The sequence below is a fragment of the Dendrobates tinctorius genome, unplaced genomic scaffold (genome assembly GCF_039654945.1).
Source record: "Dendrobates tinctorius isolate UK_male_01 unplaced genomic scaffold, ASM3965494v1 ptg000031l, whole genome shotgun sequence".
NCBI classification, from domain to species: domain Eukaryota; kingdom Metazoa; phylum Chordata; class Amphibia; order Anura; family Dendrobatidae; genus Dendrobates; species Dendrobates tinctorius.
In genome coordinates, this window is record NW_027361699.1 from 21,268,851 (window position 1) to 21,413,029 (window position 144,179).

Below are 144,179 nucleotides of genomic sequence, written 5' to 3' on the forward strand. Positions count from 1 at the left end.
GCAATATCGCTATAACGTCACAAAATCGGTGACGTTATAGCGATATCGCTATGTGTAAAACCCCCTTTATAGTTGTGGTCTACCTATAATGTCAATTACAGGCCTATCTCATCTTTTTAAGTGGGAGAGCTTGCACAATTGGTGGCCGACTAAATACTTTTTTCCCCACTGTATCTATGGATAGATAGATATATCTATTGATATATAGATCTATCTATATATCTATAGCTACTGTATATCTATAGATATATCTTTAGATACAGTATATCTATAGCTATATCTATGGATAGTGTAACGCCGGTGTGTTTGTACTTTGCTTCCCCGGCATTACTCTGCATGTCTCCTTTCCCCCTAATTAGCTGGGATACTGTTGTCTGTTACCTATATGGATGCTGCTCAGTTCCCGGTTTCGCTGCGTAGCCATACATGCGTGTGTGGTTCCGCTGCGCTGATAACCACCCGCTTGTGTGGTCCCTGGCTGCCGCTGTGGAAAGCTATCCACGGGTTAAAAGGTCCGCTGCACTGTGCATGACTTACCAGGTGTGTTCAGGCTTGCAGCCCTGCCAGGTGTCCTTTGCAATGCTGATTTGTGTCTGGCTGTGCTTAGGGTGCGTGCTGCCACACCTCCCCTGCTTTTATGAGGAATGGCTGTGTGCTAGAATTGCTGCTCCAGCCTATTGCTGTGAGGCAGCTGCTATATAAAATTTCCCTACCCTGTGGGCTGTTGCCAGAACTTTGCATTGAGTTCCTGAACCTAGCCATGTGAGTTTGTGTGTTCATCTCCTGCTCTGATTGAGATCAGTTCTGGGGGAGCTGATGCTCTTTGTCCCTGTCTGAACTGTGTCTTGTTTCTCCACCTGCTCTGTTTGCAGAATACCCAGTGTAAAACCCCCTTTAGTCTTAAATTTTTTCATCTGGGAAAAATTTAATTATCTCAGTTCTATGACTCAGATGTTTGCCTAAAGATTGCCTTCAGGCTGTGGATGAGAATGGTCTGTGATGGCGTACCTTTTTTTGAAATGTTTTAGAAATTGTTATCATGAAGATTATTAATCTAAAACTATCCTGCTTTTTTTTGCTGGTGGCAAGAGATTTATAGATTGTGACCCTATAAGAGATTTCTGTATAGAATCCTTTTGTATGTGTCTTCACATGAAGATTCAAGTGCAAGATTTATAAATGCACATAATTTACCGAGCATAAACCTTTGCATAAAAGAGAATGTCGTTTGAGACTCGGCATCATCAACTGCCTTAGGCAACACAAACACTAAGCTTAAAGGCTTGATTTCAACCTATATTATTTCCTCAATGTAAAAGGGTTATCTGGGAGTATTTTATATTTTTCTTAACTACCTGCCTTTTCTGCCCGGTGATGGCTCAAGGCGATCACGGGCCGCTTCTGTTGGTGAATCTACTGCTTCATTTGACTTCAGATCAACAGAGCAACTCTTTCACTTCCGCTCTGCTCTGTTGATGGGGGCATGACTGCTGGTGTCCTGCTGATTGACAGCTGGCTTACTGCAGTTAGACATTGGGGAGGCAGCTGTCAATCAGCACGACTTCGACAGTAAAGCCGCGTAAACAGAGCAGCAGTGAGATGACTTCACCGGTAGCAGCAGAATTGCCGGCAGGAGCGGTCAGTTACCATCCTAAGGTACCGGATATTGGTGCCAGGCAGGTAAGTTCTAAGGCCCATGAAAAAAATTAGTATCAAACAACCCTTTTAAAGTGAAACTGTCAGCAGGATTTTGCTAAGTAACCTATAGACATTGTCAGGTTGGCATTCTTACACTGTTTAAAATGATATCTGTGATGAAGAAATCCGTCCTGTGGTACTCATGTAATCAGTGATAGAAGTATGCAGCTAATGATATTCCCGTTCTCTGAGGTGGGACTGTGGGCAGAGTCTTATCTTCCTGCTCTAGGCTGGAGACCCAAGAAGAGACCTGCCCACAGGCCCTCCTCAAGGCACAGTCTGTCTCTATTATGAGGAACATGTTTGTGCTTCGGTGCAGGTTTTTCCTTTCTGTGAGACTCCCAGGTCTTGAATTCAAATTGACTTTATTGGCAGGATCAAAATGCAATTAGTGTTGTCATAGCAAGAAAAAATAAGTGTGACCGAGTAGGGGATTGGGGTTATGGAGATGGGATGTGGGGGGGGCACAGTTTGAGCAGTAACAGTCCATTCGTGGGTCTTACATTCCTCTCTGCTTATGACACGTGGTGACATATCGGGCAGCGATCTCCACCGTTGATACCTCTTCCCCCAGTAGGATGTGGAGTTTCCTCCTTGTCCATATATGGCAAGTCTGGGAAGTGAGTGAAGAGTCTCTGGAAGTGTGAAGCCCTCACTGCTGAGTATTTGTTGCAGTGCAGCAGGAAGTGCACCTCGTCCTCCAGGGCCCCATGCTGGCATAGTCTGATTTCCCGCAGCTTATATGTCTCTCAATGTCTACCTGTTTCCACCTCTAGGCTGTAAATGAAAAATCCAAAGGAATGGAAAAAAAGCCGGGCTTCAAAAACCGCGCCGAGGTTTCCGCACACCTTCCGCAGCAGAGGTAACAGATAAAAATCCTTTAATGAGCCTACGCGTTTCGTGGCTGTCACGGTCCCCGTGCCTCCAGACGCTCACCTTCCCGGGCCTTCCTCCTGCGCGCGCTCGCGCTGACACCACGCTGCAGCCTCTCCTCCCTCTGCCCCGGCGTCCTCCTCTGTCCGGCCCCCAGCCGGTGACGTCATTACGGGCTCTGCGCCTGCGCAGTAGGTCTCGCCCGAGCCTCCATCCGTGACCTCATCTCCTGCGGTGCCCTGACCTGGTAGCACCGCCGGACCAATGGGGTCACGGCTACATATATATCAGACGGCACTCCCATAATGGAGGCGCCTGATCACTGTTGTTATACAGCGGCTCTAGGCCCCGTTCCTGTCCTGCACTAGCCTGCTTTCCACTGACGGTTCTGTGCTTCCTTGCAGCCTCTTCCTCTGTGTCCTGCCTGCCTGTGTCTGTACCCGCTACCCGACGCCAGTCCTGCCTGCCTGTGTCCATATCCGCTACCCAACGCCAACCTTGCCTGCTAGTGTCGGTATCCGCTACCCGGCTCCAGCTCTGCCTGCCTGTGACCGTACCAGCTGTCTGACTCCAATCCAGGCCTCCTGTAATCCTTTCCGAGCCGCCCCTCTTTGTTCCGGCTGCCATGGCATTCGAACCCCTGGACCTGCTCCTAACGGTCGCTCGTCCGGGGTCCCTCGGTGCCACGGTCCAGAGGGTCCACTCCGGGATTCCACATTATCCAGCGTAGTTCTTACAGTGTGATCAGGCTATGGATCCCGCTGGTATCTCCGCTCGCGGTCAGAAAGAGTTGCTCTTTTTGCGGGAGAATCAGGGGCGCATCATGTCAGTGATGAAGTCCATGGAGTCACGTCTGTCCGCTCTTCAGGCTGCCGACCCTGGGAATGCTGCTCAACTGGCCAGCCTCCAGCAGGAACTGGGTCAGCAGCGTGACGCCCAGTCCCATATCCTGTCGTATATGGCCTCGGTAGACAACCGTTTGGGGGACCACCAGTCCGCCGCCGCGGCCTCAGCCGCCATTCCTGGTTCCGCTTCATTTCCCTCTCCTCGCCAAACCTCCCCGGTACAGTGATGACCCCAAACAGTGTACAGGGTTCCTCAAACAGTGTAGTCTGCATTTCGAACTTCAGCCTCACCAGTACCCATCCGATAGAGCCAAGGTGGCCTTTATCATGTCTCACCTGGAGGGGGAGGCCTTATCCTGGCTGAGTCCTCTCTGGGAGAGGGATGACCCCCATGCTCTCCAACATTTTGGTTTTCTTGGACACCTTTCGTAAGGTGTTTGACGAGCCAGGACGAGTAGCCTTCCTGACGGAGCCACTTTTTAACCTTCACCAGGGCACCCTGACAGTTGGCCAATATGCCATCCGGTTCCACACCATATCTTCCGAATTGGGTTGGAATAATGCAGCATTGGTCGGAACTTTTTGGCGTGGTCTGTCGAGCTGGATAAGAGAGGAATTGGCGGGTCGGGATACTCCCACTACTCTTGAGGACCTCCTCTCTGGCCACTCGAATAGACCTTCGGTTCCAGGAACGCGCCCGGGAGTCAGCTAGAGACAGGAGACCCATTAGGCTGCCCTGCCCTTTCTTTGTACCCTGGCGTGTCCCCTACACACGCACCTAGCCTTGCACCTTACCTTGGACCCTGGTGTGTCCCTAGCACGCATCCTGCCATGGACCTCGGCGTGTTCCCTAACACGCACCATGCCTGGAGATCTGTCATGCCTCCTTGCCTGAACCCTGGTTTGCCTGCCGGATGCCCGGAACCTGCCGATCGCTGCCAGAGATCGTAGGCCTGATGTCCGGAGCTGATGTCCGCAGCCTGATGCCCTGATCGTGTCGATCATTGCCAGCTGTCCGGAGTCCGATGCCATTGTGCCTTTACCTGTACCCAGGCGTGCCTCCTGGCCCGTACCATGCTATAGACCTTGGTGTGCCCACGCACACACCCTCCCGTGTTGCTTCTTTTCACGTTCGCACTGAATGTTATCCTGAAGTTCTTAATGAAGATACCTTGAATTTACCTCTTGTCTTGCTTCCTGCTTGTCCTTGTCGTCGACACTTGCACCTAGTGTTCCCCTGAGCCGGCCGTCTGGTCTCAGCAGTCGTGGTGGCTTACCCCCTTGGTCTTGCCCCTGACGCTCCCTGTGGTTTCTCACAAGGTAAGTTCGCCCTCGGTGGGTGGGTGCCACGACCCAGAGGGTCCACAAAAAAATCAGCTCAGCAGAAGCTGAGTCCGTCACAGCCCTTTAGGTCTGCAGACAGCTTCATATCACCGCCACAAAATTACAATGTAGAATACAGCGGGCTGTATCACATTTAGCAACAGAAATAATTGTTTTCTTAATGTGCATGAGCTATGCACACTGTGGAACTTCACCGCCACTAAAAACCAAGGTGAGATATGGCAATGTGAATAATGCTAGCAACTACCCCCTTCCCCATTAGGTTAGCTCAGGTGCTAACCTAGTGACTTCAGCGTGCTGGAAAAATGTGTTGGAGTCCCCACACCTGCATGTGTCGCGGCTGGTCGACAGCCACATGCAGCGATTGCCTGTTTAATTGCCACATGGTCCCTTTCCGGTATCATTGGTACGATGAATTGTACTGGTTATGCATAGACAGGTGCTTCTCACAAAATTAGAATATCATCAAAAAGTTAATTTATTTCAGTTCAATACAAAATAGTTAATCTCATTATATAGCGTCATTGCAAACAGTTATCTATTTCACGTGTTTATTGCAGATAATGATGAAAATGGCTTACAGCCAATGAAAACCCAAAAGTCATTATCTCAGTAAATTAGAATACTTTATAAAGCACAAGCTTGAAAAATGATTTTAAAATCTGAAATGTTGGCCTACTGAATTGTATGTTCAGTAAATGCACTCAATACTTGGTCAGGGCTCCTTTTGCATCAATGTGGCGTGGCAAGGAGCCTGTGGCACTGCTGAGGTGTTATGGAAGCCCAGGTTGCTTTGAAAGCAGCCTTCAGCTTGTCTGCATTGTTGGGGCTGGTGTCTCATATTCCGCTTGACAATACACCATAGATTCTCTATGGGGTTAAGGTAAGGCGCGTTTACTTTGAAATATGAAAGGCAGCATTACACAGATATGACATGATCTCTATATAATTTAAAGTGCCAGTGCATCAATAGGGCAGCAAAATGTGGTAACAGGGACAGATGGCAGTATCTAAGTGACAATAGCCTAAAGGTAAATAAATCCTCTGTTGGTAGATTAAATATAAAAGGCAGCATTAGACACGTGTGACATCCTTTTCTCTGAGACGCTCATTGGGGGACACAGATACTGTGGGTGTATGCTTCTGCCGCTAGGAGGCTGACACCAAGTGAAAAGAAGAGGTTAGCTCCTCCTCCGTCGTATACACCCTCGCCCCTATTGCGGGTGGAACTCAGTTTGGTGCCAAAGCAGTAGGACAGCCTTAATACAGGTACAACATGTCCAGAAAAGGACCACCCTTATATCACATAAATAAATGCGTATTAACTAAACAAAAACAGAGCCAACTGACTAATAGGGTGGGTGCGGTGTCCCCCAATGAGCGTCTCAAAGAAAAGGATTATACGGTGAGTTGTCACAAAAATCCATGTTTCTCCTTCGCCTCATTGGGGGACACAGATACTGTGGGACGTCCTAAAGCAGTCCCTGGATGGGAGAATTGACTCACCGATCCAAGCTACATGCACCTCTTGTTTAAAAGGTGCGCCACCGCTGCTTGGAGAATCCTTCTACCCAGGCTCGTATCCGCCGATGCCTGAGCATGGATATTATAATGTTTGGCAAATGTGTGCAGGCTGGACCGGGTTGTTGCCTTGCAAACCTGTTCCGTCGAAGCCTGGTGCCGAAGTGCCCAAGAGGCGCCTACTGCCCGGGTAGAGTGCGCTCTGATCCCTGCTGGAATCGGCATGCCTCTAATGCGGTAGGACTCCTGAATAGTCAAACAAATCCATCTGGCTATGGTCGATTTTGAGGCAGCGAGTCCCTTCCTGCGCCCTACGGGGAGCACGAACAGCGTGTCCGTCTGACGAAAGGGTGCCGTCCGCGACACGTACCTCCAGAGGGCTCTTACCAGGTCTAACGTGTGAAGAGCCTTTTCCACACGGTGCACCGATGCTGGACAAAATGAAGGCAAAACAACATCTTCATTAATGTGAAAAGAGGACCCGACTTTCAGCAGAAAAGGAGGGGCTGGTCTGAGGACCACCTTATCCTTATGGAAAGTGAGGAACGGAGCTCGGCCGGATAGGGCCGCCAGCTCTGAAGCCCGCCTGATGGAAGCGATGGCCACTAGGAACACCACTTTCCAGGAAAGGTACCTCAAAGAGATATCCTGAAGCGGTTCAAATGGAGCTTCCTGCAGAACACTTAGGTCCATGTTAAGGTCCCAGGCGTCTTATAGGGAGGTACCAAGTGGGAGACTCCCTGAATGAAAAGTCTTCACCTGCAAATTGGTAGCAATTCTGCGCTTGAACAGGACGGATAAGGCCGATATTTGTCTCCTGAGGGAACTTGGGGCAAAGCCCGAGTCTAATGCTCTACCGATTGAGCTATCCGGGCTCTCTAAGCCCGACTGGAGAAAAGCCAAGATGTTGGGGATCGAGAATCTCAGAGGAGAAACACCGCGGCCTCGACACCAAGCAAAGAACACCTTCCAGGTGTAGTGGTAAATTGGTGCTGAAGCAGGCTTCCGGGCGCTAATCACTGTAGCGACCACCTCGCTCCCGAACCCTGCCTGGGTTAGAATCCAAGATTCAACGGCCATGCCGTCAAACACAGGGTCCCTGAGTTTGGGTGGCAAATTGGCCCTTGAGACAGTAGATCTGGGCGCTCTGGCAGGCGCCAAGGAACATCGGTGAGCAGCTGCATTAGATCTGCGTCCCACACTCGACGGCGCCAGTCTAGGGCCAGCAGAATTGCCGGCACCCCTTCCGTCTTGATCTTTTTGATGACTCTCGGAAGTAGTGGCAGTGGGGGAAATAGATATGGGAGGCGAAACTGGTTCCATGGCAGAACCAACGCGTCCACCGCGAATGCCTGCGGGTCCCTGGCCTGAGCGACATATGTGGGCACCTTGGCATTCACTCTGGTAGCCATCAGGTCCACATCCGGAGCTCCCCACAGTTGACAAATCTGCTGAAAAACTTCAGGATGTAGAGACCACTCTCCGGATGCAAGACCCTGCCGGCTGAGAAAGTCTGCCGCCCAATTTTCCATGCCCTGGAATGTCGACAGCCGAAATAACCGAGTCCCACCTTGCGCATGGTTGCTCTGCTGTGGGTGCCCCCTTGATGATTTATGTAAGCCACAGCCATGGCGTTGTCCGATTGAATCCGGATGGGGCAGCCTGCTAGAAAGTGATGAAACTTCTGCAGAGCCAGCCGAATTGCTTGTATCTCCAATAAGTTGATCGGGAGGTGTGCCTCCTGTGGCGACCACCGTTCCTGGGTTGTGTGGTGGTGAAACACTGCTCCCCCACCGAGGAGACTGGCGTCGGTTGTCATTACCAGCCAATGATCTGGTGGGAGGGAACGGTTTCCCCTGGGCCAGAGAGGAACTGGTTATCCACGATCCGAGCGACTGCCTGACTTGAGAGCACAGTCGGCACCGCCGAGCGAGCATGAAAGGATTCTTGCCCCAGGCTGACAAGAGGGCATGTTGCAGGGGGTGAAGGTGGAACTGGGCGACAGGTATCGCTTCCATTGCTGTCACCATTTTCCCTAGAATCCTTATCCCGGATCGGATGGTATGAGGGACTGGTTGGCGAAGTGTCCGGACACCCTGCCGGAGAGCTAGTGCCCTTTCCTGAGGGAGAATTACCAACCCTTGGCAAGTGTCGAAGATCATTCCTAGGAAGGAGATCCTCTGAACTGGCACAAGGGATGACTCCTTTGCATTGCCAACCATCCTAAGCGGGAAAGAGTATCTAGCGTGATGTTGACCTTTCCTCACATGCCCGTATTGACGGGCCCTTGACCAAGAGGTCGTCCAGGTAAGGCAAGACGACTATACCTTGAGAATGCAGTGTGGCCATGACAACTGCCATAACCTTTGTGAACACTCTGGGAGCCGTGGCTAGCCCTAAGGGTAGCGCTACGAACTGAAAATGTTGATCGCCGATGGTGAAGCGTAGAAACCCCTGATGAGGAAAAAAATGGGAATATGAAGATATGCGTCCTGGATGTCTATTGAGGCCAAGTATTCTCACTGCTCCATGGCCGATATGACTGGAGAGACTCCATCCGGAAATGTCTGATCCTGATGAATTTGTTCAGAAGCTTCAGGTCCAAAACAGGCCTGACCCGTCCTTTTTGGGAACCGCAAAAAGGTTGGAATAGAACCCCTGAGCCCTTTCGTGTTCCGGCACTGGAACATTGACTCCGTTGTGCTGGAGCGATTTGATGGCTCCCAATAGAGCCCTTGCCTGGGTATCCACCCTGGGAAGCCGGGAAAGAAAAAACCGTCTCGGAGGATATCTGACAAATTCTATTTTGTAACCTGAGGCCACCAATTCCTTTCCCCATGTGTCGTGAGCGACATTGACCCAGACGTGGTGAAACCAGAGTAGGCGGCCGCCCACCTTGCCGGTGTCGTCTGGTAAAGGCCTCGAGTCATTTGGACGACGATCTTTGGAATCTGGATCCCCTCGATCTGGGCTGCTGAGTATGCATTCTCCCCAATGGGTTGGCTCTATATGAGACCTGCCGCTCCCTATCCTGGTAGGGGTGGCCTGAGGCGGCAGAATTGGCCGCTGTAGTCCGCCCGGGGTTGCTAAAGGCCCGAAAACGTGGCTGAAAATGGGTGACGAAAAAGCGTTTTGACCTTTTGTTGAGGGAGAAACCCGCTCTTTCCTCCTGTAGAGTCGGAGATAAGTTGTCCAAATAGGTGGCCGCACTGATAAGGCAGGGAAGTCAAGGACTTCTTAGAAGTAGAATCGGCTTGCCATATTCTTAACCATAGGGCTCTTCTGATAGCGGTAGCAAGTGCCGAGCAATTGTCCGAATCCAAAAGGCGCATTGATTACATAGTCTCCGGCCATCGCCATCTGACCTGCAACCTCATAAATCTCTGCAGGTAGATCCTGCTCCTGCACGACCTTGTTTAATGTTTCTGACCATGATATCATAGCCTTGGCTACCCAAGTTGCTGCGAATGAGGGAGTGAGCGCTGACCCTGACGCCTCATATACTGATCGAGCTAAGCTCTCCATCAGGGGATCCGTGGGATCCTTAATTGAGGAAACACTAGGGGCGGATAGCAGGGTCTTAGTGGCTAGGCGCGAAACCGGAGGATCCACCATCGGGGATTCCACCCATTTTTTACGGAGGTCCGGGGCAAACGGATACCTTGTTTCGAGTGCCTTTTGACCCGAGAAACGCCTGTCTGGACATTCTCTGTGCTGCTGCACTATGTCCTCAAACACTGGATGAGAGTAAAAAATTCTGTGCGGGCGCTTCACTTGCTTGCATGCCACTTCATGCCCTGTAGCCGCTGCGGGATCATCCTCAATCCCCAAGGCCTGATTGACGGCTTCTATGAGGCTGTCCACTGTTTCACGTGACGCTGGAGTATTCAGGTCAAGGGGCTCGTCTGAGTCGAATTCTGAAGTCTGCTCGCTATCAACCACTGGTGACGGGGAGCGAGAAGCAGAACTTATGGATGCCAAAGCACCGGATGGACTGGGCGACACAGTGTGGATTCGTTTCCCTCGGGTCTGCCTGGAGTGAGAGCGGCCCCTGCAGGCGCGAGACTCTTGTGAGGTGGAGGTCCCCTCTAAGGCCGGTGAGCCACTGTCCCTGCCCCCATCTGAGGCCTGAAGGGACTCAATTGCATGAACTGTGACAGTGATAGGGTCCCCTTTGGGGGGCTTGGCACATTGGTCACGGTCGCAGGGGAGGACGGACACTGAGGTTGTTAGGCATCGGGTTACGGGCGCTGCACAGCGGGAATCCCGAGACTTGTCCTCTGCTGTCTACCCACACCAGCATTGTGGGTTCGGTTGCAGGGGAGGGCTCCTGGGCGCGTTTGGAGTCGCCGGTTTTGCATAATCGCTTGCTCTGCGCCCGCGGAAACGCAGCCCGACAAGAGATGCATGCTGCTTCTTCGGACATGCTGTATCTGTCCGGGGCTGGGGATAGGGGGAAGGAGGTAGCACCTCATTTTCCCTGTGGTCTCCCGGGCAGCACTTACCCCTGTCCTGTGCCCCCCGTTCTTGGACGCCTCCGCACAAAAATCGCGCGCCACCAGCTGTGGGGCGGACCGCCAGCATATAAACCGATCCAGGGGCGATACTTCCGGGGACTAAATTTATCCCCCGCCGCCCAGGCCTGGGGGGGCGGGCGGCCGGAAGTGACGTGCGGCCCGGAGGCGGAGCTTCCGGTCACGGCCTAGCTTCGGCTAAAGCCACGGCCTCAATTTATTCCCTGCCCGCGACGGGGGGGGCGACTCCATGGCACCACAAAAAAAAAATGGCGCTACTTACTGGCGCGGGCTTCTCCGCACCGCTCTGCAGCCACTGGCCGGTGGCATCTGACAGCTAAGGGCTCCATCCCCAGATCTTCGCTGCAGGAGCCCTCCCAGGCCCTCTCCTCACTGACTATCCTCCAGCTTCCCAGCTCAGGTATGTGAGGGGGGCCTTGACAAAATAGGACGGTGCAGGCACTCTAGCTCCATCTAACCTTTTCAGGGGGTGAGCAGTCTAAGCACTGATGGAGCAGTGGGGGCTGCACGGACTAGTCTTGTGCCTCTGTTCAGCCCAAGGTTTCAATACCTAGGGGTGGTCAGGGCAAAGTCCAGCATTGTGTCCCACGTTGCGGGAGAGGGTATGTGGAGGGACACTCGCACGTGCTCGTCCGTTGATGGTTTGGGGAAATCGGACCCTTTCAATAGGATCCGTTGCCCCTGTCTCATCTTCATAGACGGTAAAAATAAAATAAAAAAAGGTCTGGGGGAAAACGGCCCAGATATGTCCCACGGTGTGGGAGAGGATACGTGGAGACGATACTCAACACGTGCTCGCCCGTTGATGGATTGGGGAGATCGGACCCTTTCAATAGGGTCCGTCGCCCCTGTCATCTTCATGGGAAAAGGAAAAAAAAAAAAAGTCTGGAGCAAAACCAGATGTGTGTGCCTCCATGGACACTAAGCAAAAAACTGAGTTCCGCCCGCAATAGGGGCAAGGGTGTATACGACGGAGGAGGAGCTAACCTCTTCTTTTCACTTAGTGTCAGCCTCCTAGCGGCAGAAGCATACACCCACAGTATCTGTGTCCCCCAATGAGGCGAAGGAAAAAAATGTTCATTTTTATTTATCCGATTACTTTTGAGCCACTGAGATGAGGTTTTGTAGAGAAATGGTTACAATGTCTAAACATTTATTTCACAGGATATTTTTGTTCCAACACCTTTAACTCCTTCACCACATTGGATTTTTCAGTTTTTTGCTCCCCTTCTTCCCAGAGCCATAACTTTTTTATTTTGCCATCAACAAGGCCACGTGAGGGCTTGTTTTTTGCAGGACGAGTTGTACTTTTGAACATCACCATTGGTTTTGCCATATATTGGACCAGAAAACGAGAAAAAAAAGTCAAAGTGCGGTGAAAATGCAAAAAACAGGATTTTTATGGCTTACCGTAAAATCTGTTTCTCTGAGAAACCATGGATGTATGCTGCTGCCACTATGTAGAAAAAAGTCACGCGGCCTGAGATCCCCAGCCCCGCAGTGTGAATAAATGAGAAGAGACTGCGGGGCGGGATCTCGAGCCGCGTGTCCACGCAGGCGCGATAAGCAAGACATCATGTGATGTCAGTGGAAGGGCAGCGCTAACTGCGCATGCCCAAGAAACAATATTACAGCACAGGTGCCAGGATAAAGAAAGAACGCTGAGGAGGCGGTGCCAAAAGGAAAAGTAGGAAATGACTGATGGATGTGAGGCATCTGTGTCTGGGGGAAAGACCTGCCCCCCAGACAAACTTCAGGTATGAGTGACAAATTTTAAAAACACTTCTTTCTGCGGTGGAAGGGGCGCCAAATAAGGCCTCTTTCACACTTCAGTTTTTTGCATCAGTCAAAATCCGCCAAAAGGACGGATGGCGGATCCGTTTTAGTACTGATGACAACGGATGCCACCTGTCCGTTTTTTTGACGGATCCGACAAATGAAGAAGAGAGAGAGAGAAAGAGAGAAAGAGAAAAAGAGAGAAAAAAAAAATTTATTTTTTTTTTGTCCGGCACCTAGAAAGAATTTCGGGTTAAATCAGTGTCTGGAGGATCCGCCAGAGAAAAAAACGTTGCAAGCTCTGTTTTGAAATCTTTGAGGATGGCGACGGACAGCAACTTTTGGCGGATCCGCAAAAAAAACGGATGCAACGGACAGCAATCCGTCACAATCCGCCAATAATGGAAGTCAATGGGGAAAAAAACGGATCCTCAAAAGAAAATTGCGGATCAGTTTTTTTCAAAACCTGGCGGATTGTGACTGATTGTAAAAAACTGAAGTGTGAAAGAGGCCTAAAAGAGCCACCGTGACAGAATGCAGCATTAGTGCTGCACAAGTTGGCTCTTTTACTTTAAAACGCCTGGGGGGGTGACAGGTTCCCTTTAACATGTTAACAGCTGCGGGTGGATCGAGATTCCACATACGGCTGTTAGGGGCACATGTCAGCTGTTCAAATCAGCAAACATCTGCTGGAAAAGTTGTGGGTTCGCCGTCTGGAGCCCGCAGGAAACAGGGGGAGCCCACCTTAGACGTTTATCCAAGACGTTTTAACTATACGTCTAAGATGGGAAAGGGGTTAATTAAACCTGAAAGTCTACACTTAAACTGTATCTCAGTTTAATTTAAATAAAACATAGTTGCACACAAAGCCCAAATCATGAAGATTGTCACTTTCCAAATATTTCTGTTTATCTGATCAAGTTCTCAAAAATCTACATATATACTGTAAATTGCATTTTTTTTTATCTTCCAGTCATAAAACTACTAGGCATTAGCAGTGTAAGTACCCAGCATGCGGTTTATTAATGGGAAAATGACTATAAAATTAAATTACTTTTAATAAAAAAGAAAAATTAAACAGCGATTCAAGTAATTCAGTGTACTCATATTTTGTTATGAATTTGCCTTTAATTGAATACAAAATACAGATATATTGGCTTTTACATGTATATTTATATCTTTGGTTAAAAGAAGAAAATTTTTCTGGCATTTGAAGACCCATCACATGGACCTACAATATAAAATGAAAAACATAACAGTTAGTTACAGTATATACTAGTGTATAAGCCAACCCGTGTATAAGTCGACCCCCCTAATTTTGTCACAAAAAACTGGGAAAACTTATTGACTCGCGTATAAGCCTAGGGTGGAAAATGCCGAAGCTACTGGTAAATTTCAAAAATAAAATGGGCCCCATATAATGCTCCATAAAGTTCATGATGGGTTACATAAGATGTTCCATACAAAAATATGCCTAATAATGCTGCACAGTGAATAATGATGGCCCTATAACATGTTCCATAATAACATATGCCCCATATAATGCTGCACAGTGATTGGTGGCCCCTTATAATGCTGCACAGTGATTAGTGGCCCCTTGTAATGCTGCACAGTGATTAGTGGCCCCTTACAATGCTGCACGGTGATTATTGGCCCCTTACAATGCTGTTGCCGCTGCCACAATTGAAAAAACAAAACTATATACTCACCTTGTCGCTGCTGCTGCTCCTCAGTGTTGCAGTCTCTGCAGTGACTGTTCAGGCAGAGGGCGCCTGCTAACTACGTCATGGCACCCTCTGACCTGAACGTCACAGCCAGAGGAAGCAAGACAGCAGAGCGATGCGCAGCAGTGGAACGGGGGGGGGACAGGTGAATACGGCTCCCCCCGTTATACTCACCTATCCTGGCATGGCTCTGCAGCCCCCCTCATGCTTGTTCCATCTTCACGGCACTGTTCTTCCTGCTTTCTGGGGTCACGTGGTGCCGCTCATTACATATGCGCATATTCATGAGGGTAATGAGCGGGACCACGTGACCGCTGAAAGCAGGAAGAACAGCGCTGAGAAGATGGAATAAGCAAGGGGGGGGGGGGGGGCTGCAGAAACATGCCAGGATAGGCGAGTATTGACACCCCCCCCCCGCTCCCCCTCCCCGGCCGACCCCAGATATATGACTCACGTATAAGCCGAGAGGGGGACTTTCAGCCCAAAAAAATGGGCTGAAGATCTCGGCTTATAAGCGAGTATACACGGTATATTCAATATTTTCACTTCCAATAGATTCAAAAGGGTTGTCTGGTTCAAATCGATAAGTTTGCAGACTTATGAATCTCCCAGCGCATGCACCATGTGTTGCGGGGATTCGCCAGTTTCTTATCTGGTACTGGAGGTTATGTATGCGTTATACATACTCCCCTTCTAGTGGGTTTGACCTCGATCCATAAACTTGTATTGAGCAAGGGTTTGCCAGGTCTAGTAATGTGGCTGTCCAGTGGATGTGGCCTCTCTCTATACAAATGTATTGAAGAGAGACCGCACCCACTGGCCAGGAGTATGTGTAGAGCATGCATACTCTCCGGTCCAGAGTCAGAAACCAGCGAATCCCTGCAGCACACAGTGCATGCACTGGGGGGGATTCACACAGAGTGACTGCAGACATTGATTTGGACCAGACTACTCCTTTAAGAACTAATTTATCACGCACCTATATTTTCTGCTAGACACCAGTTTTCTAAGGTCCCTTTTAAACAAACATTTTTCATCACTATTGAGTCTGTATTTTTATATACAGTGAGTCATATAATCTCAGACAGACTCGATGTGGAGATCAGGAGTCTGTGGGGACCATATCCCTTCTAGGTCGCCTTGTTCTTTACACTGAAGATAGTTCTTAATGACACGGTCTGATGGTTTGGGGCTGTTGTGCTCCTGCAGAATAAATTTGGATCCAATCAGATGCCTCCCTGATGGTATTGCATGATGTACAATGTACCTGTATTTCTCAGCATTGAGGACACAAAGACTGATGACAACAGGCAGAGTGGTCTGCCAAGGAAACTTTGTGCAGTACATGAAAGACACATTATTAGTGATGAGTGAACGTGCTCAAATAAGAGCCTATCCGAGCATCCTTGTGTGCCAACAGTGTCTTCAGCGTGCTCGAATAATATGTTCGAGTCCACGCGGCTGCATATCTTCTGGCTGTTCGACAGCCACAACACATGCAAGGATTGCCTGTTTGTAGTACAAGCTGCAAATTTTAAAACACAAAACAAGCCACATATTGCTAAGATGGCAAAAAAAAAAAAAAAAAAAAAAAAAAAAAAAAAAAATAATATATATATATATATATATATATATATATATATATATATATATATATATATAGTGTTATCCGAGCATGCTCAGGCAATGAGTTCAAGTCCCCGTGGCTGCATGTTTCGCAGCTGTTACGACATGCAGCAGCCGGGACTCAAACATATTACTCGCGCAAGATACCCTTAACACCCGAGCAGGCTCGGATAACATTATATCTGAGCATGCTTGCTCATCACTATTAAGGAATAGAAGAAAAAGAGGAAAAAGTGAAAAATGGCCAGGTCTTCAAGAAGTTAGACATACTTGAGCCAAGTGATCCAATCTCATAAGTACAGGAGCTGTTCTGGTGACAACCAGAGGTTTCAATGCTTCCTAATTCTAGTTTATTATGCACAAATATGAGAAAATTCATGAAACAAACCTTTAATTTTGTTCACTGCTCTTTAGATCTTGGATTTCTTCTCCTGTTTGTATATGGTGGATCATCTAAAAGTAAAGATGTAATGTTAGTATAGAGACAAATTAAAAAAAAAAAAAAAGTTTAAAAATTCAGCACATTAATTGCAACTGTCCAACAAAATAACTACTCTAGGAAATAATGTTTGGTTAACACAGTTTACTAGAAAAAAAATGCAAGTTCCAGGCTCAGTCTGCATAGACTGGTCAGTAAAAAGTTCAGAAGTTAGAGACCTAGAACAAGTATGGCTTGTAGAATTGTACATTGTTCTCTTTTTTTCTTTTAAACATCTTTTTATTAAATTTTGTGCATATAGACAACACTATAAAAAAATCATAGAAAAACAAAAAATGTAGCACTTATAAAGATGGTGTGCAGAGGCAAAAGAGAGGGAAGGTAGAGAGAAAAAACAAAGAGAAGCAAAACTTACAGTAATTATGTTGCCTACAGTCAAAACTACACCTCAAAAACTAGTCTTCACCGCTTCCAGTCAGCTGCAGCCAGCACTGAAATCCACAAGTCTCAAGGAACAAGAAAAGAATTGTACATTTTTCTAACAAGTATAAGCAAGAATATCTTTATATACAAGGTCAAAACTGGTTGATGGACATGTCTGCAGATTCTAGATAGGTCTGGAAGGTTTTTGTCTCAGGTTTGGGAAAACATGACAGTCATAACATACAATGAAGCACCTGCCAAAATGTAGAAAGCAAATGCCATTAGCGTATTAACTAAGGGCACATTTACACTGGCCAATAATAGGGAAGGAGTGTCATGACTCCGGACGGGGTTTTCGCTCCCGTCCTGCTCAGGTAGGGGTTAACCTTGTTTAGCTTTCCTTTAGTTTTGGGAGGGCTATTTAGGTCTGCTTCTGGCCTCGTTCTGTGTCAGTAATACTTCTGCTTACCCGGGTTATCATTCTGATATCGTTGTGCCTCTGAATGTTTGTGTTTTCCAGTGTATGACCCGGCTAGAACTCTGTTTCTGCTTCTGTCTCTTGATTCGGTACTGCTCTGTACTCTTTGGGTCAGATCCTCAGCTCAGTCCCTGACCACTCTCTGTCTTGCCCTTTGGACACACACTCCTGCCTGGCTACCGACCTTGGCTTGTACCCACCATCCTTCTGTCTCATCCCTGGCTACTACTAGTCTTCCTGGCTTCTGACCTCGGCTTGCCTGACTACGTATCCGGCGTTCAGTCAGCTGTCGGCTCCCGTCCGTTCACGGAGCTCGGCTTCACCCCGTTGCCTCCCCGGCCATCACGTGATCTGCCAGGTCCTGCTCCGTTGTACCTCGCGCACTGCGGTGTCCGTGCATCCCCTGGCTGTTCTGTATCTCACGTGCAGCGACTCCTAGAAAGACACAGTGTGTGTCTTTACATTATCATTGAGCTTTATAAATTTAACGCTTTGGGGAGCACTTTTTTTTTGTAATATGGTTAATACAGTTCGGAATGCTTCTCTCGGCCATAAGGATAGCGGTGTGACTAATGTCTCCCTTTCTTCTCCTGAACCCTCCATTAAACTCCCGGATATTTTTTCTGGGGAAAAAAAGATACGTTTTGGGTAATTAAAGAGGAGTGGAAATTGTTGTTTTCCCTGCGACCTCGATCTTTGGGCGACGAGGGTCAAAGGGTTGGGATCATCATATCTCTGCTGAGGGAGGGTCCACAGGCGTGGGTTTTTCCTCTTTCTCCTACTGCTGAGAGAAGGTCTGTGGATCGGTTCTTCGATGCCCTAGGGCAGATCTATGATGAACCAGATGGTGTGATATTGGCTGAGGACACGATTATGAGTCTTTCCCAGGGGAAGCACTCGATCGAAAAGTATTGTTCTGAATTTAGGCGTTGGGCCGAAGAGGTATCCGGGGACGACTCAGCCCTCAGGGGTTGTTCCACAGAGGATTGTCCGAACATCTAAAAAGGATGCTCTGGCCCTGCACTCGCCACCTGACTCTCTGGAGGAGGCCATGACACAATCCATCCATATGGACCACAGACTTCGACAGAGGGGAGTGGTGCAACGGGAAGCCCCTCTGTTTCCAATTAAAAAGGAAGTTTCTTCGTCTGTTGAACCCATGGAGATTGGAGCAGTTTCCGTAAATGAGAAGGAGAGAAGACGTCATAAGGAGAAAAAGCTCTGCTTCTACTGTGGGGACCTGGGACATTGGAGCAAGTACTGCCCATCCTGCCCTCTGTCTTCAAAAGATGTTGGGAAACGCCTAGGTCTGGGTAACTATCGAGGTGGTTACCCAGACCCTCAGGTACATTTTTCATCAGCTTGTAAATTATTGCTTCAGGTGGAACTGCGTGTGAATAACTGTCTATTTCCTGCTACGGCTTTTGTAGACTGCAGGATATCTGTGAACCTCATTGACTCATTGGAAGATAGGGACAGTTAGGTTAAATGCTCCCATGAAAGTGGTAGCTATCGACTCTGTGCTCATCAAGGGTGGGATCACCTGTTTGAGGTATTCCTCCTCAAGGTGGGTTCTGTACACCTGGAGCACTTGGCCTGTTTGGTTATGGACAATTTACCTGCAGAGTTGGTTCTGGGGTTCCCCTGGTTGCAATGTCACAACTAGAGTTGAGCGAAACGGGTCGGTCATATTCAAAAGTCGCCGACTTTCGCTGAAGTCGGATTTCATGAAACGAAACCCGACCATAGCGTGAGGTCGGCCACGAGGTCGGTGACCAGAGCGCCAAAGTCGCGTTTCAATAGATGCTTCCAGCGCCCTTTTTCAGCCAATGATGGAGGACGCACACTGTGGGCAACGCGATGACATAGGCATCGGTCACCACCATCTTTGAGAAGGGCATGCAAGTGATTGGCTGGCTTTGTGTGGCGTCACAAGGGCAATAAAAGGGCGTGCACGCCGACCGCCATCTTACTTCTGCCGATATTAGCATTAGGGAAAGGTTGCAGCTGCTGATCCTGAATAAGGGAGAGCGTTAGGCAGGGAAGAAGAACCAAAAAACTGCTTCTGCTGTTAGCGATTTCCACTTACAACACAACACTTTGTGTGCAGTGACAGGGGAGGCTTTATTTTTGTGCATCAGCTCTGCTGGTTATTAGGCTGCCTTATAAGGCTCCCTGATCGCTGCATTGCTGTTTGCACACTGCTGTGCAAACTGCTTTTTAAAAGCAAAAACACTTTTCTTCCTCTTTTCTGCACAGTTCCAGCTATGCGTCCATACTTGGACTGAGTGCATCATTGTCAGCGTCCTCAAATCTCTAGTGAGATCCAAAATCTCACCAATCCTATAGACACCCTCCACCTTGTCATACAATATCCAATTTCAGCCTGTTACATTGAGGTGTAATCTCTCCTGTGCCAGAGAATAGTTCAGCGTCCTCAAATCTCTAGTGAGATTCAAATTCTCACCAATAGTAGATACACCTTCTACCTTGTTTTACAGTACCATATAGCTGGTGGTATTTTTGGTACATTTTCACAAAAATGAGCAAGTATGGTGGAAGACGCCATGGAAGTGGGCGGGGGTTGCCAGCTGGTCCCGACGGTGGTGGTGTTGCATCTGTTGGTAGTGGCAAAAGCACAATAGCACCTAAGGCAGGAGGTGTTGAGCCTGCGTCATCGTCTAGCTCCACAGGGCCTCAAAGGCTCTCTTTTCTGGGAGTAGGTAAACCACTTTTAAAGCCAGAGCTTCAGAAAAGTTTTGGCTTACATTGCTGACACAGCCTCGAGCTCTCTCGCCTCCTCTTCTGAAGTTTCAAAAAATAAAAGCACTGAGTCGTCATTGGAGGCTCCTGGTCAGGAACAACACCTTTCCTTGTGTCCTGCACCCCTACCAAAAGTGAAGGATGTGTCAGGCCACACTACCGATTACTCCATGGAGCTCTTTTCACACACCAATGCCTGGGTTAGCAAGTCAAATCGTGAATTCCCCAGTCCAAGATGAATCTGACATGGAGTGCACTGATGCACAGCCACTTCTAGATTTTTCTGCTGGTAAATTCACTCAGTGCACTACATTGTCCTCGCAGTGTACTGAGGCAGAATCAGACCCTGATGAGACTCAGGTGCCCCTTCCTGCATACTATACCACCTTACACGGTGACACAGAGGAAGGTGCACATGAAATTGAAGAGGAGGTGATGGATGACCCAGATTGGCATCCATTGGGGGAAGAGGGTGCCGCTGCCAATAGCTTAGAAGAGGAGTAGGAGGATCCGCAGCAGGCCACGACATTGCAACAGCTGTTATCTGGCAGGACCATAGCAGTCCAAAAACGTGTTACAAAAAACAAAAGATTTGCAGGACAGCTTGGCCAGACGGTCAAATTAGCACAGTGTGCCAGGTCTCAAAATGTCTTCCATAGTAGGAAGAGTGCAGTGTGACACTTTTTTGAACAAAATCCTAATGATCAGGCAAAAATTATCTGTAAGAAGTGCGCAAAGACCTTTAGCCGAGGGAAAAATCTGAGAAATTTGAATACCAGTTGCATGCTTAGACATTTAACCACCATGCACTTGCAAGCGTGGACGGACTACCAAACCTCACGTACCACATGTGCACCTGCTCCGAATGAAGGTAGTCAGCAACACTACATCGCTTCCCTCACTGTAAGCCCACCGGTTAGCACACCACCAGCAGCAAATGTCGAGGTGTCGTCGCAAGGGCAAAGCAGTCATGGAATCTCAATCTTATTGCTACGAAAGACTGAATCTAGGCCATCAGCAACACCATCACCAACCCTCTCTCAGTCCGCCATGTCCACCGCTAGTTCCACCATATGCAGCTCTCAAGTCCAGCTCACCCTACCAGAGACTCTCAGTAGGACAAGAAAGTACTCATCCTCTCATCCGCGTACACTGGCTTTGAACGCCCACATTGCTCAACTAATCTCGTTAGAGATGATGCCCTACCAGTTGGTTGAAAGCAAAGCTTTCCACGAGCTCATGGCCTACACAGTACCACGCTATGACCTACCCAGTCGGCACTTTTCGAGAAAAGCCATCCCAGCCCTCCACGTGCATGTGAAAGACCGCATTGTCCATGCACTCAAGCAATCAGTGAGTGGAAAGGTGCACCTCACAACAGATGCATGGTCCAGTAGGCATGGCCAGGGCTGTTACGTGTCCATCACTGCGCACTGGGTTAATGTGGTGGATGCAGGGTCCACAGGGGACAGCGGCGGTGGGACAGTGCTGCCTAGCCCACGGTATAGGAAACAGTTGGCTGTAGGCGTTCGACCCTCCTCCTCCTCCAGAAGCGAAAGCTCATCCACAGAGCACAGTCGCACGAGCACTCCATCCGCAGCTGCCAGTGTTGCACACAAGGTGTCCCACTATCGAACAGCTAGTGGTAAGCGTCAGCAAGCTGTGCTGAAGATGATGTGTTTGGGAGACAACAGACACACCGCGGAGGTACTGGCCGACTACTTGCAGCAACAAACTGAATCATGGCTGGGCAGTCTACATCTTGAGGCAGGCAAGGTAGTTAGTGATAATGGCCGGAATTTTGTGGCAGCTATAGCCCTTTCAAAACTCCGACACATACCTTCTCTGGCTCACACCTTGAACCTGGTGGTGCAGTGCTTCCTCAATAATTATCCGGAGTTAACAGGCCTGCTCCAGAAGGTGCGAAGACTGTGCTCGCACATCCGCCGGTCGCCCGTACACTCCAGTTGTATGCAGAAGCTGCAGCGATTGCTCCACATTTCCAAGCACCGTCTAATTATCAACGTTGCAACAAGGTGGAACTCCACCCTGCACATGGTTGAGAGGCTGTGCGAACAGAGGCAGGCTGTAATTCATGTGTGCGAGGATACACGGGCAGGCAGTTTGAGGGCAGACATGGAGTTGTCTGGTGTGCAGTGGTCGAAGCTAAAAGACCTCTGTAAAGTCCTTCAGTGTTTTGAGGAATGCACACGGCTGGTAAGCGCAGACGATGCCATCATAAGCATGAGCATCCCACTTATGCGTCTGCTCATGCAAACTTTGACGCACATTAAGGAGCAGGCGTCTGCAGCCAAGGAGGAAGAGGAGGAGGGAAGCCTTGATGACATTCAGCCATTGTCTGCTCAGGGAAGTCTCGTGGACAAGGTGGAGGAAGAAGAGGAAGAGGATGAGGAGGATGATGATGGGGATGATTATTTTGGGGAGGAGGATGCTTCTCATGGGGCAAGAAAAAATTTTGGCGTGGCAAGGTCAGGTACAGGGTTTGTGCGTGACTGGAGGGATGTGGATTTGCCAGAAAGTGCTCCTCCACCCAGCACTCGCAGTGCATCATTGACACCTGGAACATTGGCCCACATGTCTGATTATGCCTTGCAGATCCTAAAAAGGGACCCCCGCATTGCCAAAATGATGAACGATGACGACTACTGGTTGGCCAGCATCCTTGATCCACGCTATAAAGGCAAATTCCAAAACATCATGCCACAGGAGAACCTAGAGCTAATATTGGCTAACAAACAAGCAACTCTGGTAAACCGCTTGTTTGAGGCATTCCCAGCACACAGCGGCGGTGATGTTTTTCCAACAAGCCATAGGTGGCAACATGAAAGAGGTGTTCGTGGTGCATGCAACCGAAGTGGCGTTGGACACAGGGATTTCATGACCATGTTGTGGACTGATTTTTCAAGTACCGCTCACACGACTGGTAATACTGCATCGATTGAAAGTGACAGGAGACAGCAGTTGTCAACTATGGTAACAAATTACTTCTCCCATATCGATGTTCTCCCTCACCGGTCATTCCCCTTTGACTATTGGGCCTGTAAACTGGACACCTGGCCTGAATTGGCACAATATGCCTTACAGGAGCTCGCTTGCAATGCAGCTAGTGTGTTATCTGAACGAGTCTTCAGTGCTGCTGGATCAATCCTGACAGAAAAAAGGACCTGTCTGTCGACCCAAAATGTTGATGATCTAACCTTCATTAACGTGAACCATGCACGGGTTTCAAAGGATTTTGTCCCACCCTCCCCCTGCTGACACGTAGGTTGCCAGAAAAATGGCTTGCTTTTGTCCTCCTCTAATGCGGACTTCTCCAATTACTCCATTTGCAGCTGCTGAATGTCCAACATCAACATATGCCTATTTTTTCACCTCCCTAACTAGGCTGCCTCCACCCACAGGGCCGGGGTCACCACCCGGCGCACTCACCCATGCGAGTGCCATTGCCCTGGACAGGTGGGTGGGCACACTGTTTGGCAACAGCACTGGCACAAGGTCCCTCATAGTAGAATCAAGTGTCTCTGATGGCGGGTGTGCACCCCCACCATCAGACACACCGGCGTACTATGAGGGGCCCTGTGCCAGTGCCGTCGCCAATGAGTGGGGCCCCCTACTTGCTCAGGATCACAGCACTTGCAAAGTTGAAATACTTACCTCTCCCTGCTCCACCGCCGTGACATCTGCCGCGTTTCCTGACAGTGACATTCTGGTCAGAGAGCGCGATGACATCACGTCTGTACGCCCTCTGCCTAAACAGTCCAAGTGCAGTAAGATGGAAGATGGGGACGACGAGGAGTCCAGACTAGTACAGGGATTCCCTAGCGAGACTTAATTGTTTTCAATGTTGGGACAGCTATTTTTGGGGAGCACTATACTCTGGAGAATGATATACGAGGCCCACCATACACCGGAGCATTCCAAAAGGTGGACATCAGACACTGGAGCAGCATTTACAGGGCCCATTATGCACTAGAGCATTAGAAATGGGGCCCATTATATTTGGAGCATTATTTGGGCCCATAACACAGTGGAGCTTCATCCATGGGGACCAACATACTGTAGCATTATGTGGAGCTCATCATATACTGTTTCAAACATTATATGGGACCAATGATTCTGTATGGAGTAATATACTGTCCGTTTTTGGAGCTATTGGAGAATTTAAAATGGATATCAGTCATGAGATGTAAGAAGAAGTGAAGTATTTTTCATTGTACTATACCGCTATTTCTCTGCCGTATCAGAGGATCATGAATTGTGGCATGTGTTAAAGGAGCCCATTGACACTCTTTGGCCCTGGGCCCACGAAAATCTGGAGCCAGCCCTACCCCCCCCACAGCTTTAGCCAAATAACCCCCAGTTTTCAATGCCTAACTATTATTATAAAGTAAATTAAGGTTGACAAGCTTAAGTAATAAGAATTGATGTTTTTGGCATTAAAATGGGCACTGTAGGTGCGTTTCCTGTCCTCTACTCATTGCCGACTTTTCTTTCCCATTGACTTGCATTGGGTTTCGTGTTTCAGTCTGCCTTCGACTTTTCACGATAATCTGCCGATTTCGTTTGACCTGACTTTTGAGAAAGTCTGGTTTCATGAAACCCAACTCGACCCGAAAAAAAGGCAAAGTCGCTCATCTCTAGTCACAACCCTGACATTAATTGAGAAGCTCAGAAGATTGTAAAATGGGTTCCGAACTGTGTTAACAAATGTCTGAAATCTGTAACTGTCATCTGTCGGTCTGGAGGATATTCCGGAGTACCTGGACTTCGAAGACATGTTCTCCGAAAGCGAGGCTGAGGCTCTGCCACCCCACCACCCCTTTGATTGCGCCATTGACCTGATTCCAGGTGCTAATTGCCCAAGGCCCGTTTGTTCAATCCCTTGGGTCCTGTGTGGGTTGCCATGAAGGAGTATATGTCAGAGTCTCTGTAAAGGGCACATTTGCCCTCCTATTTCTCCTGTGACAGCCGGGTTCTTTTTTGAAAAAAGAAAAAAAAAACCCGGTGGTCTTCACCATTGCCTCGACTTTCGGGATGATCACTGTTTGAAACGCATACCCGCTTCCTCTGATTCCTGATTTGTGTAACCAACTGTCTGGGGCCAAATGGTTTTCTAAACTGGATTTACGGGGGGCCTATAATTTGATACGAGTGCGTGAAGAGGACGAGTGGAAGACAGCGTTCCTCACGTCTGAGGGATTATTTGAAAATCTTGTTATGCCCTTTGGTTTAACCAATGCCCCAGCAGTCTTTCAAAATTTTATCAATATTGTGTTCTCTGACTTTATTGGACGTTTTGTGGTAATATATCTGGATGATATCCTCATTTATTCGTCTGATAAGAAAACTTATCTTGATCATCTGCGTTTGGTTCTCCTGAGGCTCAAGGAGAATCAACTCTTTGCCAAGTTGAAAAAGTGCTCGTTATTTGTTCAGAAACGGTCATATTTTTGGGGTTCATTGTTTCAGAGGAGGGGTTTCGCATGGATCCCAAGAAGGTTCAGGCCATCATTGACTGGGATCAGCCCCGTGATTTTAAGGGTTTGCAGCGCTTCTTGGGATTCGCTATTATCGAATGGGTCACAGGTGGTCAAACCCCTCACTGATCTGAGACGTAACGGGAAGGATTTTAGAAATTGGTCTAATGCAGCCATAGCATCATTTCTGTCATTAAAAAAAAAAAAAAGTTTCATGTCAGCTCTGGTTCTGGTCCAACCAGATACATCCAAGCCTTTTATTGTGGAAGTGGATGCTTCTGAGGTGGGGGTGGGGGCAGTGTTGTCACAGGGCCCACCACTTTGACCAATTTGAGACCCCATGCCTTCTTTTCCAGGAAGTTCTCCCCGGCCGAGAAAAACTATGATGTAGACAAATCGAGAGTTTCTTGCGGTTAAGTTAGCTTTTGAGGAATGGAGGCATTTTTTAGAGGGTGCTACTCATCCTATTACTGTGGTGACTGACCACAAGAACCAGGCTTACATTGAATCGGCCAAAAAGTTGACTCCTAAGCATGCAAGGTGGTTGTTTTTTTTTCTCGTTTCCAGTTCTCGATTAAGTTTCGTCCAGGATCTAAGAATATTAAGGCTGATGCTCTGTCTGGGAGTTTAGTTCCAGTGTCTCCTCCTGAGCCTCCATCGTCCATTCTTCAACCAGGGGTGGTGGCGGCTGCAGATGTTACATCTGAGTTGGAACGGGAGATTATAGAGGCTCAGTCTCAAGCACCCAGCTCTAAGCCTGATTGTAAATGGTTTATTCCGGTGCAATTGCGTCTCAGGCTTCTTCGAGTTTCATGAGTTTGCTTTGAGTGGACATCCTGGGATCTCGGCTATCCAGGGGCCAATGTGAGGGTTTTTTGGTGGCCTTTGCTTGCTTCTGATGTTGATAAATTTGTGTCTGCTTGTAGGGTTTGTGCACGTGCTAAGGGCTCTCATAACCAGCCGGCCGGGGAATTTTTGCCTTAGCCAATTCCTGATAGACCATGGACCCACCTGTCCATGGATTTTATCACCAATCTTACTCCATCCAGGGTCAATACTGTGGTATGGGTTTTGGTGGACAGGTTTTCTAAGCAAGCTCATTTTGTACCTTTGACTGCCTTGCCCTCTGCGGAAACTTTGCCCAGGTTGTTTGTGCAGTATGTGGTCCGTTTGCATGGTGTGCCGTTGAATGTGTTGTCTGACCATGGTGTGCAGTTAATTTCGAAGTTCTGGAGGGCGTTTTGTAAAAGGTTGGGTATTACCTTATCCTTCGCTTCTGCATACCATCCAGAGACCAATGGTCAGATGGAGCGAACCAAATCAATCCTTGGACAAATTCTGCATTGTTTGTCCATTTCTAGACAGGATGATTGGTGTGATGCATTGCCGTTGGCTGAGTTTGCGCTTAACAACTTTGAGTCAGTCCACTGGTGTGTCCCTTTCCTGGTTAACTATGGTTTCAGTCCGCATTTCGTGGAATTCTCACATTTGGATTCCAGGTTTCCTGGAGTCGATGGGGTGGTATGGCATTTGAAAGAATTGTGGAAGGTGATCCAAAGGAATATCGAGAGAGCCCAGAGGAAGTATAAGTTTTTTGCAGATAAGAGACAGATTGTGGGACTTACGAGGTTGGGGAGAAGGTGTGGTTGTCTACTCGGAACATTAAACTTAAGGTTCCATCAGTGAAACTGGGGTCTAAATTTATTGGCCCATATGAAATTACTGAGGTCATTCATCCTGTGGCATTTAGGTTTGCGGCTTCCACCTTCCTTCAAAATCCTCAATGATTTCCATAAGGCTCTTCTGAAACCATTGGGGGCGATGGAGGAGGAGCCTTCGACTTCTGTTGAACCGGTCTTTGTGGATGGTCACATGGAGTACGAGTTGGGGCGCATTGTGGATTCCCGTTAGGTTCGCTGTACCTTGCAGTATTTGGTACATTGGAAAGGGTATGATCTGGTGGATCGCTCATGATTTCCAGCTCATTCCATCGATGCTGATCGGTTGGTCCGGTCGTTTCATGCCAGGCATCCTGGGAAAACTGGGGGCCCGGTGGACCCCGTTGAGAGGGGGGTACCATCATGACTCTGGGTGGGGTTTTCACTCCCGTCCTGGTCAGGTAGGGGTTAACTTTGTTTAGTCTCCCTTTGGTTGTGGGAAAGCTATTTAGGTCTGCTTCTGGCCTGGTTCTGTATCAGTGATACTTCGGCTTACCCAGTTTGAGTTGCTGACGCAGGCTATCGTTCTGATATTGTTGCGCCTCTGAATATTTGTGTTTTCCAGTGTATGACCCAGCTAGAACTCTGTTTCTGCTTCTGTCTCTTGATTCGGTACTGCTCTGTACTCTTTGGTTCTGACCCTCGGCTCTGTCCCTGACCACTCTCTGTCTTGTTCTTTGGACCTGCACTCCAGCCTGGCTACCGACCTCGGCTCGTTCCCCACCATCCTTGTGTCTCGTCCCTGGCTCTGACCTCGGCTTGCCTGGCTACGTATCTGGCGTTCACTGAGCTGTCGGCTCATGTCCGTTCACGGAGCTTGGCTTCGCCCCCTGGTGCCTCCCCAGCCGTCACGTTTTCTGCCAAGTCCTGCTCCATTGTACCTCGCGCACTGTGGTGTCCATGCATCCCCTGGCTGTCCTGTTTCTCACCTGCAGCGACTCCTAGAAAGACAGTGTGTGTGTGAGTGTGTCTTTACAAGGAGTATTCCTAAGAACGCTCATTTCCCAATTATCAGATGGTGAAACACACAGTCAACTGCTTGCTTGTCAGATCAACATGTAAGCTTGATTAACAGCTATTTTTTACCGGCAGCACTTCGTCCTGTATAAACAGTACGTGCTGCCGAGAAGAATGATATGCAATGCGAGCAGAAGTTTCATGTTAACAGTTTTATGCACATGGAGATGTAGTTGGCCTCTTTAAACCAACTATTTAATAACTGCTGATTGTCGTGCACTTCTTAAAGGCTGCCATCAGCCAGTGTAGACGCACTTAAAGAATAGAAACAGATGTAAACACATTTTGATAACACTGAAATATTGTTTGAAAGTAGTAACTAAAAACATCACCTTCCATTTCAGAATCACTGTCTTCCACATAAGGCAAGTTTATCAGAGTCTGACGTTTGTCCCTTAGGACGACAAGCTGCAGCTTCCCTCTTGATTTTTCTATCAATGCCTGGGCCTCACTCAAAGACATGTTCTCTGTTAAAATACCATTTATCTAAAAATAAACAGGATGTCGTGAGAAATAATGACCTTTATAAAGAAACACAGTAAACTCTCCTCCACCATATCGAAGAAAGAAGATTGGAAAATAAAAAATGGAAAGTTTATGTATAAATATTGCAAAACATTTATTTATTATATGATCAATGAAACATACAGACGCAAAGCCTGATGCTGTTGTCCTGCGAGATTTCAGTTTACGTAGTGCTAAATTGAAATCTCCATCCATGTAATACAGCAGACAGTGTTGTAAAAGGATCGGGACAATATAGTAACATTTGGGGCTCAAGTGGTTTAGATTTTGTATAGGACCCCTAGTGATTATAAAGTCTTCCTCTAAAACACTGCAGATCAGGGGTGCACCATTAACAGTGCAGGTATTCAGAATTTCCATAGCATTGCACTAGGTGTTGGAATCACCTGTGTAGATCATTAAACTATCACCTGTGCAATACTAAAGGAAATCCTGAATACATGCCCTGTTGGTGGTCCTTGAGGACTGTTGTGCACCCCTGCAGTAGATGGTGTGGCCAACAGCCGTGAAGAGGTACTGCTTCCCTCCAGCTAATGCAGCAGTAATCTCTGCAGAGAGGCAGTGGAAGGGTTAAGTCTCTTGACTAATAAACATTGCGCATACGTGCCCTACGATACTTTTGGCCTTGTTCACATGATATGACTGCATCCCTGGCTAGATTGCCTCCCTGTTTGGACCAATCGGCGGATTCTACATACCAGTAATTGATTGACGCACTAATTATTTTATATATATTCTTTGTGACTAGACTCGAAGACATACTTCCCCTGACGAAGCTGCTTTCAGTAGCGATACGAGTGGGGCTTTCCCCACACCCCTGTTCCATGTGGACACTGCTCATTTTGGCTTGCCACATGAGATCTCCAGGGCCGGTCATGTAGCCATACTCAGGGATATTTCTACTTATTTCTACCTCCACTTTGTCATTTTCAATTTGCATCTGTTTTTTTGGCTGCACTTTTTTACATCATGTTACTTGCAGTCTATATCCGGTGATCCCACATGCAGCATTTGCACAGATGACCTTCTAGCCATTACAGCCTCAGAGTGTATAATGGACTAATTTCTTCTACTATCTATCCAGCAGGTCTCTGCAGCCTTTAGTATTTGTATATTGATTTATTCTGGCACTTTTGCGAGTGGTAATTTTTGATGTCCTTGAAAATTATATTTGGCATATTTCTGAATATATATATATATCTATATGTCATACTTATCCAGTAATGTAGTTTTGATTAGTAAATGACTGATATGGTCTTGGCTCAGGGGGTGTGATACATTGTTCAATATACACTAATGTCTCAGGTTTCTAATAAAATTATTTGTACATATTTCACATCTATATTGCATCAGGTGTGCATACCTTTATTTGTCTGGTCTGTTTTCTCCTTGAATTTTGACTAATAAACACATAAATGGTAAGTGGGGTCAGAAGAAAGTGTACACTATGACCAGTACACATTACTACTAGCAGGGAGGATTCACCGCTTGTCCTACGGAAACAAACTCTGCAACTATCTTCTGCATGAGAATGAGGTCTTCGAAACCCAAATCACATGCATTACCTGGTGACAGGTCCTCTTTATGCTGCACCTGTTGATATTCCTTGTAGAATGTGCACTAAATCTTCTCTACCTGTATGTGAACATTACCTTACTGCCGGTGTTTAGTTATAATAGAGTTTTCTCACTGTCACTGCGTGGATAAATATTCTTTACATGTTGTATTATATGTGTGTGTTTGGCCAGGCCTGCGCACTGCAGTACTTTGCTCTGCCATCAACTGGGCAGATAAGTACGCCAGCTCTGGAGCGCGATGCCAGGGAGCAATGAAGCAAGCAGGAGGGTGGCACTGCAAGAAGATGGGAGGCGCTGGACCAAGACCTGCAACACCCCTCAGACCGGACTGCACCTCAGGTGACTATAATAAAACCTAATTTTCTTCTCTTGCAGGTTGGATCGGGGGCTTATCTACAGCATTATAGAATGCTGTAGATAAGCCCTGAAAGGCGGTGGCCGTAACTCGTATCGGCCAAACCTGATGACAGGTTCCCTTTAAGGGAAAAAGAAATCCAAACCTACAGGGCCCTGTGTGAAAAAGTAATTGTCCTCACCCTCCATAAAACCAATAACTGTGGTTTATCACATCTTTGGGAAGCTGAGCTCAAAGTCCATAGCCACACCTGTTCTCAATCAAGAAGTCACTTAAATAGGGCTTGCCTGACAAAGTGAAGTAGACCTAAAGATCTCTCAATACCATCTAGGAGGTACAATAATAATAATACCTACACACAATTTCATACCATTGGGCCATTGATTAAAATTAACTTAACAACTAAAATGTTGTTGCACCCCACATTTTACATTTTTCACAAAGGGTAATAATTGAAAGTTTGATAAGTAGCAATACTGCAGATTTTACTCAAATAGATTGAAGGCATTTGGAGAGACAGCTGGGTAAATTGTTAAGTAGGCTCCCCTCACTGGAGTAATGCCAAACATATGGAGCAACCACTGGATTTTTATTCCCTTTCTATTAAGATTTTTGTGATGCAAAAGAACAAAAAAACTAGCAATTTAGGAATTGGTTTACGTCGTTCAATGAGCTATAAAAATAATATGACCGCTTTATTTTTCGGATCAGTATGGTAACCGTGATACCAGTTTTGCATAGGGGTTTTTAAGCATTACTACTTGCAAACACTAAAAAAAAAACTGCTAGTGCATGGTCATATTCTGACAGCTATAACTTATTTTTCTACTGACAGAGCTGAGTAGTGACTTGTTTTTTTGCGGTTATTCTTTATATGGCAGTGTCTAATATGCCCCCATGAAATTCGTATATAAAAATTCTTATATGATGCAAACAGGCCATGTAACCGCTCTACATGCAATTCCTGACTACAATGACAGTGGAGTGGAGTTATGCTTCTGTCGTGGTTCTGATATTTGATTGGTCGGACACACAAAACCAAATCATATGACAGTCCGCAGGGGCTTGCTCTGTTATTGGGTTGACGATCACCAACATGAAGAAGTGATGTCTGGCAGAGGGATAAGGCATTTCAATGTTGAGAGTGGTGCTATTTGCTGGTCAGAACTGATTGCAGACAGATGCCTCCACAGGTGAGGAGTAAAGGTGGCTGGTCATCAGGGCCAGTAGCCATCTTTACCTAATCAGTGTCATTGGACACTAAAGCCCCCGTTACACACTGCGATATCGCTAGCAATATCGCTGTAAAGTCACCGGTTTTGTGACGTAGCAGCAATATTGCTAACGATATCGCTGCATGTGATACTTACGTCCGACCGGCTCCCCCGCTGGTTATCGCTGATCGCACGAGAAGCTGCTGGACCATTCCTCGTCGGCCACTTCCTGCTGGGCTTCCTGTGGCGCCAACGAGCGACGCGTGGAGCCGGGCGGGAGGACGCAGGATCGCCCCGTCTGACAGGTAAGTAGCGACCCCCGACCCCTGCGATGTCGCTGGTGAGATCTGCCTGTGTGGCAGCTCACTAGCAACCACCTAGCGATGCACCAGCGATCCTGACCGGGTCATATCGCTGGTTGGGATCGCTGGTGCATCGCTAGGTGTAACGGTACCCTAACCATTTACCCGAAAGACATAAAAGTACGCCCTTTTGCAGAAGCACCTTCCTGAATATCACATCTTACTGTATATTGGGAAGGAGCTAATTAATCCTAAGACACCTAACAATCCTGATATATTTGAATGTATTTTATTTTTTTACCCTAAACCACACCTCCCCCAGTACTGGTTCAGAAAAAGCAGCAGTTTGTGTGACATACAGAGCAGTGTGCAGGTTGACCTGACAGTTTTCACATGATTGAGCAAGTTAGTTCTGCTTTCGGCAAGCAGACTTTGTAAATGATTAACAATGGAGGACATTGGAAAGCGCTTCTGAGAAAAACAAGAGAAATGAAGGAAAAACAAAATAAAAGGGGGATGCACAACTAATTGTGGATTTTATTTTTAATTAAACCATGCAATCTTTTTTGTCTCAAATTGCATATATCTGAATATTTCGAGCTTAAAAAAATAATCTCAGTTTCATCATTGGGTCCGGAGATATGAAATGGTTGTCCAGAATTTTAACCCCTTAGCGACAGAGCCAGTTTGCAGCTTAATGACCAGGCCAATTTTTACAATTCTGACCACTGTCCCTTTATGAGGTTATAACTCTGGAACGCTTTAATGGATCCCGCTGATTCTAAGACTGTTTTTTCGTGACATATTGTACTTCATGTTAGTGGTAAAATTTCTTCGATAAGTCTTGTGTTTATTTATGAAAAAAACGGAAATATGGCGAAAATTTTGAAAATTTTGCAATTTTAAAATTTTTTAATTTTTATGCCCTCAAATCAGAGAGATGTGTCACACAAATTTCTTAATAAATAACATTTCCCACATGTCTACTTTACATCAGCACAATTTTGGAAGCAAATTTTTTTTTTGTTAGGAAGTTATAAGGGTTAAAAGTTGACCAGCGATTTCTCATTTTTACAACAAAATTTACAAAACCATTTTTTTTAGGGACCACATCATATTTAAAGTCATTTTGAGGGGTGTACATGACAGAAAATACCCAAAAGTGGCACCATTCTAAACACTAGACCCCTCAAGGTGCTCAAAACCACATTCAAGAAGTTTATTAACCCTTTAAGTGCTTCACAGGAACTAAAGCAATGTGGAAGGAAAAAATTAACATTTAACTTTTTTTTGCAAAAAATTTACTTCAGAACCAATTTTTTTTATTTTCACAAGTGTTAAAAGAGAAAATCAACCACAAAATTTGTTGTACAATTTCTCCTGAATACGCTGATACCCTATATGTGGGGGTAAACCACTTTTTCAGCACACGGCAGAGCTCGCAAAGGATGGAGCGCCGTTTGACTTTTTCAACGCAGAATTGGCTGGAATTGAGATCGGATGCCATGTTGCGTTCGGAGAGCCCTTAACCCCTTCACGACCAATGACGCCACGTCATGAAACCTGGTTCAAATCTGACCAGTGACGCCTATGTGGCGTCATGACTTCAAAGCCCCCCTGCGGGTCGGGTGACCGGGGTCACTGAAAGGTCACCCGACCCGCAGATACAGGGGGCTTTGTAATTCACCACAGGGGGCGTGGCTTCGCCCCCACGTGGCTACGATCGCTCTGATTGGCTGTTTCACTTTTAACAGCCAATCAGAGCGATAGTAATATTTCATCAATGAAAATTGATGAAATATTACAATCCAGCCATGTCCGACGCTGCTGTAGCATCGGACATGGCTGGAGACACCGATTCCACCCCCCCCCACCGGCGATCGCCCCCCCGCAACTGAATGACAGCGGCGATCTGCCGCCGCTGTCATCATCTGCCCCCCTCCCCTTCCCTCTGCTCCCTGCCAGCCTCCGATCCCCCCTCACCCCCCCCCGGTACCTCCTGAGTCCCCCCGTCCCTCCCGGTGTCCCTCGGGTCCGGATGATGGACGCCGCCATCTTTGAAAATGGCGGGCGCATGCGCAGTGCGCCCGCCCGAATCTGCCGGCTGCAGATTCCATTCTTTCATTTTGATCACTCTCACAGTGATCAAAATGAAAGAAAAAGTAAATAAACCCCCCGATTATCACCCCCATAGGTAGGCAGAACTAATAAAATAAAGAAAATATTTTTATTTTTCCGTTAGTGTTAAAAAGAGGGTTAGGGTTAAAAAGAGGGTGAGGGTTAAAAAGAGGGTGAGGGTTAAAAAGAGGGTGAGGGTTAAAAAGAGGGTGAGGGTTAAAAAGAGGGTGAGGGTTGGGCTTGGAAAGAGGGTTAGGCTTGGAAAGAGGGTTAGGCTTGGAAAGAGGGTTAGGCTTGGAAAGAGGGTTAGGCTTGGAAAGAGGGTTAGGCTTGGAAAGAGGGTTAGGCTTGGAAAGAGGGTTAGGCTTGGAAAGAGGGTTAGGCTTGGAAAGAGGGTTAGGCTTGGAAAGAGGGTTAGGCTTGGAAAGAGGGTTAGGCTTGGAAAGAGGGTTAGGCTTGGAAAGAGGGTTAGGCTTGGAAAGAGGGTTAGGCTTGGAAAGAGGGTTAGGCTTGGAATTAGGGTTAGGCTTGGAATTAGGGTTAGGCTTGGAATTAGGGTTAGGCTTGGAATTAGGGTTAGGCTTGGAATTAGGGTTAGGCTTGGAATTAGGGTTAGGCTTGGAATTAGGGTTAGGCTTGGAATTAGGGTTAGGCTTGGAATTAGGGTTAGGCTTGGAATTAGGGTTAGGCTTGGAATTAGGGTTAGGCTTGGAATTAGGGTTAGGCTTGGAATTAGGGTTAGGCTTGGAATTAGGGTTAGGCTTGGAATTAGGGTTAGGCTTGGAATTAGGGTTAGGCTTGGAATTAGGGTTAGGCTTGGAATTAGGGTTAGGCTTGGAATTAGGGTTAGGCTTGGAATTAGGGTTAGGCTTGGAATTAGGGTTAGGCTTGGAATTAGGGTTAGGCTTGGAATTAGGGTTAGGCTTGGAATTAGGGTTAGGCTTGGAATTAGGGTTAGGCTTGGAATTAGGGTTAGGCTTGGAATTAGGGTTAGGGTTATGGTTAGGGTTGGGATTAGGGTTCGGGGTCTGTTGGGGTTATGGTTAGGGTTGGAATTAGGGTTAGGGATGTGTTGGGGTTAGGGCTGTGGTTAGGGGTGTGTTGGGGTTAGGGCTGGAGTTAGAATTGAGGGGTTTCCACTGTTTAGGCACATCAGGGAGTCACCAAACGCGACATGGTGCAACCATTGATTCTAGCCAATTTTGCATTCAAAAAGTTAAACGGTGCTTCCTCCCTTCCAAGCCCCGACGTGTGCCCAAACAGTGGTTTACCCCAACATATGGGGTATCAGCGTACTCAGGAAAAATTGCACAACAACTTTGGGGGTCTAATTTCTCCTGGTACCCTTGGGAAAATAAAAAATTGGGGGCTAAAAAAAAATATTTTTGTGGAAAAATTTTTTTTTTTTTAATTTTCACGTCTCTGCGTTATAAACTTCTGTGAAGCACTTGGGGGTCCAAAGTGCTCACCAGGCATCTAGATAAGTTACTTGGGAGGTCTAGTTTCCAAAATGGGGTCACTTGTGGGGGTTTTCTATTGTTTAGGCACATCAGGGGCTCTGCAAACGTAATGACGACCGCAGACCATTCCATCAAAGTCTGCATTTCAAAACGCCACTACTTCCATTCCGAGCCCTTACGTGTGCCCAAACAATAGTTCCCCCCCATATATGGGGCACCAGCGTACTCAGGACAAACTGTACAACAACTTTTGGGGTCCAATTTATCCTGCTACCCTTGTGAAAAAAAATATTGCTGGCTAAAAATCATTTTTTTTGAGGAAAAAAAATATTTTTTATTTTCACGTCTCTACATTATAAACTTCTGTGAAGCACTTGGGGGTTCAAGGTGCTCACCACACATCTAGATAAGTTCCTTAGGGGGTCTAGTTTCCAAAATGGGGTCACTTGTGGGGGGGTTCCACAGTTTAGGTACATCGGGGGTTCTGCAAATGTAACATGATGCCCGCAGACCATTCCATCAAAGTCAGCATTTCATAATGTCACTACTTCCCTTCCGAGCCGCGACGTGTACCCAAACAGTGGTCATCCCCCACATATGGGGTATCAGCGTACTCAGGACAAACTGGACAACAACTTTTGGGGTCCAATTTATCCTGCTACCCTTGTGAAAAAAAAAATTGCTAGCTAAAAATCATTTTTTTTGAGGAAAAAAAAATATTTTTTATTTTCACGCCTCTGCGTTATAAACTTCTGTGAAGCACTTGGGGGTTCAAGGTGCTCACCACACATCTAGATAAGTTCCTTGGGGGGTCTAGTTTCCAAAATGGGGTCATTTGTGGGGGGGTTCTACAGTTTAGGTACATCAGGGGTTCTGCAAATGTAACATGATGCCCGCAGACCATTCCATCAAAATCAGCATTTCAAAATGTCACTACTTCCCTTCCGAGCCCCTACGTGTGCCCAAACAGTGGTTCCCCCCCACATGTGGAATACCAGCGTACTCAGGACAAACTGGACAACAAATTTTGGGGTCTAATTTATCCTGATACCCTTGTGAAAATAAAAAATTGCGCACTAAAAAATAATTTTTTGAGGGAAAAAATTTTTTTTTTATTTTCACGGCTCTGCGTCAAACTTTTGTGAAGCACTTGAGGGTTCAAGGTGCTCACTACACATCTAGATAAGTTCCTTAGGGGGTCTAGTTTCCAAAATGGGGTCATTTGTGGGGGAGCTCCAATGTTTAGGCACACAGGGGCTCTCCAAACACGACATGGTGTCCGCTAACGATTGGAAGTAATTTGCATTTCAAAAAGTCAAATGGCGCTCCTTCCCTTCTGAGCCCTGCTGTGTGCCCAAACAGTGGTTCCCCCCCCACATATGGGGTACCAGCGTACTCAGGACAAACTGGACAACAAGATTTGTGGTCCAATTTCTCCTGTTTCTCCTGTGAAAATTAAAAATAGTGTGCTAAAAATCATTTTTGAGGAAAAAAAAATATTTTTTATTTTCACTGCTCTGTGTTATAAACTTTTGTGAAGCACTTGGGGGTTCAAAGTGCTCCCTACACGTCTAGATAAGTTCCTTAGGGGGTCTAGTTTCCAAAATGGGGTCACTTGTGGGGGAGCTCCAATGTTTAGGTGCACAGGGGCTCTCCAAATGCGACATGGTGTCCGATAACGATTGGAGCTAATTTTCCATTCAAAAAGTCAAATGGTGCTCCTTGCCTTCCGGGCCATGCCGTGCACCCAAACAGTGGTTTATGACCACTTATGAGGTATCTGTGCACTCAGGAGAAATTGCTCAACAAATTTTATGATCCATTTTATCCTGCTGCCCATGTGAAAATGAAAAAACTGAGGCTAAAAGAAAATTTGTGTGAAAAAAAGTATTTTTTTTTTTTTACAGATCAATTTGTGAAGTACCTGGGGGTTCAAAGTGATCACTATGCATCTAGATAAGTTCCTTGGGGGGTCTAGTTTCCAAAATGGGGTCACTTGTGGAGGAGCTCCAATGTTTATGCACACAGGGGCTCTCCAAACACGACATGGCAACCGCTAAATATTCCAGCATATTTTCCATTCAAAAAGTCAAATGGCGCTCCTTCCCTTCTGAGCCGTGCCGTGCGCCCAAACAGTGGTTTATGACCACATATGAGGTATCGTTGTACTCCGGAGAAATTGCCCAACAAATTTTAGGATCCATTTTATCCTGTTTCCCATGTGAAAATGAAAAAATTGATGCTAAAAGAAAATTTTTGTTGGAAAAATTAAAATGTCCATTTTTTCTTTCCACATTGCTTTAGTTCCTGTGAAACACCTGAAGGGTTAATAATCTTCTTGAATGTAGTTTTGAGTAGCTTGAGGGGTGCAGTTTTTAGAATGGTGTAACTTTTGGGTATTTTCTGCCATATAGACCCCTCAAAGTGACTTCAAATGTGAGGTGGTCCCTAAAAAAAATGGTTTTGTAAATTTTATTGTAAAAATGAGAAATCGCTGGTCAACTTTTAACCCTTATAACTTCCTAACAAAAAAATATTTTGTTTCCAAAATTGTGCTGATGTAAAGTAGACATATGGGAAATGTTATTTATTAGTTATTTTGTGTCACATAACTCTCTGGTTTAACAGAATAAAAATTCAAAATTTGAAAATTGCTAAATTTTCACCAAATTTCTGATTTTTTGACAAATAAACACAAAAATTATCAACCTAAATTTACCACTAACATGAAGCCCAATATGTCACGAAAAAACAATCTCAGAATCGCTAGGATCCGTTGAAGCGTTCCTGAGTTATTACCTCATAAAGGGACACTGGTCAGAATTGCAAAAAATGGCCTGGTCATTAAGGTCAAAATAGGCTTGGTCATGAAGGGGTTAATGTGCCTAAACAGTTGAAACCTCCAACAAGTGACCCCATTTTGGAAACTAGACCCATTAAGGAACTTATCTAGATGTGTGGTGAGCACTTTGAACCCCCAAGGGCTTCACAGAAGTTTATAACGTAGAGCCGTGAAAATAAGAAATCTATTTTTTTCCACAAAAATGATCTTTTCGCCCCCAAATTTTTATTTTTTACAAGAGTAACAGGAGAAATCATACCCGCACAGTTGTTATGCGATTTGTCCGGAGTACGCCGATACCCCATATGTGGGGGGGAACCACTGTTTGGGCGCATGGGAGAGCTCGGAAGGGAAGGAGTGCCATTTTGGAATGCAGACTTTGATGGAATGGTCGGCGGGCATCATGTTGCGCTTGCAGAGCCCCTGATGGGCCTAAACAGTGGAAACCCCCCACAAGTGACCCCATTTTGGAAATTAGACCCCCTAAGGAACTTATCTAGATGTGTGGTGAGCACTTTGAACCCCCAAGCGCTTCACAAAAGTTTATAAACGCATAAAAGCCGTGAAAATAAAAAGTCTTTTTATATTTCCACAAAAGTGATTTTTTTAGACCCCAATTTTTAGACCCCCAAAGTTGGCAAATAGTGGAAACCCCTCAATTCTTGCTCCAACCCTAACCCCAACACACCCCTAACCCTAATCCCAACCCTAATCCCTAATCCTAATTCTAACCCTAATTCTAGTTCGCCCTAACCCTAATTCTAACCCTAGTCGTGACCCGAGCCCTAACCTTAACCTAACCCTAGCCCAACCGTAACCCTAACCGTAGCCCTAACCCTAACCCTACCCTAACCCTAGCCCTAACCCTAGCCCTAACCCTAGCCCTAGCCCTAACCCTAATGGAAAACTGAAAAAAATAATATTTTCTTTATTTCATTATATTGGCCTATATAAGGGAGTGATAAACGGGGGGGTTATGTACTATTTTTTTTATTTTGATCACTATGATCATTTATCATAGTGATCAAAATAATGAATGGAATCTGCCAGCCGGAGCCGGCAGATTCCCGGCGGGCGCACTGCGCATGCGCCCGCCATTTTCAAGATGGCGGCGCCCATCGGAGGATGCCGGCGGGACGTGGGACCACCGGGAGGGGACGGAGGGCCACGGAGAGGTACCGGGGGGGAGGATCGGGGACCCCATTTCTCTCTCCTCTGATGTGCGATCACATCAGAGGAGAGAGAAATTAAATGTAAAATCGCGGCTTTTTTTTTTTGCGGTCGCCGTTATAGGGTTAATAACGGCGACCGCAAAAGCGGGGGTCGGTAAAAACCGACCGATTCATGTTCTCTGGGGTCTCGGCTACCCCTGGCAGCCGAGACCCCGGAGAAAATCCGACACTGGGGGGCGCTATTCACTTAAATCACAGCGCCGTGAATTAACGGCGCTGTGGTTTTAGTACCCTTAATTACCGCCATTAAAAGGCGTATCGGCGGTCGTTAAGGGGTTAAAAAAATATGGCAGCTTTCTTCCGAAAACGTTGCCACTCCTATTCACAGATTGTGTGTGGCATAGAAACTCATCCCAATTTTCCACAATGAAGCAATGACACAAAATACTACTACTATTTGTAATACTGATGGCTGTGTAGGGAAGGTGACCTGACGGACGGACTTGTCAGAATAGAGAAAGGAAGGTTTGCACAGTTTAGACAGGTGTCAGTTACTACAGTGGGGAAACAGCTGAGAAAGTGTAGTGGACGTGCAGTACCTTAGGTTGACCATTAGAAGGCAGGGAGGAGTGTGAGCAAAGGAGTTGACATCAGCTTAGGAAACCGTTGGTCATGGGGGGCGGAGTTACAAGGAACCAGGAATGGTATAAATTTGACAGGAGGGTTCCAGAAAGTTCCAGTCCCCAGAGGGAGCTCCAGTGACAGGAGGACTACGACAGTTTGTGCACTGTGAGGAAAACCGAACCAGGGGGACTGAGGAGAGAAAGTCAGGGGGGTGGTCCTGACACCAGAGTACCGCAGTATAGACGAGGCACTGAGGAAACGCATACCGTATTGAGAGAGAGAGACGACTGTTCAGTAAAAGTGCTGTTGGTTTACGGGCCTAAGGCAGCCACAGTGACGGATCTGACAGGAGCGTCGAAGAGTGAAGAGGGGACAGTGCGTAAATGTACGTCCCCGGTGTAAAGTGCGGTGTGCGGGAAGCGGCCCTGGAAACGGGGGGCCGATAAGTGAAGCAAAGTGAATTGAAGTGCGGTGTACTTCGGAGGCCGTCAGGTGGACGGCAAGAGAATAAACTTGGACTTGTTGTACCCGAAACTTACCTCATCGTGTGTCTGTACGTCACTGCAAGGTATATCGAGGGAACACACACCCCCAGCTCGGCCCGCCGACCCTACAACTGAACCATACACATCAAGCACTTTTACCTTGTGTGCCCCCCCCTATTTCCTTAGATTACTCTTGCTTGAATTAACGTATAGCTCTCTCTGTCTGCACATATACCCTCTTGTAAAGTATTGGCACAATAGAAATAAAAGTGGTTATTAAGAACGCAGCCATATTTTTGTAACCATGCCGACTTCTACTCAAAAATATTTCTTGGATACGCACATTTCTCAACCAACAATCTGCAAAAAATACAGTGCATGATCTTATCTCCCGCCTTGACTACTGCAACCTCCTGCTCTGTGGCCTCCCCTCTAACACTCTCGCACACCTCCAATCTATTCTAAACTCTGCTGCCCGACTAATCCACCTGTCCCCCCACTATTCCCCGGCCTATCCCCTCTGTCAATCCCTGCACTGGCTCTACATTACCCTGAGACTAAAGTTCAAAACCCTAACCATGACATACAAAGCCATCCACAATCTGTCTCCTCCATACATCTGTGACCTAATCTCCTGTTACTTGCCTGCACTTAACTTCTGATCCTCACAAGATGTCCTTCTCTACTTCCCTCCTCTTATCTCCTCTCCCACAATCGCTTACAAGATTTCTCCCTCGCATGCCCCCTACTCTGGAACGCTCTACTACAACATATCAGATTCTTGCCTTCCATGGGAACCTTCAAAAGGAACCTAAAGACCCCCCTCTTCCGACAATTTTACAACCTGCAGTAAAGACCGATCCACCAAACCACTGCACGACCAGCTCTATCCTCACCTACTGTTTGCTCACTCATCCATTGTAGATTGTGAGCCCTCAAGGGACTTGTATTGTTAAGATTACCGCACTTTTTTTTTTTATTATGTATACCCCTTCTCACATGTAAAGCGCCATGGAATAAATGGCGCTATAATAAATGACCATGGAAAACTCCTTTAAATGAACACGAGTTCTATATTTTTAGTGCTTTTTGATCACTTTAGACATAAGGCAAGAGTGAGAAATTAAATACATGAAAACCAGAAGTGTACTCTACCTTGAGAACTATATCTCCTTCATGTAAATTTCCATCTTTTGCTGCTAAACCAGTGTTAGTCAATCCTTTAATGTAGATCTGGCTGCCAAGACGAAGACCATATTCTAAAAAAGAAATGACAGGAAAAAATAAATGTGAAGTCAAAGCACATTTTGTAGTTAAGAAAATTCTTTCCTCTTTAATTCTTACCCTCATTTGACTTTTTTTTAGTTAGAAGGACACTAGTGGTATCAGAATCTCCATAGCCTTGTGGGGATGGACTGCGAGACTGAAGATTATCTCGACTACGGCTTTTCTGTATATTGCGGTCATATTTACGTTCTGCTGGAGATCTTCCATACTGTGCATTTCTATCATAAGTGTCCTCTCTCTCCAAGGTCCTTCCACGACTGCTATCTCTTCCATAACTCTGAGGGTCATCTAAGTCACGATCAAGACTCCTGCCACGACTTCGCTCCCTTCTGTACCCACGTTCCTCATCGAGACCACGATCTATGCTTCTGCCACGACTACGATCTCTTTTATACATCTGCTCATCATCAAGCCCACGGTCTATACTTCTGCCACGGCTGTAATCTTGCTTAAGTCCATAACCCACATTAAGATCTTGATCAACGCTTCTTGCTCTGGTTCCATAACCTTTTTGATCTCGTTCATAATACGGTCCCCTTTCTTGGTCCCTTCGGAAGCCTCTATCTGGACTAGGATCTCTGCTTCGAGATCCCCCATATCCACTCCTATCACTATATGCACTGTAGGCAGTTCGGCTCTCCATGTCTGCGTAGTCATCCATTATATCCAGGGCAGGTTCAGATTTGCTTGGGGCACCCATTTGTACCCTTCGTAGCCTTCTCACTACCTGCAAAATTAAAAATAGTGTTATCCTTAAGAGAAGTGCTATTAACATATCCAAAAATATCTTATTTATTCTGCATGTGCTTGGAAATTTTTTTCACTCAATTAGATGGAGAAAGCCGTGCATGGACAGCAATTGCTCCACTTTCTAAAGCCACCCGTTTAGAGACGAGACCCATATCTATCCTACCCAAGTCTATTCTTGTAGATATGTAAAAAATAGGTCACGATCAGAATATTGCTCTAAAGCATTGACAAAATTGCCTCATTCCAGAAGCAGGATAAAAAATTAAAAATATATTACGTAAAAACATTAACAGGTAAAGAGCGAGTCTGGAAAAAGACTAACTTAAGAGTTTACTCTTGATCATAGGCCTGACAAAATATGCTAACATAATTATTGCATGTTTGTTTTGAGATATTTTTCATGTGTTCCCCCAAATATTGTAAATAGAGATTTTGCTTTAAAAGCAAAGGTTTGGGACTAAAAGATAAAAAAAAGAAGAATCTACTTATATCAGTTTCAACGATCACTTATAGAAATGGTCAATGGCCATACTACACACATCCTTGGCAGTGAAAGCACTAAAAGCAATAAAAGGGGTTCTCTCTGTCATTATGACAATTGTTTTATATTGAAATTGGCCTGACAATCACTTGTCATCCAGTATCCTAAAGATATCCAAATTTGATTAATTGCCAAAATGTAACTGACAGAATGCCATGAATGTAATAGATGGAAGAGCTGGACTTGGTTTTTTGGTAGTGGTTCTTTGCTCTGGCTAACAGAGGGAGGTTCCTAAACACGGCTACCTTCGTGATAGCAATTTTAGTACATGTGGAAAAAGGTTGCCTTTATGACTCAACAGCTCTTTACTTGCTGCATTCCAGCTTTACTGATATCAAAAGGATTTAAAAGGGAATCTATCACCATATATGACCTATCTAAACTATTAATATGGGCATACAAGTTGTCGTCTGCTGAAAACAGTCCTCCTGTGTATTGTGAAATCAAATCTGCTGTTGCAGAGAAATCCTCTCATCACTTCATATAAGTGGCCTCTTCCAGGCTCAGGGGCAGATGTTGCCTGGAAGAGGTACCAGTGTGATATGTGATGGATACCAGTGTGATGTGTAATGGTGGCTCTCTGCTCTCCTGATAACGGACATCTTGCAGGTACCTCTCAGCTTCCAGCTCACAGGCTGACAAGGCTGCAATATAGCAGAGGTGAGAAAGAAGCAAAAAATGTGTTTGTAAGAAAACAAATTACATTTCTCATGTTCTGTGTTGATTACTTGTCTCACACTGGGAGAGCCAGTTTCATATAAAGTAAGCTGTGGGGGCAGAGTTATCTCCAGGCACCATCCGCCCCAAAGCCTGGAAGAGGTCAATTAAAAAATGATTTATCAACAACACATCTGATATGAGATACACAGATTGACTGCTGAAAACAGTCCTATAACATGTATGCCCATATTAATAGTTTACATAGGTCAAATGTGCTGACAGGTCCCCTTTAAGGTTTCAATCAATACATACACTACATGGACAAATGTATCAGGATGCCATGAGTTTTCAATGACATTCCAACTCTTAGGTCCATAGGCATTAATGGGGAGTTGGCACTATAATAGCTACCACCCTTCTGGAAAAATTTTTTACAAGATTTTGTGATTTTGTATTTTTTTTTACCCATACATCCAGAAGAGCATTTGTGAGGTCAGACACACATGTTGGACAAGAGGACTTGGCTTGTAATCTCCGTTCTAGTATATCACAAAAGTGTTGAAGGCTGAAGTCAGAGTTCTGAGAGGCGTGCCACATTCGTCCACATAAAATTCATGGACCTTGCTTTGTGCACCTTGGCACAGTCATACTGGAAAAGAAAATGGCCTTCCCCAAACTGTTGCTACAAAGTTGGAAGCACAAAATTGTCCAAATGTGTTGGTATGCTGAAGCATTAAAGTGGTTTTCTACTACTGGAATGGTGCTGCTGCAGGAAGGGAATATATATATAGTTGTTTTTTTCTACCAGGCACTGAATTGATTAAATGGAGGTTATTCAGTAGTAGAAAACATTTTTTTTTCGCTAACTAGAACTAAGGCCCTAAGCCAACCAGAGGATGGAGGTCATCGCGGGCTGTAAATGGACCACTGGCCTGAGGTTCCTCAACCCTGCTTTACACCAATCCATCTCATGCTTGGTGATGTAAGGCTTACATGCAGCTGCTCGCCCAAAAAAACCTATGTAATGAAGCTCCTGATGCAGTTTGTGTGCCAATGTTAATGGCAGAAGAGGTTTGAAAGTCTGAAGATATGGAGTCAGAAGAGCGTCAGTACCCAGTGAATCTGCTCTGTAGCTTACGTTGCAGAGTTTCTCTTGTAATAAAACACTTCCACTTTATAATAATACCATGCACAATTGATGATGGAATATTTAGGAGGGAAAAAACTTCAAGAACTGACTTGCTACAACAATGGCATCCTATTATAGTAGTACACTCAAATTTAGCAAGTTCCTTAGAACAACCCTTCCTTTCACAAATGTTTGTAAGGCAGACTTGTATGGCTCCTGGCAATGGGACAGAATGAAAAAAAATCTAAAGTCAATGATTAAGTGGCGTGTCTCAATACTTTTGCTGATATACTGCATATACACATTCAAACATGTGCATCAGCTGAAAATTACAAAACGGTTGCTCTCTTTACCAGAACTGCAGTTTTCCCACATTTTCTTAGCTGCTGAACTGCAAAAGAATGTGGCACATTTTCCAGGAGGGTTCCATTAACCATAACGACCCGATCATTTTCTCTTTAAAGAAAAAGGGAAGAAAAATTACGTTACAATTCAGCAATTAGTATGGTTCTGTCTGTTGTGCATGGTTTTCAGACGTTAACATACAATAATATTGATCCACGAGAATGAATGTGCTGTTCTAAAAGAATGTTTTATTGCAAAAGTCCTCTTAGAACATGTCGTTAAATGAAGCCTAGTAAGGAAACAATGATCCAAACCACACAAGCAAGGCAAGAAAAGATTTACCATTTATGTGTCTGGGAATCTTTATTGATTGAACCCCAGTTTTCAACAAAACAGTTTTATAACTTAACAAATGAGCAACTCAAGGACTTTAGTGAGAAAGTAGGTGCTCTTAGGACTTGCCTCTTGGTTCCCGAAAGGATTTTAGAAAGTATCACTTCCAAACTTGTTAAACAGGAAGCACAGTAATAGCTACAGTCTGAAACTAGATTAAAGTGGATCTGTCATCAGATTTCACAATAAAGGCTATACATACAATAAAGGCTATACATACTATAAAGGCTATACATAAAAAAAAAAAAAAAAAACACAATCCACGCCAAAAATACTGTATAATCCTTTATGAAAATTTTAAAGGGAACCTGGCGGTTGATACATGCTGCCTGTAGATCGGTCAGCATGTATCAGACACTGGCTGTATGATTACAGCCATGTAGGCCTACTATGGCATTTCACAGAAGAAAAACGAACTCCATTTAACGCCTTCCAAAAGTGGAAAACTTCCACTTTTGAGTTAGTGTTTTCTTCCTCTTCTTTTATTTTTCCATGTACATTGATTGAGGGCCTGTTTTTTGTGAGGCAAGTTGTAATTGTGTATAAAAAAAAAAACAAAAAAAAAAAAAAAAAAACACACAACTCTGGCATTATCTTTTCCCCAAGAAAAAAACAATCGAAACATTTATTTTTTGTTTGCATCAGTATTTTCCAGGATCCATAGTTTTTTTTTTTTTTTGGTTGATGGAGCTGAGCAAGGACTACTTTGTGGGGCGAGACGCTTTTTATTGGCACCATTTTGGAATAGATATGACAAATTGATCACTTCTTACTGATTTTTTTTTTTTTGCAGAGACCAAAAAAGCCCCCCGCAATATTGGAGTCTTATTTTTTTTTTTAGGTTACAGTGTTTACCAACTGGATTGACCAATTTTATATTTTAATAGATTAGACTTTAATGATGCCGTGATACCACATGTATTTTTTCAATATTTTTAGTGTGAGGGGAATGCAGATTACAGCAGTAGATAGGATGAAACAGTACCCACATCAAAAACCCTCAAAAGTGAGAATAGTAACAGCATTTCTGTTGTGTCCCACGAATGGGAACAATCTGTAATGCATATTTCTCTTTGTTTTGTTCTTCCTCCAATCAGCAAAATTCCCTGTTGTTACTAGGTAGAATTAGAGACTGTGTGAAAATTGTCCCTATGTCCCTCCTGTAGTTGAGCTCTTTATTAGGTTCCTCCTCCCTTCTTCAGTTTAGCCTACAGCAGCCATTACTCAAGACGCATGTGTACTCCCCTGTACAAATTACCCCTTTTTACCTACTGTCCATTGTAAACTAATACAAGATTTTGGAAGAAATCAGCATCATTTCTTCTGGTCTTTCTACAGTTGCATTGCCAGTGGAGTTAAAACTGAGGACTTCTGGTTTTGTGAGTACGAGTTATACAATTATCTAAGAAGCTGATGGTTAGAACACTTGGGACTCGCAGTCATCAGGAGTCGTCAGAATAGTAAAAAGGGGTATGCTGTGACCAGGAACAGTACACAGCTGTAATCCAAGAAGAGGACTGTTTAACATAAGGCTAAATGTAAAGCCACAACAGCAGCAGCTTACATGGCTGCAGACATTCTGTGCTCTTCACTTCAGAAAGCTGCACAGTGAAGGATTTATCCTGTTACTAAGAACAGTTCACAGCCTGTAATCAAGAGAAAGGATCCATCTATAAACTATTGAGAAGCTGCAGTTTACATAGACTTGTATCATTCTGTGCTCTCCAGCTTAGGCTTGTTGCAACTTTGTATTGGTCTCCTTGACAACCAGGAGCTGAAGAGCCCCCACCCTTCACTGCAGAGACTGTAGCTTTTTGCAGCTCATATTTCCCAGATCTCATCTGCCTGTGAGTTACAATGGCTGAAGTAAAGTCTGCAATATCTTTATATGAGGACTCAGCCACTAACAGACTCAGGCGCTCTGCTAAGTCACTGAAAGCTATAGAGAACCTTGAAATCATTAAACATGAACTTTCTTGTAATATATTCATATTATGGCAAAGACTGCAGTCACATTAACAGCATCTCCCAGTATGCCTCTCATGAGTTAACAGCAGAGGGAGCCCTTGAACAACTGTACTCTGCATACCAGGCTTATAAAGACACTTGTAAAAAATACATCTCAACGCTACGGAAATTAAATATGCCAGAATCGCTAAAAGAATGTGAGGTCTTCCAACAGCTCAATGCCGAACGAGATGGCACCGTGCGCGACATTGTGAACAAAACAGAAGCAAAAATCCCACAAATGTCAGAGTGACATCGCACAGATCCAGGTCTGCTAGGAGCTCAAAACACTCAATTAAGTCACGCTCATCAAGGTACTCAACTCTCAGTGAACAACTCATAAGAGCGCGTGCCGAAGCAGAATCTACGAAAGTGCAAGCCATTTTCGCCCAAAAGAAAGCAGAGAAGGAAACAGTATCTGCACGCAAGAAAGCAGACATGGAAGCTGAATCCGCACGCAAGAAAGCAGAGATGGAAGCCGAATCTGCACGCGAGAAGGCGGAAATAGAAGTCCTGCAGAAGGAATACGAACATGCAGCAGCCGTGGCAAAGCTAAAGGTCTTTGAGCAGGCTCTAGGTGGGAGCCAAAGGAGGCAGCCTCAATTATTACAAACTCGACACAGAAGACCCACTTAAGCGCACGAGAAATTACGTGCCGAGCCAAACCAACGAAACCCTGATCAACAACCTTCCCGTCAGCACCGACCTCTCTCTAGAGCATCAGGACATTGATCCGCCTGCAGCTTCCAGCTTTTAAGGTCAGTCAAATGGACCACAAACATTCAAACCTGAACCTCCTTCATGTGTCAATACGCTGCCTGACCCTACAACTCACCAAATGCCATACGCCAACATCTACATGCAACCTAACATGCCGTCAAGGCACTATGCCCCTGATAACTATGTGGTTCCAGTCCCGCATACAACAGAGACCATATGTCACAAACAGGTTGCTGGTCTAAACGCCTACGCCACTCCATATCTTCCCATGTTCTTGAACCAAGAAGCTAATACCCACGCTAACAGCATCACTCTGCCAGCAAATGTTTCTCCAAAGTCAGAAAGAACAGACATGGCCGATTTTGCGAGGCTCATGATACGCCGAGAACTCACCAACATCGGTCTCACAAGATTCGACGACCAGCCTGAGAATTACAGAAGTTGGAAATATACCTTTAAAGCCGCAATTAGTGACCTTGGCAACACTGCTTCTGAAGAGCTGCTAATCAGGTGGCTCGAACCTCAATCCACAGAGCGGGTCAAGAGGCTCAGATCCGTCCACATCAGTAATTCAGCAGCTGGACTCATGGCTGCATGGGAAAGACTGGAACGTAGCTTCGGCAGTCCTGAAGCCATAGAGAATGCACTGTTTAAGGGTCATCCAGAGAAGGCAGTCAAGGTGTACGTTAGTCTGGACGACCAGAGCAACAAATCACTGGCCAGGTCAGAACTCTTCGACTTGTTCGACTTAAAAGGAGACGTCTATCCTTACACTTTGGGCACCTGCAGCGGCGTTATAAAAACCTCTGGAAGAAGGGCCGGTGGCCTCATAATAACTTCTCTTGAGAAGGACGCCATGGAGATACCACTACCCACGCTTGTCGAGTGTAACCAAATTCAATTCAACAGGGAGGAAATCCCAACGCCAGAAGTCGCTCTTCAGCATCCTCACCTCAGAATGATAGCCAAAGAGATGCCACCCCTGGACGACAAGGCAGACATCCTAATTCTCCTCGGCAGAGACATTATATGACTGCACAAGATGCGTCAACAAATCCATGGACTACTCAATGAACCGTATGCTCAGCGCCTCGAGCTAGGCTGGGTTATCATCGGCAATGTCTGTAGCGACCAGACACAGGATCCTAGCAGCATCTCCTCTTACAAAACGCTTATCACGTCAGATCACCATGGCTTGTCCCCCCTGCCAGACCCAGGCCATTACTGGACGAAGGAGAAGTCAAATGACACTAAATGTCAGCAACAACCATCTGACAATTCAAGTCTGCATTATCTTCGAGACTACAACCTTGAGAGAACAACACTCGGTCCTACAACAAAGGACAACTCACCACCAACAGAGGAAGACAAGGTGATCATCAGGGTCACAAGCATCAAACCCACCAAAGTCAACTATAACAGCCGGGTAGCTCCCTCACCTTCCCTTCCCACAAAGACTGAGTTGCCAAAGGATTCAAAGCAAGTATCTGCTGAGTTCTCAACCTTTGACGCCTATCTCCATCACGAACCAGGTCAAGCTGAATCCATGCTAGACTTCAGTGCTCAGAGTGAGAGCCCCTCTCTCAACAGCCTTCCTCTTACCGATGGTGCTAGCGTTTGCCCCACGCAATGCAGCTTCTGCATACTGCCGGATGACGAACAAGGCACGTTCACTTCCCAAGCATCACCCTGTGTTGAACTTCCTATCGAACAAGTTGCCTCGCCTGTTCAAAACAGCATCCACGGTCCTCTGGGGTTCAAAACACCCATTGCAGTTCAAGGCAGGGCATCACTGAGACAGCTCGCTACTCGGGGCATCAACAGGAACACTATGTTACCATCTCAGAGACAGCAAAGGTGGGAGACTGGGAAGAAGTCCTTACAGCAACCCCAAGTCCTGCACCGTAGTTCTTTAAAGATTCTTTCAACCGTCATCAAGAGACAAGTCTACGTTTCTTACGATGCATCTATGAAGACTACAGCTGCAGGAACCTCTCCAAGTGCTTCAGTTTGCTGGCTCCTTCGAACAGGAGTCACATGAATGTATCTTAGTCACTGGACTTTGCCACGGCGGGGAGCATACCTTCGCATGCTACTGCTGTGCTAGGACACAGGATCAGAACCCAACTGAACTTTAACTTCCCCTTATGGACTGGAACTTCTACTGTTGGGTTGGTGGAAGAGTTGGCATGTTGCGGCTTTCCCAATCCGAAGATGGGTTTCTATTGGACTCATTTTTCATTTTTTATTCAAGCTCTACGTTTTTACTACAAGAATGGACTTGATTTCTGCATTGTGTTGCATTGTTTTTTCTTTTCTCCTCTCATTGCAGGTTTCACGATGTCAAGGGACAGATTCTCCTTATCTCGCACAAGGACTTATGAAATATGACGATTTCAGATGGGGAGTGTTGTGTCCCACGAATGGGAACAATCTGTAATGCATATTTCTCTTTGTTTTGTTCTTCCTCCAATCAGCAAAATTCCCTGTTGTTACTAGGTAGAATTAGAGACTGTGTGAAAATTGTCCGTATGTCCCTCCTGTAGTTGAGCTCTATTAGGTTCCTCCTCCCTTCTTCAGTTTAGCCTACAGCAGCCATTACTCAAGACGCATGTGTACTCCCCTGTACAAATTACCCCTTTTTACCTACTGTCCATTGTAAACTAATACAAGATTTTGGAAGAAATCAGCATCGTTTCTCCTGGTCTTTCTACAGTTGCATTGCCGGTGGAGTTAAAACTATCTGAGGACGTCTGGTTTTGTGAGTACGAGTTATACAATTATCTAAGAAGCTGATAGTTAGAACACTTGGGACTCGGTCATCAGGAGGAGTCAGAATAATTTCTTTAATGTTAAAAAGACTTGGGAGACTTCCATGTGGGGAACATGGATCATGAAAGCTAACAGAGCAATCTGTATGTAATAGAAAACACAGCCCCATGGAAAGCAGTGAGAATGTTCCTTTATGTGGAGGATGACTATAATACATTAAATAAATGATTACTAGTCTCACTTTGGAGGGTTTTGATGTGGATACTGATCCATCATAATCCTGATATCTACGGCTGTAATCTGTACTGAATTATGAGCAGATAATGTATGTGCTCACATATTCTCCTCTACACAATCTATATGTACACACACCACATCTGTGCATATGACTATGGTGACCTCTATAAATTTACTGGGGATATTAGTTACCAGACACTAGCAAGTACTGACTTTAAACACCGGTCTATCTTGTAAGTACCCAGGATCAATTCCTGAACAAATTGGCTAGCCAGTTTTACAGTGGCCCATGAATGGTACTGGTACCTGGGATCAGGGTAGCTACAGGTGCATTTCGCAAAATTAGAATATCATCAAAAAGTTAATTTATTTCAGTTCTTCAACACAAAACTTGAAATTCATTATAGAGTCATTACAAACAGAGTGATCTATTTCATGTGTTTATTTCTGTTAATGGTTATGGCTTACAGCCAATAAAATCCCAAAAGTCATTATCTCAGTAAATTAGAATACTTTATAACACCAGCTTGAAAAAAATGACTTTAAAATCCAAAGTGTTGGCTACTGAAATGTATATTCAGTAAATGCACTCAATACTTGGTCGGGGCTCCTTTGGCATCAATTACTGCACCAATGCAGCGTGGACTGGAGGCGATCAGCCTTTGGCACTGCTGAGGTGTTATGGAAGCCCAGGTTGCTTTGATAGCAGCCTTCAGCTCATCTGCATTGTTAAGTCTGGTGTCTCATCTTCCTCTTGACAATATGCCAAACACTCTTTGGGGTTAAGGTCAGACGAGTTTGCTGGCCAATCAAGCATATTAATACTGTTGTTTTTAAACCAGGTATTGGTACTTTTGGCAGTGGGGACAGGTGCCAAGTCCTGCTGGAAAATTAAATTTCGATCTCCAAAAAGCTTGTCAGCAGAGGGAAGCATTAAGTGCTCTAAAATTTCCTGCTAGACTTCTGCGCAGACTTTGGTCTTGATAAAACACAGAGGACCTACACCAGCGACTGACATGTCTCCTGAAACCATCATTGATTGTAGATACTTCACACTAGTCCATGGAAATCAAGGTCCCAGAGTCTGGAGGAAGAGAAGAGAGGCACACAATCTTAGCTGCTTGAGGTCTAGAGTGAAGTTTCCACAGTCAGTGATGGTTTGGGGAGCTATGTCATCTGCTGGTATAGATCCACTGTGTTTTATCAAGACCAAAGACAGCACAGAGGAGCCAAAGGAGCCCCGATCAAGTATTGAGTGCAATTACTGAAAATACATTTCAGTAGGCCAACAGTTCGGATTTTAAAATCATTTTTTCAAGCTGGTGTTATAAAGTGTTCTGATTTAGTGAGATAATGACTTTTGGGTTTTTATTGGCTGTAATCCATAATCATCAACATTAACAGAAATAAACACTTGAAATAGATCACTGTGTAATGACTATATAATATATGAGTTTCACTTTTTGTATTGAAGAACTGAATTAACTTTTTGATGATATTCCATATTGTGAGATGGACCTGTATATTGTTTGATAAGTCCCACCATATTCATACCTGTGCTACCGTCTCTGTAGCAAGTGGTCCGGGGAGGACTTTTTACTCAAGCTCAATTTTGGATGTTGCATCCATTCTTTGGCACATTTGCACACTGCACTTTATGTTATATATGTTTTTTTTTGTTTGTCACCTGATCATTTTTTTTAGACTAGTTCAATAAAAAGTTAAATCTTAGATCCCAACTTGCTCTGTTACTCTTTAAGCCACCACGCCTGATTGAGAGCACCTCAGTGTCCATACTCCCTTCTGCTGCTGAAATCTCAGTCAACAACTCAGCACAAGAGATCAATTCAAAGTGTAAAACAGCTTATAATGTAATATCTGGTGACAGATTGTTATAAATAACATTAAAAGAAACTCACCATGAAAAATAAAACCATCAACCTGCAGATAAGGGGCACTTTCAGGTCACAAGGGTGGTGCCGGCATGGTTTCAGTCACCGCTTTGTGCATAAAGCGTGGCGGCTGTAACCATGCCTTACCACCAAGTGACAGCCGACACCAACGATGACCCAGCTGTTAGTCAGTGCCACGGTAATGATTATAGCAGTGGCTCTCTATGCATTGAGCGGCAACAAACTGACAGCACCACCTATGTGACTGTAAGAATGAGGCTATTGGGTGGGGGGTGCTAAGGGTAATTCCCTCCCGGAAACAGGACTCTCACTGCAGGCACCACACAATGGCAGAACACTATTAACCCCAAATATGCAGGCCAATAGTGTTATTTTACAAGACAGGCTCCCTTTAATTCTCATGATAAAAACAGTACGCAATGAACAGGAATACAGAAAATTTTAACTATTCTTTGGGATAAAGGAAAGAAAAAATTCTTACTGCAAGCGACCATCTGCAGGTCCTCCTTGAAGGACATCAGAAATTACAATGGAATTATCACCATTGTTAAAATGCGGGTTGTCTCGTCCTCCTGAAACCGCAATGCCAAATCCTTTCTTTGGATCCTAAAACACATACAAAAGAAGCAGAAGAAAGCATAGTAAGAAATGTAACGTTTACTTCATCCAGTTCCCCCTTATCCCACATCAATGCTTTCAGGCATCCCATAGGCAGTGACTTGTATAAGTATTCGCCCCCCATTGGCTTTGTACCTATTTTGTTACATTACAATGGGTGTTTAAATATTTTTGTTTTCATCAGATTTGTTTGATTCATCAGAATAAAATAGTTTAAGTTGGTGAAGTGAGAAAAAAAAATAAGCAAAAATTAAATTTCTGGGATCAAAACTAAAAATTTTGCTATGAAGGCCCTAAACATTTCTGGTGCAAGCACTTACCTTCATAAGTCATATGCTTAGTAAAAGGAAGTACACCTGTGTGCAATCTTAAGTGCCACATGGTCAGTCAGTATATACACACACACACACACACACACACCTTTTCTGAAATTCCACAGAGGATGCAACACCATTAAGCAAGAGGCACCACTAACCAAACACCACCATAAAGACCAAGGAGATGTCCAAACAAGTTAGGGACAAAGTTGTTGAGAAGTAGAAGTTAGGGTTGTGTTCCAGGAAGGTGCTGTGGTCAGATGAGCGCAAAATTGAATTTTTTAGCCACCCAGGTAAACCCTTTGTCTGGTGCCAAATTAGCGCAGCTCATCACACCAAGACCACCATCCCCACAGTGAAACTTGGTGTTGGCAGCATCGTACTGTGGAGATGTTTTTCAGCAGCAGGGACAGGGAAAATGGTTGCCGATGAGGGGAAGATGGATGGTGTGAAATATAGAGATATTCTTGAGCAAAATTTATTTCAGACTGTTAGTGATTTGAGACAGGGATGGAGGTTCACCTTTCAACAAGATAATAACCGAAATTAACACTCGAGTGGTTTAAAGGAGAACGTGTAGATGTTTTGGAGTGGCTTAGGCAAAGTTCAGACCTTAAAACAATTGAGAATCTGTGGTCAGACTTGAAGATTGCTGTTAAACAGAGGAAACCATCTAATTTTAAAGAACTGGAGCCATTTTGCCTTGAGGAATGGGCAAGAATACTAGTGGCAAGAAGTTCAACCATGACTAGCGCCTGAGTGATAAGTTATATTTTATTGTCGGCTTTACTTGTCCCTGTTCCTTAAGTTATCCCCATTAGCCTTTTGCTGTATTAGGGAATATCATCCCTCCGTTTTCTCCCTGCGTGGAGTTTCTACTGTATAATAAACCCCTTTCACCATTGGTCTGTGTACAGTCCGTTACTGCATCCTACGTGCCCGCAGTCTCCTCACACTGGCTTGCCCAGGAACAGCGCTGACTGAAGAATTAGCATTATGTGAGCACTGTCACTGTTCAGGAGAAAGCACACTAATCACTCTCTCCCTATGTAATGTCAGAAACAAAGAGAATGATTTGTGCACAAGTGAAGAGCAGGAAGACATTGCTTATCCATTTCCTACATGGCTATGTGTTTAGTTTGTGGTGGAAATTTGGGGTGACAGACTCAACTTAACCCCTTTTATCACCAAGCCTATTTTCACCTTTATGACCAGGCCAAATTTTGCAATTCTGATCAGTTTCACTTTATGATAGTGGTGAAAGTTACTCTATATGACATGCGTTTATGAAAATATTTCACAATTTTCAAACTTATTTCTTATGCCCTTAATCCAGAGAGTTCTATCACACAAAAGAGTTAATAACATTTACCACATGTCTACTTTATATCTGCATAATTTTTTAAACATCTTTTGTCTTTGTTAAGATACAAGGGTTAAAGGTTGACCATCGATTTCTCAATTTGCCAACAATATTTACAAAACCATTTTTTTTTTTTTGAGACATCACATTTGAAGTGACTTTGAGGGGCCTATATGACAGAAAATACCCAAAAGTGACATTTTAAAAACAGCACCCATCAAAACCACATTCAAGAAATATATTAACGCTTCCGGTGCTTCAAAAGGAATTTATGCAATGCGGAAGGAAAAAATATATATATTTCTTTCTTCACAAAATTTTTTACTTTAGCCGTAATTTTTTTGTATTTTTAAAAGGGTAACCGGAAGAAGCAGACACCAAAATTTGTTGTACAATTTCTCCTGAGTACCCCAATACCCCATATGTGGGGGAACTACTGTTTGGGCGCACAGCAGGGCTCAGAAGGGAAGGAGCGCCATTTGACTTTTTGAACACAAAATATGTTAACATTAGTGAACACCATATCGCATTTGTCAAGCCCCTGATGTGCCTAAACAGTGTAACCCCCCCCCTCCCCAAGTGACATCATTTTGGAAACTAGACCCCCTCAGGGAATATATCTATGTGTGGCGAGCACCTTGAACCCCCAGGAGCATCACAGAAGTTTTTGAAGTCCAACTGTAAAAATGAAAAATTAAAATTCCGGCAAAAATGTTGGTTTTGCCCCAAGTTTTTCATTCTCACAAGGGTAAACAGGAGCTAAATTGACCATAAAATTTATTATACAATTACTTTGGAGTACATATACCCCATATGTGGTCGAAAACAACTTTTGAGGCACAGTGAAAAGCTCAGAAGAAGCGCCATATTGGAGTTCAAATTTAACTGGAATGGCTTGAGGGTGCAATGTCACATTGGCAGTGCGCCTCAATAAGTGACGTCATTTTACAAACTACACCTCTCAATGAATTAATCTAGGGGTGCAGTGAGCATGTTGATACCTCATGTGCCTTACAAAAATTTATACCATTGGGCGGTGAAGAAGAATTAAATTTTTGTTGCTAAAATGTTGTTTTAGCCCCAAATTTTTCATTTTTATAAGAGTGAATAGGAAAAAAAAAAGCCGGATTACTTACCGGTAATGCTCTTTTAATGAGTCCACGACAGCACCCACTTGGAGGGAGGGATCCTCCCATAGGAACAGGAAACCTACAGAGATAAAAGAGGGCGGTCCGCCTCTCCTCCTCAGTTGGATTTCAGAGTACCCGGAGGACCGCCAATTATTAGGCCATTATATTATTCCATATGATCATTCTATTTTTACAACTAAGAAGGTGTATATACATTATGTTAACTCCTAGGGAGGGTTAGTGAACGGGTGCTGTCGTGGACTCATTAAAAGAGCATTACCGGTAAGTAATCCGACTTTTTACTCTTCGCCACGACAGCACCCACTTGGAGAGACTTTCAGAGACCTTCACCTGGGAGGGACCACCATGGTGAGGACCGCTCTACCAAAGGTTAGGTCGGATGAGCATGATAACTCAAGTCTATAGTGGTTATAAAAGGTAGAGGGCGTTGACCAAGTAGCAGCCTTACATATAGACTCGATTGCGACATCTCCCCTCTCTGCCCAAGAAGAAGCCATCGCTCTGGTGGAGTGTGCCTTGATACCTTCCGGGGGATCTTCATTGCTCACGGAGTATGCCAGGCTGATCGCATCTCTGATCCATCGTGACAGGGTACCCCTTGTGACCTCATATCCCTTCTTTTGGCCCTGGAAGGAAATAAATAGAGCCCTACTTTTCCTCCAGCTGCTAGATCTCTCGATGTATTGTAATACTGCTCTTCTAACATCTAGCGTATGAAATTTTTCTTCCTCTGGAGTAGAAGGGTTACTAAAAAATGAGGGGAGGTGGATTTCTTGTGATCTATGGAACTTCCCTGCTACCTTTGGTAAGTATGAGGGGTCTGGTTTTAATATTAGCTGATCCTGGAATGTTTATAGGAAAGTGGGTTCTATCGATAGCGCCTGTATGTCGCTAACCCTTCTGGCTGAGGTTAGTGCAACTAGCAGTACTGTTTTGAGAGATAGGTGTTTAAGGGATATTGAGTCTAATGGTTCAAACGGAGAACGTGTAAGGGCCTCCAGCACCAGAGTCAAGTCCCAAGGAGGGACTCTAGGTATGTGTACTGGTTCGCTCCGCTCACAGGCCGAGATAAATCTGGCAATCCATCTATTTCCTGCCACGTTATAACTATAGAGGGCCCCTAGAGCCGACACCTGGACTTTTAGAGTGTTAACAGATAAGAAAAGATTTAGGACTTTCTGTAGAAACTCTAGGATTGCGGTTATTGGAATTTCTCTGGAATCAGGGGCTGTGTGAAACTCTAGGAATTTTCTCCACACCCTGGTGTAAATTTTTGTCGTAGACAATTTCCGACTTTGTAGGAGAGTGTTGACTAGCCCTTCCGAGAATCCTCTTGCTCTCAACATTTCCCTTTCAAGTTCCAAGCCGTCAAGTGGAGATTGTCCACTTGAGGATGGAAGAATGGCCCCTGCGAGAGAAGCCTGGGGGTTGAAGGAAGCACCCAAGGGTCGGTCACTGACATTGCCCGCAGGCATGAAAACCACGGTCTCCTGGGCCAGAATGGCGCTATTAAGATTATTCGTGCTTCCTCTGCCCTGATCTTCCTGATCACCTGTGGTAGTAGTATGATTGGGGGGGGGAGGCATATGCCAGTTTGAACCGCCATGGGGCCTGGAGAGCATCCAGGATTTCTGAGCTGTGTCACATTCAGAGAGGCGAATCTTCGCACCTGTCTGTTTTCCCTGGTGGCGAAGAGATCTATCTGGGGAAGGCCCCATAGTGACACGATGTTCGTGAATATTTTCCAGCTCAGGCACCACTCTCCTTGCCGCAGTGTATGGCGGCTTAGAAAATCAGCTTTCGCATTGTCTTCTCTTATGTGGAGGGCTGAGAGAGACGAAAAATGTTTCTCGGCTAAAGACAAGATCTTTCTTGCGGAAGACATTAATGCGACTGATCGAGTCCCGCCTTGCCTGTTGAGATATGCGACCACTGTGGTGTTGTCTGACAGGATTCTTACGTTCTCTCCTTGTAACTGTGGGAGAAAATGATATAATGCATGACCCACTGCTTTTAGCTCTTTCAAGTTTGATGAATCGTGGTCCTCCTTTATATCCCATAAGCCTTGGGTGAAGGTGCTTCCCATATGGGCTCCCCATCCTGTGGGGCTGGCGTCAGTAGTAATTATACGGGAGGGTGTTATTACCCATGGTACTCCTCCCGATAAGTTATTCTGGTCTAGCCACCATGTTAGGGAGGTTAGGACTATCTGAGAAAGTGATTTTCTTAAAATTCCCCTGGTCCTGAGTCTCCTCTAAGAGGATTTGATGCTGTATTTCTCTTGTGTGGAATTGGGCCCACCGAACCGCCGGGATGCAGGAAGTAAGGGACCCCAGGAGGGACATTGCCTCCCTTAACGATGTGTGTGGTTTGTCTATCGCTAATCTGACCTTCGTTTTAATTGTTGTAATCTTTACCTGTGGTAGCAGACATTTTTGGCTTATGAAGTCTAGCTGAAGACCCAGGAAGGACTGAACTGATTGTGGTTCGATTCTGGATTTCTTGAAATTTATTACCCAATCAAGAGCCTGTAGGGATAAGATTGCATCAGCCACTCGTTCATTACATTGTCTAGTTGAGTTACCTATTATCAAAAAATCATCCAAATAGGGTACTATCAGTGTGTCCTTCTGGCGTAAGAAAGCCATCACTTCCAGCATCACCTTTGTAAAGACTCTTGGTGCGATGGAAAGGCCGAATGGCATGGCTGTGAACTGAAGGTGTTGTATGGTGCCCTCGAGGAAGACCGCCACTCTGAGGTATTTCTGGAATCTAATGGATGGGAAGATGATAATAGGCATCTTTCAGATCCAGGCCTGCCATCATACAATTGGGGAAAAGGAGCTTAATTGCGGATCTAATAGACTCCATTTTAAATTTATGATTTATTACAAAAGTATTCAGTTTCTTCAGGTTAATTATCGTCCTGAAGGAGCCATCGGGTTTAGGTATCAGAAAGAGAGGGGAGTAAAATCCTCTCCCTTCCTGTTCTTTTGGCACCTGGACCAAGACTTTTTTTGTCCAGAAGACTGAAAATTTCAGTCTCTAAGGCCCGCTGTTGGACTGGGGAGTTAAGGGATGTTACGATGACTGAGTTACGGGGTACATGATGGAACTCTAATTTTAGTCCTTCTCTAATAATGCCCAGGACCCAAGGGCTGGCCGTGATTTTCTCCCATTCCTGAAGGAAAAACTTTAGTCTCCCTCCGACTGGAGGGACTGGTTCTTTAGCTCCGATCTCTGTGGAAGGAGGATCCTCTAAACATAGCACCTTTGCCTTTTCCTTCTTTCGTGGCCCAGTGGTTATGATTCTCTGCTGGTCTTCCCCTACCAAATGGTCGTCTCCTGAACGCTCTCCTATAAAATGGGAGAGAGGGGTTAGGGAACCCTTTTTTCCTTTAGCAAGGATTTCGTCCAAAGCTATTCCAAACAAAAACTCACCCTCACAAGGTATGGCACAGAGCTTTGCCTTGGATTGGGTGTCACTTCTCCAGCTTTTAAGCCATAGGCTTCGTCTGGCGTTATTAAGCAAGCCTGCTGGTCTGGCTGCCATGCGTAGTGAATCGGCTGATGCGTCTGCTATGTATGCAGCGGCGCCACGAATCAGTGGTATGGCTGCTCGTAGCTTGTCTCTGGAGACTTTTTGTTCTACTTGTTGGTCTAGCTGATCAATCCAGACCAGCATAGAGTGAGCTGTGCACGTACTGGCTATTGCTGGTTTAAACGTGCCCGTGGCTGCCTCCCATGCTCTCTTTAGTGAGGCATCCGCTTTTCGATCCAGTGGGTCTTTTAGAATCCCTGCGTCTTCTACTGGTAAGGCCGACTGCTTTGAGGCTGAGGGCAACTGCCGTGTTGACCTTCGGGACCTTAGACGACGTTAACAATTCCTCGTCGCTGAAGGGATACCTTCTTTTTGACGCCGAGGGGAGATAACCTCTCTGATCCTGCTTCTCCCATTCCTTTTTCACTAAGGCCTTTATTGCTGGTATAACGGGAAAAACCCTCCTCCTCCTATCTGTCAATCCCGCAACCAATCTCTTGTGTCGTTTGCGGCTCCTTAGCGTCTGTGCAACCCATGGTGTTTCTTACAGATTTCACCAAGTTGTCCGTGTTCTCTAACGGAAAACATGAACGACCCTCCATATCAGAGGAAGATGATGATGTAGACGTATTGGAGCTGTCAGAGACTACTGCTTCGTCTTCATCTGTGTCTAAGCTAACTGCCGTCGGCTTGTTAGCCTTAGTTTTCTTAGATATGCCGCTAGACTGGGTTAGGGCCTGTAGTTCCTCCCTTATGTCTGTGGCTGATGTTGAAGCCTGTTTTGTATTTTCAGAAATGCATTTTTTGCACAGCCTCTTTGTATAAGAGTCCGGTAAAGTACGTGTACAGAGGGCACATTCCTTGTTTTTTGATTTTTCCTTCCTTTTAGCCTACGGTGGACATAGCAGAGGAGAGAGAGGGAGAGAGAGAGAGAGAGAGAGATTCTTTAACAGCTTGATAGGCAGAGAGTCGTCCACTCACCCAGAGAAGCTGCAGGTACCGGTTCAGGAGGCTGAGAAGGGGTTCTATTGGCATGGTTTCTGTGGCTCCTATCCGAGGAGCCTCGACGTTCCGCTGCCGCTGTATCACCGTCTTGGGGATGCGTGTCCTGTCTTGGGGAAGACATGTCTGCACGCTCTATCACTATCCCCCTCGGTTTTTTATGTCACCCTTCAATACCTGGTACCTCCCCCTACCAGGTGCGCCTGCTTGCGGTGCATTCATTAGCCTGCGCCCAGCCTGGAAACACCGTCGCCGCTATATTAAATCATGTCTTTTTTTTTTTTTTGCCTGGAGGGGGCGGGGAGTGCTCCTCTGCTGATATCGCGCGGCTGTGAAAGACTGCGCATGCGCTGTACGCTGAGGAACCTCCGGTAACCCGGAAGTTCCTCCTTACCTCTTCCCAGCGCTGTATCTGCGTCCTCGCTGAGGCTCTCAGAACGCCAGAGATAGATTCTCTATCTCGGCTCCGCACTCCCACACGGACCGGGATGGCTGCCTCCAAGATCCTGGTGACGTGTATCCATATAAGAAAACCCCCGGTCGGCTCCACCCGGTACCGGTGTTTCTTCTTGCGCTGCCGCTGTCTCAGACGAGGGGGGAGCCGGATTCCAGCACTCCCTCGACGCTGCTTCTGGACCGGAACCCCTGCCGTTCGCACGGACACTGCACAGGCGGTTCCTTGGCCCAGGTATGTCTTCTGTAGAGATCCTGCGGTTCCTATAGGAACAGGAAACCAACTGAGGAGGAGAGACGGACCGCCCTCTTATCTCTGTAGGTTTCCTGTTCCTATGGGCGGATCCCTCTCTCCAAGTAGGTGCTGTCGTGGCGAAGAGTAAAAAAGGGACTTGTCAGTTTGTTGTGGAATTTCTACTGCGTATGCAAATACCTCACATATAATCAGAAACTACTTTTGCGGCACAGTGCAAAACCCAGAAGGGAAGGAGCTCCATAATTTAGTGCAGATTTTACTGTTATGGTTTGCAGGTGCTATGATGCACTGGAAGAGTCCTTGAAGTGCCAGAACAGCAGAACCCCCCATAAGTGACCAATTTTACAAACTACAACTCTCGAATTCATTTAGGGTGCAGTGATATCAACACCATGGGTGTGTCCCAATTTTATGCCAAGTTGCTGATGACAACGGTCAAAGGAGCGCTCAGAACACAATGTCAAAGATTAATTTCTTTATGCCACAACGTATTTCGACGGCCAGACACAGTCTTCATCAGGTGGCAAGATAATTATGACAACAGGAAGGGGTATTTAAAATTAGATCAACCAATGAGAATGCCGAGACAATCTGCCAATAGCAATCAATAAAATGATCAAAGGAATATAAAATGGAGTCAAAATACAAAAAATATTAAATGTGTTTAAAACAGAGTAATGGTAATACATGACAATAGTTATGGTAAATAAAAACATTTAAAACATATAAAGAAGATAAATTAAAAATATAGATTAAAAATGCAATACTATTATTTTGCCACATTTTCAATAATAAGGTTCAAACTCTCAGGAGTCATTGTGCCTAATTTGAATATCCAATAGCACTCTCTATTAAACTCCTGTAATGATCAGAAACATTATCTGGTATTTGGTCAATAATGGTGAGCTTTAATGATCTTGGGTCCTTCTGGTGCATAATGGAAAAGTGAAAACCATTCAGGATATTCTGACAGTGTTTAACTGTGTGTGCATGGTTTGTATGGTATGACCCACATATTTGAGTCCACAGGCCCACTCTATTAAATATACCACATAAATAGATTGACAACTGACATGCCAATTGATTTTATAACTAATGCCCGTGGTGTTAGATCTAAATTCCTTTGCCCCATGTGTGTTGGACGCACAACAAAGGCGTTTAGTGGTTCCGCACGCAAAAAAACGGAATTTTGATCTACCCAAGTTGTATAAGATGGGGGGGGAATTAAGAGTGGTATTCCTGGGAGCAACCAAATTGCGAAGTGTACATATTTTTCTAAAAATCGTTCTCGGCTGGGAAGGAATGTGTCTTGAAAGGATGGGATCACCCTTCAAGGTATACCAATATTTTCTAAGAAGTGATCCCATCCTTTCAAGACACATTCCGGTTTTGGTCCGATGGGTGTCGCGGTCCAGTCCGGCGCCTGCCTTCTTCTAATGATGTCGTCTTCTTCTTTCCTTCCTGTCTTTGGACATTGAGTAGTCCCGAGTCACTCTGCTACTCTGACTAAGTAGGCTGCCACTTGAATGGTTACCCCCACTGTGTTCACGCTGTTGAGGCTGCTGCTGCTCCTCCTCCATAATCAAAAAGAAGTGCCGACGCACAAATTGCTCTGTGGTCAAACTGCATTTCAAATGAGGTACCAACAAAGCATGCCCCTTCCTGGACAGCCTCCCAGTAAAGTGAAGCAATGTGTGCCGCCATTGTCTCTGGCATGACTCCCAGCCGACGCCGTTTGATATGCCTATTCCCAGCGTGCCTTGCGCTAGTCACATCAGTGGAATGCACCGCTATCATCTTCCTGCGTGTCATCCACAGAATGGGGCAGCACGGAGGCTGGAGACATCTGTCACCACCACCTGTGCCCGCACGCACGATCGAGTTCCCACTAGACCAGCGGACAGTGGTACCAGAACCTGAAGGCTGGCGTTGCAGGCTCACAGATGCTCTTCCAGACAGACTGGGTAAGTGCTTCGTCAACCGCCTAGTTCCAGGACAGGAAACCAACTGATGCAGGGGGAGAGGTACCACCCTTTCATTTCAATAGGTTTCCGGTCCTTGGTGGGTGGATCCCTCTATCAGATGTGCAGTCATTCGAGCGATATAATTCTTCCATATTTCTGCCGACAGTCACGTGAGGGCTTGTTGCTTTGCGGGACGAGTTGATATGTTACTGGTACCGTTTGCGGGCACATGATATTTTTTCATTGCTTTCTATTCTGATTTTTGGCAGGCAGAATGAACAAAAAAACAGCAATTCAGGAACTGTTTTTTAACATTTGTTTTTTGTATGTTGTTCCACGTGTAGTAAAATTGAGGCATCTTTAGTCTTCAGGTCAGTATGATTACAGAGGTACCACATTTATATTTTTTAGTGTTTTGGCGCTTTTACACAATCTATTTTATAGAATTATTTTTGCATCACTATATTCTGATAGTTATACCTTAATTTTTCCGCTGATGGAGCAGGACAAGATGACGTTTTCAGTGATAGCATACTTTTTTTTTTTTTAACTACTTAAAAAGAAAAAAAAACAAAAAAAAAAACTTCATCTTTGGCATCTGTGTAACCGTACTGACCTGGAGAATCATATTGCTAGGTCGGTTTTAACTTACAGTGAGCATGGGAAATAAAATACTGAAAATAATTTATGGAATTGCAACATTTTTGCAATTTCAAAGAACTTACAATTTTTTTTTTTTAGAATATCACATGATAAAATGAAGGAGGTCGTTCAAAACTAAAAATTTGTCCATCAAAAAACAAGGCCTCATACGAAAATGTGGAAAAAAGCTAAGGCTCTTGGAAGAAGGGGTGTAAAGAAAAAAAAAACATACAAAAAAAAAAAAAACTGGCTGCGGCATGAAGGGGTTAAATCACATTTTAACGCCTTTACGGTATTTGACTTACATGCATGACATAATGGGAAAGGTGTTCCCACAATATGACGTACAGGTAGGTTATGGTGATCATACGGGTCAAGGGCGCACATTAACCACCAGGAGCTTGGCTGAACATACAGCAACAGCTTGAGCCATTACCAGCTCACTTCCTGGCAGTTTAATCTTCTACATTCCACAGTCAATAGACCATGGCATTTAGAATTTCATTTTTAGGGGAATAACCATTTACCGTAAGTACCATAATCGATCTTTTAACACTAGTACCACTAGTTTCTCCCCTCAATGTATTGTTTTCCTCATTTTGCTCTATTCCTTCCACCAACTCATTAACCTTGGTTAATAGATAGTTTGGAATGGTCTTAGAAAAAATATATATATCGTACATGTAAATCTCACCTTTTGTAACGTCACGGTATATTGTTCCCAAATTGTGTCTTCCATTCCAAATCCCTAAAACAAAAATATCTCAGTGTGAAAAAAAGTAAAAATGGTACTATATATAGACAGTATTTAATGTCAAAGAAACATTGTGGTGTTCATTTAACCCATATGCATATGCAAATTGTCTCTTCGAAGAGGACTAGAACTAGCAATCCTGAAAGTCAATGTCGACCCTTTAACGAGCCTTGTCACATCACTTAGGATAGAAGTCAAAACCAGAACCTCAATTTGCAGACACTGTGTTTCGGGGTACTACCCCTTGTCACTGCAAAGTGTGAGAGGCATCTGACCGGGATCCAACATTTGCATGAATGTCTGAATAAGTCATAAGGTAAAATCCTCAACATTAACAGAAATAAACACTTGAAATAGATCACTCTGTTTGTAATGACTCTATATACCAGGGCTGTGGAGTCGGTAAGCCAAACCTGCGACTCCGACTCCTCAATTTCCCTTACACCGACTCCGACTCCAACTCCGACTCCCACACATATTGCTTATATTTAAGTGAAAAATTTATTGTAGTACAATGTGAACCTCAGACATTTAATCATTTTTATGATCCAATAATCAAGATATTTAGATAGAACAGAATATATATTGGTGTACTACCCGGTTTTCATTCTTTTTGGTACAGATACGATATGGATAGACAGATATGGATAAATGGATATATAGATAGAGCAGATTTCTAATCTGCTTTTGCTATTGAAAACATTATCTATGAGCTCAAAAACCTTTCAGGTGATGCGGTTTTTTAAAAAGATGATCAGCTTTTGCAGCTGAAAAACGTATCCTCAAAAAACACAGGAAAAACGCTGTGTGTGAATGTAGCCTTAGATCAGGAATAGAACAGCCATTTATAGGACATTTCATAACTTTCCCAAACTCCTATGAAAAAATATTCAGCACATCCTGCATTGAATTACTGTACCCAATTTATTACATATTTTAGGAGTCGGAGTCGGTCCATTTTATACCGACTCCAACTCCGACTCCACCAAAATGAGCACCGACTCCGACTCCACAGCCCTGCTATATACTATACGAGTTTCACTTTTTGCATTGAAGAACTGAAATAAATTAACTTTTTGATAATATTCTAATTTTGTGAGAAGCACCTGTATATGCCTAGGAGGATATAAGTTCATGTCCGTGAACTCAGTCTCTGGGTACTGTGGACCGTATAAGGATCATGAAATAGGTCCGTATGAACCCTTGTGCAGTCATTCCCCCCCTTTGACTGCATATGGACCCAATGAGGTGGCGCTGATCCATACACATCAATTGTAAAAAGGGATCTGTGTCTGTCTGTCCTGTGGATAAATAAAAGTTCAGGCGATTTTTAAAATTTGAGAAGGAAAAAAAAAAGAAAAAGGGATGTGTAACAGGGTCTACCAAGCTGGAGTACCTCTTTCAGTACCACCCCGTGTTTTCGGAGGTCCGCTCTGCGTTGGCTGGAGTCTGAATGAATGACGCTGGCTGGAATTCCTTGGTTACATGGGCGCATATAAAAGATCACTGTTTCTCCACGTATTTCCAGTCTGACAACACTTTACTCACAGGACACAGAATATATCACACAGATACAGAGGGCAGGCCAATAGAAAAGCGGCAGGCCAGACATGCATTACAAAAGCCGCAGGCGGCCGGAGCCTGCCGATGTTTACTGTGGGAATTACAAAGCTGGGGGGAGGGCGGACAAAAGGAGAATATCGTGTCCCCTCTGCCTAGGGGCGCAGCCTGTGGGCTGATGCATTAGGGACATGCATCTCACATAGAACCTATTATACATACATATAACTGCACAACATATTCTGGGTGCTGAGTGGTTCTGTAGCACGTAACACGATGTAAAATAGGGGACACATGGAAGAAAAAAAAAAAAAAGAGGATGAGGTTGGAGTACCTCGATTCTCCTCTATCCTTTGTGGCAGATTGACAGCAGCGGAGGACAGCTCATCTCCATCCATTTTCCTTATGGTCTATGACGCAAGGTTTGCAGCTGTTCAAGTGGTTTTCATTGTTGTAATTGCAACTAATCAAGGTGAGCATACACCTCCCATTTGTACACCCTTTGTATTATGGGTATCACCTTATTTGCGCCATCGCTCCCTAGTTTGTTCACTGTTTTTCCGAGAATTAATTTTCCCTTGAAAATCTTCGCAAAGGCTGGTTTCACATTTGCGTTTTTTAGCGCTGGAAAAAAACGCATACCTGCGCATGCGTTTTTTCCCCTATATTTAACATGGGTGCGCATACCTGCGCGCTGGTAAGCGCATGTATGCGATTTTCATGCGCTGCGTTTTTTTGGGGTGTGCGTTGGTATTTTCCAGACGCAGCATGTTGCATTTTTTGGCCCTGCAAAAAAGCGCATGCGCACGTATGCGCACGTTTTGCGCTAAAAATGGCCATTATAGCCTATGGATGCGCATATGTGCGCACTGGCATGCTCATGTATGCGTTTTTTTGCATATGCGTTTTTTTTTTTTAACCATGGAATTTAGGGGTTTGGGTTAGAGTTAGGGTTAGTTAAGGGGGTTTAGGGTTAGGGTTAGGGTCAGGGTCAGGGTTGGGGTTTGGGTCAGGGTTAAGTATGGTTTGGTTAAGGGTTAGGGTCAGGATTAGGGTTAAGTATGGTTTTGTTAAGGGTTAGGGTTAAGTATGGTTTTGTTAAGGGTTAGGGTCAGGGTTAGGGTCAGGATTAGGGTTAAGTATGGTTTTGTTAAGGGTTAGGGTCAGGGTTAGGGTTAGGGTCAGGGTTAGGGTTAAGTATGGTTTTGTTAAGGATTAGGGTCAGGGTTAGGGTCAGGATTAGGGTTAAGTATGGTTTTGTTAAGGGTTAGGGTCAGGGTTAGGGTTAGGGTCAGGGTCAGGGTTAAGTATGGTTTTGTTAAGGGTTAGGGTCAGGGTTAGGGTTAGGGTCAGGGTTAGTTAGGGTTTAGGGTTTGGGTTAGGGTTAAGTATGATTTGGTTAAGGGTTAGGGTCAGGGTTAGGGTTAGGGTCAGGGTTAGGGTTAGTAAAGTCATGGTTTGGGTAGTGTGAGGGGCCACCTAAAAATGTTGGAAAAAAACGCAAACGCGGTAAAAACGCACTAAAAACGCATACAAACGCATAAAAACGCTGCGTTTTTTTTCATGCATGCTCATAAAAATGCTTGAAAAAAACGCAGCAGTTGTATGCTTATGTATGCGTTTTTTCAATGCGTTTTTTTGCGGGAAAAACGCGCTGCAAAAAAAAGCAAGTGTGAAACTAGCCTAAGCATCGTTAACTTCTAAACAGAACTCATTATGTTAGTTTATGAAACCGCAACATGCAGTGACCAACTAATTTTGACAAAATCATTTTTTTTTGGCAACCTTATTTAATGCTACCATCATATACTTTTACCAATTAAACCTACAGCACGCGGTCTAGGTTACACAAAAAGAAAGCATCCAAGTGCTATGACCTTTCTCCGGTATCGAAAAACGGGACAAAACTTGCCATACGGGATGATTGTGCAGATCATGGGTCCTCATTTCATTCTGTGATTACAGCAGCTCTGGATTCAATAGAATGAGTGTGAGACTCAGTAGGTGTGTATGCTATACAACTCATTCACATATGTAATCAAGATCAGAGCTCCACAGGGACATAATTATAGGTTTGTCTACTAACTGCCAACGTGTGACTACATTCATTAGAATTTGTGCTACACTCTAATTAAAAGGGAACCTATTATGTTATTCATGCAGTCTGATCTGTGGACAGCATGGTGTACAGAAGGACAAACTGAGCAGAATGACAACATGTTCTTTAAAAAGGCAAGTCAGTCTATAACCACATTTCCCTAGAAATAAAACAATTGAGCACTGTATATTTCTTGCAAAAATATCAAGTGAATTTTCAGGTCTCTGCTGAAAAATTGCAATAACTCAAGAGCATATTGTTTCTGACTTTGGATACCAACAGGCACAGCTTTGATAAAGTATCAAACAGGTAAGGTTGGATTCCATTATCACAGGCTCGCCTCATTTGACCGAACATGCATATGTTCTTAGTAGGTAGAGGGAAATTGATGCCGGACAACTTTGGTGGGTGTACTCCCTAGAGCCAACCACCTCTCAACATCGTCTGTCTACAGAGAGTTGTCACGACCCCATACACAGTTAGCTGTCTAATCTCTATGAAACCAGCAGGTTCAGCCAACTATTCTATTAGGTTTTTGGCCACCTTAAAGGCCTCACCATATATCAGATGAAAGTCTAACAGATCCATCTTAATGACAGATATTACTATAATATTTCTAATTAGCCTATAATCTGCAGAAAAATATCATGTATAGCCAGCTTTACTCTTGTTTTTTTCCAAAAATTAAATTTACTTTTCACCCATAAAAAAAAAAAAAAAAAAAAAAAAAAAAAAAAAGAGCTTTGCTTGCCAACCAGTTCCTGTGATGGTTCTGAGCCACTGTCCTCCATGTCACCACTGCAGTCAGTTAACATATCACCACTACAGCAGCCAGTCACTAGGATCAACAGTTGTGCAGACTGTCTTAGCCTCACTGTTGAGCTTAGCGATTGGCTAAAATCAGTCACATGCGCTTATGTGATGCCATCTTTGTAGCCAAACATAAACGACTGGGAGCTGCAGAGGAATGTTAGCACCACAGCAGGGGGAAGGTGAGTAAAACTATCATACTATCAAAATTAGCATACAGTAAAAGTAAATGGGGTGAAAAAAATAAAAAATTCAAGGGGATGTTCATGCTTGGGACAAAAATCTCCAGGGAATTTAAAATTTGTTCACGAAGAGTGAAGGACAACGTCCCATTTCAAATGGAAACTAAAATGCTTTAATTGTACTCTACAATTCAGAAATCAAGATTGCTAATCCTGTGTAGCAGTCGCAAGTACATGGGATGCAGTGACAGACGGGAGGCAGAACAAGGGTTAACAGGTTTATTTACAGGGGATAACTCTATGCAGGGAGAAACGGGGTTAAAAAGTATAACAGTACAATGAGGCACAGGAGAGTCCAAGGAAAAGAATAACGGTTCTTGTAACCACAGTTCCTGTGACGAAGTTGTGTCAGAAGCTCGGCGGATTATTACTCCTACTGAACTCAAAGGCGCCGGCAATGGCTGGCACGGTGTCTTTATTAACGGGGTTCCACAAACAACAATACCCCGTCTTCTGGTGACAGTGGTCGGTCTCCGGTACCTTCCATCACCCCTAGTCCATATACTATAGTGGTTAAATAACGATGAGGATTACTGTCCTGTACGAGCACAGCGTGGCTCTGCGAACATGCACTGGCAAAGTCATGTCACAAGTGTCTAGGCCGACTTTCACCAGCACAATCGAGACGTAAAATAACGGTCATGCTCCCGGTATCTTTCAGGCGGCATGTGCGCGGCACTCCCGATCCTGAAGCGCCCAACATCTGGCTCTATGGCGGTTACCAGGCACACCCTGTACGACTCCTCTCTTGTCCCCGCAGCTGGCGGCGGCGGTCATTGGTCTGTGTGGCGCAGGTGCTCCCTGGACGGACAGCGCACTCCTTTCTCTTGCTGCTGTAGCACCCGGCTTGGCTCTGTTCTGCTGACAGTGGTACTGCTCTCCGTATTGCTGCTGGGCACACTCAATCCCTCAGCGCAGCAGCCCCTATGTTCCTGGTCGGCTGGAGCACGGCCTCTCAACAGCCCGGTACTCTCTGGCGGGAAGGGGAGCGGAGCACACCGCTCACCTGACTACGTGCTGCTCTGCCCTGGCGCTAAACTGCCTTCCTTTGCGTGTTTTCCTTTCTCCTCCTCCATCCCCCTCCGACAGCAGGCAGCCCCTCCTCTCTAGAACTTCTCCCAGGCAACAGGGGAGGTCTGCCTCACCCAGGCTTCCCCCAGGGAACAGTGGATGCAGCCTCTCTGGTTCCAGACCCAGCACACAGGTACCCGCTGCCTCATCGACTGCTTTACACCTGCAAGCCAAAGTTAATGCTACCAATAGTACAGTCTAAAGCGTAATGTTCCTGACAGATGCTAAATATATAAGCTCAAACGGGGGCTCTAGTAAGGAATGTAAGTACCATGTTTAAGTCACAGAAAGGAGGTTTCAGCATTAATCTGGCTCTAAAGCTTACTCTTACAAGTCTAACGCCCAATGATTTCTTGCCCATTTTGGGGAAATTCTGAAAGGGGTTTAAAATATTCTCCTCCCTTAGAACTGACCCATTCAGGCAATTTTTCCAGGTCTTCCAATATATTTTGATTCTTGGTTTTCAACTTTTCTGTAGCTTAGAGAACAGATCAGATAATCATGTCTTGGCTAGTAGCTTCCTTTCACATTCCAAGCTGTTAAATGCACGCTGGATACCTGCAGCCAAAGAATTGGCCCTTGGGATGACAGGTCTGGTATGTCCAGCAAAACTCGAGGATCAGAGATCGATAGGATTCTTGCCCAGGAGAATCATGGTCTCTTAAGGTACTGTCACACTTAGCGATGCACCAGCGATCCCGACCAGCGATATGACGCTGTCAGGATCGCAGGTGCATCGCTAAGTGGTCGCTAGTGAGCTGCCACACAGGCAGATCTCACTAGCGACATAGCAGCGGTTGGGGGTCGCTACTTACCTGTCAGACGAGGCGATCCTGAAGTCCTCCTGCTCGCGTCCATGCGTCGCTTGTCGGCGCCACAGGAAGCCCAGCAGGAAGCGCCCGACGAGAAATGGTCCAGGACGTTCTCGCGCGATCAGCGATATCAGCGGGGGGAGCCGGTCGGAGGTAAGTATCACACATAGCGATATCGCTAGCAATATCGCTAGAACGTCACAAAAACCATTAACGTTATAGCGATACTGCTAGTGATATCGCTTAGTGTGACAGGCCATAAGGGAACCACCAATGTCACTCATGCCTGGTCCTCTCTGATCTTCCTCAAAATGGGAGTGGTAAGCCAGCTGAAAATTCCATTTCAGAAAAAAAAAGTAAAAAACTCTACTAAGGCTGGTTTCACATTTGCGTTTTTTAGCGCTGGAAAAAAACGCTAACCTGCGCATGCGTTTTTTCCCCTATCTTTAACATGGGTGCGCATACTTGCGCGCTTGTAAGCGCATGTATGCGATTTTCATGCGCTGCGTTTTTTTGGGGTGTGCGATTGGATTTTCCAGACGCATCATGTTGCATTTTTTGGCCCTGCAAAAAAGCGCATGCGCACATATGCGCACGTTTTGCGCTAAAAAGGGCCATTATAGCCTATGGATGCGCATATGTGCGCACTGGCATGCTCATGTAAGCGTTTTTTTGCATATGCGTTTTTTTTTTTTAACCATGGAATTTAGGGGTTTGAGTTAGAGTTAGGGTTAGTTAAGGGGGTTTAGGGTTAGGGTTAGGGTCAGGGTTAGGGTTGGGTTTTGGGTCAGGGTTAGGGTTTAGTATGGTTTGGTTAAGGGTTAGGGTCAGGGTTAGGGTCAGGATTAGGGTTAAGTATGGTTTTGTTAAGGGTTAGGGTCAGGGTTAGGGTTAGGGTCAGGGTTAGGGTTAGGGTCAGGGTTAGGGTTAAGTATGGTTTTGTTAAGGATTAGGGTCAGGGTTAGGGTCAGGATTAGGGTTAAGTATGGTTTTGTTAAGGGTTAGGGTCAGGGTTAGGGTTAGGGTCAGGGTTAGGGTTAGGGTTAAGTATGGTTTTGTTAAGGATTAGGGTCAGGGTTAGGGTCAGGATTAGGGTTAAGTATGGTTTTGTTAAGGGTTAGGGTCAGGGTTAGGGTTAGGGTTAGGGTCAGGGTTAGGGTCAGGGTTAGGGTTAGGGTCAGGGTTAGGGTTAAGTATGGTTTTGTTAAGGATTAGGGTCAGGGTTAGGGTCAGGATTAGGGTTAAGTATGGTTTTGTTAAGGGTTAGGGTCAGGGTTAGGGTTAGGGTTAAGTATGGTTTTGTTAAGGATTAGGGTCAGGGTTAGGGTCAGGATTAGGGTTAAGTATGGTTTTGTTAAGGGTTAGGGTCAGGGTTAGGGTTAGGGTCAGGGTCAGGGTTAAGTATGGTTTTGTTAAGGGTTAGGGTCAGGGTTAGGGTTAGGGTCAGGGTTAGGGTCAGGGTTAGGGTTAGGGTCAGGGTTAGTTAGGGTTTAGGGTTTGGGTTAGGGTTAAGTATGATTTGGTTAAGGGTTAGGGTCAGGGTTAGGGTTAGGGTCAGGGTTAGGGTCAGGGTTAGGGTTAGTAAAGTCATGGTTTGGGTAGTGTGAGGGGCCACCTAAAAATGTTGGAAAAAAACGCAAACGCGGTAAAAACGCGCTAAAAACGCATATAAACGCATAAAAACGCTGCGTTTTTTTCATGCATGCTCATAAAAATGCTTGAAAAAAACGCAGCAGTTGTATGCTTATGTATGCGTTTTTTCAATGCGTTTTTTTGCGGGAAAAACGCGCTGCAAAAAAAAGCAAGTGTGAAACTAGCCTAACTTGAAAGGATCCCCTAAGATTCAAGGAGCATTAATTCCTCACCTTTCAGTTTTCCTTTGCTGCAAATACATTTGTTTCTGATACCCCTCCTTCCCTCCATTAATTTATGATCTGGTTGAAAACCTCCAGATTTTGTGTTCACTTCCTCGGTCTCAATTTGAAACAACTTAAGTCCAGTTTGTTCTTTTCTGTTCCACTTGTATGGAGAGCTGATTGATACCATAAGTGACTTGGGCCTGTTCTACTCTGGTGATTTATGTAGTCAACTGTGTTTCTGTTGCCTGATAAGACTCATGTGACACCTTCGGATAACTAGAAGCATTTCCTGTGGTGCCAATTTTACTTCTGAAAGCTCTTTTAGATTGGAAAAGACAGAAAAGACATGGTCTGTCCAAACCTTTTGGAGAAGAAAAAAAAAAAAAAAAGTTTCCCCATGTCAGCTCCTTAGCCTCGAGGACTCACATCTCTGGTTATGATAAGCTTCAATTTACCAAGTAAATGCCTCAGTACAATTTTTCCTCCATATTCAGCAGACTAAATACTAGCAATAACAGGATTTTTTTTTTAGTCTAGATGCCCCTTCAAGACTTTACTCTTTTGGAGGATCACCCATTGGGAACCAAAGAGTGAATTTGGGTCCAAGTCAGGGAACCTAATATTGACATCGCTTTCCGCAAAATTGCAAGTGTCATGGCCAACAGCTCAGACATGGGAGACTACTTGCCTTCTTGGAGAAAACATTTTTTTGATTGTTGGAGATGTTTTGTACCTTCTCCAGCACAAGTTTTGATTTTTCTAGACCTACCATCCGCACTAGCTTTTTCAAGATTGCCATGATTGCCTTGACCTGGCTCTTGATATGTAGACTGGACCTGCTGACTACCAGGAAGTCATTGACAAATTATAATCACCATGTTTCATTCTTGCACGTGAGCTGACATTTTGGAAACTATTCTTGTAAATATCCGGGATGTCAGTTTCCAAAAAGAAGTGCCTGAAATTAAAAATGCTAAATTTCACCTTCATCATGAGCACTTTTAGGGACCTCTGATAAGCTTTCAGATTAGAGACAAGATAGTTTGCATCATAAAAGAATCTGGATAAAGAAGATGCACTGCAGATTTTATGGGATTCCATTCTGAACCTTTTCAGATTTTTTAGGTTTATGGTGGGCTGGTAGAAAAGAATCTGCTTTTTTTTTTTTTTTTTTTAAGCAATAGAGAGAAGAATAGAATCCAAAACCTTCTTCCTGCTTAGGAACTGGAATTAGTGCAGATTGCCGTCTGGGGGAAATGAAAAAAATGTTTAAGCTCAAGCTCAAAATTGTGAGGTGGATCCAAAATGAATTTAGTTTTAGGCCTGTTCCAATACTAGAGAGATCCATTTGTTTGAAGATATGTGCGTTAAGGCAAAAAAAAAAAAAAAAAAAAAAAAAAAAGTGTCTCACTCTTACCTTGGATTTAGCATCACTGTGTATTAGATCTCTTTTTATTTTGTCCTAGGGTACCCCAACATATTATCTTTGTCTTTTGGCTCAGGATGTCATCTAGACTAGAGCCAAAAAAGCAACTCTGAATGGCCAGCATCAACCACAGGGCTCGTCTAGCTGCATGTGAAAAGGCTGAGGACCCAGTTGCTAACTGAACAGCATCTATTGAGGCATCTACTAAAACCCCCACAGCTCTTTGGATTCTAAGGAGTAGGCAGGACAACCCCTGCCTAAAAAAAATTTATTTTTCTTTATGCACTTTTTTTTTTCTTCTTCCAGAGTTTTTCAATGCATTTATTTGATTTCAACTACCACCAAACAAAGTTATCCAGTCAAATCCTTCCATGGCTCAATGATTTAAAACACAATTAGCAGGGTCGTGCTAAAGAATGACTGGGTTAACACCATAGGTTCAAGCATACCCCCAGCTTGCAAAGTTTTATTTTTTTATTGAACTACTTTTTTATTATGTTTCTCTGTATGTAGATTTTTAAATGTATGAACAATAGTTTTAAGTGATATACTCCATTATATTTTATGATTGATTGTCATGTTTACAATTTACATATGTGCTTAAGTCTGATTCCCCACCTTTTTTTTGGAAGGAGGCGTCTCCATCTGCCTCCTTGCTATAAATAACAGACCCTGTATGTGTATAGACTGTTCTGAGGAAGTGGTGTGATCACCACGAAACGCGTAGAAATAAAGTCTATTTTCTATTACATCAAGTTGGACTCCTCTGGTCCATCATCCTGACAGGCGAGCAGCGCAGTCAGATGCCCCATTCTCTTCACCTAGCAAATGGATTGTAAGGAGAGAAGATTGAACACTTACCCAGGGGATTTTATTTTTTAGCCGAGTTTCCAGCTGGTCTAACACCACAATTTTGGATCTTGTGTAAGGGGGGTGAGATAGAATTACCTCTTTGCTTCCCTTTCTCTAATTTTCTTTGATCTACTAATGTTTACATATTGTTAATGTTGATTATGTCTATGATGAATGTTTGCGGTACTGCTACTTCGGAACATGTATTACCGCTCATCTTTTTGGTACTGCCACATTTATATATGTGTTACCACGCTTTAGAGACTGCGTCCCTTAGTGCTACACTGTATATAATATAAAGTGATGTATATTGATGTTCATTGTGAAGAGAAAGAAAAAAATAGGATGGCACTCACCGTACATGTGAATCAAATCACTTTATTTCACATACACAAAGCATCGGCATAGGCACGGGAGCAATGTGCTGGAAGACGTAAAGAGAGTGTTCAAGTTAACCTGGACTGTGTCTCCGTTACTGGGGGTTGCCTGAAGGAGGGACCATCGTCTCCTGGGAAGTGCCCAGGGGAGTCTGGATGTGGAGATGCAGGTATGCTAAAGAGAAGGATACAGTTTTCTGTAGGGGAAGGACTGGACATCCATGTTACAGTATCTCAGCTCACGACTACAGTCCTGTCCCTCCCTTACAATGCAGTACAAGCTGCTGTATGGTTTTAACTTAAAGGTACCGGTTGTGGGTTCCCTGGTTCTCTTTAGGAGGCCAAATCAAAGGCTATAAGAACCTGTGTGTCATTGAATGGTAGCAATGACTTAAGAGGCTTTGCTTAAGTTAGCGACAATTTTTGGAAGTCTGTTCCAGGTAGCTGAAGTCTGTTCCGCAAAAGGTGTATTTACACTTACTGCCAACGGGCAAAACTCATTTCTCTCTGGGTTCTTCCATTGCCATCTTATCGAGATATACAACATTTTCATGAACTTGAAAAGTTTGTACGTTTGAGATGATATAATCTTCCAAATGCAATTTCCAGAATGGACCTAGGAAAAGTTTGTTCCTCGATATTCATAGTGGTCCTAATGGCTTTGATTAGCTTTTCAGTTTCTTCAACTGGAAAGCAAGGACGGCCTGCACGTTCGTCATCTGAAAAGTACAAAGAAGAGCCAGACATATTCACCCTCAAAGTAGTCAACAAAATCTTCTGACCCTAGGAAGTCAGCTTGACTGTACTCCCACCTCCCCATCCCTCTGAAATTCCTTAAGGGCCTTTTACACATAGCGATATCGCTGAAGAGTCACCGATTTTGTGATGCAACAGCGATATCGGTAGCGATATCGCTACATGTGACACTTACCTCCGACCGGCACCTCTGCTGGCTATCGTTGATCACGCGAGATCGTCCTGGTCCATTTTTCGTCATCGGCTTCCTGCTGGCACCGACGAGCGACTCCATGGACACGGGAGGAAGTAGTCACCAGAGCTGCCGTCTGACAGGTAAGTAACGACCGCCGCTGCATCGCTGGTGAGATCTGCCTGTTTGGCAGCTCACTAGCGACCATTTAGAGATGCACCAGCGATCTTAACCGGATCGTATCGTTGTCGGGATCGCTGGTGCATCGCTAAATGTAACGGGACCTTAAGGGCAAATTAAGAGTTTTAAGGGAGTTTTTAACCTTGGCTTTGATGGATGTGATTTCACAACGGATGATATATTCTTATCCTACGTGTTTGGTAACTTTGCTTTACAAAGTGCACACACTTCATGCTTTGTTTTAGGGACACACTATGTCAGTCATATAAAACAGCATAATACAGATAACTAGAATGGTTATCACTTGCACATCTCAAGAAGCCACAAATTACCAGATGTGGTAGAGGATTCAGCTAATCTAAATAGTCTCTTCTGAAGATGTGGCACCAACCATACTGATGTGAATAACAGAGGACAAAAATACTGCCATGGTGAAGCAACAACACACCAAGTCACTCAATGCAGCTAGGCACAGTACCGCCTTTGGAAGGAGAAATCCAGAACCCTTTGAACAGTCACCACTCCATGCTGCCTCTGTCCAGGGCCCCTGAAAATTTCTTGTAGGACTTCCGGGTGTGTTCCTGATGTCATCAATCTGCACCCGAGTGCCTCGTGCACCTGTGTGGTATGATGATTACATTGTTCAGTGCTCTCTGATATGGGATGGCCGGCCTCACTGAAGCACTTATGCCACCACCCTTCCCTCCCACCATTCCTATTCTGAACCTGCAGCAGGAACTCCCAAGATGCGAAACCCAAGCCCCACACTGTTCGCCTAGAGAAAGCCAGCCAGGACAAACGGGCTTGAGTGAGTCGGTGCGACTGACCTGTTGAAATAGCTTTTACTGGTAGTACAGGATATAGGTTCCCTCTCCAAGGACATGATACCACTGATGCATTGGAGAGGTTCCACCTTTTTATTCTGCAAGTTTCTTGTCCTTAGAGGGCAAAACAATCTGCAGTCGGTCTGAGTGCAGACTGCTCAATCATGATAGCATGTACATATGTTATCACGATTACCTGGTATTGCTAGAGCAAGAGGTTGGTCACATGACAGCATGTAATTGATCTGCAGGCTTGTGGCCATGTGTCGGCTACAAATTTCTCTCAATTTATTTTTGAGAAAAGTTGAACGCATCTAGTCAACACGTGACCACAACTATGCAAATCTCATATATGCAATGCTTGACGGTAGATAATATATATATATATGCACACACACACACACATATACACACACACACACACACACACACACCAATACTATTCATTTCTATATAAAGCTTTTTGTGGATATCAAAAAAGGTTCTGGAAAGAGTTTAGTAACAACAAAAAAGGGAAGCTAAGTCTTCATTGCAGAGATGGGAAAATTAAAAAAAAAAAAACAACAAATCTCTAGGGTAATGTAAAATGCTACTTCATTTCCAAATTCCTGGGATGCGTTCCCTCTTACGCAGTAAAACTCCCATGCCTTATGTTTTCAAAGAAAGCAGCTGTGGTGACAGGAGATGAACCAGTCAGATGTTTTTGTGGCAGATTTCTACAGACAACTTAATTAATAATACTCCTCACTTCTGGGGAACTAAGATGACCATCTTTGAAAGAAAGCCTGTCAGCATATTCATGCTGCCTCAACAGTCACAGGATAATTTAGTGACAGGTGACCTTATTCCATTCACGCAAGTACACTGCCTACAATGGCTGTCCTAATGAAACAGGTTTTTTTTTTTTTCTTTTTTCATTCTTTCAGCCACAAATTAAAAAAAGATATAACTTTTTGTTTACACCAACACAGCCATGAGGGGGGCTTTGTTTTAATTTCCCCTCATTCCAAGACCCACAACATTTTTTATCCTTCTCATAGGCACAGATTTATGATACTTACAGATTGAAGACATGGTGGCCCCTGGATGTAATGGCAACCCATGGATATCCTGAAATTACATTTTGGGATCACTTAGGGTACGTGCCCATGATCAGGAATAGCATGGTTTTTGACACAGCTGACCTGCGCTGCTTCCAAAACGTTACGTTCTACGATACAAGCACAGTGGATGGGATTTATAGAAATGAATAGAAATCCCATGCCCACTGTGCTTCTATTTAACGTTATGTAAACTCACCTGTGGAGCGAGTTTAAGAGCCACAGCAGGTCAATCTGCAGGAGACACTCGTCTCTGCTGCGTAGCTTCCCCCTGAACCATTCACTAAATGCGGTAAATCCACATGGTTCAATGAACACATGCGGATGTAATTGCATGATTAGAATGCACCGTTTTGGGCGCAGCGAAAATACGGTGAGTCCTCAGCGCTGCTATTTCCTGATCGTGGGTACATAGGCTAATGGGATGACAGAAGGAGGTCCCTCGCCCAATAAAAATGAACTAGTCGTCTGATTCATGCTGCCCATACCACAGACAGCACAAGTGAGACATTGGCTTCGTCACTGCAGCCCATTATGTTTTACTCGGAGAAGCAGCAGTGTTTTAAAGAAAGTATGCTTTGAGGCCTTGACTAGGACTATGATTCTGATTACTATTCGAAGGTAGGTCACTGGCAACTTCTCACTGCCCGGTGTCCTAGACACACTTCTTACTATGTGCCTGTATAGGAAAAATCCTTTTAGTCAAGGGAAATGGGTCATGAAGAAGCAAAGGAACTGCCTTGGACCAATCATCCAAGTCGCATAGACCCCAGCTGATTTTCAGAGTAATACTATATATGCAGGGCTGCAATAACAGTCAATGTTTGATACATGCAGCCCGCGGTTTGGGTGGCATGAATCAGATGACCGGTTCACTTTACTTAGATGCTACACTGAGCACTGATTGTGGCAGGTAGGAGATAAACAGGTGTAACCAGAATCCTCTGATCCTAACCAATAAAACAGTGTCAATAGTAGAATACAGCTGGCAACTGTAAGGCCAGGTTCATACGGAGTTCAGGAAGTCCGTTTAACGGATTGCGTTATAACGCGATGTAACGCATTCCGTTAATGCTTCCATTAACCCGCATTACCGTGCGCATCGATAAAGCATGCCATAATCGGCATGCGCTAGCGATGTGCCGTCATTCTGTGACGGATACTTGGACGCGGTCTGCAGCGTCCGAGGGTCCGTCACCGCTAGTGCAGATGAAGCATCTGCGCTAGCAGAATAGCATAACGCGATCACGCAGTCCGTCAACGCTATGCGTTGAACGGACTGCTTTAACTCAGTATGAACCTGGCCTAAGCAATGGTGCAGGCACAGTTCTCATGCTCTGACATCAGTCTATCCCATCAGCTTGCAGAAAAATTCCTAGTGTGATGTACTAGTTTAACGCATTTCCACACTGATGTATGCAGTGCTGTTACAGATTTAAAGTTTTTAACACCGACTAGGAACAATTGCTGGGGGATTCTGCTGCAGCTTTTCTCTGCAGAGTTTGATTGAAAATACTCTCCATATGTAAATGGACACCAGCAAAATATTAGAATATTGCAATTTTCAAACGTAAAAAGAAACATATCGTCTATTTCCACGTATGAAATCAGAGTTACAAGAGCACCTTACACCTTTATGGGCTCCATATTATGGCTTCTTAGAATACAGTTGTGTGCCTGACGCCATGAGCTGGTTTCACACAAATGTAATACAGGGTTCAAAGAGTGAAGTTCTATTCTATAGAGTGACAAGGTGTCAGGGTGTTGCAAACATAAATTAGACACTAAAGATGCAGGTGTACTATATTCCTGTGAAACAGGCTCAACGTGGTTGTCTAAGAACATATTTTATATACATACATATACACAGATTACTGGGTCAGTGCGAAAGTATTCGCCCCCCTGGAACTTTTCAACCTTTTTCCACATATCATGCTTCAAACATAAAGACACCAAATGTTAATTTTTGGTGAAGAATCAACAAGTGGGACACAATTGTGAAGTTGAGTGAAATTTATTGGTCATTTTAAATTTTTGTGGAAATGCAAAATCGGAAAAGTGGGGCGTGTAATATTATTTGGCTCCTTTACTTTCAGTGCAGCAAACTCACTCCAGAAGTTTATTGTGGATCTCTGAATGATCCAATGTTGTCCTAAATGACTAATAATGATAAATATAATCCACCTGTGTGTAATCAAGTCTCCGTATAAATGCACCTGCTCTGTGTCAGGGTTCTGTTTGAAGCACAGAAAGCATCATGAAGACCAAGGAACACAACAGGAAGGTCCGTAATACTGTTGTGGAGAATTTTAAAGCTGGATTTGGATACAAAATGATTTCCAAAACTTTAAACATTCCAAGGAGCACTGTGCAAGCAATCATATTGAAGTGGAAGGAGTATCATACCACTGCAAATCTACCAAGACCTGGCCGTCCCTCTAAACTTTCATCTCAAACAAGGAGAAGACTGATCAGAGATGCAGCCAAGAAGCCCATGATCACTCTGGATGAGCTGCAAAGAGCTACAGCTGAGGTGGGACAGTCTGTCCATAGGACAACAATCAGTCGTACTCTGCACAAATCTGGCCTTTATGGAAGAGCGGCAAGAAGAAAGACATTTCTGAAAGATATCCATAAAGTGTCGTTAAAGTTTGCAACAAGCCACCTGGGAGACACACCAAACGTGGAAGAAGGTGCTCTGGTCAGATGAAAACAAAAATCTAACTTTTTGGCAACAATGCCAAACGATATGTTTGGCGTAAAGGCAACACAGCTCATCACCCTGAACATACCAACACCACTGTCAAACATGGTGGTGGCAGCATAATGGTTTGGGCCTGGAAAGATGGTTAAAATTGATGGGGAGATGGATGAAGCCAAATGCAGGACCATTCTACAAGAAAACCTGTTTGAGTCTGCAAAAAACCTGAGACTGGGACAGAGATTTGTCTTCCAACAAGACAATGATCCCAACCATAAAGCAAAATCTACAATGGAATGGTTCACAAATAAACATATCCAGGTGTTAGAATGGCCAAGTCAAAGTCCAGACCTGAATCCAATCGAGAATCTGTGGAAAGAGCTGAAAACTGCAGTTCACAAATGATCTCCATCAAACTTCACTGAGCTCGAGCTGTTTGCCAAGGAAAAACGAGCAAGAATTTCAGTCTCTCGATGTACAAAACTGATAGAGACATACCCCAAGTGACTTGCAGATGTAATCGCAGCAAAAGGTGGTGCAACAAAGTATTAAGTTAAAGGGGCCGAATAATATTGCACGCCCCACTTTTCAATTTTTGAATTTCCACAAAAATTTAAAACAAAAAACTGAAACACAGGGAAACACAGTATAACAAACGTGTAAAAATACTCTGTTGTAAAAAAAAATATATATAACAGTAAACAGTGTGAACACTGTCCTATCGACTTGTTCGCTGTGTGCATGGCCCATGCGTTTGTATTCAATTGGTTTCTTGCTTTGGCAAGTTTTGGGAGGTCTCCACCCCTCCCTTGTGGGCTATGCACATATAAAGCCGTCTTACACAGTGTGTCCACATTGGACATTACCTTTCTGAATCCTGCTCATAGGTACTATTCACATGGTCAGGTTTTAATTTTAAATACATCGGTTAGGGACTGTTCTGATGGGTATACCTTGACGTTTGGTATATCGGCTTAGTATTCATTTTTTGCAAAAACGTATCAAATAAATACCCTGTTTTGTTATTTTTTAATAGCACTTGCTGTTTACTGTTATATATAGATTTTTTTACAACAGAGTATTTTTACAAGTTTGTTATACTGTGTTTCCCTGTGTTTCAGTCTCTTCGTCGTGTGAACACTGTCCTACCAACTTGTTCGCTGTGTGCATGGCCCATGCGTTTGTATTCAAAAATTAAAAAATAACCAATAAATTTCGCTCAACTTGACAATTATGTCCCACTTGTTGTTGATTCTTCACCAAAAATTTACACTTGTAATCTTTATGTTTGAAGCATGATATGTGGGAAAAGGTTGAAAAGTTCCAGGGAGCCGAATACTTTTGCAAGGCACTGTACGCTCAGTGGCGCAGACGTTGGATTGCACATGCAACAGAGGTCTTGTCTAATGTTAAAATGCAGAAGTGCAAGCCAAGTAGACCACCAGTCCAAATATCTCTCCTGTGTACACCAAACACATAAACAGTGCTCCATTTACCTGAAAGTAGCTGTAAAACAGTTCATTGTGTATAGCATAGTTGACCACGCTATGTCACACTAAAGGTATACAGCAGAAAAAAAAGAAAGTACAGTGTGATTTTGCAGCATTGTTATCAAACTAAGGGGACAATTCAAATTTTTACGCCAACGCAAGTTTGTGCAAAAAAAATGCGACTTCTGGCATCTTCATTCCATTCTCAGTTCAATTCCAACAAAGTTCACGGAGCTGGGCAGGTTGGGGTGAGGCGACCCCCACTTGTCAAATCCGTGAAGAGTGGAAGCATTAAAGACATCACAAATCTTTCTCTAGCAGGGGTATGAGCAGCCTATGGGACTGATTCCATATGCACAAGCACTAAAACCCAGTCCAGTTTGCATCTGTGTGGAATAGTAATCTGCAGCATGTGATGCACATTTTAAAACTGGCGCAGTGTGGTCATGACCAGTGTACACTATACCCTTAGGCAGCATTCAGACATCCAGTATGTCATGGTCTGATCACGTGCGGCAATGCATGGACTGTACGCGAGTCTCCTGATCCCAACTTGACTTCCTGAGACACAGGAGGCTGTCAAGTTTAGGTAAAGACACCCATTTCCGGTCCGTGCATCGTGATCTGTGCGCAGACCATGATGCATGTGTAACATGCTGCAAGTGCTGAGGATGTCGCCACAGATCCGAGACAGAGCAAGAATTTAAAGTTTATTTACAGGGACTTTACTCTCCACAAAGCAATGGGGGGTTAAATGTGACAAAGTAAACAGCAAAATAGACTAAAGAAAGCTTTTAAACAGTTATGCAGCGTTAAAACTGGGATTCTCATAACTTATCAGTCCGGGGAAAGCTTGACTGAAGGGTCTCTTTCTCCCACGTTGGCACCAACAACAGCGGCGCTTGCAGTCTCTCCTATGGACGAAGCTGGAACCTCAGGAGTTAAAGCAAGGAGCAGGGAGACGCTGCGGAACCGAGTCTCCCCTGCTCTGAGTCTCTATGATAACCCGGCTGTCTTTCCACAAGAATGATATTGCGCTCACTGGGAAGGCTCTATGCCACACTCAGGGGCTCAGGCCTGCCACTGTGGTCACCGGGAATGTGCGCTCGGGTCACTGTCTCTGCACTGTCAGGGGGGAGGTCTCCTCTGGTCACGGAGGCTACCGAGTCCACGTACTCACATACAGCGTTCTCCATGTTTTGTCCTACAGTCCCAGTCCTCTGATGGGGAGTTCTCTCTCTCTAAGAGTGCGGTGCTGCAGCCTGCTCTCTGTCTGGCATGCTCTGCTTTTGCGCCCTCAGTCTGCACAGCTTCTGGTCCACTGGCCCTTCTCTTCCCTCACTGACCCTTACAGTCACATGGTGCAGTCGGTCCAGGCCAGAAAGTCTTCCGCCCGGCAACCCTGCTGTCCGGGTAGGGGGTTCCGGACATGGAGCAGGGGAGGTAACCCCCTTTGGTTTCTTCTTCCTCTTACACATGAGAGTGTTAACATGGCATATGGCTGTGATCACGCTGTGGTTGAAAACTGACACTGCGGTCTTTGCATTGTTTCCCTGCACTTTATCTTGAAAGGAAACAGAAATTCACCTGAAAAATTCAGACGCAAAGTCTTGCAGGAGAAACTTACATTTCCTTGCAAGATTAAGCAATTGTGCATGGCAATAATGGAAAGGCCGCAGCAGTGCAAGATTATAGTTTTCAGCCCCCAGTGCTCAAGCACTGTGTGATGCACTGACATACAGGGCACGGGACTCAGCCAGGAGCACACACGCTGTGTAGGTTCTACCCAGACCCTTAGAAAGCCATATTCAGCATCTGTGGAGCCAAATATGGATTTAGGCTACGGTCACACTGTCAGTATTTCACATCAGTATTTGAAAGCCAAAACCAAGAGTGGGTAGAAAAGGTATTTTTATTATACTTTTCCTCCGATTGTTCCTCACCTGGTTTTGGCTTACAAATACTAATGTAAATACTGAGCAAATAGGATCATGTGACTGTAGCCTTACCCTGAAAACAAGAAAAATTGTCTGGTTCAGAAACATCACAGGGGAACATCTTCTGGAAGGTTTTCTCTCATTTATAAGGATATGTTTCCACTGTCAGTGTTTTGGACGCAGCTGGGTCATTCCATGGTAACTTACGTTACAATACGTTTACTTCTCTTATGAAGTAATGGTATTGTAACTCAAAGAATGAATGGGGTCACGTATCGTGAGATTTTGAGTGCAAACAACAGGTCCAAAACATCACTGCTCTAGAGATCTGCATGGAGGAATGTGACAACATACCACCAACAGTGTGTGCCAACCTTGTGACGACTTACAGAAAACATCTGACTGCTGTCATGGCCAAAAAAAGATATGTAACAAAATATTGAGATGAACTTTTGTTAATGACCAAATACTTATTTTCCACCATAATTTGACAAGTAAATCTTGCCAAATCAGACAAGGTGATTTTCTGGATTAGTTTTCTCATTTTGACTCTCATAGTTGTGGTCTACCTATGATGTCAATTACAGGCCTCTCTCATCTTATTAAGTGGGAGAACTTGCACAATTGGTGGCTGACTAAATACTCCCCCCCCCCACTGTACAAGGCTGTCAGTTACTGATTAGTCCAATGGATGGTCATGAAAGTCCCAGAAAGAACACAGATTTAAATGATTAAGGCTGTGTGCCCACGTAGCGATTTTTAAGCGTTTCTGCCGCGATTTTCAGCGCGAAAACGTTTAAAAATTGTGTACAGAACGCCCCCCATGCATTCCTATGGCATTCCGCACATGCTGTGCTAATGCTGCGCTTTTTTCCACGGCGGAATCGCATCGCGGAAAAAAATCGCAGCATGGTCATTCTTTCGTGCGGAATCGCAAAGAATTGCCGCGATTCCGCACCCATAGGAATGCATGAGAATCGCTTATTTCCCGCATGTGGCTATGCCCACCATGTGCGAAGTTAAGCGTCTCATGTGCGGTTGGTACCCACGGTGTGGAGGAGAGGAGACTGTCCTCCAGGCCCTGGGTACCATACCCCTGTAAAAAAGAATAAAAAAAAATAAATTAAAAAAAAAAAAAAAAAAAAAAAAAAAAAAAATCGGGGTATATTTACCTTCCGACGTCACGCGCTGCATTCCCGGCCTCAGCATTCCCAGTAATGCCTTGCGGCAAGGTCCTGTGATGACGTGGTCTCGCGAGATCACTATAGCAACGCGAGACCAACGTTATCACAGGTCTCGCAAGGCATTACTGGGAACGCTGAGGCCGGGAATGCAGCGCGTGACGCCGGAAGGTAAATATACCCCGATTTTATTTTTTTTAGCATTTTAACATTCTATCTTTTACTATTGATGCCGCATAGGCGGCCTCAATAGTAAAAAGCTGCTCACACTTGACAAACACTATGGTTGACGAGTGTGACCAACCTGTCAATCACATTCCAAGCGATGCTTCAAATCGCTTGGAAAGTGCTTGAATATCGCACGGGAAAATCGTGGCAAAATCGCGAACATAATCGCGGTGAAATCGCGCGGAAAAAAAACGCGCGATTTCTGGGAAGGAGTCCAGTTTTTAGTGTCCGGAAAAAAACGCTACGTGGGCACATAGCCTTAAACACGTTATTTTGAAACTTTTCTCACAAAACTATCAATCCACTCATCTCCTCTGCTTTAGAACACTAAGTCTGCGTACTGCATTTTCATGGTGACGGGTTCCCTTTAATATGACAAATTTTATCCGTCCCAGCAAGCCTTCAATTTCATAAGCAACTATTGTGGCTTGCTCCATCCGGGATCACATGTAAAGAGCTTTTCTCTCCTAAAAAGCATTGCGTACATGAAATTCCACTTGTCATTCACCTTCATGCCACGTACTTGAGGACTTAAAGGAATCACTAAAAGTATCAGTGAAGTCTTGTTAACTATTTGTTTTATTTTTCTTTAGTTAGCATGGCATATTTTATTTAGTTATCCATTAACAAATTTGATGTAACCACACGTCAGGATTCCAACATGGTGTGACCACATGTGAATACCGTATACCCTTAAGGGTCTTCATGGGGAAGAGCAGGGTAAGCTAAACCTGCGACTCCGACATTTCCCTTACACCGACTCCAACATATATTGCTTATATTTAAGTGAAAAATGTATTGTAGTATAATGTGAACATCAGACATTGAATCATTTCTATGATCCAATAATCAAGATATTTAGATAGAACATAATATCTATTTATTGGAATACAACTTTAGAACACAAAAAACTGTAATAAATTGTAAGTATGTAATACTCTATGTAATATCGATTACATATATATTGTATGTATATATAACACTATGTAATAAACTATGTAATGGCAAAAAACAGTTTTCAACAAAAACATACTAAATATCATTCGTGCAGTCTATGAATTTGTTCTAAGAAATAGAATTGCCTCCATCAGATCCTTCTTCATAGATGACCTCAAATCTGACCTAATAATTTTAAGGCTAGAGAACAACCTCTCTACACTAACTTGGGTTGGAGGCAAAGCTGTAACCACATGGGCAACATCTCTAACAATTTCCAGGTATACATTAATTGCCTCATGCACTGTCAGTTTTGATGAACGGTTGAATTTTTCTATTTCTTTGAGAGCAAGTGAAACATTTTGCTGAAATATGGTCAATCTGCTTGCTATAGGTAACGGAGTGAAATCTTTTTCCTTGCGGCAACGGTTTGCATGCTCCAGGTCATCCAAATACTTGTCAAAGTCAAACGCCTCATCTGATGAGGATGAAGATATGGCAGCAGTAGCACTGTCAGGACCCAAGTCCTCTTGCGCCTGGCAGGCCTCCTGTAGGCCACTCATCCTAACTGCTACCTCAGTCAGAGCTTGTTTTCCTTTAGTAAGCTGTTGATCATCAAGCAGTATATGACGACTTGGGTCCACATAAACAGTGGTCAGAAAAATTTTATTTTCCAATAACTGTGTCTCTCTCCATTTCATTGAAGCAGAAATGCCATATGCGATTAAACCTCCTCTTTGGGACAGGTAAAATAGCAAGTTCTTCCACTCCCTTATGAAAATGCCAGGAGTTAAATCCTCAGCTTGTAGTTTTTTAGTCACTGTAAATTCAATTCAGCTACCTGTGTCCATTGACCTTCATTTAGGGTTACCTGAGGGTTCGTCATATCTATAAGAAACGGTTTTAGTTCAAGCAATCGCTCAATCATTAAATAAGTGCTGCCCCACCGAGTGGCTTGATCGACAATTGCCTCTTTCCCAGCACGTCTCTTCAAGATGGAATCAATTTTAGGGGTTCTGGCGGCAATAACCAATTTCCTCACTTTTCCAATCAGATTTCCAGCATGTCCCTCTTGCAGACTATAGGCCCCATCACACACAGCAATATCGCCAGCGAGATCGCTGATTTTGTGACGCCACAGCAATCTCGCCAGCGAAATCGCTGTGTGAGACATGAATCAGCGACCGGCCCCCCTGCCGGGTATCGCTGATCGCGCTCGAACGTCCTGGGCCGTTTTTTGATCGTTGGTCTCCTGCTGGCCAGGACACATCGCTGCATGTGGCAGCTGGAGACCAGCGACGCTGGTTTCCAAGTTAAACAGCGGGTAACTAAGAGCCGCGCGGCTCTTAGATACCCGCTGTTTACATTGGAAACCAGCTTGCTCGCTGGTCCTGATCGCTGGAGGGGCTATGTGACAGCTCACCAGCGATCAGCTAATGATGTCCCAGCGATCCCATCCACGTCGGATCGTTGGTGGGATCGCTGGGACAGTGATACGTGCAACGGGCCTCTCTTATTGCCAGCTGCAGCGTGTGCACAACACAGCGCATGTGATGAATATGAAAGTGTTTTGAAGCAGCTTCAACAAGACCATCTATTTCTAAAGTATAATTTTGCTGTTCGTCTGTTGTAGTAACTGAGGAACAAACAGATATATGAACAGCACTGTGGCCTTCCATCTCAAACATACTGAATCCTAAATTTTCTTCTAGCTGTTGTTCATTACTCTCATCAGTGTAATTGTACTTATGTTATAAGCATTGTCCGTTACAATAGTATGAACCTGTTCTTGTGTGAATGTAGCCTTAGATCAGGAATAGAACAGCCATTTATAGGACATTTCATAACTTTCCCAAATTCCTATGAAAAAATATTCTGCACATTCTGCATTGAACTACTGTACCCAATTTATTATATATTTTAGGAGTCGGTCCATTTTATACCGACTCCACCAATATGAGCACCGACTCGGACTCCACCAATATGAGCACCGACTCCACAGCCCTGGGGAAGAGACGTATGAAAGTCTGGTGCCGTTTAATCCTCGTCAACCTCATGATCTAGTGATGCTACAGCAGAAGCCCTGAAAAGGCATAATTTTTAAGATGATAACAAGCGATAACATTTGCAAGTTCATCCTAGAGTTACATGGTGACATGGAGTCAGGGTAAAAATGCAAAATTGAGAAGAAACCAACATTTCCCATAGAAACCCAGCCACTGCTCTCAGAGGAACATACACAGGAGATGGCTGTCAATCAAACACTGTGTAGCCAGAACGGATTACTGTCAAACGCACGTGTCACAAATAACCCTGAATATGGCACCCATTATTTACATGGGACTTTACAGAAGTTTCCCTCATGGGTTCTCTTGTAAAATAGCTGTTGCATTTTCCACAATATGTCATACTACAACAAAGTGTTAGTTCTATTAACAGCTGCTACCAAGCGAACAAAGAATCAGATCTCTCTCCCAAGGGACAATAAGATAATGATGGCGAGTTCATATTCCATTTTAGCTCTCTACGCCTGCAATAATGGAAGTGTGAGACACCCTTCATGATGGACATCAATGGTGTCAGAGGAACCCCAGTGACTATGTTATGTGCACACAACGGGTTTCTGGCAAGTATGCTCAATAACACCTAAAAAAAAAAAAAAAAAAAGTACTAAATAAACAAAAAAGAAAAAAAAATTAACAAAAGCACTGCAATGTAAAAGCGACTTGCTGTTCTCAGTCTTACAATCCATTACTGCTTCATGTTTGTAAAGATGCAAAGCAGTTAAAAGAAGTGAGAAGCATTCTTCAGCTGGTTTGTTATTTAACAGATACAAGAAAAGAAAGAAAAAAACATTGAGTTTTCCTAAAGAGTCTTCTGCTTGCAAAGATGTTGTGTGCACATATCCTTAGGATCAGGCATGGCACAAAGCACTAGCAGATTTTTTTTTTTTTTTTTAAATGGAATCTGTCAGTAGGCTCAACCCTACTAAGCGGTTATATTAGCTTGTAGGTTGTAGAAAGTTGAATAAAATGATGCCTTGATATCTGCAACAGAGTGCGTTTTTTGTGCGCTCGGTGCAAGCGCCGGCAAAATCATGCCAACGCATGGCCAGCGTACCCAATGCTAACTATAGGGTACGCTGATCGCATGCAGGGTCATGCGATCAGAGGAGGAGATGACCGGAGGAGGCGCGGCCAGGGGCGGGGCTTAGCGGCAGCCCTGCGCCTCAGTACACTAGTCTGAAACAAGCCTTAGTCCAGGAAAATCCATGTTTTTCTTAGCTTTATGTCCGGCCCATAGATCTTACTAAGGCTCGGTACACATTGCATTGGGGGGGGGGGGGGGGGGGGGAGTTTAACGCATCCGTTACATAGCGGCATTATCATTATGTAACGGATGCATTAAGGCACCCACAGACGGCCAGAAGGTAGCGCATCACTAACGCATGTCATAATCGGCATGCGTTAGCAATGTGCCGTCATTCTGTGACGGACCCTCAGACGTGGTCTGCGCTAGCGCGATCGCATAGCGTGATTGCGTTAGGGAGTTGCGTTAACGCAGTCCGTTAACGCTATGCGTTGAATGGACTACATTAACGCTATGTGAACAGGCCTTAAAGTTCTGCCCCCAGAGCTTATTTTAAATGATAGGAAGCAGTACCAGTGTAATATGTAATGGCTGACAGTTTGCGCTCAATCATACACAGCTCTGCCGTGAGATCAGAACACAGTACAGCAGAAGTGAAATTTGTTGCATTGCAAACATTTGCAGTTGTCATCTCACAATACTGTCAGGTCTGCTATACTGACCTTACTGCCCCCACGCATTTCACAGACAGCCACTATGTAAGTTTAAATAGTACGGGAGGACAACTGCCGATGTGTTTATAATGAGACAAAAGTTAATTTCTGCTGTACTGTTAGTTGTAATCACACACAGCTCTGCATTGAGATCAGTATTGTACTTGTTTTTATTATGTATACCCCTCTTTACATGTAAAGCGCCATGGAATAAATGGCGCTATAACAATAAATAATAATAAATCAGTATGTCAGTCATTACACGTCTCACACCGGTAACACCCTTTAATTTAAATTAAGTTCTGGAGGCCGAATCTCAGGGAGATCTGTGGCCGGCTCATAGATCGTAACAGCTCTTTCGCATATGAAAAACAACATGGATTTCTCTCTGGAATAATACATTGGATTGAGATATCAATGTATCATTTTATTCATGACCTGCATGCCCTTATAGATGGCTTAGGAGGGTTTACCCCACTAACAGATTCCCTTAAGCGCTATACAGTACCTCCATATAGCTACAATGTCCAATATATAACCCCCAGAACCACATTATTGCCGTGTAGTGTGGTGTGTTTACAGCTCTCTGAGTCAATACAGAAAAAGGCTGTTTGGGGTGTGCTGAGACTTGTAGTGCATACCATCAGATCAAATTTACAATACAAGTGAAAGGTATAATCCAAGCAAACTGTTGGGTGGGATGAGAACGGAGGCAGCATCAGGCTCTATAAGGTTATACTCGGAGTTTTAGGAAAGGTGACATGGACTGCAGAGAGACATTACATGCAATGATCCTATGGTGTCACAATGTGACCGCTGATTGCAAGGAGACGCAAAGCTTTACACTTTGCTGGATTTTCTGTCACTGTTTGCAAGTCGCATGCACAGATGATTAGGGGGTTCTCTGTTTACCCCTAATCAAAGATGTCAAAACTGACAGTCATTTCTAGAGGAAACCGCCTGACAAAACATTCCTTTCATGATACTTTTATTTCATGACGCATAGTTGCAGTCTTGTCTTTTTACTTGATTATCAAATTTGCACCTCAAGCAAGTGACAAGAACATCCCCCCCAACCAGGTGCTTTATTAAAAAAAGAAAAAAGTTTTTTGGGGGAGGATCAACTTGAAGCTGCCTGTGTGCACATACCCAACAGGTCCCATGGACACTCAGACAGTACAAAGCTCAGCAGAGCACATGCACACCCCATTACAAAGGCGCCGGGGCTTCACCACAGATTCAGGCTACAGGCTTATTTATAAAAACACCTCAAACTTTCAGGAAATAAAGAAAACAATATTTCCAAACAAACTAACAGATTCACCAACCTCTTGTGGTGGTTCAGGCCCCAGCTGGGCAGTGCCAGGAGTCCTGGGCAGAACTTCTCACCTCATGTGCAGGCTTATGAGCCCAGAGAAGCCTGTGCCCTCCAGCTGTGGAGAGGAGAGAGAACTTCCCAGGTGGCCGCACAGCTGGAGGAGGACAAGTAGAGAGCGAGCACTGGTGTGACCCACATTCTGCCTTACCTGGTACTGAGATCTGACAGCCATTTTAGAAGCAGGGAATCAGGCGGGGGCTCGGGAAATTCCAGTTCCTCCCTCCTTGTCCAGCACCTGTGTACAGGGAAGAGGAGTGAGACCGCGGCAGAAGGGTGTGGAGAGGAAGCGCAGCGCTGATCTGTCCTGGGGAGGGCAGGCAGCCCGTGCTCCTGAGGAGCTTCCGCCCACCTGCCCTGCCCAGCTCCCAGCCAGGTCTGACGTGCTCACCTCAGCTGTAATGTGATCTGAGTCACAGCCTCACTCACTCCCAGACAGCAACCGCGGGAGGCTGAGGGAAGTCAGCGAAGTGCAGGGAGGAGGAGGGACGTGAGCTCTCTACAGAGCCAAGAGGGAAACAGCCCACAAGTCTCCACACCTCACACAGAGCCAAGAGGGAAACAGCCCACAAGTCTCCACACCTCACACAGAGCCAAGGGGGAAACAGCCCACGAGTCTCCACACCTCACACAGAGCCAAGGGGGAAACAGCCCACGAGTCTCCACACCTCACACAGAGCCAAGGGGGAAACAGCCCACGAGTCTCCACACCTCACACAGAGCCAAGAGGGAAACAGCCCACAAGTCTCCACACCTCACACAGAGCCAAGAGGGAAACAGCCCACAAGTCTCCACACCTCACACAGAGCCAAGTGGGAAACAGCCCACGAGTCTCCACACCTCACACAGAGCCAAGGGGGAAACAGCCCACGAGTCTCCACACCTCACACAGAGCCAAGAGGGAAACAGCCCACGATTCTCCACACCTCACACAGAGCCAAGAGGGAAACAGCCCACGAGTCTCCACACCTCACACAGAGCCAAGGGGGAAACAGCCCACGAGTCTCCACACCTCACACAGAGCCAAGAGGGAAACAGCCCACGAGTCTCCACACCTCACACAGAGCCAAGAGGGAAACAGCCCACAAGTCTCCACACCTCACACAGAGCCAAGAGGGAAACAGCCCACGAGTCTCCACACCTCACACAGAGCCAAGGGGGAAACAGCCCACGAGTCTCCACACCTCACACAGAGCCAAGGGGGAAAAAGCCCACGAGTCTCCGCATCTCACACAGAGCCAAGAGGGAAACAGCCCACAAGTCTACACACCTCACACAGAGCCAAGGGGGAAACAGCCCACAAGTCTCCACACCTCACACAGAGCCAAGGGGGAAACAGCCCACGAGTCTCCACACCTCACACAGAGCCAAGGGGGAAACAGCCCACGAGTCTCCACACCTCACACAGAGCCAAGAGGGAAACAGCCCACGAGTCTCCACACCTCACACAGAGCCAAGAGGGAAACAGCCCACAAGTCTCCACACCTCACACAGAGCCAAGTGGGAAACAGCCCACGAGTCTCCACACCTCACACAGAGCCAAGAGGGAAACAGCCCACAAGTCTCCACACCTCACACAGAGCCAAGAGGGAAACAGCCCACAAGTCTCCACACCTCACACAGAGCCAAGTGGGAAACAGCCCACGAGTCTCCACACCTCACACAGAGCCAAGGGGGAAACAGCCCACGAGTCTCCACACCTCACACAGAGCCAAGAGGGAAACAGCCCACGAGTCTCCACACCTCACACAGAGCCAAGAGGGAAACAGCCCACGAGTCTCCACACCTCACACAGAGCCAAGGGGGAAACAGCCCACGAGTCTCCACACCTCACACAGAGCCAAGAGGGAAACAGCCCACAAGTCTCCACACCTCACACAGAGCCAAGGGGGAAACAGCCCACGAGTCTCCACACCTCACACAGAGCCAAGGGGGAAACAGCCCACGAGTCTCCACACCTCACACAGAGCCAAGGGGGAAACAGCCCACGAGTCTCCACACCTCACACAGAGCCAAGAGGGAAACAGCCCACAAGTCTCCACACCTCACACAGAGCCAAGAGGGAAACAGCCCACAAGTCTCCACACCTCACACAGAGCCAAGTGGGAAACAGCCCACGAGTCTCCACACCTCACACAGAGCCAAGGGGGAAACAGCCCACGAGTCTCCACACCTCACACAGAGCCAAGAGGGAAACAGCCCACGAGTCTCCACACCTCACACAGAGCCAAGAGGGAAACAGCCCACGAGTCTCCACACCTCACACAGAGCCAAGGGGGAAACAGCCCACGAGTCTCCACACCTCACACAGAGCCAAGAGGGAAACAGCCCACGAGTCTCCACACCTCACACAGAGCCAAGAGGGAAACAGCCCACAAGTCTCCACACCTCACACAGAGCCAAGAGGGAAACAGCCCACGAGTCTCCACACCTCACACAGAGCCAAGGGGGAAACAGCCCACGAGTCTCCACACCTCACACAGAGCCAAGGGGGAAAAAGCCCACGAGTCTCCGCATCTCACACAGAGCCAAGAGGGAAACAGCCCACAAGTCTACACACCTCACACAGAGCCAAGGGGGAAACAGCCCACAAGTCTCCACACCTCACACAGAGCCAAGGGGGAAACAGCCCACGAGTCTCCACACCTCACACAGAGCCAAGGGGGAAACAGCCCACGAGTCTCCACACCTCACACAGAGCCAAGAGGGAAACAGCCCACGAGTCTCCACACCTCACACAGAGCCAAGAGGGAAACAGCCCACAAGTCTCCACACCTCACACAGAGCCAAGTGGGAAACAGCCCACGAGTCTCCACACCTCACACAGAGCCAAGAGGGAAACAGCCCACAAGTCTCCACACCTCACACAGAGCCAAGAGGGAAACAGCCCACAAGTCTCCACACCTCACACAGAGCCAAGTGGGAAACAGCCCACGAGTCTCCACACCTCACACAGAGCCAAGGGGGAAACAGCCCACGAGTCTCCACACCTCACACAGAGCCAAGAGGGAAACAGCCCACGAGTCTCCACACCTCACACAGAGCCAAGAGGGAAACAGCCCACGAGTCTCCACACCTCACACAGAGCCAAGGGGGAAACAGCCCACGAGTCTCCACACCTCACACAGAGCCAAGGGGGAAAAAGCCCACGAGTCTCCGCATCTCACACAGAGCCAAGAGGGAAACAGCCCACAAGTCTACACACCTCACACAGAGCCAAGGGGGAAACAGCCCACAAGTCTCCACACCTCACACAGAGCCAAGGGGGAAACAGCCCACGAGTCTCCACACCTCACACAGAGCCAAGGGGGAAACAGCCCACGAGTCTCCACACCTCACACAGAGCCAAGAGGGAAACAGCCCACGAGTCTCCACACCTCACACAGAGACAAGGGGGAAACAGCCCACGAGTCTCCACACCTCACACAGAGCCAAGGGGGAAACAGCCCACGAGTCTCCACACCTCACAAAGAGCCAAGAGGGAAACAGCCCACGAGTCTCCACACCTCACACAGAGACAAGGGGGAAACAGCCCACGAGTCTCCACACCTCACACAGAGCCAAGGGGGAAACAGCCCACGAGTCTCCACACCTCACACAGAGCCAAGAGGGAAACAGCCCACGAGTCTCCACACCTCACACAGAGCCAAGAGGGAAACAGCCCACGAGTCTCCACACCTCACACAGAGCCAAGAGGGAAACAGCCCACGAGTCTCCACACCTCACACAGAGCCAAGAGGGAAACAGCCCACGAGTCTCCACACCTCACACAGAGCCAAGGGGGAAACAGCCCACTAGTCTCCACACCTCACACAGAGCCAAGGGGGAAACAGCCCACGAGTCTCCACACCTCACACAGAGCCAAGAGGGAAACAGCCCACGAGTCTCCACACCTCACACAGAGCCAAGAGGGAAACAGCCCACGAGTCTCCACACCTCACACAGAGCCAAGGGGGAAACAGCCCACGAGTCTCCACACCTCACACAGAGCCAAGGGGGAAACAGCCCACGAGTCTCCACACCTCACACAGAGCCAAGGGGGAAACAGCCCACGAGTCTCCACACCTCACACAGAGCCAAGAGGGATACAGCCCACGAGTCTCCACACCTCACACAGAGCCAAGAGGGAAACAGCCCACGAGTCTCCACACCTCACACAGAGCCAAGGGGGAAACAGCCCACGAGTCTCCACACCTCACACAGAGCCAAGGGGGAAACAGCCCACGAGTCTCCACACCTCACACAGAGCCAAGGGGGAAACAGCCCACGAGACTCCACACCTCACACAGAGCCAAGAGGGAAACAGCCCACGAGTCTCCACACCTCACACAGAGCCAAGAGGGAAACAGCCCACGAGTCTCCACACCTCACACAGAGCCAAGGGGGAAACAGCCCACGAGTCTCCACACCTCACACAGAGCCAAGGGGGAAACAGCCCACGAGTCTCCACACCTCACACAGAGCCAAGAGGGAAACAGCCCACGAGTCTCCACACCTCACACAGAGCCAAGGGGGAAACAGCCCACGAGTCTCCACACCTCACACAGAGCCAAGAGGGAAACAGCCCACGAGTCTCCACACCTCACACAGAGCCAAGAGGGAAACAGCCCACGAGTCTCCACACCTCACACAGAGCCAAGAGGGAAACAGCCCACGAGTCTCCACACCTCACACAGAGCCAAGGGGGAAACAGCCCACGAGTCTCCACACCTCACACAGAGCCAAGGGGGAAACAGCCCACGAGACTCCACACCTCACACAGAGCCAAGAGGGAAACAGCCCACGAGTCTCCACACCTCACACAGAGCCAAGAGGGAAACAGCCCACGAGTCTCCACACCTCACACAGAGCCAAGGGGGAAACAGCCCACGAGTCTCCACACCTCACACAGAGCCAAGGGGGAAACAGCCCACGAGTCTCCACACCTCACACAGAGCCAAGAGGGAAACAGCCCACGAGTCTCCACACCTCACACAGAGCCAAGGGGGAAACAGCCCACGAGTCTCCACACCTCACACAGAGCCAAGAGGGAAACAGCCCACGAGTCTCCACACCTCACACAGAGCCAAGGGGGAAACAGCCCACGAGTCTCCACACCTCACACAGAGCCAAGGGGGAAACAGCCCACGAGTCTCCACACCTCACACAGAGCCAAGGGGGAAACAGCCCACGAGTCTCCACACCTCACACAGAGCCAAGGGGGAAACAGCCCACGAGTCTCCACACCTCACACAGAGCCAAGAGGGAAACAGCCCACGAGTCTCCACACCTCACACAGAGCCAAGGGGGAAACAGCCCACAAGTCTCCACACCTCACACAGAGCCAAGGGGGAAACAGCCCACGAGTCTCCACACCTCACACAGAGCCAAGGGGGAAACAGCCCACGAGTCTCCACACCTCACACAGAGCCAAGGGGGAAACAGCCCACGAGACTCCACACCTCACACAGAGCCAAGAGGGAAACAGCCCACGAGTCTCCACACCTCACACAGAGCCAAGAGGGAAACAGCCCACGAGTCTCCACACCTCACACAGAGCCAAGAGGGAAACAGCCCACGAGTCTCCACACCTCACACAGAGCCAAGAGGGAAACAGCCCACGAGTCTCCACACCTCACACAGAGCCAAGGGGGAAACAGCCCACGAGTCTCCACACCTCACACAGAGCCAAGAGGGAAACAGCCCACGAGTCTCCACACCTCACACAGAGCCAAGGGGGAAACAGCCCACGAGTTTCCACACCTCACACAGAGCCAAGAGGGAAACAGCCCACGAGTCTCCACACCTCACACAGAGCCAAGGGGGAAACAGCCCACGAGTCTCCACACCTCACACAGAGCCAAGGGGGAAACAGCCCACGAGTCTCCACACCTCACACAGAGCCAAGGGGGAAACAGCCCACGAGTCTCCACACCTCACACAGAGCCAAGGGGGAAACAGCCCACGAGTCTCCACACCTCACACAGAGCCAAGGGGGAAACAGCCCACGAGTCTCCACACCTCACACAGAGCCAAGAGGGAAACAGCCCACGAGTCTCCACACCTCACACAGAGCCAAGAGGGAAACAGCCCATGAGTCTCCACACCTCACACAGAGCCAAGAGGGAAACAGCCCACGAGTCTCCACACCTCACACAGAGCCAAGGGGGAAACAGCCCACGAGTCTCCACACCTCACACAGAGCCAAGGGGGAAACAGCCCACAAGTCTCCACACCTCACACAGAGCCAAGAGGGAAACAGCCCACGAGTCTCCACACCTCACACAGAGCCAAGGGGGAAACAGCCCACAAGTCTCCACACCTCACACAGAGCCAAGAGGGAAACAGCCCACGAGTCTCCACACCTCACACAGAGCCAAGGGGGAAACAGCCCACAAGTCTCCACACCTCACACAGAGCCAAGAGGGAAACAGCCCACGAGTCTCCACACCTCACACAGAGCCAAGAGGGAAACAGCCCACGAGTCTCCACACCTCACACAGAGCCAAGAGGGAAACAGCCCACGAGTCTCCACACCTCACACAGAGCAAAGGGGGAAACAGCCCACGAGTCTCCACACCTCACACAGAGCCAAGAGGGAAACAGCCCACAAGTCTCCACACCTCACACAGAGCCAAGGGGGAAACAGCCCACGAGTCTCCACACCTCACACAGAGCCAAGGGGGAAACAGCCCACGAGTCTCCACACCTCATACAGAGGCAAGGGGGAAACAGCCCACGAGTCTCCACACCTCACACAGAGCCAAGGGGGAAACAGCCCACGAGTCTCCACACCTCACACAGAGCCAAGGGGGAAACAGCCCACGAGTCTCCACACCTCACACAGAGCCAAGGGGGAAACAGCCCACGAGTCTCCACACCTCACACAGAGCCAAGGGGGAAACAGCCCACGAGTCTCCACACCTCACACAGAGCCAAGAGGGAAACAGCCCACGAGTCTCCACACCTCACACAGAGCCAAGGGGGAAACAGCCCACGAGTCTCCACACCTCACACAGAGCCAAGAGGGAAACAGCCCACAAGTCTCCACACCTCACACAGAGCCAAGGGGGAAACAGCCCACGAGTCTCCACACCTCACACAGAGCCAAGAGGGAAACAGGCCACAAGTCTCCACACCTCACACAGAGCCAAGGGGGAAACAGTCCACGAGTCTCCACACCTCACACAGAGCCAAGGGGGAAACAGCCCACGAGTCTCCACACCTCACACAGAGCCAAGAGGTAAACAGCCCACGAGTCTACACACCTCACACAGAGCCAAGGGGGAAACAGCCCACAAGTCTCCACACCTCACACAGAGCCAAGGGGGAAACAGCCCACGAGTCTCCACACCTCACACAGAGCCAAGGGGGAAACAGCCCACGAGTCTCCACACCTCACACAGAGCCAAGAGGGAAACAGCCCACGAGTCTCCACACCTCACACAGAGACAAGGGGGAAACAGCCCACGAGTCTCCACACCTCACACAGAGCCAAGGGGGAAACAGCCCACGAGTCTCCACACCTCACACAGAGCCAAGAGGGAAACAGCCCACAAGTCTCCACACCTCACACAGAGACAAGGGGGAAACAGCCCACGAGTCTCCACACCTCACACAGAGCCAAGGGGGAAACAGCCCACGAGTCTCCACACCTCACACAGAGCCAAGAGGGAAACAGCCCACGAGTCTCCACACCTCACACAGAGCCAAGAGGGAAACAGCCCACGAGACTCCACACCTCACACAGAGCCAAAAGGGAAACAGCCCACGAGTCTCCACACCTCACACAGAGCCAAGGGGGAAACAGCCCACAAGTCTCCACACCTCACACAGAGCCAAGAGGGAAACAGCCCACAAGTCTCCACACCTCACACAGAGCCAAGAGGGAAACAGCCCACGAGTCTCCACACCTCACACAGAGCCAAGAGGGAAACAGCCCACGAGTCTCCACACCTCACACAGAGCCAAGGGGGAAACAGCCCACGAGTCTCCACACCTCACACAGAGCCAAGGGGGAAACAGCCCACGAGTCTACACACCTCACACAGAGCCAAGGGGGAAACAGCCCACGAGTCTCCACACCTCACACAGAGCCAAGGGGGAAACATCCCACGATTCTCCACACCTCACACAGAGCCAAGAGGGAAACAGCCCACGATTCTCCACACCTCACACAGAGCCAAGAGGGAAACAGCCCACGAGTCTCCACACCTCACACAGAGCCAAGAGGGAAACAGCCCACGAGTCTCCACACCTCACACAGAGCCAAGGGGGAAACAGCCGACAAGTCTCCACACCTCACACAGAGCCAAGGGGGAAACAGCCCACGAGTCTCCACACCTCACACAGAGCCAAGGGGGAAACAGCCCACGAGTCTCCACACCTCACACAGAGCCAAGGGGGAAACAGCCCACGAGTCTCCACACCTCACACAGAGCCAAGGGGGAAACAGCCCACGAGTCTCCACACCTCACACAGAGCCAAGGGGGAAACAGCCCACGATTCTCCACACCTCACACAGAGCCAAGAGGGAAACAGCCCACGAGTCTCCACACCTCACACAGAGCCAAGAGGGAAACAGCCCACGAGTCTCCACACCTCACACAGAGCCAAGGGGGAAACAGCCCACAAGTCACCACACCTCACACAGAGCCAAGGGGGAAACAGCCCACGAGTCTCCACACCTCACACAGAGCCAAGGGGGAAACAGCCCACGAGTCTCCACACCTCACACAGAGCCAAGAGGGAAACAGCCCACGAGTCTCCACACCTCACACAGAGACAAGGGGGAAACAGCCCACGAGTCTCCACACCTCACACAGAGCCAAGGGGGAAACAGCCCACGAGTCTCCACACCTCACACAGAGCCAAGAGGGAAACAGCCCACGAGTCTCCACACCTCACACAGAGACAAGGGGGAAACAGCCCACAAGTCTCCACACCTCACACAGAGCCAAGGGGGAAACAGCCCACGAGTCTCCACACCTCACACAGAGCCAAGAGGGAAACAGCCCACGAGTCTCCACACCTCACACAGAGCCAAGAGGGAAACAGCCCACGAGACTCCACACCTCACACAGAGCCAAAAGGGAAACAGCCCACGAGTCTCCACACCTCACACAGAGCCAAGGGGGAAACAGCCCACAAGTCTCCACACCTCACACAGAGCCAAGAGGGAAACAGCCCACAAGTCTCCACACCTCACACAGAGCCAAGAGGGAAACAGCCCACGAGTCTCCACACCTCACACAGAGCCAAGAGGGAAACAGCCCACGAGTCTCCACACCTCACACAGAGCCAAGGGGTAAACAGCCCACGAGTCTCCACACCTCACACAGAGCCAAGGGGGAAACAGCCCACGAGTCTACACACCTCACACAGAGCCAAGGGGGAAACAGCCCACGAGTCTCCACACCTCACACAGAGCCAAGGGGGAAACATCCCACGATTCTCCACACCTCACACAGAGCCAAGAGGGAAACAGCCCACGATTCTCCACACCTCACACAGAGCCAAGAGGGAAACAGCCCACGAGTCTCCACACCTCACACAGAGCCAAGAGGGAAACAGCCCACGAGTCTCCACACCTCACACAGAGCCAAGGGGGAAACAGCCGACAAGTCTCCACACCTCACACAGAGCCAAGGGGGAAACAGCCCACGAGTCTCCACACCTCACACAGAGCCAAGGGGGAAACAGCCCACGAGTCTCCACACCTCACACAGAGCCAAGGGGGAAACAGCCCACGAGTCTCCACACCTCACACAGAGCCAAGGGGGAAACAGCCCACGAGTCTCCACACCTCACACAGAGCCAAGGGGGAAACAGCCCACGATTCTCCACACCTCACACAGAGCCAAGAGGGAAACAGCCCACGAGTCTCCACACCTCACACAGAGCCAAGAGGGAAACAGCCCACGAGTCTCCACACCTCACACAGAGCCAAGGGGGAAACAGCCCACAAGTCACCACACCTCACACAGAGCCAAGGGGGAAACAGCCCACGAGTCTCCACACCTCACACAGAGCCAAGGGGGAAACAGCCCACGAGTCTCCACACCTCACACAGAGCCAAGGGGGAAACAGCCCACGAGTCTCCACACCTCACACAGAGCCAAGGGGGAAACAGCCCACGAGTCTCCACACCTCACACAGAGCCAAGAGGGAAACAGCCCACAAGTCTCCACACCTCACACAGAGCCAAGGGGGAAACAGCCCACGAGTCTCCACACCTCACACAGAGCCAAGGGGGAAACAGTCCACGAGTCTCCACACCTCACACAGAGCCAAGGGGGAAACAGCCCACGAGTCTCCACACCTCACACAGAGCCAAGGGGGAAACAGCCCACAAGTCTCCACACCTCACACAGAGCCAAGAGGGAAACAGCCCACGAGTCTCCACACCTCACACAGAGCCAAGGGGGAAACAGCCCACAAGTCTCCACACCTCACACAGAGCCAAGAGGGAAACAGCCCACGAGTCTCCACACCTCACACAGAGCCAAGGGGGAAACAGCCCACAAGTCTCCACACCTCACACAGAGCCAAGAGGGAAACAGCCCACGAGTCTCCACACCTCACACAGAGCCAAGAGGGAAACAGCCCACGAGTCTCCACACCTCACACAGAGCCAAGAGGGAAACAGCCCACGAGTCTCCACACCTCACACAGAGCAAAGGGGGAAACAGCCCACGAGTCTCCACACCTCACACAGAGCCAAGAGGGAAACAGCCCACAAGTCTCCACACCTCACACAGAGCCAAGGGGGAAACAGCCCACGAGTCTCCACACCTCACACAGAGCCAAGGGGGAAACAGCCCACGAGTCTCCACACCTCACACAGAGGCAAGGGGGAAACAGCCCACGAGTCTCCACACCTCACACAGAGCCAAGGGGGAAACAGCCCACGAGTCTCCACACCTCACACAGAGCCAAGGGGGAAACAGCCCACGAGTCTCCACACCTCACACAGAGCCAAGGGGGAAACAGCCCACGAGTCTCCACACCTCACACAGAGCCAAGGGGGAAACAGCCCACGAGTCTCCACACCTCACACAGAGCCAAGGGGGAAACAGCCCACGAGTCTCCACACCTCACACAGAGCCAAGAGGGAAACAGCCCACGAGTCTCCACACCTCACACAGAGCCAAGGGGGAAACAGCCCACGAGTCTCCACACCTCACACAGAGCCAAGGGGGAAACAGCCCACGAGTCTCCACACCTCACACAGAGCCAAGGGGGAAACAGCCCACGAGTCTCCACACCTCACACAGAGCCAAGGGGGAAACAGCCCACGAGTCTCCACACCTCACACAGAGCCAAGAGCGATACAGCCCACGAGTCTCCACACCTCACACACAGCCAAGGGGGAAACAGCCCACAAGTCTCCACACCTCACACAGAGCCAAGGGGGAAACAGCCCACGAGTCTCCACACCTCACACAGAGCCAAGGGGGAAACAGCCCACGAGTCTCCACACCTCACACAGAGCCAAGGGGGAAACAGCCCACGAGACTCCACACCTCACACAGAGCCAAGAGGGAAACAGCCCACGAGTCTCCACACCTCACACAGAGCCAAGAGGGAAACAGCCCACGAGTCTCCACACCTCACACAGAGCCAAGAGGGAAACAGCCCACGAGTCTCCACACCTCACACAGAGCCAAGAGGGAAACAGCCCACGAGTCTCCACACCTCACACAGAGCCAAGGGGGAAACAGCCCACGAGTCTCCACACCTCACACAGAGCCAAGAGGGAAACAGCCCACGAGTCTCCACACCTCACACAGAGCCAAGGGGGAAACAGCCCACGAGTTTCCACACCTCACACAGAGCCAAGAGGGAAACAGCCCACGAGTCTCCACACCTCACACAGAGCCAAGGGGGAAACAGCCCACGAGTCTCCACACCTCACACAGAGCCAAGGGGGAAACAGCCCACGAGTCTCCACACCTCACACAGAGCCAAGGGGGAAACAGCCCACGAGTCTCCACACCTCACACAGAGCCAAGGGGGAAACAGCCCACGAGTCTCCACACCTCACACAGAGCCAAGAGGGAAACAGCCCACGAGTCTCCACACCTCACACAGAGCCAAGAGGGAAACAGCCCACGAGTCTCCACACCTCACACAGAGCCAAGAGGGAAACAGCCCACGAGTCTCCACACCTCAAACAGAGCCAAGGGGGAAACAGCCCACGAGTCTCCACACCTCACACAGAGCCAAGGGGGAAACAGCCCACAAGTCTCCACACCTCACACAGAGCCAAGAGGGAAACAGCCCACGAGTCTCCACACCTCACATAGAGCCAAGGGGGAAACAGCCCACAAGTCTCCACACCTCACACAGAGCCAAGAGGGAAACAGCCCACGAGTCTCCACACCTCACACAGAGCCAAGGGGGAAACAGCCCACAAGTCTCCACACCTCACACAGAGCCAAGAGGGAAACAGCCCACGAGTCTCCACACCTCACACAGAGCCAAGAGGAAAACAGCCCACGAGTCTCCACACCTCACACAGAGCCAAGAGGGAAACAGCCCACGAGTCTCCACACCTCACACAGAGCAAAGGGGGAAACAGCCCACGAGTCTCCACACCTCACACAGAGCCAAGAGGGAAACAGCCCACAAGTCTCCACACCTCACACAGAGCCAAGGGGGAAACAGCCCACGAGTCTCCACACCTCACACAGAGCCAAGGGGGAAACAGCCCACGAGTCTCCACACCTCACACAGAGGCAAGGGGGAAACAGCCCACGAGTCTCCACACCTCACACAGAGCCAAGGGGGAAACAGCCCACGAGTCTCCACACCTCACACAGAGCCAAGTGGGAAACAGCCCACAAGTCTCCACACCTCACACAGAGCCAAGGGGGAAACAGCCCACGAGTCTCCACACCTCACACAGAGCCAAGGGGGAAACAGTCCACGAGTCTCCACACCTCACACAGAGCCAAGGGGGAAACAGCCCACGAGTCTCCACACCTCACACAGAGCCAAGGGGGAAACAGCCCACGAGTCTCCACACCTCACACAGAGCCAAGAGGGAAACAGCCCACGAGTCTCCACACCTCACACAGAGCCAAGGGGGAAACAGCCCACAAGTCTCCACACCTCACACAGAGCCAAGAGGGAAACAGCCCACGAGTCTCCACACCTCACACAGAGCCAAGGGGGAAACAGCCCACAAGTCTCCACACCTCACACAGAGCCAAGAGGGAAACAGCCCACGAGTCTCCACACCTCACACAGAGCCAAGAGGGAAACAGCCCACGAGTCTCCACACCTCACACAGAGCCAAGAGGGAAACAGCCCACGAGTCTCCACACCTCACACAGAGCAAAGGGGGAAACAGCCCACGAGTCTCCACACCTCACACAGAGCCAAGAGGGAAACAGCCCACAAGTCTCCACACCTCACACAGAGCCAAGGGGGAAACAGCCCACGAGTCTCCACACCTCACACAGAGCCAAGGGGGAAACAGCCCACGAGTCTTCACAGAGAGCCAAGGGGGAATCAGCCCACGAGTCTCCACACCTCACACAGAACCAAGGGGGAAACAGTCCAGGAGTCTCCACACCTCACACAGAGCCAAGGGGGAAACAGCCCACAAGTCTCCACACCTCACACAGAGCCAAGGGGGAAACAGCCCACGAGTCTCCACACCTCACACAGAGCCAAGGGGGAAACAGCCCACGAGTCTCCACACCTCACACAGAGCCAAGGGGGAAACAGTCCTCAAGTCTCCACACCTCACACAGAGACAAGGAGGAAACAGCCCACAAGTCTCCACACTTTACACAGAGACAAGGGGGAAACAGCCCACAAGTCTCCACACCTCACACAGAGCCAAGGGGGAAACAGCCCACGAGACTCCACACCTCACACAGAGCCAAGGGGGAAACAGCCCACGAGTATCCACACCTCATACAGAGCCAAGGGGGAAACAGCCCACAAGTCTGCACACCTCACACAGAGCCAAGGGGGAAACAGCCCACGATTCTCCACACCTCATACAGAGCAAAGGGGGAAACAGCCAACAAGTCTCCACACCTCACACAGCCAAGGGGGAAACAGCACACAAGTCTCCACACCTCATACAGAGCAAAGGGGGAAACAGCCCACGAGTCTCCACACCTCACACAGAGCAAAGGGGGAAACAGCCCACAAGTCTCCACACCTCACACAGAGCCAAGGGGGAAACAGCCCATGAGTCTCCACACCTCATACAGAGCAAAGGGGGATACAGTGCACAAGACTCCACACCTCACACAGAGCCAAGGGGGAAACAGCCCACGAGTCTCCACACCTCACACAGCCAAGGGGGAAACAGCCCACGAGTCTTGTACAGACAATAGAAATTACAGCATAACAATAATCACATAGATCATAACAGATACCAAGAGGAATGAGGGCCCTGCTCGCAAGCTTAGGGTATGTGCACACTTTGCGGTTTCTGCTGCGTTTCCGCAGCGATTTTGGCTCTGCAGAAACGCAGCAGATTCTGCTGCGTTGTACAGTACCTTTTTTTTCTATGTAAATAAAAAAAAGCTGTGCACATGCTGCGTTTTTTTCCGCGCAGTTTTGCTGCGGTTTTCAAAACGCAGCATGTCAATTGTTTGGTGCAGAAACGCTGCAGTTTTACACCTCATCCATTATGAGGTGTAAAACCGCAGATAAACCACAGGTCTTTGTCCTGCGGATTTACCTGCGGTTTTCTCTACAAAATCCGCAGAGACAAAAAACTATGTGTGCACATACCCTTACAATCTATAAGGAAAAAAAGGGAGACACGAAAGATGGGTGGTAACAGTTGCCCTGATTGTATGGACCAGCCATAATGTTAAGTGTGTAACAGTACAGATGCAGAGGGCTAATGGATGCATAAAGCATGTAGGAACATGATGTGGGGAACCTGGTTATGGTAAAAACTTTTGGCTGTGCCACATAGGGATAGATTAGGTTAATGTGTTGTGGTGGTAGGCCAGTCTGAATAAATGAGTTTTCAGGGCACGCTTAAAATTTTGGGGATTGGGGACTAATCGTATTGACCTGGGAAGTGCATTCCAAAGAATTGGCGCAGCACGTGTATAGTCTTTGAGATGGGACTGGGAGGTTCTGATTATTGAGGATGCTAACCTCAGGTCATCGGCAGAACGGAGGGCGCGGGTAGGATGGTATACTGAAACAAGGGGGTGAGGGTAATAAATTTGTACTGGATTCTGGAGTGGATGGGTAGCCAGTGTAATGACTGGCACAAGGTAGAGGCATCGGTGTACCGACTAGCGAGGAATATGATCCTGGCAGCAGCATTCAAGACAGATTGGAGGGGGGAGAATTTGGTAAGATGGGCACCGAGTTCTTCACAAAAAGCGAATTTCATATATTACATAGAGTCATTACAGACAGAGTGATCTATTTCAAGTGTTTATTTCTGTTAATGCTAATGATTATGGCTAAGGCTAAGTGCACACGTAGCAGAATATTTCTGCAGAAAAACCTGACTCCCTTCCCAGAAACAGCGCGTTTTTTTCTGCCAGAAAATGTGCGGTTTTTATGCGTTTTTTTCCGCGCGTTTTCAAGACGCATAGAAATTAATGAGCATGCTGCGTTTTTTACCGCAAAGCGTTTTTTTCACGGTAAAAAACGCATCAGTATGAACAAAAATTGCAAAATGCATAGAAATGAATGGGAAGCTTATTTTTAGCGGTTTTATGGCAGTTTTATTGGAAAATCCGCTAAAAATACCGCTAAAAAAACGTAGTGTGTGAACACAGCCTTACAGTCAATGAAAACCCAAGTCATTATCTCAGTAAATTAGAATACTCTATAACATCAGCTGAAAAAATGATTTTAAAATCCAAAATGTTGGCCTACTGAATTGTACAGTTAGGTCCATATATATTTGGACAGAGACAACATTTTTCTAATTTTGGTTCTAGACATTACCTCAATGAATTTTAAACAAAACAATTCAGATGCAGTTGAAGTTCAGACTTTCAGCTTTCATTTGAGGGTATCCACATTAAAATTGGATGAAGGGTTTAGGAGTTTCAGCTCCTTAACATGTGCCACCCTGTTTTTAAAGGGACCAAAAGTAATTGGACAGATTAAATAATTGTAAATAAAATGTTCATTTCTATTACTTGGATGAAAACCCTTTGTTGGCAATTACTGCCTGAAGTCTTGAACTCATGGACATCACCAGATGCTGTTTCCTCCTTTTTGATGCTCTGCCAGGCCTTCACTGTGGTGGTTTTCAGTTGCTGTTTGTTTGTGGGCCTTTCTGTCTGAAGTTTAGTCTTTAAAAAGTGAAATGCAAGCTCAATTGGGTTGAGATTAGGTGACTGACTTGGCCATTCAGGAATATTCCACTTCTTTGCTTTAATAAACTCCTGGGTTGCTTTGGCTTTATGTTTTGGGTCATTGTCCATCTGTAGTATGAAACGACGACCAATCAGTTTGGCTGCATTTGGCTGGATCTGAGCACACAGTATGGCTCTGAATACCTCAAAATTCATTTGGCTGCTTCTGTCCTGTGTCACATCATCAATAAACACTAGTGACCCAGTACCACTGGCAGCCATGCATGCCCAAGCCATCACACTGCCTCCGCCGTGTTTTACAGATGATGTGGTATGCTTTGGATCATGAGCTGTACCACGCCTTCGCCATACTTTTCTCTTTCCATCATTCTGGTAGAGGTTGATCTTGGTTTCATCTGTCCAAAGAATGTTCTTCCAGAACTGTGCTGGCTTTTTTAGATGTTTTTTAGCAAAGTCCAGTCTAGCCTTTTGATTCTTGATGCTTATGAGTGGCTTGCACGTGCAGTGAACCCTCTGTATTTACTTTCATGCAGTCTTCTCTTTATGGTAGATTTGGATATTGATACACCTACCTCCTGGAGAGTGTTGTTCACTTGGTTGGCTGTTGTGAAGGGGTTTCTCTTCACCGTGGAGACTATTCTGCGATCATCCACCACTGTTGTTTTCCGTGGGCGCCCAGGTCTTTTTGCATTGATGAGTTCACCAGTGCTTGCTTTCTTTCTCAGGATGTACCAAACTGTAGATTTTGCCACTCCTAATGTTGTAGCAATTTCTCGGATGGGTTTTTTCTGTTTTTGCAGCTCTAGGATGGCTTGTTTCACCTGCATTGAGAGCTCCTTTGACTGCATGTTTCCTTCACAGCAAAACCTTCCAAATGCAAGCACCACACCTCAAATCAACTCCAGGCCTTTTATCTGCTTAATTGAGAATGACATAATAAAGGGATTGCCCACACCTGTCCATGAAATAGAATTGGAGTCAATTGCCCAATTACTTTTGGTCCCTTTAAAAACAGGGTGGCACATGTTAAGGAGCTGAAACTCCTAAACCCTTCATCCAATTTTAATGTGGATACCCTCAATTGAAAGCTGAAAGTCTGAACTTCAACTGCATCTGAATTGTTTTGTTTAAAATTCATTGTGATAATGTCTAAAACCAAAATTACAAAAATGTCTCTGTCCAAATATATATGGACCTAACTGTATGTTCAGTAAATGCACTCAATACTTGGTCGGGGCTCCTTTGGCGTCAATTACTGCATCAATGCGGTGTGGCATGGAGACGATCAGCCTGTGGCACTGCTGAGGTGTTATGGAAGCCCAGGTTGCTTTAATAGCAGCCTTCAGCTCGTCTACGTTGTTGGGTCTAGTGTTTCTCATCTTTCTCTTGACAAGGTCAGGCGAGTTTGCTGGCCAATCAAGCACAGTGATACTGTTGTTTTTAAACCAGGAATTGGTACTTTTGGCAGTGGGGACAGGTGCCAAGTCCTGCTGGAGAATGAAATTTCCATCTCCAAAAAGCTTGTTGGCAGAGGGAAGCATGAAGTGCTCTAAAATTTCCTGGTACATGGCTGTTCTGCCTTTGGTCTTGATAAAACATAGTGGAACTACACCAGCAGATGACATGGCTCCCCAAACCATCACTGATTGTGGAAACTTCACAGTAGACCTCACACAGCTTGGATTGTGTACCTCTCCACTCTTCCTCCAGACTCCGGGACCTTGATTTCCAAATGAAATGCAAAATTTACTTTCATCTGAAAACAACAACTTGGACCACTGAGCAACAGTCCAGTTCTTTTTCTCCTTGGCCTAGGTAAGACGCTTTTGGCGTTGTCTATTGGTCATGAGTGGCTTGACACAAGGAATGTGACACTTGTAGCCCATGTCCTGGATACGTCTGTGTGTGGTGGTCTTGAAGCAATGACTCCAGCAGCAGTCCACTCCTTGTGAATCTCCCCACATTTTTGAATGGCCTTTTCTTAACAATCCTTTCAAGGCTGCGGTTATTTCGATTGCTTGTGCACCTTTTTCTACCTTCTTCTGGTAAAAGAGCTCAATTTGGTTGAAAAACAAATTCTAGACATTTAATTTATGTATAAAAAAACACAAAAAATTTGAGCTTTGGTTTACGTTGGTATACATGCAGCACATAACATGCATGTTCACATTGGCCATTAAACAGACAAAACCTACAAGAAACAAAATGACCCTATACCCTTCTGTAACTAAATAAGCAAAAAAGCAAAAGTGTATATAATTAGCATAAGGTTTTTATGCATTGTGGATCTTTTTCATGACCACATATAATGTCTGTCTGGCCTCCTGACGAACCATGTCTGGGGAAACGCATCGAGGCGTTCATTAGGGGATAAGTAAACCCATTTAAAGGGAATCTGTCACCCCATTTTTGGCCTATAAGCTGCAGCCACAGCCATCAGGGGTAGAGTTGAGCGAAACGGGTCGAAAAAATTCAAAAGTCGCCGACTTTTGGCAAAGTCGGGTTTCATGAAACGAAACCCGACCCTAGGATGAGGTCGGCCACGAGGTCGGCGACTTACGCGCCAAAGTCGCGTTTCAAAAGTTTGTTTTGCGCTCTTTTTCAGCCAATCAGGATCCACGGACACTGTGGGCAACGTGATGACATAGGCACGGGTCACCACCATCTTTCAGAAGGGCATGCAAGTGATTGGCTTGCTTTGGTGGGCGTCACAGGGGGTATAAAAGGGCGTGCACGCCGACCGCCATCTTACTTCTGCCGATCTTAGTATAGGGAGAGGTTGCTGCTGATTCTGTAGGGAGAGCGTTAGGCAGGGAAGAAGACAAAAAAACTGCTTCTGCTGCTAGCGATTTGGCCTGCACAACACACAAGTCACTGTGTGTGCAGTGCAAGGGGAGGCTATATTGTGGTGTATCAGTGGTGTTGGTTGTTGGGCTGCCTTCTAAGGCTTCCTGACACGCTGGCATTGCTGTTTACCCACTGCTCCGCAAACTGCTTTTTTAAAAGCAATCCAATCTCCCTTATCCTCTCGTCACTTTGGTCACAGGCAGCTGTGCCATCGAGCGTGTCACATAGCGCTCAGATATCAGTGGGCCGCACACAATCCACAAGTGTCCAGTGTCCAAAAGTGTACGCAGAGATTCAAAATCTCCATTATCCTCTCGTCACTTTGGTCACAGGCAGCTGTGCCATCGAGCGTGTCACATAGCGCTCAGATATCAGTGGGCCGCACACAATCCACAAGTGTCCAGTGTCCAAAAGTGTACGCAGAGATTCAAAATCTCCATTATCCTCTCGTCACTTTGGTCACAGGCAGCTGTGCCATCGAGCGTGTCACATAGCGCTCAGATATCAGTGGGCCGCACACAATCCACAAGTGTCCAGTGTCCAAAAGTGTACGCAGAGATTCAAAATCTCCATTATCCTCTCGTCACTTTGGTCACAGGCAGCTGTGCCATCGAGCGTGTCACATAGCGCTCGGATATCAGTGGGCCGCACACAATCCACAAGTGTCCAGTGTCCAAAAGTGTACGCAGAGATTCAAAATCTCCATTATCTTCTCGTCACTTTGGTCACAGGCAGCTGTGCCATCGAGCGTGTCACATAGCGCTCAGATATCAGTGGGCCGCACACAATCCACAAGTGTCCAGTGTCCAAAAGTGTACTCAGAGATTCAAAATCTCCATTATCCTCTCGTCACTTTGGTCACAGGCAGCTGTGCCATCGAGCGTGTCACATAACGCTCAGATATCAGTGGGCCGCACACAATCCACAAGTGTCCAGTGTCCAAAAGTGTACGCAGAGATTCAAAATCTCCATTATCCTCTCGTCACTTTGGTCACAGGCAGCTGTGCCATCGAGCGTGTCACATAGCGCTCAGATATCAGTGGGCCGCACACAATCCACAAGTGTCCAGTGTCCAAAAGTGTACGCAGAGATTCAAAATCTCCATTATCCTCTCGTCACTTTGGTCACAGGCAGCTGTGCCATCGTGCGTGTCACATAGCGCTCAGATATCAGTGGGCCGCACACAATCCACAAGTGTCCAGTGTCCAAAAGTGTACGCAGAGATTCAAAATCTCCATTATCCTCTCGTCACTTTGGTCACAGGCAGCTGTGCCATCGAGCGTGTCACATAGCGCTCAGATATCAGTGGGCCGCACACAATCCACAAGTGTCCAGTGTCCAAAAGTGTACGCAGAGATTCAAAATCTCCATTATCCTCTCGTCACTTTGGTCACAGGCAGCTGTGCCATCGAGCGTGTCACATAGCGCTCAGATATCAGTGGGCCGCACACAATCCACAAGTGTCCAGTGTCCAAAAGTGTACGCAGAGATTCAAAATCTCCATTATCCTCTCGTCACTTTGGTCACAGGCAGCTGTGCCATCGAGCGTGTCACATAGCGCTCAGATATCAGTGGGCCGCACACAATCCACAAGTGTCCAGTGTCCAAAAGTGTACGCAGAGATTCAAAATCTCCATTATCCTCTCGTCACTTTGGTCACAGGCAGCTGTGCCATCGAGCGTGTCACATAGCGCTCAGATATCAGTGGGCCGCACACAATCCACAAGTGTCCAGTGTCCAAAAGTGTACGCAGAGATTCAAAATCTCCATTATCCTCTCGTCACTTTGGTCACAGGCAGCTGTGCCATCGAGCGTGTCACATAGCGCTCAGATATCAGTGGGCCGCACACAATCCACAAGTGTCCAGTGTCCAAAAGTGTACGCAGAGATTCAAAATCTCCATTATCCTCTCGTCACTTTGGTCACAGGCAGCTGAGCCATCGAGCGTGTCACATAGCGCTCAGATATCAGTGGGCCGCACACAATCCACAAGTGTCCACTGTCCACAAGTGTACGCAGAGATTCAAAATCTCCATTATCCTCTCGTCACTTTGGTCACAGGCAGCTGTGCCATCGAGCGTGTCACATAGCGCTCAGATATCAGTGGGCCGCACACAATCCACAAGTGTCCACTGTCCACAAGTGTGTGCAGAAATTCTAAAACTCCCCTGTCCTATAGACACCTTGTACCTTGTTTTACATTACTATATAGTTTGTTGGATTTTGTCTACATTTCTACCAAAAATGAGGAAGGCTGGTGGAAGAGGCCGTGGAATTGGGCGGGGGTTGGCAGCTGGTAATGATGGTGTTGGTGGTGGATCTGATGGTAGTGGCAAGAGCAAAATAGGACCAAATGCAGGAGGTGCTGGCCCTGCGTCATCGTCTGTCTACATAAGGCCTCGAACGCTTAGTTTTCTAGGAGTTGGCAAACCGCTTTTAAAGGCAGAGCATCAGGAAAAAGTTTTGTCTTACATTGCTGACTCTGCCTCCAGCTCTATCGCCTCCTCTTCTTCAGTTGTAAAAAGTAAAAGCACTGAGTCGTCATTGGAGGCTCATGTTCATGAACCACACCTTTCCTTGTGTCCTTCACCCCAACCAAGATTGAAGGATGACGCAGGCCATACTACTGATTACTCCATGGAGCTGTTTTCACATACCATGCCTGGATTATCAAGTCAAATGGTGAATTACCCAGGCCAAGATGAATCTGACATGGAGTGCACTGATGCACAGCCGCTGATGGATGATTCTGCTGGTACCTTCACTCAGAGCACTACATTGTCCTCGCAGTGTACAGAGCCAGATTTTGACCCTGATGAGACTCAGGTGCCCCTTCCCGCACACTATACCACCATACACGGTGACACAGAGAAAGGTGCACATGACATAGAAGAGGAGGTGATGGATGACCCAGTTGTTGACCTAGATTGGCATCCATTGGGGGAAGAGGGTGCTGCTTCCAATAGCTCAGATGAGGAGCATCCACAGCAGACATCGACATCGCAACAGCTGTTATCTGGCAGGCCCGGAGCACTCCAAAGACAGGTTCCAAACATCAAAAGAGTTGCTGGACAGCTTGTCCAGAGGGTCAAAAGATCACAGCGTGCTAGGCCGCAAAATGTCTGCCAAAGTAGGAAGAGTGCAGTGTGGCAGTTTTTTGAACAAAATCCTCATGATCAGGCCAAGGTTATCTGTAAGAAGTGCGCAAAGACCTTTAGCCGAGGGAAAAATCTGAAAAATTTGAATACCAGTTGCATGCTTAGACATTTAACCAGCATGCACTTGCAAGCGTGGACACAACACCAAACCTCAAGTGCCACATGTGCAACTGATCACAACGAAGGTAGTCAGCAACGCTACATTGTTTCCCCCACTGTAAGCACACCGGTTAGCACAGCAGCAAATGTTGAGGTGTCGTTGCAAGGCCACAGCAGTCAGGGAATCCCACTGTTATATCAACGAAAGACTGATTCTAGGCCATCAGAAAGAACACCAACTCCATCACCATCATCAACCCTCTCTCAGTCCGCCCTGTCCACCGCTACTTCCACCATATGCAGCTCTCAAGTCCAGCTCACCCTCCCAGACACTATGAGTAGGTCAAGAAAGTACTCAGTCTCTCATCCGCGTACACTGGGTTTGAACGCCCACATTGCCAAACTAATCTCGTTTGAGATGATGCCCTTTCGGTTGGTGGAAAGCACAGCTTTCCGCGAACTCATGGCCTATGCAGTACCACGCTATGACCTACCCAGTCGCCACTTCTCTCGCAAAGCCATCCCAGCCCTCCACCATCATGTGAAAGACCGCATTGTCCATGCACTCAAGCAGTCAGTGAGCGGAAAGGTGCACCTCACAACTGATGCATGGTCCAGTCGGCATGGCCAGGGCCATTACGTGTCCATCACTGCGCACTGGGTTAATGTGGTGGATGCAGGGTCCACAAGGGACAGCGGTGGTGGGACAGTGCTGCCTAGCCCACGGTATAGGAAACAGTTGGCTGTAGGCGTTCGACCCTCCTCCTCCTCCTCCAGAAGCGACAGCTCGTCCACAGAGCGCAGTCGTACGAGCACTCCATCTGCAGCTGCCACTGTTGCACACGATGTGTCCCCCTATCGAGCAGCTAGTGGAAAGCGTCAGCAGGCTGTGTTGCAGATGATGTGTTTGGGCGACAGACACACTGCCGAGGTGCTGGCCGAGTACTTGAAGCGACAAACTGAGTCATGGCTGGGCAGTGTACATCTTGAGGCAGGCAAGGTAGTTAGTGATAACGGCCGTAATTTTGTGGCAGCCATAGCCCTTTCAAAACTCAGCCACATACCATGATTGGCTCACACCTTGAACCTGGTGGTGCAGTGCTTCCTCAAAAATTATCCGGAGTTAACAGCCCTGCTCCTGAAGGTGCGAAGACTGTGCGCGCACATCCGCCGGTCGCCTGTACACTCCGTTCGTATGCAGAAGCTGCAGCGATTGCTCCACCTTCCCAACCACCGCCTCATTATCGACATTGCAACAAGGTGGAACTCCACCCTGCACATGGTGGAGCGGCTGTGCGAGCAGAGGCAGGCCATAATGCATTTGTGGGAGGATACACGGCCAGGCACTTTGAGAGCAGACATGGAGTTGACAGGCGTGCAGTGGTCGAAGCTGAAAGACCTTTGTAAAGTCCTTCAGTGTTTTGAGGAATGCACATGGCTGGTAAGCGCAGACGACGCCATCCTAAGCATGAGCATCCCACTTATGCGTCTGCTCATGCAAACTTTGACGCACCTTAAGGAGCAGGCGTCTGCAGCCAATGTTGATGAGGAGGAAGAGGAGGAGGGAATCCTTGATGACATTCAGCCATTGTCTGCTCAGGGACCTCTCCTGGACGAGGTGGAGGAAGAAGAGGAGGAGGAGGAGGATGATGGGGATGATTACTTAGGGGAGGAGGATGCATCTCGTGGGGCAAGTGAAAATGTTGGCGTGGCAAGGTCTGGTACAGGGTTTGTGCGTGACTGGAGGGATGTGGATTTGCCAGAAAGTGCTCCTCCACCCAGCACTCGCAGTGCATCATTGATACCGGGAACATTGGCCCACATGTCAGATTATGCCTTGCGGATCCTAAAAAGGGACCCCCGCATTGCCAAAATGATGAACGATGATGACTACTGGTTGGCCAGCATCCTGGATCCACGCTATAAAGGCAAATTACAAAACATCATGCCACAGGAGAACCTTGACCTAATATTGGCTAATAAACAAGCAACTCTGGTAAATCGTTTGCTTGAGGCATTCCCAGCACACAGCAGCGGTGATGGTTCTCACACGAGCCGTACGGGCCGGGGGCAGCTTGGCAGAGGTGTTCGTGGTGCACACAGCAGAAGTGGCGTTGGAGACAGGGGTTTCATGACAATGTTGTGGACTGATTTTTCAAATACCGCTCACACAACTGGTAATACTGCATCGATGGAAAGTGACAGGAGACAGCAGTTGTCAACTATGGTTACAAACTACTTTTCCTCCCATATCGATGTTCTCCCACACAGGTCATTCCCCTTTGACTATTGGGCCGCTAAACTGGACACCTGGCCTGAATTGGCCCAATATGCCTTACAGGAGCTCGCTTGCCCAGCTGCAAGTGTGCTATCGGAAAGAGTCTTCAGTGCCGCTGGATCAATCCTGACAGAAAAAAGGACCCGTCTGTCAACCCAAAATGTGGATGATCTAACCTTCATTAAAATGAACCACGCATGGGTTTCCAAGGATTTTGTCCCACCTTCCCCTGATGACACATAGGGTGACAGAAAAATGGCTTGCTTTGGTCCACCTCTTCCTGGTACTTCACCTATTTCGCCTTTTGCATCAGTTGAATGTCCAACATCAACATATGCCACTTTCTAAAACTCCCTAACTGTGCTGCCTCCCCCCCCATGGCCGGGGTCACCACCTAGCGCACGACACCGTGTGAGTGCCGTTGCCCTGGACAGGTGGGTAGGCCGACTCTTGGGCGCGGGCACTGGCACAGGGTCCCTCATAGTGCAATCAAGTGTCTCTGACGGTGGTGGTGCACACCCGCCGTCAGACACACCGCTGTACTATGAGGGGCCCAGTGCCAGTACCGACGCCCACGAGTGTGCCCCCCTTGCTTGGCCAGGGCCCCAGCATTTGCAATCTTTACCTCTCCCTGCTCCTCCGCTGTGTAATCTGGGCCGTCAAATCCATACTGTGCCTGACACCGTCTGAGCCTGCCTCATGCTGTATAGACATATATTTTGAATGTGTACGCTATCCATACATGTTATCCGGGGATACGGTACCCTTTCTAACCTTTGTGCAATGACGTGCAATCCATACTGGGCCTAACACCGTCTGAGCCTGCCTCATGCTGTATAGACATATATTTTGAATGTGTACGCTATCCATACATGTTATCCGGGGATACGGTACCCCTTCTAACCTTTGTGCAATGACGTGCAATCCATACTGGGCCTAACACCATCTGAGCCTGCCTCATGCTGTATAGACATATATTTTGAATGTGTACGCTATCCATACATGTTATCCGGGGATACGGTACCCCTTCTAACCTTTGTGCAATGACGTGCAATCCATACTGGGCCTAACACCGTCTGAGCCTGCCTCATGCTGTATAGACATATATTTTGAATGTGTACGCTATCCATACATGTTATCCGGGGATACGGTACCCCTTCTAACCTTTGTGCAATGACGTGCAATCCATACTGGGCCTAGCACCGTCTGAGCCTGCCTCATGCTGTATAGACATATATTTTGAATGTGTACGCTATCCATACATGTTATCCGGGGATACGGTACCCCTTCTAACCTTTGTGCAATGACGTGCAATCCATACTGGGCCTAACACCGTCTGAGCCTGCCTCATGCTGTATAGACATATATTTTGAATGTGTACGCTATCCATACATGTTATCCGGGGATACGGTACCCTTTCTAACCTTTGTGCAATGACGTGCAATCCATACTGGGCCTAACACCGTCTGAGCCTGCCTCATGCTGTATAGACATATATTTTGAATGTGTACGCTATCCATACATGTTATCCGGGGATACGGTACCCCTTCTAACCTTTGTGCAATGACGTGCAATCCATACTGGGCCTAACACCATCTGAGCCTGCCTCATGCTGTATAGACATATATTTTGAATGTGTACGCTATCCATACATGTTATCCGGGGATACGGTACCCTTTCTAACCTTTGTGCAATGACGTGCAATCCATACTGGGCCTAACACCGTCTGAGCCTGCCTCATGCTGTATAGACATATATTTTGAATGTGTACGCTATCCATACATGTTATCCGGGGATACGGTACCCTTTCTAACCTTTGTGCAATGACGTGCAATCCATACTGGGCCTAACACCGTCTGAGCCTGCCTCATGCTGTATAGACATATATTTTGAATGTGTACGCTATCCATACATGTTATCCGGGGATACGGTACCCCTTCTAACCTTTGTGCAATGACGTGCAATCCATACTGGGCCTAACACCGTCTGAGCCTGCCTCATGCTGTATAGACATATATTTTGAATGTGTACGCTATCCATACATGTTATCCGGGGATACGGTACCCTTTCTAACCTTTGTGCAATGACGTGCAATCCATACTGGGCCTAACACCGTCTGAGCCTGCCTCATGCTGTATAGACATATATTTTGAATGTGTACGCTATCCATACATGTTATCCGGGGATACGGTACCCCTTCTAACCTTTGTGCAATGACGTGCAATCCATACTGGGCCTAACACCGTCTGAGCCTGCCTCATGCTGTATAGACATATATTTTGAATGTGTACGCTATCCATACATGTTATCCGGGGATACGGTACCCCTTCTAACCTTTGTGCAATGACGTGCAATCCATACTGGGCCTAACACCGTCTGAGCCTGCCTCATGCTGTATAGACATATATTTTGAATGTGTACGCTATCCATACATGTTATCTGGGGATACGGTACCCTTTCTAACCTTTGTGCAATGACGTGCAATCCATACTGGGCCTAACACCGTCTGAGCCTGCCTCATGCTGTATAGACATATATTTTGAATGTGTACGCTATCCATACATGTTATCCGGGGATACGGTACCCTTTCTAACCTTTGTGCAATGACGTGCAATCCATACTGGGCCTAACACCGTCTGAGCCTGCCTCATGCTGTATAGACATATATTTTGAATGTGTACGCTATCCATACATGTTATCCGGGGATACGGTACCCCTTCTAACCTTTGTGCAATGACGTGCAATCCATACTGGGCCTAACACCGTCTGAGCCTGCCTCATGCTGTATAGACATATATTTTGAATGTGTACGCTATCCATACATGTTATCCAGGGATACGGTACCCTTTCTAACCTTTGTGCAATGACGTGCAATCCATACTGGGCCTAACACCGTCTGAGCCTGCCTCATGCTGTATAGACATATATTTTGAATGTGTACGCTATCCATACATGTTATCCGGGGATACGGTACCCCTTCTAACCTTTGTGCAATGACGTGCAATCCATACTGGGCCTAACACCGTCTGAGCCTGCCTCATGCTGTATAGACATATATTTTGAATGTGTATGCTATCCATACATGTTATCCGGGGATACGGTACCCCTTCTAACCTTTGTGCAATGACGTGCAATCCATACTGGGCCTAACACCGTCTGAGCCTGCCTCATGCTGTATAGACATATATTTTGAATGTGTACGCTATCCATACATGTTATCCGGGGATACGGTACCCTTTCTAACCTTTGTGCAATGACGTGCAATCCATACTGGGCCTAACACCGTCTGAGCCTGCCTCATGCTGTATAGACATATATTTTGAATGTGTACGCTATCCATACATGTTATCCGGGGATACGGTACCCCTTCTAACCTTTGTGTAATGACGTGCAATCCATACTGGGCCTAACACCGTCTGATCCTGCCTCATGCTGTATAGACATATATTTTGAATGTGTACGCTATCCATACATGTTGTCCGGGGATACGGTACCCTTTCTAACCTTTGTGCAATCACGTGCAATCCATACTGGGCGTGAGAACGGCTGGCGAGCTGTTAAGCAAGCTACAGCACCTGTCCAGACAAGTACAGGGATTCCCTAGCGAGGAGACTTATTTGATTGTTTTCTATGTTGGGACAGCAATTTTTGGGGAGCACTATACTCTGGAGAATGATAGATGGGGCCCACCATACACTGGAACATTCCAAAGGTGGACATCAGACACTGGAGCAGCATTTACAGGGCCCATTATACACTAGAGCATTAGAAATGGGGCCCATTATGTTTGGAGCATTATTTGGGCCCATAAGACAGTGGAGCTTCATCCATGGGGACCAACATATACTGTAGCATTATGTGGAGCTCATCATATACTGTTTCAAACATTATATGGGACCAATGATTTTGTATGGAGAAATAGATGGGCCTCGTCATGAGATGTAAAAAGTGAGGTATTTTTCATTGTACTATACCGCTATTTCTCTGCCGTATCGGAGCATGATGAGTTGTGGTATGTGTTAAAGGGGCGCTCTTTCGCCCAGGGCACATGAAAACCTGCAGCCAGCCCTCCCCCCCCACAACTTTAGCCAAATAACCCCCATTTTTCAGTGCGTAACTTGTATTATGAAGTTAATTAAGGTTGACAAGCTTAAGTAAGAAGAATTGATGCTTTTGGCATTCAAATGGGCACTGTAGTTGTGTTTCCTGTCCTCCTCTCACTGCCGACTTTTATTCCCTATTGACTTACATTGGGTTTCGTGTTTCGGGACGACCCCGACTTTTCCCTATAATCGGACGATCTTGCTCGACCCGACTTTTGGAAAAGTCGGGTTTCACGAAACGAAACGCGACCCTAAAAAAGCAAAAGTCGCTCAACTCTAATCAGGGGCTTATCTACAGCATTCTGTAATGCTGTAGATAAGCCCCCGATGTAACCTGAAAGATAAGAAAAAAGAGTTAGATTATTGTTGTGAGTTCATTTTCCCCTTCACTACTGAGGCCCGAGGAACTCCCTCTTCTGGTGAAGAAAGGTAGTGAGCCTGATTGTCAAACACCTGGGGCTGATGATGATGACTGGCTGAGTGGAGTTAATGACTGGATATAAGGCTGCCGACTCCCTTCTGGCCTGCGGGTGATTTCTCTGTGGACTTCTAGGAAACCAGTCTGATTCCTGCTCATCTAAAGCTAAGATTTCTGCTTTGCCTTTTTGCATTAGTGTTTTGTTTTCCTTGCTTTTCTGGATTCTGCCATTCCCTGCTGGGGTGAGCTGAATCTCCTTTTGCCTGTTGCTCTGTCTTCAGAATATTCCTGAGTACTGACATAGTTTTTTTGAAGCCTAGCGTCTTCAGGGCCTTTTTTACTGTCAGTTGGTTGGCTCTTATTTTCATAGGGTTTTTCACGGATTGCAGACAGCAGCCTTCCTGTCCTTTCCTATCTAAGCTAGCGTGGGCCCCATCTTTGCTCAGTCTATCTTTCTGTCTGTGTTTTGTTCTTTCTTCTTGCTTCACCGTCATTATATGTTGGGGGGCTGCCTTTTGCTTTGGGGTCTGCTCAGGGGCAGTTTAGATTTCCCTTTCTGTCTTTAGGCTATGTAGTCCTCCGGCTGTGATCGAGGGGCCTAGGGCATCGTAGGAGCCCCCCACGGCTACTGCTAGTTGTGTTGATAGGTTCAGGGGTCTGCAATCCGATAGCTGCCAACTTCCCTGGTTTTCTGGACTTAGCTAGCATTTCTATTTTTGCCTCCTACGGTGACTCAATCATAACAGAATCACCCGCCATACCGCAGATTCTAGGGTACTCAATAGCAGGAAAGAATTGTATAAAAAAAAAAAAAAAGGTGTGTATATTTTTTCCTCTATATCTCTGAGGCCGTAGGGGGAATTTTTTTTTCTCTCAATGGAGATAAAGCAATTGTCTGATCGTGTGGAGCAGCTCGCTGTGGAAGTGCGGGGAATTTCCGCCTACCTTGCTCATTCACATGCTGCTGAACCAAAAATTCCTACACCTGATGTATTTTTTGGGGATCGGTCTAAATTTTTGAATTTCAAAAATAATTGTAAATTATTTTTTGCCTTGAAGCCTAACTCGTCAGGGAGCTCCGCGCAGCAGGTTAAAATTGTCATCTCTTTGCTGCGTGGCGATCCCCAGGATTGGGCGTTTTCTTTGAAACCAGATGATCCTATTCTGACTAATGTGAACGCATTTTTTCAGGCCTTGGGGTTGTTGTATGACGAACCTAATGCCATTGATCAGGCTGAAAAGACCCTGCTGGCATTGAACCAGGGTCGTAATTCTGCAGAATTGTACTGTCAAAAATTCCGAAAGTGGGCAGTACTTACTACCTGGAATGATAATGCCTTGGCTGCTCTCTTTCGGAAGGGGTTGTCAGAAGCCATAAAAGATACTATGGTGGGATTTCCTGTTCCCTCTGGTCTTGACGATTCTATGTCTTTAGCCATTCAGGTTGATCGGCATTTACGCGAACGCAGAGCTGCACGAGAGGTGTTGCCACCGGTTGAACAGATGTCTGAACCTATGCAATGTGATAGAGTTTTTTCCAGAGAGCAGCGTCAGGAGTTCAGAAGGCGTAATAAGTTGTGTTTTTTCTGTGGAGATGCCTCGCATATTATTTCTGTCTGTCCTAAACGCGAGAAACGCTTTGCATACACGTTTTCTGTTGGTGGTGTTCAACCTAAGTTTCTTCTGGCTATTACTCTGATCTGCTCCCTGTCCACATTTTCCGCCAGGGCTTTTGTGGATTTGGGAGCAGCTCTAAACCTAATGGACTTGGATTTTGCTAAACGTTGTGGATTTCGGATGACACCTCTGCAGACGCCTATCCCTTTGAGGGGGATTGATGCTACTCCTTTGGCTAAAAATAAACCTCAGTTTTGGACCCAGGTGGTAATGCGGGTCGCCCCAGACCACCAAAAAATTGCAGGTTTTTGGTGTTACATAATCTGCATGATACTATTGTTCTGGGGTTTCCCTGGTTACAAATTCATAATCCAGTTTTGGATTGGAAATCTGTGTCTGTGGTGAGTTGGGGTTGTCGGTGTGCCTTTAGTGAGGCTTCGGTGTTTTCCACCTCTCCTCAGTCGCATGATGTTCCTGATTATTTGGCGGACTTTTATGATGTATTTAGTGAGAATGAGTCTGCGTCTCTGCCTCCTCATAGGAGTTATGACTGTGCTATTGAACTGAGCCCGGGGTGTAAATTTCCCAAGGGTCGGCTCTTCAATTTATCTGTACCCGAGCACGAGGCTATGCGATCCTATATTAAGGAGGCGTTGGAGAAGGGTCATATTAGACCATCCTCGTCACCCTTAGGTGCCGGGTTTTTTTTTGTAGCCAAAAAGGATGGACCTTGTATTGATTATCGTGCTCTCAACAAAATTACTGTTAAATATCAGTATCCGTTACCCCTGATTTCTGATCTATTCTCCAGAGTTAAAGGTGCTTGCTGGTTTACCAAGCTTGACCTTAAGGGGGCGTATAATCTTATTCGCATTAAGCATGGGGATGAATGGAAGACGGCGTTTAATACTCCGGAGGGACATTTTGAGTACCTGGTGATGCCTTTTGGGCTCACTAATGCCCCTTCTGTCTTCCAGTGCTTCATGAACGATATTTTCCGAGATTTTGTCGATAAATTTTTGATTATCTATCTGGATGATATTTTGATCTTCTCCAAGGTTTGGGATTCTCATGTGGAACATATTCGGACTGTGTTCCGGATCTTGAGGGAGAATTCCCTGTATGTCAAAGGATCTAAATGCCTTTTTGGAGTACAGAAGATTTCTTTTTTGGGATTTATTTTGTCCCCGTCAACTATTGAAATGGACCCGGCCAAGGTACAGGCCATTTACGATTGGGTTCAGCCCACTTCTTTGAAGGCCCTCCAGAAGTTTTTGGGTTTTGCTAATTTTTATCGGAAATTTATAGCAAAATTTTCTAGTATTGCCAAGCCATTGACTGATTTGACTAAGAAGGGTGCTGATGTGTTAAATTGGTCTCCGGAGGCTGTTTCTTCCTTTCAGGAGCTGAAGCGAAGATTCACCTCTGCCCCGGTTTTGCGGCAACCTGATGTCTCACTTCCGTTCCAGGTAGAGGTGGATGCTTCTGAGATTGGTGCAGGAGCTGTTTTGTCCCAAAAGGATCCTGTAACATCTAAAATGAATCCCTGTGCTTTCTTTTCCCGAAAGTTCTCTCCATCTGAACGTAACTATGATGTGGGGAATCGGGAACTATTAGCCATGAAATGGGCATTTGAGGAGTGGAGACATTGGATGGAGGGAGCTAAGCATCAAGTCGTGGTCCTCACTGACCACAAGAATTTGATTTACCTAGAGTCGGCTAAGCGCTTGAACCCTAGACAGGCTAGGTGGGCCTTGTTTTTTACACGTTTTGATTTTGTGGTTTCTTTTCTTCCTGGAACTAAGAATGTCAAGGCTGACGCCCTCTCTAGGAGCTTCTTTGCTGATTCTCCTGTGGTGACCAAGCCTGCTACCATCTTAGGCGAAGGGGTAGTTCTTTCTGCCATCTCGCCCGATTTGAGACGTGCTCTGGAAGAGTTCCAGGAGGACAAACCTGAGCGTTGTCCCAGTGGAAAGTTGTATGTTCCTGACCAGCGGAAGAAGAGAGTGATGTCTGAAGTTCATTGCTCTGCTTTGGCTGGTCATCCAGGTATTTTTGGTACTAGAGATCTGGTGAGTCGGTCTTTTTGGTGGCCCTCCTTGTCTCGTGATGTCAGGAATTTTGTGCAGTCCTGTGGGACGTGCTCCCGGTCTAAATCGTGTTCTCGCTCTAGTGAGTTGTTGATGCCTTTGCCTGTCCCCAAGAGGCCATGGACCCATATTTCAATGGATTTCATCTCTGATATGCCTGTCTCTCAAAGGATGACTGTTATTTGGGTGATTTGTGATAGGTTCTCTAAGATGGTTCATCTTGTACCACTCCCTAAGTTGCCGTCTTCCTCTGAATTGGTGCCCCTGTTTTTACAACAGGTGGTTCGCTTGCACGGGATTCCTGAGAACATTGTATCTGACAGAGGAGTCCAGTTTGTGTCTAGATTTTGGAGAACTTTCTGTTCCAAGATGGGAATTCAGTTGTCCTTCTCCTCTGCTTTTCACCCTCAGACCAATGGGCAGACAGAAAGAACAAACCAGACCTTGGAGTCATATTTGAGATGTTTTATTTCTGCTGATCAGGATGATTGGATTTCATTTTTGCCCTTGGCCGAATTTGCTTTAAATAATAGAGCTAGTTCTGCCACTTTGATGTCTCCTTTTTTTTGTAACTTTGGGTTTCATCCTCGATTTTCTTCAGGGCAGGTGGAGCCCTCTGCCTGCCCAGGGGTTGACACTGTGGTGGAGAGAATGCACCAGATCTGGGACCAAGTGGTGGATAAGTTATCTCTCTCCCAGGAAAAGGCCCAGCGGTTTTCCAACCGACATAGGACCATTGGTCCCCAATTTAAGGTTGGTGATATGGTGTGGTTATCATCAAAAAATATTGCTATGAAGGTGGCTTCTCCTAAGTTTAAGCCTAGATTTATTGGACCTTACAAGATTTTGGAGATTATTAATCCGGTCTCTTTTCGTTTGGCTCTTCCTGTCACATTTAACATCCATAATGTGTTCCATAAATCTTTGTTGAAGAGGTTTGTTGAACCTGTTGTTCCAGGGGTTGCACCTCCGGACCCTGTATTGGTTGAAGGTAACATGGAATATGAGGTAGAGAAAGTACTGGATTCCCATCTGGCTAGACGGAGACTCCAGTATTTGGTTAAGTGGAAGGGTTATGGTCAGGAGGATAATTCCTGGGTCTCTGCCTCTGATATTCATGCCAAAAGATTGATGCGTGCCTTTCATCGGGCTCACCCTGATCGCCCTGGTGGCGTGGTTGAGGGTTCGGTGACCCCTCCTCAAGGGGGAGGTACTGTTGTGAGTTCATTTTCCCCTTCACTACTGAGGCCCGAGGAACTCCCTCTTCTGGTGAAGAAAGGTAGTGAGCCTGATTGTCAAACACCTGGGGCTGATGATGATGACTGGCTGAGTGGAGTTAATGACTGGATATAAGGCTGCCGACACCCTTCTGGCCTGCGGGTGATTTCTCTGTGGACTTCTAGGAAACCAGTCTGATTCCTGCTCATCTAAAGCTAAGATTTCTGCTTTGCCTTTTTGCATTAGTGTTTTGTTTTCCTTGCTTTTCTGGATTCTGCCATTCCCTGCTGGGGTGAGCTGAATCTCCTTTTGCCTGTTGCTCTGTCTTCAGAATATTCCTGAGTACTGACATAGTTTTTTTTGAAGCCTAGCATCTTCAGGGCCTTTTTTACTGTCAGTTGGTTGGCTCTTATTTTCATAGGGTTTTTCACGGATTGCAGACAGCAGCCTTCCTGTCCTTTCCTATCTAAGCTAGCGTGGGCCCCATCTTTGCTCAGTCTATCTTTCTGTCTGTGTTTTGTTCTTTCTTCTTGCTTCACCGTCATATGTTGGGGGGCTGCCTTTTGCTTTGGGGTCTGCTCTGGGGCAGTTTAGATTTCCCTTTCTGTCTTTAGGCTATGTAGTCCTCCGGCTGTGATCGAGGGGCCTAGGGCATCGTAGGAGCCCCCCACGGCTACTGCTAGTTGTGTTGATAGGTTCAGGGGTCTGCAATCCGATAGCTGCCAACTTCTCTGGTTTTCTGGACTTAACTAGCATTTCTATTTTTGCCTCCTACGGTGACTCAATCATAACAGATTATACTCACCCTGGCGTTCGGTCCTGTCCGATGGGTGTCGCCGTCTGGTCCGGCACCTCCCATCTTCATATGATGATGTCCTCCTCCTTGCTTCTCCCTCATCTCCTGCGCAGGCATACTTTATCTGCCCTGTTGAGAGCAAAGTACTGCAGTGCGCAGGTTCCGGGAAAGGTCAGAGAGGTCCCGCGCCTGAGTACTGCAGTACTTTACTCTGCCTTCAACAGGGCAGATAAAGTACGCCTGCGCGGGAGCCGAGGGAGAAGCAAGGAGGAGGACATCATCGTATGAAGATGGGAGGCGCCGGACAAGACTGCGACACCCGCTGCACCCGACTCCGCCCCATGGTGAGTATAATCTAACATGTTTTTCTTATCTTTCAGGTTTCATCGGGGGCTTATCTACAGCATTACAGAATGCTGTAGATAAGCCACTGATGGCGGTGGCCGCATCTTATAGGGCTAAAATGGGGTGACAGATTCTCTTTAAACTATTACTGTTCATTCAGTGCTGGGTTCTTATTTTTCTGGCATGTATGTCTCCCTTTTGCCTATGATTTGGCCAATGCCTTATATATGAAAGGGGGGTGCTTCAAGCTATCAGTTACCACATCATGAACATCATAACTACTGCACCTTTGCACTAAGCACTAGCACTTTTTTCTGCAATTGACTAATGTGCCACTCATTTGATTACATGCCTGTTTTGTCTAACATGACAAGATAGCATATCTTGAAGCTCTTATCTACTAGAACCAAAAGTAGTCCATTGATTTAATCTGCACTTTTTTTGAATGTTAAACATCAAAAACTTTTTTTCAAAGTAGTGTAAGATATACTTTTGTTAGGTTTTTCATCTTTCTAACAGTTTATGAAGAGTACCATCATAGGGATCTCTCATTTTTATTTTTAGCATCAAAGGAGATCACTGTGTCAGGACCCGGCTCTTATTTATGTCTCCCCCCATCCTTTTTTCTTTTGCTTTCTCCTGTGTAGTTTATCTGATAAGCAGGTTATGCATTGAATGAGTGCCCTTCCCTATTTATCTTTAGGTTTATCACAGGGATTTTTTAGGGCTACATAGGGACAGCAGCCGTGGACCGGGGGCGCCACTTCTCATTTACAATTTGGTTGCCAATCTCCGCTGCTGTTAAGCAGACTTAAGGCTAGGGAGACCTAGGGTTTAGATTTTTATTTGTGTGTTAATTTTTTTGACATATCTAATAAAATTGCGAGTATTAAGGTATTTTATGTTTTGCTCACTTGTCAAGAGTTGACCTCAATGTGTATAAGGGCAGACATAGGACTGGGTCCCAAATTGTGAACACCAGCCATGGAAAGCTATTTAAATATAATGTCCAAGGAAGGGAGGCCATGCCCTGGCTTGCACAAAATGCAAAAATACAAAGAAAAAACACAAAAAAATTGAGCGTGGGTTTAAGTTGGTATACATGCAGCACATACACGCATGTTCACATTGGCTTTTAAACAGACAAAACCTACAAGAAGCAAAATGATTATAAATCCTGCTGTAACTAAATAAGTAAAAAAAAAGCAAAAGTGCATTTAAATAACACAGGGTTCTTAGTAATACTGTTTTTAATTTAATAAAAAGCATAAAAGCCATCCCACCATCGGCAAGGTGACCCTGTTTGGGATGGTCCTATACTGTCTAATATTAAAAATCTTACCATGTGTCAGAGTTGACCTCAATGTGTATAAGGGCAGACAAAGGACCGGGTTCCAATCTGTGAACACCAGCCATGGAAAGCTTTTTATATGTAATATCCAGCTCAAGGAAAGGAGCCCATGCTCTGGCTTGCACAAAATGCAAAAATACAAAGAAAAAACAAAAAAGAATTGCGCTTGGGTTTAAGTTGGTATTAGTGATGAATGAACGTGCTCGGATAACGTCTTAACCAAGTACACTTAGGTGTTATCCGAGCGTCTGGGTGTGCTCGAATATTATGTTCGAGTTACAGTACAGTATATGATCATTAACTTGGTATGTCTGTTTTTACACACCAGTTTTACTAGTCCAAAGTGACAACCATATATTGTATGCTACATCTATGTTGTAAAAAATAAAAGGTAAAAAATAAAAATAAAAAGAGGGGGAGCGCACTAAGGCGGTATATGAGGGACACCAGCGTGTTTAACAAAGATAATCCACTCACCTGATGTGGCTGTGAAGGGTCACAACCACCTAAGGAAGTTTTGGCCGCTGCAGATCCCGGGATGCAGATAAAACAATAGAGAAGAGAAAAGCCGGGGTTTGTCCGTGCTAGACCACAAGGAACCAACCGAAGATGTAAGCAAACCTTTATTCACATTCAGACGCCAACGGATAGTACGGGTTGACACTGTTGTACCCTTGGACTGCAGGGCAGCTTGAACTTGTTTGGATGTTAGTCGAGGTTCTTTATCCAACATCCGCACATCTTGCGTTGAAATCTCTTGTCAATTTTTCTTTTCCGTTCAAATCTAGGGAGGTTAGCCACAGTGCCATGGGCTTTAAACTTCTTGATGACACTGCGCACGGTAGACACAGGAACATTCAGGTCTTTGGAGATGGACTTGTAGCCTTGAGATTGCTCATGCTTCCTCACAATTTGGTTTCTCAAGTCCTCAGACAGTTCTTTGGTCTTCTTTCTTTTCTCCTCTTTCTTTTCTCCACACACAGGACAGAGGTTGAGTCAACTTTAATTCATGTCAACTGGCTGCAAGTGTGATTTAGTTATTGCCAACACCTGTTAGGTGCCACAGGTAAGTTACAGGTGCTGTTAATTACACAAATTAGAGAAGCATCACATGATTTTTCGAACAGTGCCAATACTTTTGTCAACCCTCTTTTTTATGTTTGGTGTGGAATTATATCCAGTTTGGCTTTAGGACAATTCTTTTTGTGTTTTTTTATCTTTTAAGACAAATTAAATGAAGATAATAACAAAGAATTTGTGTTTGCAATAATTTTCAGGAAGAAACTGAGTATTATCTGACAAAATTGCAGGGGTATCAATACTTTTGGCCACAACTGTATATATTTTATATGATGGCCCATGCATATTTATTATGCGTGAATGTGTTTTATTTAACCTACTTCACTGTTTGGCAGTAGAAAACACAGGAATAAATGACAACTGTTAGAAGTGAGAAAAGTAACATTTTGTTGTAGTGTTTTCTTTATTAGCGGATAATGTTTACATTATAAACAAATTTTGGTTATGTTCACACCACATTGAACAAGCAGATTAAATGTGTGTGTCTGTCAGGAAGATCTCCAGAAGCCTTCTCTGGTAAGTCCAGAGACCTATATAGACCACACGGATGTCAGAAGAGTTTGCCTTTGGCATCTCCCAGAAGGGTATACATTGTGTAACATCTGCCAGCGCCTCCGCATGGTTCCCCTCCTCCCACTATGTGGGGACGCCGGCTTACTCACCGCCCCGACTGCAGCAGCGTTCTCCTGAGCTGTCTCCTCCTTTCCTGTGCACGCCGCACTGTGCCCCGGTAACATGCCTAGTGTGCATGTGCATGTGCTCCCCTGCCCTTAATGACAGCGAATGCACATGGTAAAATGCCTCCAGCTAACAGATGGGAGGCATTTAGTTAATGTGATCCCCTGCAAGGTGTCTCCCTGCCAATAGCTGGGAGGCATCTTGTATAAAAGGCACCCTGCCCAATAGGGAGGTGCCTGATCAACCATTATAGTTTAGTCTTAGTGGTGTTGGTTTGTGCAACTGTATGCTGCCAGGCCCCCTGTCCTCATTGTGTTAAAATTATCCTGTGTTCTCGTAAACCTAGTATAGTTTGTCCATAGAAAATAATTAGTTGAGCTCACCCTTTAAAAGCCACTAAATTTTCATAGCATGGACCACGTCCCTGTCAGATGGTGAATAATGCAATTCTTGAGAAGAAAGATCCAGCTCAGAAGAATAAAATCCAAAGATTTATTCAAAATCCAAGTAAAAATGAAACATACCCGACTGGGAGACCCGGAGGAAAGGTTTCTGCTGGAGACTGGATGCGTTTCGAACATCCACAGGTGTTCTTAGGCTCAGTCTATTGACCTGTGACCGCTTTGACGGTATCCTAATCCTGTAACCTCATCTGCGGTCCCTGTATCCGGTTTCTGGTCCTGGTTCGGCCAGTCCTATGTCCGTTGCCCCTGATCCTAGTATGACCAGCTCCAGAACAGTCTCCTGTTATCTACATGTGTGAACAAGAACCTATCTTCAACAGCCAAGTTGTCCATACAGTTTGTCATTCTCTGTTACCTGCATGTCAGTGACCTCGGTCACATTCCCAGTGTCAGCGAACCCGACCCCTGGTATCACCAGCTAAAGTACCAGCACCTGCATGGGAGGGGTACCTGGCAGCTACCTGCAGCCCAGTCTGTCTCCACTATCAGGAGCTCCAGCGAACATCAAGTAGCCACTTAGCTGTGCCCTGTGCCCCTTCCTAGGTTGGTCAGGCCGTGTAGCACAGTGGGTCCATAAACCATGTGTGTCACCTGTGGGCGTGACACATTAGCAAGCTTTAGAATGGACTGGCATGCTTGTTTGCTACTTCTTTTCCGATGGTGCTGAAAAGCACTGTCCTCAGTTTTTACCAGCAGCCCCATAGAGAATGAATGGAGTGGCTTTTAACTTGCCACTCTCTTTTGTAATGAGAATAAAAGTTATCTATCCTTTCGATCAATGTGGGTCCCAGCGGTTGGACCCCAACCGATTAATTCTATGAGTAGGTGATAACTTATTTTCTCAAATGTAGTGCAGCGGGGTTGGGTCAGTGTGACAGTCAGGCACCACAGGAACAGTTCACAGCAAAAGCCAGTAAAAAAGACAGTTCATAAATGTCTGGTTGCCGGAGGTAACTGCACCACATTATAACGCTGTGGGGTGCCAGGAGTTTGCTCTCTGCTGGTTCTGTGTTTTCACACAGACAGAGCTTCTGCTGAGCCGACTGCTCCACAAGTTGTCAACGCCAAACTGACACACCCAAAACCCTTCCTGCAGAGTTTTCTTTTTCTAAACTGGACTCTGTGGCCATGGGCCACCTGTAAGATCTGGTGTGGAGGAAACGGACCAGCCTCACTACATTCCTGCAGTCCGTTTAAAAAATAAAAGCCCATGCCATGTTTTTCTGAACAATTCCTTGGTCAATTAACTTGACCAGGTTCAAGCTTACTTTTATTCTGCCCTGTGACTCAGAGGCATCCTGCTGTGACCACAAGGCACTCCAGTGGATCTAATACGCTTCTGAGTGCATCCTGGGGACACATAGCGACCCTCACAAATCACACCAGTCACTGCCTCACATACCCCTCCATGTTCAAATTTGTGGGGTTGAGCATTTGTCACCATACAGGGGCCCCTTGATAGGGCATCCACATTTCTCTGTGACTTCCCTGGCCGATGTTCTACTGAGAAACTAACGTTTTGCAGGGACAGGAACTGTTCTGCCTTCTTCCACGCATGACGCTGTGTGGATTCCAGCATACAGCTAAACCCTTCATCCACTCCCAGTAAAAAAACTGTATAGGTGCTTAAGTCTATATTTATTGAGATGATGTGAACAACAATGGTAGATGATAATGGATGATATAGTGGAGGAGATTGGTGAACACAATTGTGGATGAGATCGGGTAAAAACTATAAAGAAACAGACAGTACAATACATTAGTATGGGCAGCACAGTGGCTCAGTGGATAGCACTGCAGCCTTGCAGCGCTGGAGTCCTGGGTTCGAATTCCACCAAGGACAACATCTGCAAGGAGTTTGTATGTTCTCCCCGTGTTTGCGTGGGTTTCCTCCCACATTCCAAAGACATACTGACAGGGAATTCAGATTGTGATGCACAGTGATGATAATGTGTGTAAACTGTAAAGCGCTGTGGAATATGTTAGCGCTATATAAAGATTATTATTATTATTATTAGTACTGGCAGATAACAACAACAGCAATAATACAGGGTGCCATTATAACAGTAGCAGGCATTATTACAGAAGTTGAGTAATACAACACACAATGCAGTGAAGAGAGATACTTAGATACTGAACTTAGACTGCCAGCATTGCACTACCAGAACAAGGATACATCTAACTACATGCAGTGCAAGAGCATTACAACAATCTGGAAATACATTGCACATATCATTGGGGCTGCATTATGGCTAGCTAACACAGATACATAGCACATATCACATAACTGAGTTAAACCTTCACCGGAATCAAAATTTTCGCCAAATTTCTGTTTTTTTCACAAATAAACGCAAGTTATTTGAATGAAATTTTACCACTAACATGAAGTACAATATGTCACAAGAAAACGATGTCAGAATCACCAGGATCCATGGAAGCGTTTCAGAGTTATAACCTCATAAAGGGACAGTGGTCAGAATTGTAAAAATTCACCCGGTCATGAACGTACAAACCACCCTTGGGGGTAAAGGGGTTAAACCAGGGACCAATGGTCCTATGCCGGTTGGAAAACCGTTGGGCTTTTTACTGAGAGAGGGACAACTTATCCACAACTTGGTCCCAAATCTGCTGCATCCTCTCTACCACAGTGTCCACACTTGGGCAGGTCGAAGATTCCTCTTGCCTTGAAGAAAATCGAGGATAAAACCCAAAGTTACAGAAAAAGGGCGACATCAAAGTGACAGAACTAGCTCTATTGTTTAGCGCGAATTCGGCCAAGGGCAAAAATGAGACCCAGTCATCCTGATCAGAAGATATAAAACATCTCAAATAGAACTCCAAAGTCTGGTTTGTTCTCTCAGTCTGCCCATTGGTCTGAGGATGAAATGCAGAGGAGAAAGATAACTGAATTCCCAGTTTGGAACAAAAAGCTCTCCAAAATCAGGAAACAAACTGGACTCCTCTGTCTGACACAATGTTCTCAGGAATCCCGTGCAACCGAACCACCTGTTGTAAAAACAAGGGCACCAACTCAGAAGAAGATGGCAACTTTGGGAGTGATACAAGATGGATCATCTTAGAAAATCTATCACAGATCACCCAGATAACAGTCATTCTCTGAGAGACAGGAAGATCGGATATAAAATCCATTGAGATATGGGTCCATGGCCTCCTTGGCACCGGCAGGGGCATCAACAACCCACTAGAACGAGAACAGGGTTTGGACCGAGAACAAGTCCCAAAGGACTGTACAAAATTCCTGACATCATGAGATAAGGCAGGCCACCAAAAAGACCGACTCACCAAATCTCTGGTACCAAAAATACCTGGATGACCAGCCAACACGGAGCAATGAATTTCAGACATTACTCTCTTCCTCCTCTGGTCAGGGACATACAATTTTCCCATAGGGTAACGTTCAGGTTTGTCCTCCTGAAATTCCTCCAGGGCTCGTCTCAAATCGGGTGAGATGGCGGAAAGAACTACACCCTCATTTAGAATGGTAGTAGGCTCGGTCACAATAAGAGAATCTGCAAAGAAACTCCTAGAAAGGGCGTCCGCCTTAACATTCTTAGTGCCCGGAAGAAAAGAGACCACAAAATTAAAACGCATCAAGAACAAGGCCCACCTAGCCTGTCTAGGATTCAAGCGTTTGGCTGATTCAAGATAAATCAAATTCTTGTGGTCGGTGAGGACCACAACTTCATGTCTAGCTCCCTCCAACCAAAGTCTCCACTCTTCAAATGCCCATTTCATGGCCAACAATTCCCGATTCCCCACGTCATAGTTACGTTCAGATGGGGAGAATTTTCGAGAAAAGAAGGCACAGGGATTCATTTTAGAAGTCACCGGATCTTTTTGGGACAAAACGGCTCCTGCACCAATCTCAGAAGCATCTACATCCACCTGAAATGGGAGTGAGATATCAGGTTGCCGTAGAACCAGAGCAGAAGTGAATCTCCGCTTAAGCTCCTGAAATGCCGAGACTGCCTCTGGAGACCAATTCACCACGTCAGCGCCCTTTTTAGTCAGATCAGTCAGTGGTTTGACAATACCCAAAAAAATACTTATAAATTTACGGTAGAAATTAGCAAAACCCAAAAACTTCTGGAGAGCCTTCAAAGAAGTGGGCTGAACCCAATCATAAATGGCCTGTACCTTGGCCGGGTCCATTTCAATAGCCGACGGGGACAAAATGAATCCCAAAAATGAAATCCTCTGTACACCAAAGAGGCACTTCGATCCCTTAACATACAGGGAATTTTCCCTCAAAATCCGGAACACAGTCCGGACATGTTCCATATGAGAATCACAATCACTGGAAAAGATCAAAATATCATCCAGATAAATGATCAAAAACTTATCCACAAAGTCCCGGAAAATATCATTCATAAAAGATTGGAAGACAGAAGGGGCATTAGTGAGCAAAAAAGGCATTACCAGGTACTCAAAATGTCCCTCCGGAGTATTAAATGCCATCTTCCATTCATCCCCGTGCTTGATGCGAATAAGATTATACACCCCGCTGAGGTCAAGCTTGGTAAACCAACAGGCACTTTTAACTCTGGAAAATAAATCAGAAATCAGGGGTAACGGGTACTGATATTTAACAGTGATTTTGTTAAGGGAACGATAGTCAATACAAGGCCTTAATGAACCATCTTTCTTGGCCACAAAAGAAACCCAGCACCTAAAGGTGAAGAGGATGGTCTAATATGACCCTTCTCCAATGACTCCTTGATATAAGATCGCATAGCATCATGTTCGGGTACCGATAAGTTGAAATGCCGACCCTTGGGAAATTTACACCCGGGCATTAACTCAATTGCACAGTCATAAATCCTATGAGGAGGCAAAGATGCAGACTTACTCTCACTAAATACATCAGAAAAATCAGCCAAATAATCAGGAATATCATGAGACTGGGGAGAGGTGGATAAAACAGGAGTGTCACTAAAAACACACTGACAACCCCAACTCACCACAGACACAGATTTCCAATCCAAAACAGGATTATGAGTTTGCAACCAGGGAAAACCCAGAACAATAGTATCATGCAAATTGTGCAACACCAAAAATTTACAATTTTCTTGGTGGTCCGGGAAGACCCGCATTATCACCTGGGTCCAAAACTGGGGTTTATTCTCCGCCAAAGGAGTAGCATCATAACCCCTCAAAGGGATAGTAGTCTGAAGGGGTATCATGGGAAAACCACAACATTTAGCAAAGTCCAAATCCATCAGATTCAAAGCTGCTCCTGAATCTATAAAAGTCTTAGCGGAAAATGTAGACAAGGAGCAGATCAGAGTAGTTGCCAAAAGGAACTGTACACTGTACACTGCCCACGGCAAATGTGTGAGCAAAACGTTTTTCTCGTTTATGGCAGACAGAAATAGTATGAGAGGCGTCTCCACAGAAAAAACACAGCTTACTATGCCTTCTAAACTCCTGATATTGTGCCCTAGACAAAACCCTATCACATTGCATGTGTTCAGACATTCGTTCAAAAGGCGGCAACGCCTATTGTGTAGTTTTACGTTCACAAAAACGCCGATCAACTTGAATGGCTAATGACATAGAATCATCAAGACCAGAGGGAACAGGAAATCCCACCATAACATCTTTTACAGTTTCTGCCAAACCCTTTCGAAAGAGAGCTGCTAGGGCATCGTCATTCCATTTAGTAAGGACCGCCCACTTTCGTAATTTTTGACAATATAATTCTGCAGAATCCTGACCCTGGTTCAATGCCAATAAGGTTTTCTCAGCTTGATCAATAGCATTAGGTTCATCATACAACAACCCCAAGGCTTGAAAAAATGCATCCACATTAGTCAGAATAGGATTTCCAGGTGTCAGAGAAAAAGCCCAATCCTGGGGATTGCCACGCAGCAGGGAGATAACAATTTTAACCTGCTGCACAGAGCTCCCCGATGAGATAGGTTTCAAAGCAAGAAATAGTTTACAATTATTCTTAAAATTCAAAAATTTAGACCGATCCCCAGAAAACACATCAGGAGTAGGAATTTTTGGTTCAACAGCAGATGATTGAGCGAGAAAGGCAGAAATTCCCCGCACTTCAACAGCGAGATGCTCAACCCGATCGGACAATTGCTTAAAATCCATTAAAGAAAAAATCCTCCTACGGCCCCAGAGAAAAAGAGGAAAAAATATCTAAAAAAATCTGACACTTTTTATTTTTTTACAATTCTTTCCTTCTTTTGAGTACCTTAGAATCTGCGGTTAGGCTGGTGATTCTGTTATGATTGGGTCACCGAGGAGGAGGGCAAGCCCAAGCTAAGCCACAGAAAACCAGAAATGTTGGTAACTAAGCGGATTGCAGACACCTGATCCTATCCACACAACTAGCATTAGCCGTGGAGAGTGCCTACGATGATCCTAGATGCCTCGGCACAGCCGGAGAGCTAACTAAGCCTAAAGCAAGAAAGGGGAAATCTAAACTGCCCCAGAGCAGACCCCAAAGGAATAGATAGCCACCAAACATATATTGTCGGTGAGACAAGATGAAAACACAAACGCAGGTAGGAAAATAGACTGAGCAAACGATGGGGCCCACACTGACTAGACAGGACAGGAAAGGAAAGACACTGTCTGCAATCACGCAAAAAACCCTGCAAAAAAGTCCAACACGTCTGATGCAAAAAATACTGAAGTCGCACGACTTCGCCCACTATATCAGCACTCTGGTATATTCTGAAAGCAGAGCAAAAAGAGGCCAATCTAATAAGGGACAAAAACAAACTTGCACAAGCAGTAACATATGGATGGTGATTCAGCACAGCCCCAGCCAGAGCTGACTGACCCACACAAAACTGAAATAGACAAAACCAGATGAAATGTAGACAGAATGTCAGGAACACCGCAATGCACTTGCTCACTGATCCACTGCGTTGTCAGGAACACCGCACTGAACTTGCTCACTGAGTCAGTGCGCGTGTCCTGAGTAAAGCGAACTGTGCTCAAAGATACCTGTGGAGCAGGCAGCAGCCGAGCAGGTGCGTACTTCAGAACAGCAGGACATGAAGCACGTGACTGCTGGGGGCGTGGCCTAAACTCCAGAGAGCTAGGAGCTGCAAGAGAACTCCTAGCAGAGTAACTGCGAGACAAAGTTACCAAGGGGCATAGACAGGGAGGATAGTCAGGATATAGCCAATGAGTCATACACAGAGATAGCTGCAAGGTACAAGAGGGGCGAGCAGAGAGTAGTCAGATCACAGGCAACGAGTCATACACAGAGAGGGTAGCGCAGTACAGAATCAACAGGCAAACTCACAACGGGGAACAGAACTGGGTCAGAACCATATAAACAAGCTATAACAACAAACAGGCACAGGCACACAGAGGTCACCACACTCGGCCAAAGGCAAAAGTATAACTGACAGGGATTGGAGCTTCCCAGGGGTTTAAGAAACTCTCCCAGAACCAAAGAGAGGCCATAATCATTAACCCCAGGTGTGCAGGTCAAATCCTGCACTGAGCTCCAGACATAAACCAGACATAAACCCCTGACATGCAGCTCAGAAACCTGCACTTTGATCATGACATGCGCGTGTCCTGAGTAAGACAAACTGTGCTAAGCGATACCTGTGGAGCGGGCAGCAGCAGAGAAGGTATGTGCTTCAGACAAGCAGGATCTAAAGCACGTGACTGCTGGGGGCATGGCCTGAACTTCAGAGAGCTAGGAGCTGCAGAAAAACTCCTAGCAGGGTAACTACGGGACAAAGTTACCAAGGGGCATAGACATGCTGGGGTCAAAGCACAAGATAGCACGACAAAACCAGAGGATAGACAGAACAGGGAGTCAGGACGTTGCCAATGAGTTATACACGGAGATAGCTGCAAAGTACAAGAGAGGCGAGCAAAGAATAGTCAGGTCACAAGCAAGGAGTCATACACAGAGAGGGTAGCACAGTACAGAATCAACAGGCAAACTCACAACGGGGGTCAGAACCATATAAGCAAGCTAGAAGACAACAGGCAAAGGCACACAGTGGTCAACACACTCGGCCAAAGGCAAAAGTATAACTGACAGGGATTGGAGTTTCTCAGGGCTATAAGAAGCTCTCCCTGAACCAAAGAGAGGCCACAATAATTAATCCCAGGCGTGCAGGTCAAAGCCTGGACTGGGCTCAAGACATTAACCCCTGATGTGCAGGTCAAAACCTGCACTGGGATCATGACAGTACCCCCCCTCTCAACGGGGGGCCTCTGGACCCCCAAGCTTCCCCGGGTATTTGGCATGGAAAGCCCGAGCCAGGCGATCTGCATGTACAGAGTGAGCAGGGACCCATGAGCGATCTTCTGGTCCATATCACTTCCAGTGGACCAGGTACTGCAAAGAGCAGCGCACCCGCCGAGAGTCCACAATATGTCCAACCTCATACTCCAAGTGACCCTCCACCAACACTGGAGGGACAACAACAGACTCGGAATCCTCCTTGACAGACCCTACAGGTTTCAACAGGGATTTATGGAACACATTGGATATTTTTAAGGAGGCGGGGAGACACAACCTATATGCCACTGGGTTGACTATCTCCATAATCTCGTACGGACCAATGAACTTTGGTCCCAGTTTAGCTGATGGTACCTTCAAGTTGATATCACGTGTGGAAAGCCAAACCTTCTCCCCCACCTGAAACATGTGTCTCGGGGCTCTCTTTTTGTCAGCAAAATATTTGTACCTCTCCTGGGCCCGAGAGATATTACGCTGGACTTCCGCCCAGAGGTCTTTTAACCGTTGAATGGACCCCTCAGCCCCTGGACAACCGGAATCCACCTGTAAAAACTCCCAAAAATGAGGATTAAACCCATAATTAATCAAGAATGGAGACATGTTGGTGGACTGACTCACCCGGTTCTTAAAAGAGAATTCCGCCAATTGTAACGCATCACACCAATCATCCTGTCTAGCAGAGGTCAGACACCTGAGAATTTGTTCCAGGGATTGATTGGTGCGTTCCGTCTGACCATTACTCTCTGGGTGATATGCCGACGAGAAGGCGAGTGAGATGCCCAATTTCATACAGAACGTCCTCCAAAATTTGGCCACAAACTGCACACCTCTGTCAGACACCACATTCAGGGGTACCCCATGCAATCGGACCACATGCTGCACAAACAACCTTGACAATGTTTCTGCTGAGGGTAATGCTGCCAAGGGAATGAAATGGGCCTGTTTTGAAAATCTATCTACCACCACCCAGATCACGGTATTGCCCCTGGAAGGTGGAAGGCCGGTAATGAAGTCCATGGAGAGATGAGTCCATGGCCTATCAGGAACTGGTAAAGGTATGAGTTCCCCCGCCAGCCAGTTATGCGAGCTTTTGGAACGAGCACACACACCACAAGCAGAAATGAATTTCTCGACGTCGGACCTCAGTGAAGGCCACCAAAAAACCCTGGCTACTGCCTCTCTAGTTGCCGGGATACCGGGATGAGCACTCAGCCTAGACTCATAAAACTCCTGCAGAAGTCTAGGCCGCAATAAATCTGGAACAAACAATTTATCCCCTGGCCTGGTTGCCGGAGCTGGGAACTGAGCCCTTAAAATTTCTTGTTCCAATTCCGATGAGACCCCCGCCACTACCACCCCTGGGGGAAGAATGAAGGATGGCGGCTCGGGGGGAGACACCGGGTCAAAACTTCTGGACAGGGCATCCGCTTTAGCATTTTTGGACCCCTGTTGAAAAGTAATGGAGAATTGAAATCGTGAAAAAAAATTGACCAACGGGCTTGTCTAGGAGTAAGCCTCTTAGCAGATTCAAGGTATGCCAAATTTTTGTGAACCGTGATAACAGTGATAGGGTGAGCCGCCCCTTCCAAAAAGTGCCTCCATTCTTCGAATGCCAGCTTGACCGCAAGAAGTTCTCTATTGCCTACATCATAGTTTTTCTCGGCTGAAGAGAACTTCTTGGAGAAGAAGGCACAGGGTTTGAGATTAGTAAGGGTGGCCGGACCCTGGGACAGCACCGCCCCCACCCCCACTTCAGAAGCATCCACCTCCACAATGAATGGTTTGGACCGGTCTGGTTGGACCAACACCGGGGCAGACATGAAACATCTTTTAAGTGCTGAGAAGGACTCCTTAGCGAGTACAGACCAATTTTTTACATCAGCCCCCTTCTGGGTAAGATCCGTGAGTGGTTTAACCACTTGTGAGAAACCTTTTGCAAATCCTAAGAAGCGCTGGAGCCCCTTGAGATCTCGAGGCTGAACCAATCTGCGATCGCCAGCACCTTCTTAGGATCCATACGAAACCCTTCACAAGACACAATCAGCCCCAAAAAAGACAGTTCTTGTACGAAAAACGAACACTTTTCCAATTTAACAAACAATTGGTTCTCCCTGTGTCTCTGGAGAACTGTCCGTAGGTATTGCAAGTGAGACTGACTGTCCGGGGAATACACCAAAATGTCATCCAAATAAATGATAACAAAACGGCCTATCAGGTCAGAAAAAAAACATTGATGACGTTTTGGAAGATAGCAGGTGCATTAGTTAACCCAAACGGCATTACCAGGTTTTCAAAGAGTTCTTCAGATGTGAGGAACGCAGTTTTCCACTCGTCCCCTTCCCGAACCCTTATCAGATTGTAGGCCCCCTGGAGATCTAACTTGGAAAACCTTTGGGCCCCAGCTAGCTGGTTATATAAGTCTTGGATGAGGTGCAGCGGGTAAGTGTTCCTAACCGTTATCTTGTTAAGTTCCCGAAAGTCGAGGCACGGCTGCAAACCACCATCTTTCTTCTTCACAAAGAAGAATCCTGCTGCCACGGGTGACACAGAAGGCCTGATATGCCCTTTGCGGAGACTCTCAGCTATGTATTCCTTCATGGCTTGGCGCTCAGGCCCGGTCAAATTGAACAATCGAGCCTTGGGTAACCTGGCTTCAGGTACTAAATCAATGGCACAATCGTAGGGTCTATGTGGTGGCAGCGCCTCAGCCTCACTTTTGGAAAAAACGTCTTCGAAACCCTTCAGGTACTCCGGAATACCTTCCAGACCGACAGACGACACAGATACTGATTTAACAGAGTTAACAAGAGGTCCTAGGTTACAACATTTATCCCTGCATCCCCATTGAGTGATCTCCCCTGTCACCCAATCAATGGTGGGATTGTGGCGTTGAAGCCAAGGCATCCCCACTACCAGTCCTGCAGGCAAGTTATCTAACACAAGACAGCTTAATTTTTCCACATGAGTGGGACCCACTTTTAGAGAAAAAAGTTCAGACCTGAAACAGATACCGTCCTGGGTAAGAGGGGACGAGTCAATTGCTACAAGTTTAATAGGATCCTGAAGCCTGACTGTCCCTATCTTATTAAGAGTCATAATTTGGGTATCAATCAGGTTGACAGCAGAACCACAGTCAACAAAAGCAGTAGTTTGAACCGGACCATTACCAAGTTCCAGTTCCACCTGAAGCACCATTTTTGCACGTGAGGAAAATTGTACCTGAAGTCTGGGTAGCCTCATCAACTACTACCCAGACCTAGTCATTTCCCGCCATCTTGGAGGATGATGGACAAGAGGGGCAGTCCTTCTTCCAGTATCCAGATTCCCCACAATAGAAGCACAACTGCTTCTCCCAGCGGCGTCTTCTTTCCTTCTCCTCACAGGTGACAGCGCTCACCTCCATAGCCACAGGAAGAGTCCGGGTCTCACTTCCACTGGAGAATAATGGTGTTTCAAGTTGCATAACACCTCTTGCCCGCAGTCTGCAATCCATGCGAACCTCTTGGGTTATGGCAT

At 46.4% G+C, this 144,179-nt stretch overlaps 1 protein-coding gene across 8 annotated transcripts; it reads right to left on the bottom strand.

The window, feature by feature from the left end:
- Positions 1-13,700: 13,700 nt before the first annotated feature.
- Positions 13,701-94,103, bottom strand: LOC141086293 (tight junction protein 2-like). 8 transcript variants are annotated; one of them, XR_012231570.1, is made up of 11 exons: positions 93,949-94,103; positions 93,709-93,795; positions 65,708-65,761; positions 54,188-54,312; positions 45,673-45,775; positions 42,297-42,966; positions 42,108-42,211; positions 28,611-28,764; positions 28,015-28,202; positions 16,331-16,395; positions 13,701-13,823 (listed from the first exon to the last, which is right to left on the bottom strand). XR_012231570.1 is itself a non-coding variant. In XM_073572242.1 (10 exons), the coding sequence occupies exons 1-9, from the start codon at positions 93,730-93,732 to the stop codon at positions 16,343-16,345; spliced, it is 1,347 nt and encodes a 448-aa protein (XP_073428343.1). In that variant the 5' UTR covers positions 93,733-93,932; the 3' UTR covers positions 13,701-13,823; positions 16,331-16,342. The 8 variants fall into 8 exon arrangements, 4 of the variants coding, with proteins under 4 accessions (XP_073428343.1, XP_073428345.1, XP_073428344.1 ...); XR_012231573.1 differs by lacking the exon at positions 93,949-94,103 and adding an exon at positions 16,797-16,887 and having other exon boundaries at positions 28,143-28,202; positions 93,709-93,932; XR_012231572.1 differs by lacking the exons at positions 93,709-93,795; positions 93,949-94,103 and adding an exon at positions 93,572-93,702.
- Between the last annotated feature and the right edge of the window lie 50,076 nt (positions 94,104-144,179).

What these genes read in the sequence shown, in the direction of transcription:
- LOC141086293 (XM_073572242.1), bottom strand. Translation starts at nt 93,732, where the DNA reads ATGGCTGTCAGATCTCAGTACCAG. An exon ending in ATACCGTGACGTTACAAAAG is followed by an intron (nt 54,313 to 65,707) that starts GTGAGATTTACA and finishes TATGTGTTTTAG; the next exon opens with GATCCAAAGAAAGGATTTGG. An exon ending in AAGGAGATATAGTTCTCAAG is followed by an intron (nt 28,765 to 42,107) that starts GTAGAGTACACT and finishes GTTTATTTTTAG; the next exon opens with ATAAATGGTATTTTAACAGA.